The sequence below is a fragment of the Hemibagrus wyckioides genome, linkage group LG28 (assembly GCF_019097595.1).
Source record: "Hemibagrus wyckioides isolate EC202008001 linkage group LG28, SWU_Hwy_1.0, whole genome shotgun sequence".
Classification (NCBI taxonomy): Eukaryota; Metazoa; Chordata; class Actinopteri; order Siluriformes; family Bagridae; genus Hemibagrus; species Hemibagrus wyckioides.
Genome location: NC_080737.1, coordinates 9,789,876 through 9,903,865, shown reverse-complemented (window position 1 = coordinate 9,903,865; position 113,990 = coordinate 9,789,876). Strand labels below are relative to the sequence as shown.

Below are 113,990 nucleotides of genomic sequence, written 5' to 3'. Positions count from 1 at the left end.
ATTACTCTGCTAATTAAACCTTCACATTCTGCTCTTACTGGTGGAATGTGCAATCAATGAAGATTGGCCACCAGGCTGGTCAAATTTAGCCATGAAACCTCCAACACTAAATTGGCCAGTGTTTCAGTTTCATTGTCCAACCCCTGTATATAAACTGTATGGCTGCTTACAAAGAACTGACCCAAGCATTCCATGTCAAGGCTAAACAAAGAACTGACAAAGAGCTGGAAACGCTTCCCTAAACACAACAGAGAAAAGAATCCATTGCTGGGTTGTTTAAAGTCTTTCAGTATCATCCTGGCCTTGGTTGTCATGGAGGGCAGGTGAGGACCCAAATGCAATCCGTGAAAATCATTCTAGTTTTGAAATGGAGACCATTTAGTTGAAGTTCAACTAAGGAAGACTTGTGTAAAACTGTTCATGGCAATTGCAGTGCAAAGCTATCTTCATGATTTCTAAATGGTACAATCCACAGTAACCTCATGTATCTTTATGATGTCCATGTGAAACCAGAGAGACAGAAAAAGAAAGGCAGAGAGATAATTGAATTTGAGGTAGCAGCACCTGATCAGCTGACATTTGGTCTCCAAAAAATGAAAGCATTTAAGAACATAGATGAAGGGCCATACATCCTCTTGTATCCAGATTTCTCAGCGGTGATCCATGTGCCTGGGACAGAAAGACCATTTATATTGTCTGAATATAAAAAGGAGATAGGAAAGGCACCTTAAAGGAGGTTGGTGGATCTGATTTTTAGTTCTTTTTTGAGGATTTAGTGTGGCAATGTGTTGATTTTTATTTTATTTTATTTTATTTTTTTTGTGAATACAACAACGGCAGTGGGTGCTTCTGAAATTGTCATCACAACTAGGAGCACAGCCAAATTCAGTCAGACTGACATGGTGGTGAGTTAATGAAATGCATAATTACCATCTTGGTGTGTTTGTGTTACTTTACTCTATGAAATCTATATAAAAACTAACTCCCTGCCACTTAAACAATAACAGTCTGCTACCATTGAGATTCTTTTGCTCTAAAGTTTTAATATTAACAGCTTTCACACAACCAGTTTTTTCCCTCAAGCCATCAGACTCCTCAACACTCAGGGACTGTACTGACAAACACACACACACACAATCACACACTCAATTATAAATCTGCACTTAGTTTTAGTCCATTACATTTTTACATTTCATTGGTGTAACAGCCCTTTGTTCTGGGTTGTTATATGTAGCTCTATGTCTATTTAGTGCCAGATTCCTGAAGGAATGTTGTTTCATTTCACTGTGTGAAGCTATATATGGTTGACATGACATTAAAAGCTTCTTGACTTGAGAAAATTTGCTGCATCGATGTTATAGGCCATGCAGACTTTTATTGTGCATGAAGTAAAAAGAATAACAAATCAAAGAATACAAAACATTAAAATATATTGACTATGACTAGTAAAATGACAAAACACAACATCAACAGAAGCATGAAAATGAGGTACAGAGAAACCAGACCTTAAATAGTGATGTTCATTAGGGGAAACACAGAACAGGTGTGAGTGCTCAGTGAGACATCTGACAAGGCCATTTTACATGCAGGGGCTGATGGGTTATGTAGTCAAGCCCTGATTTTGGCATAACAATGACATTTGCAAATCTCAATGTATTTTGATCATTTTTGAGAGTCAAACTAATGAGTAGCTTTATAGCAAAAACATCTAGGACTAAAGTAAAAATAGTTTGATATTGTGCAAATTTTACATAGGTGGAGATAAAGGGTTTAAAAGGCAATTATTTGAGATGGCACAAATTTTTTAAAGAATTTTCATTGTGGGACATAATTTTCAAGAGCTTGTTTTTATTGTTACAAACATGAATAGCACCCCCAGAGGCCAGTTTACACTGTAATCCATTTACAGATTACCACATTGATGCACCAGGCTGATCAGATCAGACTTACAGTTCCTAAAAAAACTTCCAGAATCTGATGTTAGTTTGGCCCCCTGTGTATGACCATACTCAGGCAGCCATGTAAGCAGTAATGGGTTTGAGCAAATTAGGCTCTGCCTCATTAGAACACATTTACTAGTGGGGCCATATTGTTTATAAACGTCAGCATGATTCTGATCTTTTTTAAGGGTCACACTCTGCTAAGTATAGTACCATTAGTAATTGTAAAGACAAAAATCCTAGGACCAATTTTAAAGTAGATTTTGAGGCTTTTTTGTTTAGAAGAACCCACAAATCAGTTTTGATTGTAGGATTCATGGTTCATGAGATACATAAAACCCTGAACAATAGTGCCAACACTGGACTGATTGGGCTCATCTAGCCTGACCAAATTTGATGTCTGTAGGACTTGAGGTTTGGTCTGCACAATTTGTTTTAAGGTGGAAAATTAATAAATCAATTAATTACTACTACTACTACTAATAATAATAAATTCTATCAATTACAGTAGGGTTCCTGCACTATCTATGCTTGGTCCCCTATAAATCCTAATAATTTAAGAAATTATACAATCACTATAGAGTGCCTCACTCAAACATGTATACTCATGCTGGTTCACTGGGTAACATCAGTTCAAAAACATTGTTGGGATTGATTATTGTATAATTTATATATCAGATACAATGTGTTATTTATGTGATATTACATATGTTCAATTAGATTCACACTCTAGTTGTGAGGCAGTATACACGTGTGAGGTAGTACACACAGATGCAGCATGTCTATAACTCTATTCTGAAATAAGATATAACAAATATGTAATATGTGGCTGAGACTTCATTGCATATTTTCGTATGATTTTTATTCAGTTGTAATGTTACACCCAAGGAATGTAAGAAATACTGGAAAGTGTGACAATGTAATCCACTCTTTCCTAGGCAGTAAAAATGTTTTATTTTAATTCTTGTCATTATCATCAATGCCTGAAAACAATCATAAACTGGTGAGTCTATCAGTTATCAATTGTCAATTGAGTGCTTGTGTGTCTTTATTGTCATTTTTGAAACTACAGAAAACAAGATTTAAAAAGTTTATAAAGACTAGCTTGTCATATTTCTAAAAGCCTCATAACTAAAGTGCAAAACAATATATCAAGTTTGTTGAGCCTGTTCCAGGGTCTGGAATGTTTTTGTTGAGACCCAGTGAATATGTTTGGAGACTGTGGGTTTTCCCCTTATAGGTCTAATGTGACCTTCGCACCTGACGACCAATCTGAGCCAGTTGTCCTGTTCCCATTTTGGATCTGTGACTCACTGGTGTGCTGAGAGCCATTTAATTATAGACATCACAACATGCCTGCAGGAGAGTAATGCGAGAAGAACATGGGATAGAAAGAGATAGGAGGGGATAGTATAATAACTATGTCATACTTATATATCAGTAACAGGGACAGATTTGTTTTCTTCACAGAGGCTATGGGACAGAAACAAGTCCTGGTAACAGATACAACTTTCGGCTAACACAGAGGATTACTATGATCTGTTAAAAACAAACAAGGAAGAGGAGGAAGTTTAATTTAAGAATCCTGTGAAGGACAGAGGCGAGAGTGCTCCAAACTAACAAGGCATATATACAAGAATTCGGAATTCCACACAGGATGGCTATTCTTTTCAAGAACGAATGAAACCTTCTGCTGACGACAACGGTAAGATTTTGCCTCAAACAAAGTGGAAATGTGGCCATTAACAGACAGGAAAGAAATGTATTTGGAAATGTCTGGATAGCAGAAACCCTACTACTTGGTCTGTGCAGCTTGGAGAAAGGAACACTTTCAAAGGACACTTATCTACTAAAGTGCTGCGCCAAATTTAGCACAATGGAAATGCAAGGGACAGACAATGGAAAGTTAATGACCTGCTTAACTCTGTCCGATTTCATAGATACTCCCAATACAGAAAGTCTAGTCAGTCCAAGAGAGAATGACTATGTGCTTCTTGAGACCAATGACATCTCATCAACTTCTCAAAGAGAGAGCAGTAATATAAACAGGGACAAAGGAAAAAAAGACAATATGAATGAGAAAAGAAAGAGGGATGAATGTCAGTCTGTACAAATCATGAATGTGTCAGAGAACCATGACTGCAGTTTGGGCATATGTAAGGAAAAAGAAGTATGTTTTACTACAGATGCATCTTGGAAAAATCAGAAGGGCTACTCAAGCTGTTCACAACAAGAGACATCTGCATCATTTGATATAAGAAACTGTGACCCTGGAGCTATTACAGATCTTACCAGTTCAGATAAAGTTCTGGTCCAGTTAAAAACTGAGGGAGACTATGAGCTTAAACAGTTAAGCACATTCCACTCAGAACTAAATCAAAGCAGTGTTTTGACTGATCATGAAATGATCACACTCAAACATGGAAAAGAGACATCACCATTTATGGAAAACTACTCAATGAACACATCACCTGGGTATCTAGATGAGTTGAGTGATGAAGCTACTTTGGAATCTCACATAGCCAAAGTGCAATTGCTTGAAGGATTAAGGTTGTGTGGGAAAACAGACAGTGAAATAGATGATCAAACAGCTACTTCAGTAGATAATAAGATAGCCACTGATAGAATCCTACATCAGGAAAGCAACAGTTCTCCATTGCAAAAGTTTAGTGTACAATCACAAGTTGGAACAGTAGAGGTACCCAAGAAAAGAAGACTTGAGTCAAAAACAGACGTGAATGACAGCAACACAGGTAAGACCTCCCTTCGTTAACAGAAACAACTAAATAAAAATTACTTACAGAGAAATGTACATATGCTGGGAAAAAGCAGGTCTGCTTGCATTACAAAGCTTTAATTTTCCTAGGTAACATAAGTAACTCAATACAATTTATTTCTTTTCCAGATAATGTTGATGAAAGAGTGACACTGACAACTTCCTTGAAACAAGAAAAAGACCCATCCTATTTCGCTGCTGTCATTACACCACCAGCCCAAATTAACATATTACCTGTAGCTGAAACTGAGATTCAGAGCATGATCTCAGATAGCTTGGTTAGAGATACCCCAATACAAAAATCAGCTAAAAGCAAAGGACCACCACCACCAGTTCCAAAGAAACCCAAAAATCCTTTTGGTAAAGATGCTAACAATGCAGTAGACAAGCCTCGGCCATATTCTGAACTTCTACAAAAAAGCATCAAAATGAGAAGAAGAGAGTCAGCATTGCACATCCCTGAAGACAAGTTGCCTCCAGATTTAGACTTGTTGTCTTTTTGTACAAGTGCATTAGACTCACCATCATATATGTACATAACAAGAGGGTTTGTCCCTGCTTTTCAACCTGAAGTAGATGTTCCCACAGTTTATCCAGATTTAGATGGTGAAGATGTGGACCTCTGGACAAGGTTGGACATATCTCAGATAAGACACATATTAGAAAAAAAAGCAAAAATGAAAGGCCCTCCACCACCAATACCAAAGAAGTCACTAAGTCCATATGTTGCCAATGAGAGTGATAATGTCTTACCAATCAGTGTCTCAATATTGAAAGACACAGCAGACATTTTAACATATGAAAGTTCTGACTACAATCCATATATGTACAGAACTGTGCACGAGCAGGATGCAAAAGCAATCTTTGATGCAGACAGAGACAAATTACTAGTTACTTGCACCAGCTCTGATACTTTGGATGACAATGTTTTTTTGAGATTCAGACCAGAACTCATTAGACAAACTAATAATTTGCATGAGGACAGGACACATCAGAGCAGCAGCGCTAATGTTGAAAACCATGATGTTAAAGTATTGGAAATGAACAAAACTTCTCATGTCAAAAAGCCTTGTCAAATGGAAAGGAGACTGTCACCAAAGAAAGGTGAGTACATTCTCTAGACTTCCTTGCTTAATAAAATAAATTGATGAGGGGTGTGTTATAGGTAATTTCTAAGAGAAATGTGCCAAAAGAAAAATGCAAATTAACCTTTGCCAAGTATAGTTATCAATCAAAGTAATCAGCCAAACACAGAGAACACAGCCAGTGCTAAACAAACAGCTATATGAACTACAATATAAACACAAATATATAAATGGAAAACATTTTGTATCATCATTTCATACATCATTTTTTCTTGTTTTCTCATTCTCAAATAAGGTATAGACACTGTTAAAAACTAGGTATTTATTTAGATATAGTTATCTAAGAATTTATTCTGTGTTTTTGGTGCTTGGGTGAATATCTACACACACTTGTAGATGTTTGTGCATCTTTTTTGTGTCTTTTTTTTGAGGATAACAACTGCTAATCAGTCATTTTATTCATAATATGATCAATTCAAAGTTCAATTTAATACAGTACTGTTTATTTTTAAATTGTATACAGAAAAGATTTATAATTCCTCAATCTAGTGCTACCCAGTTGTGTGTCTGTGTTCTCCTTTGAGTCTGATTTTTCTCAAGGTTTCTTCCTCTTAAAGCTAATTCTTGCCATTGTTATCTCATTAAGAATCACTTTTATCAACACAACGCAAAATCCTTGAGAGGTGTATATACTCTATATACACACAGCAATTGGTTCCTTCTACATTAAGGATCACAACAGTATATGCCAACTCACACAACTCACTTTTTCCTCTGAACTCCCAATGCTGATTGTAAATGAGTCATGCTTATGAAGTAGAGTCTCCGCCCACCTAAAGCATACCAGCCGATAAGTATAAATCACAGCATGCTTCTACAAAAAGGTATGACATCATCATATCAATCATATCAACCCTAAGCCCAGGGTTTTGTGGACCTGCTCTCTTTTGTCACAATTCAGATGGTCTGGGCTTTATCAAGGTTCTCCAGGGCCTGTTCCCAGTATGTCTCCAGATGGTCTCTCATCTGCAGCACATACTGGACAATGTCTTGCTCAGCAGAAATTGAGGGTGCCTCCCAGGTCTTCTTCAGCAGCTCCAGTGGCCCTTGGACTGGCCAGCCATAAACCAGCTTGAACGGAGAGAACCTGATAGAAGCCTGGGGGACCTCTCAGTAGGTAAAGATAAGAAATGGTAGCCATCTGTCCCAAACCTTACCAGTGTTGCTGGCAAATGTCCTTATCATGTTCTTAAGGGTTTTGTTGAATTATTCCACTGGTTGATCTATCTGTGGGAGATATGGGCTGGTTTGAATGTGGTTGATGCCAAGCTGTCGGTGGAGTTGTTTCAAGACGAGAAGTGAAGTTGCTGCCTTGATCTGTGATGATCTCATCTGGGATGCCAATTCTAGAGTTGAGCAAGTGCACTGACTATCTTAGCAGCAGTACTCTTGCTTAGACATCCTCAGGGTACCAGATCATACCAGTATATATTGGTTTCCAGTACTGCATCTCTCTAGTGGTCCAACAATATTCATGGCAATCCTCCTGAAGGGTGTGGAGATCACTGACTATTTATACTATGGAGCTCTGGTTGATCTGCAAACAGCACTTGTTTTCTGACAGACAAATACTGGAGCAGTATTTGAGTGTATCTGAGTACACCGATGGCCAATAGAAACGGGAACTGACTCTCTGGTATTTTTTCTGGTGTTCTAGGTGCCCTGAAATTAGTCTACATCATTCAGGCACCATAAGATGCTTAAATAACAGCTGTCACATTAGAGAGCATAATTTTTTTACAAGACACATTTCCGCATCAAGGGTCATAACTTTTCTATAATATTTCTGTATTTGGCACAGCCAACATAATTTTCTCAGCTTATAGCTGCCCTCAATCAGGCTATGGTCAAAGTCTGATAGAGGTTACAAACCAAACTTCGCTTTGGCCTGTGTTAACACCAGGCAGGACACTGTGGTTACAGTGACATGTTTTTTTCCCAGTAGGTTATTTAACACCCATATCCCACCCAAAACTATGTCTGCAGGCAATCTTTCCAATTCAATTTCAGTTTCAGTAGAAATCATTCAATTTTCACCACCCCAACATTTATTATGCATAATTGTTCATGTAAATTGACTGTAACCTCAGCAGTAGGATACTCTTTTAATTTTTTTTTTTTTTTTATCTCTGGTATATATAGTTAATCAGGGTTTCAGGGACATTACAGAGCTTCCTGTGACTATCAGTGCCATTAATGGTTGACCATTAACAGCCAAACAAAGCAGCTCCTGACATGGCATATATGGCTGAACAATCACTTGGAGAGGATCTCCATCTGGATGGGAACTCACCGGGTGTCTCCCAGCTGACATCACCACATTTTGATGGAATGGAATTCCAAAAATATAACAAACATCTGTGTAAGCGTAGCTGTAACAAAAAATGCAGGAGCAGTGGAGTAAGTATCCATATGCAAAGATTTATTGAAAAAACTGGAGCAAACCAAAAATACAGAATCCAACAGGCGAAAAACTGATAAACTGAAAACTTGGTCATACACAGAAAGCAAAGACGAGCAGAGAAACAAACGGCTTGGTAATGCAGAACTAACTGACAATACTTCTCAAAGAATATCTCGTGTGTGTGTGTGTGTGGGGGGGGGGGTGTGCAGTGTATATGTCCATGAACATATACTGTATACCAGAGTGTTGGAGTTCTAAAACTCGGGCGAGGGCTCCATCTGGTGGCGAGGCGTGGAAGATGCACCCGATAAATCTACAGTAGCCTAAAGAATTTATTTGAGTCAACTAATATCAAATGTCAAATTAAATATATATGTAGTAATACAGTAAACAAAAAGTAAAAAGTAAAATCTACAGGAGTCAAAATATTTTGTCTTATTATTTTAAAACTCTTTTTTTTTCAGACGTAACCTATTACTGTACCTCTTCTTTTATAAGAAGGTAGTGTTATATTCTCACTGCTATAGCACAGGTGAATAGTATGTTGTAAATCTTGCACAATGTAAAAATGTAAATTACTTTATATAGTAATCATTTAATTTAGTTATATTTGCTAATGCCATGGTGGCACAATGCATAGAATTGCTGCCTCACAGCTACAGGGTCCTTGGTTTGAACTTGGGTTACTGTCTGGGTTTTGCATGCTCTATCAGGGCTTGTGTGGGTTTCCTCCAATGCAATTAGGTGGTTGTCTATGCTACATTGTCCTTAAGTGTGAACAATTATGTAGCAAAAGACCCCTCCAATCATACACTTCACTGTGTGTCTGCCTTATATGCTACATATGCTGCTCACAATCCTTACTATAGGCTGTTATTTCAGCTAAATGTGCAGTGGCTTATGTGCTATAGGGCCATAACACATGGGGCATCATGCGGACAGAACTGTGACAAATTGGTGTTAGATATTGGTGTACCAGCATTCATTATTGGACTCATTTCCCCCAGTTTGACCTGAACAACCTTTTATGTGTTCACGTAAAACATCCAAAAACTCAGATTGCAATTGGGCAACGTCTGCCCTCTGGGATGGAAAGATATGGTTTGGGATCAGAGATCATTCATCTCTCTCTGACACTGCCATCACTACATCAACAGGGACTGCTTCCCTCTATTGTATGAGGGAGTTAAGTTAGGATATCTGCATGTTTCCCCAGTCTGTGCACAAAAGGTCATAACTTCTTCCACTCATTTAATTTCCCTGCAGCATTTCAAACAAACAAATCTGTGTAAATGAGTTGCCTGTTTCAGTGTCTTAGCCTACATGACATAGGTGTTCTTTAACAATAGCCAAATGTCAAAAGGTAAGCACTGCCCCATGTCCTACCATTTGTCTATGTATTCTGTCCTGGGTCTTGTCACCTGGAGGTGCTACCATCTTGTCACTTACCCTCACCTGGACAGAGTCACACATTGTGTGCGGATGAATATCCAATGCCAAGGTGGAATTATCCACTCCACATTCATCTTTCAGCACATTTCCAATGTCTTGCCTTGTATCAGGCAATAGAGAATCTGGGTCGACACACTGCCTGAATCCTTGAAGAGTTGATGTATACTTCTTTGAGTACATACAGTCACTTAATAGGTCTACTCTGGATTGGGAGCATCTGCAGATGGTACTGGTCAACAAGATAGATTGATGGTACTGCACACACTCAGATGTTTTAGTTGGCAACTTGCTGATGAACTATTCCAGTGTCACACACATGATCTTCTCTGGATGGGCAGGGTCCAGTTGTAGCCAGCATTTTTAGGAGCCAATCCTCCTCCTCTAACCCCACTGAAAAAGGAACCTTTGACAATAGTCCTCTGCCCATATTCTGATCTGCTCAAGCATGCCTCTCTGTAAAGCTGTATAATTCTGCCTGGCCTCTTCCTTCAGATGGGCAGCTTCTTCTCTACCCTTAGTTATCCAGACCCTGAGGCAGTAGCCTCAGACATTTCCAGGTATGCCTCAGCGGCACTCTGTGGTGCCATCCAAGCGAGAGAGCAATGAGGATTCAACTGTAGCATTTAGGTGGCCTACCATTTCATGTACCAAATATCTGAGATTCATAGTGAGGTAGAGGAAAAGGAGGAGGTAAGTAGGGTCTGGATGGAAGGTCTGCAGTTTGTTGTTTATGACTTGCAAAAGTCTCCTTTTGCTGATTTTTCTAGGCTTTTTTTTCACCAGTGTAGCCAAAGACAAATTACTCAACTGTGTGTGTGTGAGAGACAGAGAGAAACTTGTTAATAAACATTAAGCATAAAGCACATAAGCAACAGGCACACTACATTAATTTGCTCACTCTGCAGACTCCACCTATACCACAACCCCAGCCTGCCACTGGCATTGGACTGGCATTCCTTCTGGGGTGCATTCTCTATATTTATCTATTAATGAATTTATTGATAAATTACATTTGATCATTTTAGTTGTTTTACAAGGTACTGTCCATCTTGGCAGGGTTTCCCCAAAGGGATAAACAGAAGACTGTAGGTGAAACAATATCTTTACTTACTTATCCTGAATCTGCTGGTAATGGACCTACTACTCGATTATGGTTAACCAGATTCAGCAACTACTGCTGTTATTGGTTTAACATTTCCTGTTCCAAACATTTGAGAATATCAGAGTTTTGCCAGTGAAGAGTGTCTTTTAGATGAGGTCTGGAATATAGTGCACATCACTGTGGAGGAGGGGAAGGGTAGAGAAGCAGAAAGGGCGTTGCTCTATTTCATTCAGATAAAGGAGAAGGGGGTAAAGCTTTTTATCTAACAGTAATACACTGGAGAATTTGGCCTGGGAAAAACATCAATGTTTTGATTACCTGTTACTTGGAACAAGAAACATTTCTATAAAAGGTAAGATCTTGTTATTGCCGTGTTTATTTGGCAGTACACGCTCGATTTATCAGGCATCACTGATTTACAATGTATGCACCGGGACATGATGTGTTACGACAAGCTTGTCTATGGCATTCAAATCATTAAGAGTATTTTGTGCAATAATAGAGCCAGCAGTAATTTCACCTTTTATCAGCACACTGTTATTTATAGCTTTGTATATTGCCGCGTTAATTAATTTTATTCTCCACCATCTCCTATCCCGGGTGTAGCGTAGTGTCATTAGCTAAAGCTAGCATCCCGCAATGACATTTATCGCCAACTAACCACACAAGAAAGACACAATCATCGCCAACCTGATCGACATGATCATTTATATACTGGAATCGTAATAACTGTTTCAATGTATTTGTTCATAACAGAAAGACAGATGTGAGTTCACTCAGGACGCGCAGACACAGCAGCAGCTCAATGCAGCGCATTCATTGAATTTTTCTGAGACTGGTCTTTTCGTTGTTCTTGTGAAATGTTCACCTTCCACTGTTAATGTCTCCTTCCTTAAAGCGAATGTTTTCATGATGACTGAAAGCTAGCTGTGAATCGGCACACGCATCATTGTTAATGCATCCATACAGAGGCAAAGGCAAAAGATCTGCAGGCTAAACACAGCCATAGAACTGGATGAAGATGTGGGAGGGGGGAAAAAAAAACACACAACAATTTTCTAGTATAAGATTACTTCAGCAGCAAGGCTGAGAGAGGTCAGAACACCCTGGACAGGCTTCAGGCGAAAAGATGAATCTTTTAGCTGTATAATCATCATATACTTGCACTGTTTTAATTTAACTACAAATTTGTAAACATATGTTTGTTTATCATTACTCTAACTTGGCTAAGTTTAAATCAGCAAGAGCACCATCATTCTTAGATGAGGATGGAGCACTTTAGGGGTTTTGTTTTATGTGGTGTTGAATCATGTAATCATTAAGAACTGCATAAAGCTCATTAAACTGACAATGCACATACAGTAAAGGTTTTTATTGATTTTTATTGAATACAAATGATGATCTTTGTAACTAAACAACTAAAGTTGATTTGTCTATAATCACAATAACATTGTACACTGTTAACGCATGTGCAGTATAGCAGATTGTGTCTAATTATGTTTATTTTTATTATCAATATCAGGAAAACCTATTGACATTTTACATTACAGTTTACATTCAGTAGACCAAAGAAATTTAGACATATAATTTATAATATTTCTGCTGTAGTTTCATGAACTTTAATTGTAATTTTGCCTCTGTAGGCCACAGTAGTTTTTAAATGAAGAAACCAAGAAGTAATTTACATCTAGACCTTCTGCTTTAATTCCAGGGGTTTAAGATTTAATATATTCCATTAACCATTTTGGAATTACAACCAAAAGTAATTGGACAAACTAACACAACCATACCACTGGAACCCAATTTGGAACCCAAATTTCTACCCTAGAGATGCTTTACCAGGCCTTTACTGAAGCCCCTTTTTGTTACTGCTTTCTGCCTGCATGCTTAATTGAAAAGAGTATTAAATGTCTTTGCCTAAAGAAACTCTTGGGTTACTTTTGCAGTGTGTTTTATCAATCTGTACTGTGAGGCACAGTCCTATCAGTATTGTAGCATTTGACTGACTCTGAGTTTACCTCTATATGCCTCAGAATTTATCCTGTAACTTCTATCATTAGACAAATCATCAAAAAACACCAGTAAGCCAGTTCAATTGGCAGCCATACATTCCTTCCTCAAGCTTTGGATCATGAGGCCTTTCTATTCTTCTCCATAATGTTCTCTTCTTATTAGTCTGGTACAAGTTAATCTTGATTTCATCTGTCCCAAAACATTTTTGTTCCAGAAATATGCAAGCTTTATTTATTTATTTAGATGTGTTTAGTGACAGAGGAAACAGGCCACACCTGGCCAAAAAGCTGATTATCAATCAACTGTCCAATTAAATGTGAGCCTTTGAAAATGGATGGACCTTGTAAACAATGGCTGCAAGTTAATGCAAGTTTGTTAAACCCCTTGAATTAAACCTATAACTGAAGGCTATGATCAGCTGGTTAAACAGGTAGAAACTTTGCAGTTTATTCTGGCCACCCTCTAGTCAAGTAACTGTTATAGAATGCCTCAGATTTTACCCATCTGTCAAAAATCTGAGAGGAAATTGTTTGCACTTTGCTGAGTTTAGTCTTGCTTAAATAATATCCAGGGAGAACCTGAGGAGAATTAACATAAATGTCTCTTAAATGGCTTTCTCTGATCTGTTTTTCTTTAGAGATGATCAGGCGTGTGGTCCGGCAGAGCAAATTCCGCCATGTTTTTGGCCAGGCGGTGAAAAACGATCAGTGTTATGATGACATCAGGGTGTCACGGGTCACCTGGGACAGTGCCTTCTGTGCTGTTAACCCCAAATTTGTTGCCATCATTGTGGATGCCAGCGGAGGTGGAGCCTTTATTGTCCTCCCTCTACAAAAGGTAACATGTATTTCTAAATATGCAGTTTAAAAAAATCCCAGAATTCCATTAGATTTTTCAGGTGCACTCTCCTGTTCTATCACCTCACAGAAGTGCTGTATCGGATTCAAATCTGGTGATGGCAAAAGCCACTAAATAACACTGAACTCATTTTCATGTTCGTGAAACCAGTATTCGACAACTTTTACTATTTGACATGTTGCATTACCACACTGGATGATAATGAAAAAAGAAGTGTACACTGTGTTGATGAAGGGATGCACATGGTCAGCAACATGACTGGAATTAAGGAGCCCAAATAAGTGCCAAGAAAACATTTCTCACACAATTACACTACCTCCACCAGTCTAGACTATTGTCACAAGGCAGTTTGGGTCTCAGCTTTCTGTAGTTGGCTGATAGAAGTGGAAACTGATGTAGTCTTCTGCTGTTGGTGCCCATCTGCCTCAAGATGAGTGAAATGATGCTATCCTGCTCACTACAATTGTACAGAGTGGTTATCTGAGTTACAGTAGTCTTTCTCTCAGCTTTTTACCAGTATAGCCATTCTCCATTAATGTCTCTCATCATCAATGTATTTCCTCTCTCCCAGAACTGCCTCAATGTTTTTTTCTTTATTGTACCATTCTGGGTAAATGCTATAGACTGTTATGCATGAATATCCTAGGATACCACCAGTTATAGAAATGCTTATTGCACCAGTAAGCATGACACAGTCGAAATCAATGAGAGCACACATTCCCATTACCCAGAGTTGCTGGCCTCTATCTACTTGATTTTATGTGCTGCGATGCTGCCACATGATTGCCTGATTAGATAACTGCTAAAGTGTTCAGTGAGTGTATGTTTATATGCACACACATACACTCACCGGCCACTAGTAGGAACAACTGTACACACACTCCTTTAAGCAATGAGCCAATCCTCTATCAACAGGTCAGTAGTTTCAGTTGAAAACTGGAAAAAGACCAGGCAATGTAGCCTGTGTACGACCCTCATTTAGAAAATTGGCGGGGCCTGTGTTTATATATATATATATAATTACATACATACTACTTCACTGAAGGGACAATGGGTGGCAGAGAGGGAATTATGGCTATGGCCAAACCCAAGCAAAAAGCTGACATGGCAGCCTCCCTAACCAAGCCCAAGCCTGAGATAGACATCATGAAGGACATTGTCATCACAGCTCCTGCTGACCATTGATGACACACTACCTTCTTTTACTAGTTTGTTTCTGCCTGCCTGAAAGCTGACCTCTATGAACTTTGACAATGAATATTGGACAATCTCAATAAATATAATGAAGATACTAATCCAGATCTTGCTTTATCTCAATGATTCATGTGCTTTTGGTTGAACTGTTTGCTTGCTTGCTTTCTTTTGCAGACAGGTCGTATTGATAAGGCTTACCCAACTGTCTGTGGACACACAGGCCCTGTGCTGGACATTGACTGGTGCCCTCACAATGATCATGTCATTGCCAGTGGGTCTGAAGATTGTACTATAATGGTATGATTTATAAAGTGTCTTGGAATGTAATATGAACACAGTAGAAAACTTTGTTAGCATAATCCAGGCTGTACAGAGTAATCAGATTTATGGTGCTATACTGCACTTTTTTATTGTCTCCTCAGGTGTGGCAGATCCCAGAGAATGGCCTCACTGCTCCAATTTCAGAGCCTGTTGTGGTGTTAGAAGGACACTCCAAGCGGGTTGGCATTGTGACATGGCACCCCACAGCCCGTAATGTCCTCCTCAGTGCTGGTAGGCAACCTTCTTGGCACACTTAAAGTTTTTTTTTTTTTTTTTTTTTTAAAGAGTTTTGTTGGAGGTTGTAAGGTTTTGGGTAAATTGGTTGAGACTGAAATGCTAGTACAAGGATAGAGACTAATAGTTTCAATAATAGAAGACTTTGCTTTCTTAAACTTTGAAAAGCCTTACTCTTGTTTTTTCAGATTTTAAAATCTGAAAACTTAAGGCATGAATAAGGTAAATATTACCCCAACAATTTAAAATCTTAAGGTAAATCTTACCCCTAGCAGTTTTAAAACAAAGGGGAAAAACATACATAAAAATGCAAAATTATTACATTTTAAACAATTATTTAATGTTGTATATAGATTGATATTTGAAATTTATATTCAGCTATATTTGTTGCTCTATACACTTCAGAATTAATACATCTCCTTCTGTCAGCATTCACATCATCAATAAACACCAGTGACCCAGTTCCATTGGCACCCATACATGTCATACATGACACTCCCTCCACCATGTTTGACAGATGATTCTCCTTATTCTTCTCTTCCCATCATTCTGGTACAAGTTTAATCTAAACTCTTGTTCTAGAACTGGGAAGGTTTTCTGGTTGTTTTCTAGCAAATTAGATTAAAGTCAAAAGGTTTTTGGGAAAATGTTTAAGAAAGAGATGTCAGTACAAATGATAGAGACAAATAGTTACAGAATGGCAATAATAAAGATTAGATGAACTGTACATTTATTGCATTAAAATATGTATTAAATGCTGTGCATATATTTAAAGAATCCTGATTAAAAGATTGCATTTTCTAAGATCTTACAGATTACCGGGTATTTCTTATAGAATATCTAGGCCTGATCTAAAATTATGCTACAGGAAATGAGAGCAGCACCTCCAATGATGAATACAATTCAGACATAAAATGCCAGACTTGCCCAAAAAAAGTACTCCAATTATTTATGAGCCCACAGTGTTTTCCTAGCACTTAGATATCCAGCAGTTCAATACCTTAACCAGTTGTAAGGAACATCAAATCATCGGGTCAGAGAATGTCTTTAATATTACTCATAGGAGTTTCTGACTGACAAAGGTTTATACCAAGTCTGTTGTTAACATCAGGGCCCTATAAGGGCCTCTCAAATTTATCCACACAAACCTTGCAAACCATGTATCCATGGACCTCACTTTGTACACAGATGCATTTTCATTCTGGGCTATGTACCTTAGTGAACTATGGCAGGCCTTTAGTCAGAGAAGCAGCCAAATGGCCAAGGGTAACTGTGAAGGAGATGGAGAGATCCACAACTTGGATGAAATAAGCTGTTCACCATGTGACAACTATAGCATTAGGCACCCAAAAGCTGGAATAGCAGTAAGAGGAAAGTAATTACTTAAAGAAGCCATGCAATTCTATTTTGACTTCTTGTGAGGATAGTTTTATCATCTCGAGCAGAGAAAATGGTCAGGCTGTAGCAAGATATGAGAATTGCCATTCACAAATTCACAGTAGTAAAAAAGCAGAGTATAAAAAACTAGAAAAGCAGTCGGCAAAGGGAAACAGATACAAAGACAATGAGCAGAAAACATGGTCAGTACAGAGGCAAAATTCATGTAACAATAGAACAGTCAATGTGGCAAACAAATCCAAAAAACACAATCCAATTAGTGAGAGAAAACTGGAGAAACAGAACAAGGTCATACACATAGAAACTCACAGAAAACAATGAATTGTAGATACTTCACACAGACATACAGTGTTGAAGTGTTTTAAATGGTTTTTACCCAGAAGTCACCCTTGACCCGGATGCTGTTCAATTTTTGTGAGTCTCCCTCTGGTGGTGAGGCAGTATAACTGCAGTTGAGGTTGTTGCATTGTGTCTACAATAACACAGAATGGTCCAAGAACTCTGTGTGTGTTTTTAATTACTGCTCATCACTTGTAGAGTTGTGACTGTTAGATGCAGACCATTTTATTTACCCCAGAAATTCACCACTGTTATTATTGTCGGGGTGTACATTCCCCTGAGCGCTAATGCTAAGGAGGCACTTTGTGAACTCTATAGGGCTATGATATATAGGAATGCTCATCTCAACTGACTGTTTATTATGGAAATTACGCTGGAGAATTCAACCATGCAAATCTCAAATCAGTGCTCCCTAAGTTCTATCAGCATGTTGACTTTGCAACAAGACAAACATCCCTGTTGTGTACCGCGTGGAGCCCACCCCTGCCTCGGCTACTCGGACTACATCTCTGTTATGCTAATTCCAGCATACAGACTGCTGATCAGGTGTTCTCAGCCGGTTCTGAAGCTGGTTAAAACCTGGCCAGCAGGAGTGATCTCTGCTCTCCAAGACTGTTTGCACTGACTAGCACATGTTCAGGGATGCTGCAACCAAGGGCGATTCTAGGTTTTGACCAGCTACATCATTAAGTGCATTGATAACATGATCACCACATGCTCTAACCAGAAGCCGTGGATGATTGCAAAGGTGCGTGCGCTGCTGAAGTACAGAGACTCTGCCTTTTGAAAGAACAGCAAGGGTCAAACTGTCCTGAGCAATCCGAGAGGCAAAGCACGTGCACACACCCAGAGAATTCACAGTCACATCTGGCAAGGCATCCAGGTGATCAATACCTACAGGACAACTTCCCTCCCAGCTTGGTTCAGAACAAATCAAACAAATATTAATTCACAGAGACTTTAACAGCAGAAACTAAAATGGCTTTTTTTGCTCCCTGACTATTGAATTAAAAACCTAGGCCTGGGTCAGTGTCTCACATCAAAAGTATGTCAAAAATTTTTTTTTTTTTTCAAATTGAAATTCAAATTTTATTTGTCACATTCAAAATCATACACAGTGCAACAGGTAGTGAAATGCTTTTTATAACTGTCCTTGTTCCAAGAGAGAGATAAATGACGTTAAAGAAAAATAGAAATATAAAAATTAACAAGTAGTTGAAATATGTAAAAATTATAATATTAAAAAATTATAAAAATATTTTATATATTAAATATTATACATATATTATATTAAAACATTTCCAGTGTCTGTCATATTGCCAGAAGGCTAGACTTTTTCTGATTATGTTTCAGAAGTGAATCCAAATAATCAAACAGACCTTTGTACTTACAGTTTATTTAAAATATGCATACATTACACCACCACTGCAGGTTCTAAGTGCTGATTTGAGAATAACATTAACTGTTTAGATTGTAGCTTTTTATTTTGTGTAAACATATCTCTGTCCACAATTCCCTTTTACTCCTAGTGAACCATGGTTGTCTGGGCATGGCTCAAAATGACGTTATAAGCCTGTTCTCCAAAGAGTGCTGTTGTGCAAACTTTTGTCTTATTGTCTTAACAAGAAGAGACTCACCGTCTTCACTCAGTGTATGTTAGCTCTGTGTCAGTTGCTTTAAAGGTTATTTTCATCCAGGCTGCACTGTCCACCAAAACGAGTTTGAGTTAAATGAAGTTAAATGAACCTTTTGATTAGCTAAAGTATTGAATTCTATCAATATGAATGGAAATCATAGACAATTTGCAGCATTTCATTGCTGTATTTTTAACAAAATTGTAAGGTAAGTTTAGCTTCAGCAAATGCCTGTGCTAGAAAATTATGCAAAATGGACAACACATTTTTGTTATTTTACTCATGTGAAAGATGCAGTCTTGCATGCTTTTGTTATTACATTTACAGATTTTATTACAGTAGGAACCAAATATTTTAACAGAATTAATATAGCTGGTGTTTTTTGTTTAGGATGTGATAATGTGATTTTGATTTGGAACGTGGGCACTGGTGAGGCCCTCATCACACTGGATGACATGCACCCAGACATGATCTTCAGTGTGTGCTGGAACCGCAATGGCAGCCTCATCTGCACCGCCTGCAAGGACAAGAAAGTGCGCGTCATTGATCCACGCAAGGCCAAGATCACTGCCGTTAGTAGCACAAAGTTGATCATGTTGATCATTACTTTAATATATTAGGCAGTATGATTGTAGGCAGTACCAAACTCTTATTTTCCCTGTTACTGGAATCTTTTGTATGTAGAGTAAAGGTTTAAAGGTACATCAGTGCTCTTTAAGATCTAATTATATACATAAAATAATTTTATAACACATATTTTTCAAGATACAAAAGATGGCCCCTTGATGGAACCAACCAAGTGACAAGGAAAGTTATAGCTTTTTTTTATTTTGGAGAGAGTATGAACTATTCTTTGAACACTGTCTAGATTGTATGAATAACTATTGAAAACAAGTAGTATGAAAATGATGAAATAGCTTAGTGGGTAGGACTTCTTGTCTCCCTCTAGTTTCTTCTTACCTCCTTTCTGTGTATTTTACAGGAGAAAGATAAAGCTCATGAGGGTGCACGGCCTATAAGGGCAATCTTTCTTTCTGATGGCAACATCTTCACTACTGGCTTTAGCCGCATGAGTGAGAGACAACTGGCCTTATGGAACTCGGTGAGACCTGAGAGACACCCCTCTGTGATGTACAGCATAGATGTATTGTGTAATCTATGTAGTGTAATGTAATCTATGACAAAATGAAACCCCAGCACTCTGTCTGAGAGAAAAGTCAGGAGAAGGCAAATACCCAACCCCCCAGCTCCCAATCTCAGGCAGGCTGCAATTGTTGCTGTCAATTTGGGGATGCACCTGTTCATGGCCAAAGAGGAAGCACAGATCATACTTCTAACTATCCAGTTGCATTCCATCTTCGGTAGTCCCATGGTCACCTGCTGTCCACCCAGATCTATCCCCAGCAGCAATGTGCGCCACCAAGCGATTCCAACCAGAGCAAAGGCATCAGGATGGATCATGCAGGTCCAGAAAGAAGAAGCAGTCACACTGGGAACTCAGAACACAGAGCCTGGGAGTGTCATCTATAGCTCCACCGAGAGAGAGAGAGAGAAAGAGAGAGAGAGCAAGATTGAGAGAGAGAATTAATGAGAAAAAAATAGAGAGAAAGGGAGAAAAATATTAGGTATGCATGTAATCATGTTATAGTTAAAGACAATGTAGATTATGTGTAAAGTGCAGGCAGGGACTCCGGCAAGACTTGCTGTGTCAGCATAACTAAGAGGGAGAGCCAGAAGGTGACAGACATTAGGGATTCCCAGGACAAAAAGCATCCAACCACTCCACATTCAACAAACCTGAGTGACTTGAGTAACCCCTTAAAATAGACTATATGTTAAAATAGAATTAATTGCCTTAGAATTGTGCAAATGTGAGAGTTTTATTTGTTGACTTGCAAACGTGCAGCAGTGAAAGTGCAGGTAGGTGAAGTTTGTTGTGGTTGATGGAGTGCTCTGTGGTGTGCAATATCCTGGTGGAGGCTGGGGGGTAAAACCAAGAAGGCTGGTGTGGTGCAGCAAAGTCATGGAAAATGAAGGAGGATGGAGGATGAAGAGTTGAAGCTGCCGTTTCTATTTTTGGCATGCTCCAGTCGCCTTGGCCAGCCATGTGCTCCTCGGCTGTCCAAAACTCCGTGGGTACTGAAGTGGCAGGGGTCCTCATTCTACTGCAGCATATTTTTTCTTGGTGGGGCTCAGCTTGTGGCTGATATAGAGGATTAGGTGCTCCTCCTCTTTGAAACTCTGGGACAAGATGGCCAGCTGGCCCTTGTTAATGAGATCTAAGAGTGGGAGGCTATAGAGGAGAAGTTAGGCACAAACCAATAATACTAACCTGTTAACACCAAAAAGGCACGTACCTGATTTTTGGTGGTATGGTGGGGGTGCTTGCAAATAGCCTCCACTTTTTTGTTTTACAGCTTAAGTAGGGCCCAGACAATGTGGTACCCCAGGTGCTGTGCCTTGGTCAGCCCCAGATTACACTTGATGATAACACTTGCATGAGTTGGCCGTTAGCCCTGCCTTTCAGAGCCTTTCCAGGAACTCCCTCAGGTGGTGCAAGTGGTCGGACCAGGTGGAGGAGCATATTACCAAACGTTGGCAGATGTGCCTCCATGTCGTTGTCACTGATCATCTTGGAGAGGAGTCACCAGGCATCTCGGCAGGGGACATGGAGAGGAGAGGTGGCAGTGAGGGAGCATGTCTTTAGAGCCATCAAATATAGGCTCTGTGCTAGCTCCTGGGTCACGGTCTGTTGCTGGAGGCTGGACTGATCATCTTGGAGAGGAGTCACCAGGAGGTGCTTCAGCATGTGCTCCATTCCGGTAGCATGGAGTGTTCTGTGTTCATGCCATAATACTCAACCAGTGTAGAGACTTGCGCAGAGAGGACAGAACACAGACACCCCAGAGACAGGGATTGTGCAAATAATTGTTTTTATTTGGTGCAAACGTGCAGCAGTGAAAATGCAGGTAGTTGGTGCTCACTGTGCTTAATAGGGTGCTCTGTGGTGTGCAGAATCCCAGCAGTGAGGACCATATTTATATGCATGAATGATATCATTAATAACCTGTAAGTAATGCAAAAAGCAAATTATTTTGATTTTCTTCATAGAAACCATGTTATTCATTAATTCTAGCTTATTGAAAATTCATTTTATGCACAATTTAAATCTGTTTGCCATTGTATGTGGATCTTGGATAACTATAGGCTGTGTTTGTATTTTATATGAGGGTTGCTTGGGGAATTTTTTTTTTTTTGCACAAAAAAGTGCTACTGGTTAGAAGTTTTTCCACTCCCCAACAGCTGTTTCATTTTGATGTTATAAAAGATGATTCTTGCATCAGACGTAGTTTTGTTTATTACATGAGATTGAACTATTGTGTACTTTAGGTGTCAGTTTATAGTATGTTTGCCATATCACATGCATGAACATTTATCATTGCATTTAACTTGCAGAAAAACATGGATGAGCCAATCTCAGTACATGAGATGGACACCAGCAATGGCGTGCTACTTCCCTTCTATGACCCAGACACTAACATTGTCTACCTCTGTGGAAAGGTAGGAGAGCTGTACAAGTATAATTTAATTACAATGTCCAAATGGTTATATATATTGTCACCATCTTTCCATTCTCTCAGCCTGTGGATAAGCTCACACCAGTTTCTTTGTGGATTTCAATTTGTTTCCAATACGTTACACCATAAACACCTATACATTGAATTATTATTTATTTGAACATTAGAGCTATTTGGCCCTGTATGGTGCTCACACACTTGTTTTAAAAAGGCTGTGTTGAATTTAGCAATATATAGACTAACTGTGCACTTTATTAGGAACACCAGTACACCTACTTATTCGTGCAATTATTTTAATAATCTGAAATCATGCAGGTAAGGGCCAGCAGTTTTGTAATGTTAAATTCAGAAAGGGGAAAAATATGATCTGACGGATAATGACTGTGGCATGATTTAGCAACCACAGATCAACTGATAAGCCTATTGGAATAGGCCAGAATTCCCATAGATGGTGTAAATTAATTGCTTCTTTCAGAAAGTAAATAAAATAAAATGTACTCAAACATACATGTTTTAAAAAGCTAATAAAATTATCTTTCAAATTGTGTAGGTTGAAAGTGAACTTTGACATTTAGAGAAAAACTTTTTTTTTTTTACGAATGAAACCATCATTTGTCAACTTTGTTATGCATTCCTATTATCATAGTTTAAGAATCTGATGCGTAGTTTTGTTTATTGTTTTGAAGAACTAAGGCATTAGTTATTTCTTTTAAATCTTTTAAATCTTCATGCTCTGTAATGTAAAAGTGATGTGATATTTTAAATGTTAAAAAATGCAACTTTAATACTGTTGGAATTGTACATAGTTATTTTATTGCTATACATATTACAAAAGTATCAAAATTTTATAGAAAAATAAGTTAAAAATTATATATGTATATCTTAATGACATGTAGTCATACATTACAAATAATTGCAGAAATGGAAAGAGCAGGAATAAATACCAAATGTTATGTTCATATTTCAAAAAATTAAGATTTAATTTAAAGAAAATTTATAAATAAACTCAAGGCTAAGAATTAGCTTAGGCAGACCATGGTAAGGTTGTCCTGATCAGGCATTGTACTGTAGCCAATGAGGAATGATGTGAGGAAGCTGAGATGATGTGATTTAAGAAAATAAGTAATTTTAAGATCTTAATTTTAAGAAAAAAAACGACAAATCAGTAATTTGTCTCTGTGTGGAAAGAGCTGTAAAGACAGGATTTAGACCTGAATCTGTTGGTTTGGAACCTAGATAGGCACCTAGTGCAAGGCCATAAAAAAAGAAAAGAGGAAAAAAAGTATGGCACTACTCTGGGATTAGGTGCATTAGGTGTCTTGTTTGCAAGGTTTAGGAAAACCTGCCACCAAGAGCTGTGTGTAGAGACTCTCTGGAGAGAAAATCAGGTCAAAGGGAAAAAAGAGGCCAAAGATAGAAAAAGAATAAGGAAAATAAAAACAGGCTTTCTAACACGGAGACTGCCAACATTATACTGAAATAGTCATGGGCAACAGTAAATCTAAGACAAACCCATTAAATGCATTGAAAGTGTCATCACTGCACCCAATGTGAAATTTGAGTCTGTGTCACAGATGTTGTGGTGTGTGACTGTGTGTCAGATTTAGCTTGAGACAGTTATATGCATAAAAAAGTAGTTTAAAACTGTGGAGAACAAAAAAAACATCTCAGAGACAAGAAATCAAATGTTGAATTGGATGAACTACATAAGCAGAAGGCCACATTGGGTTCCACTTCTGTCAGCCAAAAAAGGATTCTGAGGCTACGGTGGACACAGACACAGTAATATGGGACAGTTGAAGATAAGAAAAAAATCACTCTGTCTTTATTCAGTCTTGCTTTGGTGGTTTTTGTGTATGTGATGGATTGGCACCTCATCTTGTGTCCCAAGTCCTCTGGGATAGGCTCCAGGTGTAGGATAAGTAGTACAGAAAGTGGAGGTAGTAGGAGTATAGGTGTTACTGAGTGCTCAGTGTAAATATGTTGTTTCTGACACTGTTTGACACACTCTTTTCTATTTTAAAATTGAACAACAGAACATCAGAGCTAAAAATTGTAGCAGCAGCCATCTTGAAACTGGCTTTTTTTTTTTTTTACCATGCATGTAAATCTAAAGTGGAGCAAAGGCTTTCATGTCCTTTCAACATGGCTTTCATAACTGTCAACATTTTTTTTTATCTATTAAGAAATTTTATTCAGATTTTATGTCCTTCCATAATATACCCCTTCTGTTTATGACAGAAACTTAGCTTAGACCTGGAGAAAATAGGCACGCTGTTGAACTGTCTACATCCAACTATTTGCATTTTAATTACTTAAGCCAAACTAACCAAAGTGGTGGTCTAGTAATTTTGAGTTACTAGAGTTCTATTGTGGATATTTTAGACATCACTGAGTATTTGTTTTTATTTATTGTCATGCAGCCAACCCACAGTCATAGGCTTTATAGTTTTAATAGTTTAGATTCTGTACATTCATTAAAGATCAATGTCATGGATAAAAAATGACATTTTAAAAGAAAAAATATATACAATGTTGGTTAGTTACATTGTAATTGTAAGGTATTAGAGATTTCACACATCTGAAATAGAAGAAAGTGTAAATAAAATGGAACTAGCTATACAAGGAAAAATAAATCGACAAATTATAGAAAAATATAGCATATGAGAACATTACAGTGACTCATGGTGATATGAATATTGTCACGTCATACCGGGAGGCTGAATGTCAGAGGGAGCCCTCTCCCGAATTCTGATCACACGCTTCTGGGTTTCCCACGGACATAAAAGAGACATGCTCACTTCACTCTATATGAAGTATCGTTCCCGTGTGTTCGTACCAAGCTGTTTTCTACATTGTTTGATCTGGTTACTGTGTTTGACCTCGTTTCTGCTACCTCGTTTCATGATTCTTGCCTTTCGATTTGGATTTGTTTGCTGGCTCTCTGATTTCCTGGTTTGACCTTTTGCTTCGTTTCTGACCACGTTTTTGCCTGCTGTGTTTGCTCAATAAATCTGCATATGAATTCCAATACTTCCTCCTCCGGCAAATCATTACAGGATACTTCGCCTCCTACGAATCCAGCGGATTTATGTGCTATTATCATCAGCCAAAGAGTGGTCATCCCTGGATATCAAGATCAAATCGCAGTGCTTCAGAATGCTAACCAGCAGCTCCAATCTGCAGCTCCCGCGTCGACATCATGCGGAGAAACTTTGCACATGGCTCTGCCAGAGAAATTCGACGGATCTGCTACTTCGTGCATCAGTCGGATCTCTATGGTACGGATCTCACCAGGTGTGCTTTCATGCTCTCTTTACTCACTGGAAGGCACTTGATTGGGCTTCCGCTGTGTGGGATAGCGACCCTCAAGTTAAAACTTCGGCTAATTATTTCGCTAGTCTGATTCAGGAGGTGTTTGTGTACCCAGAGGGTGGAAAGCACATTTTGCTACAACTCTTGGAACTACGTCAAGGCAATAAATCGGTAATAAAACACACCCTAGCAGTGCAGTCCGGGTGGAACGAAACATCTCTGCTAGCGGTATTCAGGGAAGGCCTACACCCTGCGTTACAGGCTGATATGGCATGCCGGGATGCTAACATGACCCTCTCACAGTTAATTTCAACAGCGATTTGTTTGGATAATTTGAGGTGTCAACACCAGCCTAATCCATGCGCTCACTATCAACTACGCCACCATTTTGACCTCCCTGACCCACGAGAGCAGCTTTGAGCCCATGCAGCTAAGCCGTACCCGTGTATCCGAAGAGGAAAGCCAGAGGCGTACCCAACAGCGGCTATGCTTCTACTGCGGACAACCCAGTCACCAAGTGTACCGATGTCCCGAACGCCCCTCCAAATCCCAGGTGAGCACAAATAACCCAAATGTTCAAATTTACCCTACCTGCTATGTTACGCCATGTTCCTGATACTGTTCCTGTCTCGGCGGCCTTCAATCTCATCGACCAAGAACTCATGAAGAAGTTAAACCTCCCCACCATACTCTGTACTCCACTGCTACGAGTGACGGCCGTCAACGATCAACCCATTGGAGAAGGATATCTCACACCTCAGACACAACCTCTGGAGTTACATGTTGGACTGTTTCAGCTTGTAAAGCTCACCTTCTACCTCATATCTTCTCCTGCTAACCCCATCATCTTAGGCCTTCCATGGCTCCAGCATCACAACCCTCAGATATCCTGGAGGGAGGGAGAACTGAAGTGCTGATCTCCTCAGTGCATCCAATCCTGTTTTCACTGCACCGTGCCATGACCATGCCTCATAACCTCTGTCAAGAGCCCCAGAACAACCGAAACCATATCTCTGCCCAGGGAATACAAGGACTTGATGAAGGTGTTCAGTAAAGAGAAGGCCACCCATCTTCCACCTCATAGCCCCTGGTACTGTGCCATTGAACTTCTACCCAACACCATGCCTCCCAAAAGCCGGATCTACCTCTTATCTTTACCTGAGAGCCAAGCCATGGCGGAATACGTGGAGGAAGCTCTCGCTGCAGGGTATATTCGTCCCTCCACCTCACCTGCAGCAGCGGCTGCCTTCTTTGTTGAGAAGAAGGATGACGGCCTCCGTCCATGCATTGATTACAGGGGCAAACGCTATCACAGTTTGTTACCCCTATCCGTTACCTCTGGTCCCAATTGCCTTATAACAATTACGTGGGGCTAAAATCTTCACCAAGCTAGAAACAGCTTTTCACACCAGTAATGGACATTACGAATACCTAGTCATGCCATCTGGATTAACTAATGCCCCTGTAGTCTTCCAGTACCTCGTTAATGAGATTTTTCGTGCTGTGCTCAATCGATACATCATTGCTTACATCAACAATATACTGATCTACTCGGACTACCTCGAAGCCCACATCCAACATGTCCACAATGTACTGCAATGTCTACTGCAAAACCGCCTCTTTGTGAAGCTGGGAAAAAAAAGTAAATTCCACCAAAGAACCATCACCTTCCTCGGGTATGTGCTTTCCTCAACAGGGGTTGAGATGGACCTTACCACAGTCCAAGCCATCACAGATTGGCCTGAACCGGCCACTATCAAGGTACTACAGCACTTCTAGGGGTTTACCAACTTTTACAGAGGGTTCATCAGGAACTGCAGTACCATCGCCAGTCCACTTACGTCACTTCTCAGGAATAAACCTTAGAGACTCAGTTGGACTGACTCTGCCTGAGAGGCATTCTCAAAGCTGAAAAACAGTTTCACCACAGCCCCCATTCTCCATCATCCTGACCCAGACCTCCCATTTGTGGTGGAGGTCGATGCTTCAAGCTGTGATATCAAGGCAGTTCTCTCTCAACGTAACGGAAACCATGGAAAGTTACACCCCTGTGCCTTTTACTCCAGGAAGTTAATTGTGGCAGAAGCTAACTTCATTGTAGGCAACAGGGAGCTACTATCAATGAAGGAGGCTCTAGAGGAATGGCGTCACTGGCTGGAGGGAGCTCGTCACCCTTTCCTCATTCTCACTGATCATCACAACCTGGAATATCTATGGGGGGAAAAATGACTGAACCCTTCACCAAGCAAGATGGGCCAGGTCCAGTACTTCCCCCTCTGGCGAATAATTACAAATATTTAGACTGTTTATGAATAAAAAGAGGGTGAATGAGGGTGAACAGGGTGAGTCTAGGTTTGGCGGTTACCAGGTGAACGGTACTTGCCTGACTGCATTGTGCCAAGTATAATGTTTGGTGGAGGGAAGATTATGGTGTGGGTTTGATTTTCAGGGGTTGGTCTTGGCCCCTTAGTTCCAGTGAACTTAAATGCTTCAGCATACCAAGACATTTTGGACAATTTCATGTTCCCAACTTTGTGTTTGGGGATGGTCCCTTCCTGTTCCAACATGACTGCACACCAGTGCACAGAGCAAGATCCATAAAAACAAAAATGAGCAAGTTTGGTCTGGAGGAACTTGACTGTCCTGACCATAACCCGATAGAACACCTTTGGGATGATTTAGAGTGGAGACTGACCTAAAACAGAACCTTGTGGAATACCGAACATAACCTTGGTATGCATAGAGAAGTCACCATCTAGATGTACAAACTGATAACGATCAGTCAAATTAGACCTGAACCAGGAGAGGGCTATTCCCTTAACAACAACAACAACATGCTCTAGCCTATCAAGTAGAATAATGTGGTCAGTGGTGTCAAAAACTGCACTAGATCAAGTAACTCTAGCAAGGAGGCACAACCCTGATCAGAAGCCAGTAACAGGTCATTTACCACTTTAACTAGTGCTGTCTTTGTGCTATGATGAGGCTAAAATATTTCTTTCAAACTAAACTGAGACCAAAACTTTGGAACCCCCAAAATTGCAGTAAGAGGGCAAACATCAATACTGACCCTGATCACTTCAGACATAATTGTAAAATATGACCTAATGAACTTGGAAAACTGACTTGGATGAACGTGAGAAAATGGAAACCTTAGCTTGAGGGTTAAAGAATCTCCAAACGTCAACACAACCATTACTGGACAAAAACTCTGCTATTGATCAAAATTTAAACATATACATTGACAAGGAACAAAGGATTTTGTAATAGTGTGCCAACAATAATCAAGTACATTCCATTTTTATCAGCTATTACCTTAATAGCAGAAAATGGTACCCTTTGATTAATTAATATTGTATCCGCTTTAGCTCTTGAATTGAAATTTGAGTGAAAGGCTTTTCCTACCCTGCAGCATTTAAGCTTAAAACTTCTCAGAGGCGTCTCCTGCAAAAAAGTAATATCGGTATTTACACTTTTCAAGTTTGAAAAAATCTTTGACCTTTTGAAGGGATTGCTTATGCCTTTAATGTTACCAGTTAGAAATCTTATTGTGGAACAGACTGGGTTAGGCAAATAACCCGAGGAACTGGCCATTTACAAATCAACTGGAAAAAAATATACATGCAGAGAAACGCACCTTATTTAAAACGGAAAAAAAAGAAACACCCACACATTATCCAACCAACGTGATAAATCTCACCTAGACACATCCCCAAACAACTAGTGCTCACTAGTTAGAGAACATAAAAAAAAGGTTTTGTATGCGTTTACATCAATTTAGAAACAGTAAACAAGATCAACTCATATCTAGACACTATATTCCTTATTTGTTATTTGAAACTAGGTGTGTTCCAAGTTCACCCATCCCACTAGACTGGTAAATCAGTGCAAGGAATATTCCTTTGGTTTTTACATACTTATGTCACAGTCATTTACATAATTATTTAGACATTAACAATGGTGTTATTTTACCACAGTGTATTAGAGTTAAAATTAAATAATGAATATTGGTTCAAATTGGAGACTTTCCAATTTGAGTGTATCCAGAAACTGTGGTAAAATTACAGCACATTGTATATGTTAATATGATAATTAGCTGTCCATATTTTCCATGGCCAACTATGTATGTTATGTTCCATGGCCAAATATAACATTAAAAAATGAACTGCATTCAGCGTCTTCAGGCCACATTTTCTGCTCCCCAAATTTTTGGGTTGAAAACCTTAACTAACAGCTTGCCTAACTTGGCAACATTTGTCTTTTCGGAGACAAATTTCACAAAGAGAGACATTCAAAAAGATAACATTTACATACATTTTATTTTTTGCTAAATTATTCAGCCAAACTGTACATTCTTTTTTTCTTTACACAGGGAGACAGCAGCATCCGCTACTTTGAGATCACAGATGAAGCACCGTATGTTCATTACCTTAACACCTTCTCCAGCAAAGAACCACAGAGGGGCATGGGCTACATGCCCAAAAGAGGCCTAGACGTTAATAAGTGTGAGATTGCCAGGTACATAGCACCATAATGTTACAACAGATATGAATGTTGACCTAGAGGAACTAAATTTACTTTGCTTGAATAATTCCTTTGGATTGACTAGTGTAGCCAAACTAGACATTACTCCTCTGATATTAAAGTTTCCTTAATCAAGGAGGGTTTAAAATACTTTATTTACCTAGAGGGCCATTGTATTTTTAGGGCAATTAACACAATGTCTGAGCAAGCACACTTCCAGATGATTCAATTTCCATTTTGTGGACATTGGATTAATTCCTTCATAGTGTATGTCGTGGATCTGTTTGGTAAGTGCTTCCAGTAACTGCCAATGGGAGGCTACTCTGGTTTCAATGGGAAGATGAGAAGATTGAAACACAGTGTGAGGATCCATGTGCTGAAATCCATAATCTAAATATCAAAGTTCATAGAACATGTGTAACTGCAGGGAAGTGTATACATTTGACTTTATGTTTAGTTTTCACAAGCCAGCAAAAACCCTCACTGGATAAAACCAGATTCTCTTCTCATATTATTTGGCTCAAATGTTCTGCTTTAATTAGAAATGTCACAATGAGAAAGAAAAAGACATTTAAATGTCCATTTAATTAATGTCATTATTAAAGCTGATCTTTATTTCTGTTTGTTGTATGATTTGACATGAACTCATCTTTATATTTAAAGGTTTTATAAACTTCATGAGAGGAAGTGTGAGCCGATTATCATGACTGTCCCAAGAAAGGTACTACTTAATGCAAATAAGTAATTGTATTAACATGAACTATTACTGCAAAGAAATGCATCATGAACAGTATAGATTTTTATATTTAGTCAGCATGTTAACTAGCATGCCAGTGCCTGCCTATTAACTACATGTATGTGTGTATGTATGTATCTGTATTTATGCACTCACTGTCCACTTTAATAGGAACACTCGTACACCTGCTCATTCATGCAGTTATGCAATCATCCAGTTGGGCTAGTTTGAGCATTTCAGGAACTGTTGATCTCCTGGGAATTTTGCATTCAACACTCTCTAGAGTTTACACAAAATGGTGCAAATTTGTGTGGAAGTTGGGGAGGTGCAGAAACACCTTGTTGATAAGAGAAATCAGAGGAGACTGGTCTGAGCTGACAGAAAATCTATCACAGCAGTTCTAAACCATTCCTGAAGAAAGCTGTCATTGTGAATGAAAGGGTTCTTCTCACCTCATTCATTATTTTTTTATTGGATCTGTAAAACTGGTAGGCCACACAATTTATGTGAGAATTTGTATGCAAAAGAGATTGTTTCTGTTATGTGTGGACAAAGTGCTGCAGATTAACATTGAATCCATTGTCAAATGATACTGGAGCAAATAGCAACATATGTGAAAGGACATGAAAATCATGAACATTAAACTGAGCATATGTCTTTCTCTCCAACTGTATTGACTTACTTTATATTTGTTGATGCAGTAGTATCTTATTACAAAACCTACGATTGATAATATTTTTTTAGAAATAAAAAAGTGTATAACATATAGATACTTTTGTATTTATGTAACACCCGCAGTCAGACCTGTTCCAGGATGATCTGTATCCGGATACAGCTGGACCAGATTGGGCCTTGGAAGCAGAGGAGTGGTTTGAAGGCAAGAACGGTGATCCTATTCTAATATCACTCAAACATGGCTATGTCCCTGGCAAGAATCGTGACCTCAAGGTGGTCAAAAAGAATGTTCTGGACAACAAGTCACCCAAGAAGGTGGAGGAGACATCAGCTCTTCAAAAGCCTGCCTCTCCTCAGCTCATTAGAGTAAGTATTGAGTAATGCTGTCATGTAAAACCATCCATTAAGTGAGTGTTCTTCCCCAAACCATTAACATGTCCTGTACATGTAATTTCTGTATACATTGCAATTGTATGTAATATCAATTTTAAACCCATGTCAATGAAAAAATGCTGCACATCAAAAATTTCTGTGAGCTTGATGATTACTGTAAATCATGTATACTTTAGAATATTCTCTCCTCTTTTTGTTTACAGAAAAATGAAGTGAAGTTGGAGGAGCTGCTTCGAGAAGTGAAATCTCTCAGAGACCTGGTGACACTTCAGGACAGACGAATCACCAAACTCGAAGAGCAGTTGGCCAAAGTGGCATTCTGAGGCGCAGCTACAGGTCTGAGTCACCATGTCAGAATATGAAGAGATACAGAAGAGATTTCAGAGGGCCAGTCACTGCCAAAAAAATCACAATTCAACTTGATCATTCCACTTGGTGTTTTTTTCTTGTGACTACGACTTGAAGCAACATTCCAATAGGAGCATTTTCATCTTGCCTCCCCTGAGCATTCATTAAGGAAAAAACAGATTCATTTTTGCTTTGTGTTGTGTTTTTTCATGGTGCAGTGGGTTTATCTGATAAATATTTCAGATTTTTAGATTTCATGATTTTCTTCCTTTTTCGCTTTTGTAAAGTTGTGATCTTTTGAATTCTGAAAGTCCAGAGTGTATCAGTATTACTATTCTGTTTTTTTTTCTTTGTGCTGCCATATGTGAGGTGCATCCCACCTGCATATTGTTTTGCTTTTAATTGAATCCTTTTACTGGCAGGACTTCACTGTCTATTAATCTTTTGAAGACTGGACAGTAGGAAGGTTTAACCTCACCCTGATCTTCTCAGCTACAGAGGTTAAACATTATACGATGGACACAGAAATGAATCAGAATTTAATCGAGTATTAACTGAGGGTAAAAAAAAATCTAGCACAAACAAAAACACTGCAGGTAAAAGCGCCATTGAACAGTGTAGTGCCTAATTGAGAAGCACTAATCATATGCCACGATTCCTGCATTAATTCCTTGCTGCTCACTGTAGTATATTATTATTCCAAGCTGTCAATAGCAGGGTGTGCTAATTATAATAAATGCATTACAGTTAGATGATTTAGATGATTTTGATATTTAGCAAGTTTTCCAAAAGCAATAAAGCAAACATGTATAAGTGAGAATCTAAAATTTTCACTGATCTTCTAACTCTGATCTGTGGTTGTTTTTAACTGATTGGACTCCCAGAAGTTAATTTGACTTATAACTTAAACATAAAGAGATATCAAATTAAAGCTGTAATCATTGGCCTCCTGAAGAAAAACTATTTAAATACTACTGCTACAGATTTGTCAAATTTAACTTTTGTTCAATTACAACTCACCTGCTTATTAATAGAGCTGTCCAGCCACTTTATTGATTAGAAATGTAAGTACAATCAAGCCTATAAATATTTGGACATTAACAAAGTTATTGCTATTTTAGGGCAATAACTTAAGGGCTCAAAAGTAATTATATAGTCGGATGCTCAGCTGTACCATGGCCAGGTGTGTTTTTCCCTCGAATGTTCACTTACAAGTAAGCAGATAAAAAGTCTAAAGTTAATTTCATGCATGGCTTTTGCAATTTAAATCTGTTACTTTTACTTCTCAGTACATAGACCATTTTAATGGCTATTTGTGGGTTTATGGAGGTGACGTCTATGGTCCTTGAATGCTTCTGGTTAGTTGCACACTTTCAAATCATGGGCAGGAGGCTGTTTATATGCATTGATATTACAATTGTTTATTTAATCATGCAATTAAAAATGTCAACATTCAAATTAGGAATTTAGTGGCTATTAGGAGCATGTTATTTAGACCTGTAACAAACTAACTGTTATCAGCAAATATCTTCCTTACCTTCCAAGACCTAAAAACTTGCTTGGTGAGACTGGTGCGAATAGAAGTAGAGGTGACAGGCTCCCTACTCTGAACTGCTCTTTGTCTGACCATCTGAAAAGTCAATATCTGCCATTGGTTTCGGCTCCATTTAAAACAAATTGGCATTATACATGTACAAATCTACTTTAACTTTTATTAACAATTAAATATTGTATTTAAAAGCAGCAACAATTTATGCATTAGAATTTAAAAAATAAAAGACACAAATGCACCTTCTTGTTTATTTACGACCCACAGTCCCAGATGTCTCAGATGCGCATTTCAACCCTCTCACACATGCTGTTCCACAGCAACAAGGATTACATCCCAACAAACCTCTCCTAACCTTTAGAGACAATTCAGAACGTAAAATAATTGTTTGCAATAGATAATAATGGCACATGATTATATTACTAGCATACAGTTAGCAATGTAATTTATTTTTTGCATAGTTTTACAGACTGACCAGCTATGCAAGGGCAATGTACACTAAGAATCTCCCCATTCAGCTAAGTGACGAATTATGTATTATTATTATGTAGTATTAAGTTTCTGACACTGTTTGACTTCAGTCCAACTTCAGCACAGACAACACAAATGTCGTCCACATTGTACAAGCAGATGTTCCCAACTTTTCTGCTTAGAACATAGTTATAAGCATCCAGACTGCGACAAGTTTATATAGCTTCTCTTGTATAGATGTACTCAGTTTCAAGATAATGATACACATCTGGATATGTTACTTAAGGTAAACGGTTTAGGCTTTGATGCTTATTTAGAGGGTATAATTCATTGTTTATTTTGTGGGGTTTTTGCAAATACCTTATCCTTTCAGTTCTTAAAAACAGAACTTAAAAATGATGCGCTTGTTATATTGTTTTGACAGATCTGTGATTTAAAAATGTCGCCACTGGAAATGCTTCAGGACCAGTGATGTAACTTTTTAAATGCTTTTGTTGTTCTTTTGGCTGCTCCCTGTTTGGGGTTGCCACAGCAGATCATCCGGTCTGCATATTTTGATTTCATACAATAACATAACCATTTTTTTATCTGGGCTTTGGACAACTTTTTAAATGCTTATAATAAGCTTTATCTGCTTATATGGGAATAACACACTTGGCCATGGGACAGATTGGCATCCATTACTTTTCATCTCTTAAAATAGGAAGGAACACAAAAAAAAATGGTGTAATTCCTACACTGTTCAATATACTGGGGTAGACAGCTATAAAAAAAGAATAACTTTGTCTAGATATTTATGTACCTCACAATATATTCAAAAAGACTACAATGTTCAGGTGCTCTACCTTACGCATTATTTTCAAATCATCCTAAACTCATAATAGCAAAAAACTCTCTCTTCTCCAAGCTGATTTTTTTGAAAACTTGATTTTCATAAGGCAGTGGCTACCAACTGGCTCTCACACTTGTTAATGATATGTAGTGGTGCCTCTTTGTGTAAAATTGATTTTAGCCTGGCCCTTTCAATAGTTTCTGGCTGGAGCTTAACTGACGTGAACCTGAACACTTGTGTATCCTAAACCATCATGTGCATGCATTCCAGGTTTCACTAAAAACAAGAGTCTACACCCACAATAAATCTTGTTCATATTATGTTCTGTATTCAGCTGTGTGATGTATTCAGCGTTGATGACTGTGCATTGCCTTGTAAATTGTAACTGTAAGTTGCAAATTGGAAAACATATCAACGGGAGACTACAGACTCAATGTACTTTGAGCTAGCATTATTTCATTATTTACCTGTTTGTTTTTTTGTCTTCCTATAATTAAGTCTTAGACAATTTCCACCCACCAGTTAGACTTCAATCACGGAGGATTAAGGCTTTTACGTGAACATGAGATAGACATATGAAGCCAGCCAACCACATGTTTGCAAATTACTGATCCTGTTGCATCAAGGGGTGGTGTAGCAGTCAGGGGAAAGGCCAGTGTCAGTGAAATTATAGCTCTGCCACACAGCATGCATAGAAACAAATTGTTGCAGAATATACTTTATTTTTAATTCAAATTCATACCTTTTTTCATGTTTAGTAATAATTCTGAAAACTGGATAATTAATGCAATTGTGAACCAAGACAAAGTTAATTTATAAAAAACAAAACAAAACAAAAAACCTTGCTGCTCGTTTTTCACTCAGAGATTAGTGTAAGAGCAATGCAATGAAGGTTATGCTTTTCAGGGTGAAACATTTTCTGTATGTCACTATTGAAAAGCAATAAAGTTTATGTATTGGATTTCACATAAACTGAAACAGTGAAATGCAGCTGAATGAATTGCTTTTAATGATAGTCTATTTACTTCTGACATCAATTTTGAAAAGCAATCTTTGCTGATTATCATTGAAGAGAAGCAATGCAATGAAGCAATAAGTGAGAAGTGTGAGATCCACATCCTGTGGGTACTGATGCACAGTTAGCATTGTAGAAACATGTTGCACAGATCGTTGAATGATAACAAGAAGATAAAATGGTTATTTAAAGTTTAGTCATTCATTAACTTGAATGTTTTAAATTAGTAATTGTAATTACTACAGTGAATTGTTAACTTAGTTGATTATCAAAAATAGACAGATTAGGCAAAATTCTTTGTTGCAGCCCAATATAGAGCTCAGCAAAGCCATTTGTGGTATGTAAAATCATGGGGAAAAGGAAGTACACTCTACATCAGGGCCCAAATAACAGTTGTGTGTTCTTCACCATCTTTGTAACCCAAATGCAGTAAAAGTAAGTCCTAAAAAAAAGTATGCAATAAAGTATGTCCTATACTTCAGTAATGCAGAACCACCTTTATCAATAATAACATCTTCTAAATGCTCAATGGGGTCAAGGTCAGGACTTTGGCTTGGTCATTCCAATGCGTGGATATTTAACTTTTTTAGCCATTCAGATGTTGAATTGCTGGTTTGCTTGGGATCATTGGCTGTTGCATAACCCAGTTTCTGTCTAACTTAAGCTGTTGAATAGATAGTTACTCACATATATTTCAAAAATATTTTGGTATAAAGTGGAGTTCATAGTGACTGTAAATTCCCCATGTCCAGTGGCTGCATCACAAAGCCAAATCAACACCTCTTCATCACCACACATGGTCTGAGGTGTTTGTGGTAATAAGCTGTGTTTGCCAAACATGGTGCTGTGAATCATGACCAAATTCCTCCACCTTTGTCTCTTGAGTCCAAAGGATTGTTTGGTCAAATGCAGTGTTGTAAATCTTATGTTGCAAAAATTATGCTACCATATTTTTTTTGGAGAGAAAGGGCATTTTCCTAGCAACTTTTTATTAAAGCCAGAATTGTTCAATTTTCACATTTAAAGTGCTTACAAAGGCCTATAGGTTACATAATGTAGCTTTTTTTTCTCTGAGCATTAAAAAGTATGGACTGAATTTACATTTGACACCCACTTTTGGGATGATTGAAAATGGTCTTGGATTCTCTCCATTTGTATGCAGTCCACCTCACTGTAGAATGAATTTCAAATCGTTTGAAGATGGACTTATGAGCAGCAACTGTTGCTTCTCGAAGGTTCTGCCTGATGACACCAAGATCTGTTTTGTAAATGTAGTCAAACTTTTTGATAATAACCTAATCTTGTGCAGCTCATTAGTAAAACCTAGCTGCTAATTACTCTCAATGATTTTGGAAGTAGAAAGGGTGTATTTGTTTTTATTCCAACCTAGTTCTGAATGTTAGTTTAGTTTCTGGAAAAACTACATTATTTTTCCCCACCTGAGATTATGTAAAGTATTTAAAGAAGATGGTGACAAGAAATGATTGTTATTTATGTCTTGAAAAAAAAAAATATAGAAGGAGTACTTTCTTTTTCCTATGACAGTATATTCTGTTTGAGAGGAGGTCTGGACAAAAGAATCTCACTGAAATGTTCCATTGCCTCCTCTGCAGCCTCACCTGGAATGCAAAGAATGGCCTGCAAAAAAAGAGACTAAATTGCAGTATGATTGTTTTTACCTGTTTGGTGACACAAAGTCATAATACAATATCCAGTGTGTCTGCACCAGAATGGAGTCCTTGTGTCCTGCTTTTGTGAGCATTAATAGGGCAAGTACATGGACATGGAAATGATTCCATTTCGTGCATCCTTAAATGCCTTTTTAAATGACCAAAAAAGTGTTTTCTGAAAATACTAATATGAACCTACATAAACTTCAAGTATACATCACCTGCAGTTCTTGCCTTCCTCGACCTGCAACCCCTCTACTCTCTCTTTTGAAACCACGATACATACAATTTTGAGTGCAATGAATGATAGAAATGTGCAAATGCATGAATCATAAACATGGCAAAGGACTGAATAAATTCCAATGCTACATGCATAAGCATCTGTATACGAAAAAGCATTTGATATAACCTGTATTTCAACTCCATAAGTCGGTAAGCATGTGATAATATAAACCAAGTTGTGAAGCAAACTTCTCCACATTTAACCATTATTAAACCAAGCCACATGAAGCACTTAGACCTGGAAACTCAATGTTAAAAAAATAAAAACATAAAAAAAATTCATAAAACTTCTCATTATCCTTCTCACATATCAATCTGAAGAAGTTTAGATTGACCATTTTAAATACTGAAATTACGTGGCCACAGTATAATAAAGACAGAATGCATGTGTGAATTTCAGGAATCTCCCTCTTAGTGCACGTAGCAGTCTGCATTGCTAGAGTGCATACTTTCAGATTGTTCTGTATTTGTTTATGCCTCTATGTGTGTTTCTTTTGATTCTAGCTTTGTATCTGCCCTTGTCCTGTAACTGGTTGTTTCCCTCACATGGCCTTATTGCCCACACCTGTTCTGACTTTACTCCTTGATTAGTTTGGATATTTAAACCCTTGAGTGTCATTGCTTTTTGTGAAGTGTATGCTCTTTTCTGATTATCCAAGCTGTTTGTGCTGTTTTGATCTACAACCTGTTTGCAGATCATCTAGCCGGTGCCAATTTAATGATTCTGAGTTGTCTTCACTATACCAGCTACCTGATGTCATTAACAACCAGCTGACAGTGCACTATGGAGTTCAGTGACTTTCACTTAAAGTAAATAAAATACAAAAAAATAATGTTAATTGAGTTTAGATATATTGGGGCACTTTTTGACTCCACATTGTCAAAGCTTTTTTTTACTGTTAATAAAAGAAAATACCAAACACATACATTATGTGAAATCTGCAAGCTGCTAAACTACATGTGGAGGACACTTTTAAATGATTACCATTTTGTTTAAATCTTTCAAAACTGAGGTTACAGGAATATTCATACCAGATCTAATAGGATCAAGGTCAGCTTCTTCCCCACATCAATTACCCACACAGCTCTACATTACACTATTAGGCCACTGATGATTTACTGTCAGTTATCGTCCTGCTAACTGTAGCAGGACGTTCTGGTCAACTGGACAGTACTGTAGAGAAAAGAGATCCAGATCAAATCAATATTTGGTGTGACCACCCTTTGTCTGCAAAACAGCATCAATTCTTCTAGGCTGACTTGCACACAGTTTTTGAAGGAACTCGGCAGGTAGGTTTTTTCAAACATCTTGGAAAACTAACCACAGATTTTCTGCGGATGTAGCATGTAGCTTGCTAGAGACCTCTACAATGCTTCACTGTTGCCTGCAGATTCTCATTATTGTAACACACTCCAGCCCTTCTGAAAACAACCTGCCTCCTGCTACAGCCAGATATTTCAGATCTCATCAGTCCAAGGCAGCTGCTGCCATTTTTCTACACCCAGTAACCTATGTTTCGTGCATAGTTGAGTTGCTTAGCCTTGTTTCCACAAGGTATGGATTTTGGCCACAATTCTTCCATGAAGACCACATCTGGCCAGACTTCTCCAGACAGTAGATGGGTGTACCTGAGTCCCACTTTGCTGATGGCTTTGCTGGACATCAGTATGATGTGTCTTTCTTCTGCTGCATTAAGTTTCCTTGGCCGACCTCTGCGTCTGCGATCCTAAACAATGCCTGTGTCTTTTCATCATAAAAAATGCCTGTTTCTTTGCTTCTTGAAACCCCAGTTTACTTTAAAATCTTTGCCTGGGAGGGACCTTGTTGATGCAGTATAACTACCTTGTGTCTTGTTGCTGTGCTCAGTCTTGCCATGGTGTATGACCTGTGACATGAAACTGTCTTCCACAATCTCACCTTAGTAGCAGATATTGTCTGCTCCTCACCCAGTTCTAAGCTCCTACACAGCTGTTTCTGTTTTAGTTAATGACTGTGTTTCAACCTACATATGATATTGATGATCATTAGCACCTGGTTAATCATACACCTGACTCTGATCCTACAAAATACCTGATTTTGTTCAAGTGTAAGAACTGATGCTGGTTTGAAGGGTAATCTCACCAAAAATGTATTTGATTTAGATTTTTTCTTGTGTTCACTGATTTTGCATTTTTAAAATGATAAAAATAAACAATTAAAAATATATATTTGTAAAAGCATTATTTACACACTTTACAGCGTTTCTACCAGCGGCGGCTGGTGCTAAAAAAAAATTTAGCAAACAAACTTAAAATCAAACTGCATTTATCAGGTGATTATGTATCATTACTGCTAAGATAAAATATTGAAAATGTTATTGTTAAAGTCAACTGTTAACTTGTGCAATAAATGTACTATGAATCACTGAATTTGAGTTCAATGTGGGTTTATTATCAGTAATGAAGGTTTCTTTCTTTCTCCTTTCTTTCTGGCTTGCCAATTTCACAATGACTTTCTGGTTAAAGTCAGTCATCTCAGTCACCAATCTCTTTTCCATTTACAGCATGGCCAATACATTCAATAAGAAGTGCTGGAAAAGCACTGAGTGTAAGCTCGACTACCATGAACAGGGAGTATTTATACAGAAGAAAGGTGTAATATTCAGTGTTATCACAAGACAAGTAAACACAAGACTTCAGCAAAAACAGACGTGGTGTTTGATGTGTTCATTGGTGATTTGGCGAGTTTATTATAGGATTATCTAAATTACTAACGAATAAACTTCCAGAGTGTGTGTTCGGTATATGATTAACAAAACAGAATAGAAAGAATTTCTAGGACAAAACAATTTTTTTACGGTCATAAGATGAGGTCATAAACAAATGGTAGCAAAGAGCCAGCCCAGGGCAGAGTGTGCCAAGAGAACCCAAAGACAATGCAGAAATAAATACAAGGAGATACGTGATATCCAGCACAGACTTTGCAGATAAAATGGTACTCTGCTTGGCTTTGTTGATGTTCTTTGCCTTCACCTTGTTCATGTTCCTGGAGAGTATTGCCTTGTACACAGTGGGACCTCAGAGCAAACCAGACAGTGATGGGTCTTTGAATGTGTAAAGCACAGCAATACACAGTATTATAAACAGTATTATTTACTTATTTGTGTTTAGTATTGTCATGGCCCGGACTGGCTTCCTGCTCTCACATTATTTCCGATTTCTTCTCCCCTGCTTGTTGCTGTGTTCTCTCCTGTTTGTTTTTGTGAGTGTATGTGTGTGTGGGTCTAGGCATAGTGCTCCACTTCGCACCTCTCCTAGATGGAATCATTAAACACATCTAGTCTCCCTCAGCTTGCCAATCAACAGTGTATAAATGCTGGTTACCAGAATGTTCTGGCTTCCAGTGCAGTAACTTGTCATGCCTACCCATGTTTGTTTACTGCTTTTTGTCCAGTATTATCCTGGTGTTTTTTAGCACTATTTTATGTGTTTCTGCCTGTGCCACAGGCCAACAAAATGTCCTGCTCTCTTCCTACTATGCCAGACTGGCTTCACCATTCCTGTGGATCCCTGAGCACTCAACTCCTATGCCACTAAACCCAGTTAGGTCCCCAACCTCACCAACTGTCGACCTGAGTTAGAATCCCCGCTTCAAAAGACGCACCGTATCACTCTCCCTCCCCACACTCCCCATCCATTGCCTTAAATACAACTTGCTTAACCCTCTACACTTGGGTCTGTGTTCTGTGTTCCCTTATTCCTGTAGTCATAAAAATGTTTTTATTCATTTAGTGTTTGTGCTATTATGACTAACATACCATATTTACTATCTATCAGTTTAATTTTGCATTTCCATTATACTAGTGTATAGTAAATTTAAATTTTGAATTTTTGTATATTCTTGTTTATAAATAAATAAATAAATAAATAAATAAATAAATAAATAAATAAATAAAAGTCATGACCTTGCTCAACTGGTGCATTCTTTTTTTTCTTTTTTTTTTTACTAACTTTTTTTTATTTTATTACTAACTGTGTTTATGTACTAGTTTAGTGGCTGTAGAGTACAATAGTTCAATAAAGTGTCTTTTGCTCTGTCCATACAAGTTAATATTTTAAGCATATACGTTCTTGTTACTATACTCATAAATAGTGTGTTTGCTATACTTAGGACATTATTCTTGTGACCAACAAAAGTAACATTCCCTCTAGAATTAATAGTTATTCCCAGAACAGCTTACTGCTGGATGACTAGAATTAGAATTCTTTTAAAAATTCCCTAGAAATTCCCCTTGGGTTTCTCTGGGTTTTGTCCATAAATTAGTTTTGGCTGATCAGCTACATACTGAAAATGTTCTTTTCCAATTTCATGTTTTAGGACTCCATACATTGATTCTGTTGAAATATTTATCAGCTGTTAATTTCAGTCTAGCTGGCTAGACATGAAAGCCTCTAACCTAAATCTCCCTCATGGCGAATGAGAGATCATGGGCTTTGTCTGCCTTCCTGTTAACCTTCATTGCTTGGGCTTATGTAACTCTAAACCAATGTTTTGCCAGCACCAAAATCCTGGGCTTATACAGGGGAGGGCATGTAGGACATTTTTTTACCACTTCCTAAACAGGATATGTGTTATTTATATCAATCAGTAAATGAGGGCATGGCAAGACTACATAAGATCATCATTCGGTACCCCTTAGTCCAGCTGCATCATCTCCAATCCTGTGTACGGGACCAGTTATGGTGAGTGGCCCTCTGTCACAGATATTATGATATTTGGGGTGCATTTGCTCCATCGCTTAGAATGAAGCCTGTGCAGTAGTAATATCGGGAAAAGAATGAATTATTAGGAGACCAAGTGTATGAATGGTTGATGGGCATACCTATATGAAATATAAAGCAGATTTATTAAGTAAAGGAGGAAATGCAACTCAAAAAAAGAATGCAAGAATTAGAGAACAACAATTAGGGATATACTGGAATTATTCTGACTCACAAAGATGCCAGTTTCCTCATATATAATAAAATCTTTTAATATTTCATCTGCAGGCACCAAAAAAGGCAAAAAAGCGGGCAGCAGAGGGAGCCAATTCCAATGTGTTCTCCATGTTTGAACAAACTCAGATCCAAGAATTCAAAGAGGTCAAAATCTCTCATCTCACCTATTCATCTTAAACCATCCATCCACCTGTTCATCACACTGTGACCTGCTATTCCCTTCAATCACTCTGCTGTTGTCTTTATGTCTGCTGCTGTATTGTATTTGTAGCATGTCCATTTGGCAGCATGCTTCATGCCTTAAAAACTTCAAAGCCTGTCAGCACTGATTAAAATAGAGATCATTCATGAGCTCCAAGAGAATTATATGCTTATTAATAATGTTGTTAAATAAAAAAATAGTTCTTAATTTAGTCTTAAGGACTTTTGTGCTTGTATTGCCAGGCTTTTACCATCATGGACCAGAACAGAGATGGTTTCATTGACAAAAATGACCTGAGGGATACTTTTGCAGCTCTAGGTGGGCTTAAGTCACAAATGAGAGCAGAAAGCACAACAAGACAAAAATATCTTCTGTTATTCAGGTCAAAGATCAATCTAAGCCTGTTAAATCATTGATTTGTGAAGTCAATGTTAGATAGATAGCTCTTATTCTCTCACTCTGTGGAAATACAGGACGCCTTAATGTGAAGCAGGAAGAGATTGATGACATGCTGAAAGAGGCTCCAGGGCCCATCAATTTCACTGTGTTCCTCACCATGTTTGGAGAGAAGCTTAAGGGTGAGATTAGACTATGAGAAGCCTATAGTCTTCATGTAATTAAAGTGATATTGCAGTGATCATATGCTGTGGTTTGCCTGCCTACTTGTAGGGGCTGATCCAGAGGAGACGATCCTCAATGCTTTCAAAGTTTTCGACCCTGAGGGAAAAGGTGTCCTGAGGAAAGAGTAGTGAGTTATGTTTTTAGAGTTTTGCAGTAAATTGTACTGTTAGGGCATATAATTCAAATATTCCCACATGTTTCCCGTGATTATATCTGCTTTATCTAATCCTCCAGTATATAATTGATGTGCAATAACATCTTTTTTAAGTGTTACTGAGATGCTGACCACGCAGGCTGACAGGTTCTCGAAAGAAGAGGTAAGAGATATAGACACTCTGTGAGACACATGTTACAGAAAAAAGCAGGTATTTATTTCACTATGATACTCAATCATTATTTTCTTCAACAGATGGAGCAGATGTTTATCGCCTTTCCCCCAGATGTATCAGGGAACCTTGACTACAAAAACCTAGTTCACATTATTACCCATGGTGAGGAAAAGGACCAGGAGTAAATGTCTCACTGCTGGAACCTGTCACCCAGCTATAGCCTCATGCCCAGCAGATCCAAAAGACCCAGCTATTGCCATCTGTTTAAGTAATGGGACAGTTTATGTATACTTAATTACATATAGTTAATATTTGCTTGTAAAATAAACAGCTTTTACACTTTCTGCTTTGTCTTTTATAAAGACAAGTTGTACAATATTATCCACCCTAGAGCCCCACATCATCCTAAGTACGACACTTGTTTTCAGTCTCGATTTTGTCTCTCACTTCCACCCTTAAAAGATTGAATCTTGACTTGATCTTGGCTATTTCTAGTCTTGGACTTTGACTACTTCCATAACTGTTAAGATTATGACAAAATACTTCTGTGTACACTTAAGGACTTGCTGTAAAGCTATCATTATTTAATAATAAGGTCTAGGTATATTTATATATACCCCATTTTTTTCCCCAGTTTGATCATTTTTCATTTCTTATACAGTACATCTTACAAGGCATCTAAGACACCAACTACAGTGATTTCCTTTGTCCCAGGCATCCACACATGAAAATACTGCCTGAGAATAAAAAAAATCAGACTGAAATGCCAACCTCATAATCCTCCACTTTCCAGTATTCTCCTATAGCAAAAATACATTCCCACGAGCAGCTAGATAGACCCAGGGGCATGTTTACCATTTTGGGGGCCCCAAGCAAAATCAGGACCTGGGGCCCCCATGCCCCAACATTGCCTAAGATTTTCCTTTGATTTGCACAACAGTAATAATGAGTATATAGAATTAAGTGAGACAAATATAAACCAGATATAGTTTACTTTCACCATTATAGGGTCAAGCTGTGCCATGAGCTCTACCTGTCTAAGAAAGTTGCCATTATGAGGCTCAAAAAGCTTTTCTGAATGCCCTCTTGGTGCCTGGTTTCGTTCTACTAAATGACAGACAATTGCAATTATTCTGATAAAAACAGCCTTTCAATCTGTGTTTTAAGAGCATGCAAATCCTGACTCTTGCTTTCAGTAGTTTTTCCTGATTTCCGTCGGTCTTCCAGTTCGCGCCAGGTTTGTATATTTGCGCGATGCACCCTGCCTTTTTCGTGCTCTTTTAAGTTTGTGGATATTGATCCATGAGCGAAATCCACTACTGTTAAGTGAAGAAGTGTTTTCCCTTTCAGAAACAGAACACAGAATCACTACTGACTGAATAAACAACCAATTTCTCTGTATTCTCTCCTAGTTTTTCATTTTTTGTAATAACAGTCCACAGTGAAACGACGAGGAATTTTGTCACAGTTTTGAGGAAAATTGAAAACCTTTATTTGAACTGGACCCCTTTTGACAATGCTACATCTTTGTTGGTCAGTTATTTTCTCAGGCCAAATAGCTGGGTCATCAGAAGGCACGATTTCGCTTACCAGTAGATCGTGGGGCAGGGGCTGGGTGTCAGGGACAGGGCACTCATCTCCGCTGCCGGCAAAAGGTGCGGCCGTGGCTTGTTCGGTGGGCAGCATAGCTGGGTCTTCCTCCTCTTCAGATTGATTTTTAGGCCAAACAAATTTTGTAAGCTTTAGCAAACTTTCAGTATTTGATTTGTTTTCTTTTGTTTTCTTTCGTTTTTGAGCGCCGCTTGGATAAGCGCGCTTCATGGTTGATTCTTTCTATGTGTCTGGGCCGCACGTTAATAAATGATGTCAAAAGCAATCATTAAATGAGTTGACCGCTTGTGGCCAGTAGGGGGCACCCCAAACCAGCGGGCCCCACGCAATTACGTGCTTTGGTGGGTAAACACGCTACTGGCTTGACCTGGAAATCTTTGTTGTACACCACACAGACAGAATAAAAAAAACCTTAAAATACATAAAACAATAACTGAAGGTTTGATGGCTTTGCCAAAAAGGACTTTAGGTTAAATCTATATTGATTTCAGGAATTATGCTGATGCTCATACTTACAAGTTGCTCAAGAAAAGCAACTCTTAAAGCTGAAAGGAACTCTTAATGCTTCAGCATACCAAGACATTTTGGACAATTTCATACTCCCAACTTTGTGGGAGCAGTTTGTGGATGATCCCTTCCTGTTCCAACATGACTGCACACCGGAGCACAAAGCAAGGTCCATAAAGACATGGATGAGCGAGTCTGGTGTGGAGGAACTTGACTGGCCTGCACAGAGTCCTGACCTCAACCCGATAGAACACCTTTGGGATGAATTAGAGTGGAGACTGTGAGCTAGGCCTAAACTGGGACGTCTGCCTTTACATGCACATAAATTTAATATAGAGTTGGCCTGCCCTTTGCAGCTATAACAGCTTCAACTGGGAAGACTTTCCACAAGGTTTAGGAGTGTGTTTATGGGAATTTTTGACCATTCCTCTCTAGAAGCGCATTTGTGAGGACAGGCACTGATGTTGGATGAGAAGGCCTGGCTCACAGTCTCTGCTCTAATTCATCCCAAAGGTGTTCTATCGGGTTGAGGTCAGGACTCTGTGAAGTTCCTCCACACCAAACTCACTCATCCATGTCTTTATGGCAGCAGCACAATGCATAAAACCATGCAGATTCAGTTCAAGAGATTCAGGTAATGTTCACATCAAAAATCGGGGAATATGTGATCACTGTGACTTGAACCATGGCATGGTGGTGCTGGTTGATTATTTTACCTCTAAATACTCAGTAGTTCCTTTGCACAAAAGTATGCTACATTAAAAGTGCATGACTTGTTTATTACAAATAGCTCCCCAGCTAAAGTAGTACTGGCACCATTTCCGTCCTTGATTATAGAAGAAGTAAGCAGTCTAAGTCAGTGTATATTTTAAACCTACAATAACGGCAATAAATAATCAGGTGTATAGGTGGTTCGATTAAAATGAAATTGAGTAAGAAAGAAATAGTATTTTAGAGTTTTACCACAAGTTACAAATAAGGGAACACAAGAATTAAGTCTAAAGAAGTCTATGGAGAAATTCGGAACCACAGCAGCTGAAATCGTGGACACTCAGCTGTCCAGCTGTTCGGTGACGTTTCATGCACTTGTCAGTATTAGTGTGCCCTTGGTCGAGGCGTATTTATTTGGAAGATCTTATGTTGCAGCGAAAAACGGGGGAGTTTTGTTTTACTACTTTTCATTTAAACATTTGTCCCAGCATAATTAACGTAATTTAATTGTTAAATTACAAAACCCTTTTAAAATCTACATTTTTTACATGTACACAAGTGTAACATACCATGATTCGAAACATCTAAGAATGTGCTTGAATTGAATCGACTCCTGCTCTACGAATCGTTTTGGTATAGCCAAGATCCAAGATGGCGCTGCGAGGACTGAGTAGCTGTGTCTCTTTTGTACTTCGTCAGAGTCATTCTCCAAGATTAGAAGTGTTATGTTCGGCAGTGAAATTTAACTGTTTTACTTGCAGAATTGAAGGTGCGTTCTTGCTATTTGCCAACTTTAGTCTGAACTCATTTGTTTTTGGTCACTCCTGAGCGCTACAGTGTGTTGTAAAAACTAGGAAAGGAAGGCTTCAGAGCTAACGCAAGAGAACTGTAACAGCTAACAGTGACTGGTTTCCAAAAAAGTTCTGGGAAAGTTTGTTTTGGTTTGTGTTTCTTTCCAATTTTGCACATTATAGTGTAGGTTTAGAGGATTTACCCGGGATTATGAACCCCTGGTCCGAAGTGTTTACACTGCATTCCGTTGTCACGTGTACAGTGTGATATGATAACTGTTAGAAAGGTTAGATGCTTAGCAACAGACTCCCAGTCACTGTATAACACCTGCTTCCTACAGTCACAGAAACCACACTGTTAAATTAAAAAAAATAATTGTGATGGAAACTGAAGAGGAGGTTTTATTATTTTTACACTTATGGCCAGAAAGGTTTGTTCAGGACAAACTGGATGGCACAGTTAGAAATAATAATCATTTAAGGAACTGACGTGTATAGCGTGTATGAAGAGCTGAGGCAGGTGCAGGTGCAGTAACAGGGTTTTGTTTTAAAGGGCATGTTGACAGGAGATCTGAACAGGAAACAGGCAGTGGTCAGGCGATCAGCATACAGGGATGATCCGTAACACAGAGAGCCAAAACAAGATCAAATCCAGGACGGTGCTACGCTGAAAAATAACTACTCGGTAGTGTCAGGTGGAGTGACAAACATAAACAAGCTGTGAAAAATAGACTGGTCCTCCCGGTCCCAATAGACCCAAAAGAATAACACGTTTCTTCCTGTATAGCAATGCATGATAGGAACTGTGTTACTGGGCATGTTTGGTTAGGTAATGGCATGCAAAATGAATTGTGGTTTAATGTGTCTAGGGCAGTGGTTAAGAACTAGTGTTTAGAAGGATGAGAGTTCAAATCCCAGTGCTGCCAGTCTACCAATACTGGGCCCTTGTGCAAGGCCCTTAACTCTCAACTGTTCAGATGTATGGAATAAAATAATCAGATAAATGGAAGATGCTTTGGATAATTTCATCTGCCAAATGCATGAATGTAAAATGGTAGATATTTGATGATAAAGAGTTCTGTGGGTGAGCACGCTGTGGCAATTCAAAAACAAAGTACGCCTCTTCCTTTTAAATGACGTAAATGACTTTCTGAAAGAATGTTGTCCAAATGAAACCTCAATACAAACTCAAAATTATGAATTATAAGGACTATAGCTAAAAAAGAAAGCCACAATAAACTTGTAGAGCTGCTGACTTTTCATGCTATGAGTGGAACCCTACAAACATAAAAAGGCACACACTAACCAGTGAGAGGATAGTTTACTCACATGACACATTTTAAATGGCCCACCCAATTAAACAATATAACATTCTTTGTATGCTTCATGTACTACAAGCATATAGTAGAGTAAATCACCCACATATAGTCTATATATAAAACTATCTATAATAACTTTACAAAATTTTATTTCTTGATATTTGCATCTAGATTTGTGAAACAGCTTAGAAAATATCAATTGTTTCAATTAAACTGATTGTTTAAACAAGTAGCTCTGATCGTCTTCTCTTGGTGTGTGTGTATATATGTATATATATATATATATATACACACACATTTATATTGAAGGTTAAATGTCATGCTATGTGACCCAGCAGTGACAGTGCTGGGATTTGAACACATAACCTTCCAGTCAGTGGTTCAACAACTTAACTGATAAGCCACTATATTACAATTTCAGTGGTTTACTTTAGAAATGATAGACTCATAACCAATATTGTTGATTTTCTTTGTTGAGGATCACAGACAGCACAATCTTAAATTGTCAACCACAAAGTCTTTTTACCGTGGGTTTAATGTGCTGATTTGATTTGGCAGAATTGACTTTAGCAAAGTGAGATATAGCAAATGGCATTGATTATGACTTGGACAAGTATTAAGCTTACTAGAAACAGTCTCTATAAGGCTATATATAACTGTGAGCTGTGACCCAAACATCTGTGTTCTGTGTAACTTCATGATTTAAGACAGCGAAGTTAATCAAAATTGTCTTCAGACAGCTCACCTTGCTTACAAAAATATCAATGTTTTTAATGATTTGTCGCTTTCTTTAAATATTACAGCCAGTGTGGTTTATGGTTATTTGGTAAATCAGAAGTTGTTCACATTTTTTAAAACTGGCCAAATATTTTTGGTTTCAGCCAGGCGTTACCTCTTGTCAGAGGATGTGGTGAGACTGGATGATTTTCAGAAGAAGAAACTTGCTGTGGCTCGACAGTTGTCTGGATCAAAAGGTTGGTGATTTTACCTAAACAAAGTCTTATTCTGTTGTTTACCCAGATAATCGATGCTGTGCGATGTTTCCTTGATCATTATTTTCCATTTTAAAATATTGTGCTAAAATTGCTAAAGCAAGTTAATTGTGATGAACTGTCAGCCTAAAAAGGCAGGAAAATGATCATTTTCAGTATTTAAGGTTAGAAGTATTAGAGGAGGCATAATAATAATAATAATAATAATAATAATAATAATAATAATAATAATAATCATAATAATAATACTACTAGTACTTTACGGTGCAGTCATGAATAGTGGCAATTGCAAAAGCTGGATTTTTAGTGAATTCTTAAAACAATCACTTAAAAAATGTCCAGTAAGGAATTAAAAAACAGAACAAGTCTAGATAAACCTTTTACAATTTAGTTGTCTAATGTCCACATGACTGACATTTTCACTGTTAAAGCTGCTCACAGTTTTTATCAGAAGAAAATATTAAAATGCGGGTCAAAAATAACCCTAGCATATTTTATACTTTTAAATAATAACCTCCATTAACATTTTAGGCCTATTTACACTTTATAGGTAAACATCTTTGTCATTTTTTCCTTTTTTGGATGAAATGTGTTGGCATCCCCAATAATAATTATAGTAAACTGATGTTCAATATATATACTTGTCAAATGTTAGCCAAGTCAAATATTTCCAACTAGATATTAGATATAGATAGATATTATTTCACAACTCAAAATTCTGTGAGGGAGCCCACATCACCTGAGAGCATATGGAATTTGGGAAGGGGGCCCAGCTTCCAAAGAAATGTCTGTTAATATCAAAAAGTTCAAAAGTATTTTGTGGCCAGAAAAAGACTACTCTTTTTGTATTTTTTAAGTCATATATCAGTTATTATTGCATTATATTATCAGGTCTGGTAATATATTAGACTATTATCAGGTCTGGTAATATAATTGGTGATAAACCTCACTCGTCAATCCTGGAGGATTGCAAAGCCTACTAGCCTATGTATAAATCCACCTCTCTCCTTCATTATAATAAAGTAATCTTTCTTATTCTCTCTCTAAACTCACAGAGCATTTCTTCAATGCATTAAATAAGAAAATGGAAACTAATCAGTTGATCCTGAAGGATGAACTGAAGCTGCTTCTCCTTCTCTGCCAGTCACCTGAGGATATGGTTATGGCTAGAAAAGCTATCTACAGGTACGTCTAAATTAGCTGTGGTTACCTTGAATTGAGCACATTTCAGGTTTTCCCATTAATGATAAGAAACCATCAATTGCAAAATCTTCTCTATTAATAGTCAATAATATGAGTATTTTACCACACAGTCAGGAACTGTGGCAAGTAAAAGATGGGTGGTGAATTTTATGATTGAAACTGATTCTGCAGTAAAGGCTAAAATTAATAATAAAGAAAATAACAGCACATTTCAGTATAATCCTTTTACAAATTAGTTGTCTAATATGTTGGTAAATATATTTGTCCTTTTTTTCCTCTTTTGGATGAATTCTGTTGGTGGCATCCCTAATAATAACTATAATTAATATAATAATTGAACTGATCTTCAATGTATATTTGTCAAATGTTAGGCAAGTCTAACACTGATCAATTTTATTTAAAAAAAAAAAAACAAAATTAAATATATATATACTGCTCTGGAAAAAAACCACTGCCAAATCTCTAGATTTGAACCCTATTGAAAACCTCTGGAATGTCATCAAGAGGAAGATGGATGGTCACAAACCATCAAGCAAAGCTGAGCTGTTTGTTTTTTGTTGTTTTTGCAAAAAGAGTGGTATAAAGTTCCCCAACAGCAATGTGAAAAACTGGTGGAGAGCATGGAGCCAAAACACATGCAAATCGGGGTTATTCCACCAAATACTGATTTCTTAATGTTATTTAGCTAAAGCATTAACACAATTTGTTTACAAATTATTTACATTTTGTTTTACTTGAGTTATTAAAGCTCTGCAAATACTGCATGATCTTGGGTTATTTTGAAGTGTTGTTTGCTTTAAACATACACTCTAAATAACAATAGTTATATTCTGAATTTAGGAGAAATATTGTCAGCAGTTCACAAAATATGAAACAAAACTGTTCATCTCACCAATACATGCAACTTTAAGAAAAACACATAAGAAACTCGTCATTTTGCAGTGCTGTCTTATTTTTTTCCAGAGCTGTATATATCATATACCTTGATGGAATGCGAGGGAGACTGCATGAGTCTATTTTCAAGATGGTTTTAATATTACCGAAATTGGACAGCAAACATGTGTCAGTAGAATAAATAGGAACCAAAATATCTATCTTCATTACTCTTCCTAACAGACAATTTTGTACACATCAAATGCCAGTTGCTCTGCTTATGACCTGCTTAGGAAATATATTTTTACTTTTTGGTTTTTACTTTGTACTTTTTTAAAGCCAGAGATATAACTGTAAATCATAACCAATAATACACTGCAAGCACTTCAACGTGGTATCCAATTGTAGCCATGTTTTTTTTTTTATATCTAATCAGGTCAACATCAAGATTCTGCTGGCAGATTAAGACCCAGATGCAGCATACCACATTTCAGTTTTATTGAACTTATTGTTCCTGGGAAACACTCATCTGAATTAAGCTAATTTGCATCAAATTCTTTTCACAGTAAAAATTATAATTTCTTCACAATACACACCTACGATATAATGGCTATTTAAGAAACACAGGTTTTAGTACTGTGATTAGGCTAAAATAGCAGTCAAGCTAAAATTTGTTGTACTGCATTGTTGTGCTAATCTGTACATGGATTTCTACTGTTGACTAGGAACTTTAAAAGCATGATGTCTACTTCAAGACTATCTGTGCCTATACTTTTGCTCACCCAAAAAATCAGGTGATCTGTCACCAAAGGTGTTGTGTTACACATCTAGATATAAATATCAGTTAAGATCAGAAAAATGCAAACTGAATTTCTAGTCACAATACTTGTATGAACCTCAGTAAAGGTAAAAAGCAATGTCTACATGATATATCCCCTACATGATGAGGCTGCCATTATAATCTTGGTTTCAGAGTCTGATTCAGTTACAAGGTGGTTTGCAGAGGGAGCTTCGTTTCTGTGCAATTCTATTCAGTTTATAATTATATTTATTATTCTCATTATTTTTAATTGGACATTTCTGGTGGTGCATTGCCCTCAGCATGTCCACTTTACGTTTCTTGTAGGATTTCATGCTTATGATTCTTAGCAATTTTTTGATATTCCTTTTCAAATGTTACAGGTCAGTAATGTGATTTGCACTCTCTGGTGATTATTAAACTATTGTTTAAATACTGACATAGAATTCACTGTGTAAATCTCTGTTTGCTTCTTTGCTATTAGTATTTCAAATCAGAACATATAAATGATGGTTTTATTTCCATTTCTTTATGCAGGTACCATGAAGAAAATGGGAATATGATATTTGGGGAGTTCAGGTTTGGACCCTTGTTTATGAGGCTGTGTTATGAGCTGGGCCTGGCAGATTTAGCATTCACTACACTAACTGATAAGGTACTAATATACAAAGTTAAGGTGTTTTTTGTGCTTAATCAAAACATCTTGTGGCATCTGTGTGTTTATATTTTCTGTTGGTTCTTTAATTTATCTCCATGATGGCATGTCAAATTATATCATGTGTAATGCATACTGTTGTGAAAATCCAGAATTGTGAGCATAAAAAGTTAAGTTCATTTGTTAAAAACTAAATTATTAGACATATTTCTTCTTCAATTTTTTGTTATCCTTTTGTTTAAGAGGTTAAAAGGATTCTTTCCAGACTGTACATCATTTAACCTGGCCATAGATCTGCTATTCAGTAAAGGACAATTTGAAGGTAAGAATTAGTTATTCATGGGTTAATATATATATATATATATATATATATATATATATATATATATATATATATATATATATATATATATATATATCAAATCACATGCAAAATGAATGGGTAAAATACAGTTAAGTTAAAATAATGAGGTTGAAATCCATATTGCAAAAATGTCACTGATTTGCATTGGCTGAAGTTTACAAAACTGATTTTAAGGTAGCTCATAGACCTTTTTCCACTGTGTTATGAATGGAGAAGCTGATTTGCTCAGTCCTTTCTGAGAGAGCATAATCCCATGCTTCAAGTAGTAAGATTCTTTGAAATGCTTACTCCAGATGTATTTACTACATCTTAACCTGCCCACTCTCATCTTGGTCAATAGCACAGAGCCACTCACAGGCACATTAGTGGGAAATGCGGGAAAGCTCTAATATTAATATTTGCTTGAATTATTTGTTTATGCTGGATGTGGGATGCTGCAGTGATTGCAAGCTATGTTTGCTGTCATCATTCACTGTCTCATGGAAGACATGGAACACTACTACTCATGCACAGGGAGCAGGATGCACACTTTAAAGTGCACTGCGACACAGGCCCGAGAAATTGCCAATCCATTGCTCTTTCTGTAATGGCCCGGATGTTGAGATCTGAATTTTTTTCAACCTGAATTTGAAGGCTCTCATTTTGTCAACCTGAATATTAATATCTGAATTTTTACAACCTGAATTTTAATACCTGAATTAAAAGGTTGAAAGTTTGTATTTTTTTGTAAATGCTATAAGGATTTTTTCATTCAGATCAAATTGCAAAGCAGAAAATTCAAACTACTTTTTTGTGACAAGTTTTTATTCAGTTCATGTGATTCAATATGCTATTTTGCTTTCAGGAATTTGGGCACTATTATACTTTCATAGTATAGCTGATAAGAAATGTATTGATTCCAAATGGAAATTAGAACATTTCAACACCATACATAAAAGACAAGGCAAAGACAAGTAAATGTAAGTCATCAGACATGGCCACCTTCTTCTATTGCTCCATGATCTGATGTTCTGAGCTCATGTGCCCATTGTAGGTGCCTTTGGCAGTAGACAAGGGATCAGCATGGGCACTCTGTCCAGTTTGTCTGGTGTGCAGTCATGCTGGAACAGGAAGGGGTCATTCCCAAATCCCCATCCTCCTTTCACTGGAACTAAGGAGCCAAGCGCAACCCCTGAATTCAATAATTTGGAGGGGTGTCCCAAAACTTTTTGCAATATAGTGTACTTCAGTTTACTCTCAGTCAGTAGTGCTGAACCTAATTTCAGCTCCTTGTACAAGTCAGTATAGCAATGAAATGTCTACAGATCTCTAACCCTAGACATGATTCTGTTATAGGCAACCCCCCCCCCCCATGTTGTTTACAACTCTTGAGTAAATATTTCAATAACCCTTAAAGGTGAATTCTGATGTCCACAATTTTGTTATTAAATTTCCACGGTGTGTGTGCATGTTACTTACTCACCTCTAAATATGGCCCATACATGCATTTACCAGACAATCCTGTGCAGCTAGGTTAACAATAGCAATTAACAACAACATTTTAAGCAAATAGCCAACAAGCAACCCGTTCACCTGTCAATAGAATTCCCATCTGTTGAATGCCCACAAGAATGTGCAATTGGGCCATGAACATATATTTTTTATGTTTAATATTCTATATATGACATAGAAAAATTAATCTATACCCTCAGGTAATCTGGGCCAAATCTAGGCCAAATTCTCACAATAGTGGACACCAACATTAGACCATTATCAGATCATCACAACATAAACCTTTGTTTTCTATCCAGAATACATGGCCCAATTATTGGTCACACCCCTGACATGTTCATGTCCTATGAGGTACTGAAGGAGGTGTGGGTGTGTGACACTATTGCCAAACCATGCTATAATCATGCTGCTCAAATCATATCCATATACAGAGTAATAATGTAAATGTGTCTCTGCAGGTGTGTTGGAGCTGATAAGGGAAATGAAAGCTCAAGGTGTTGCTTTCAACAAGGACACCTTCACACTAGCGTTTGCTACCTGCTACAAGCTAGTATGAAAACTGTTTTTATACTTTTGCAGATTTTGGTGACTAAAATGAGGGTTGTGGTGTTTGGTGAATGTTTTGGATATTTTGATAATATGTTTACATTTATGATAGATCTGAATTGAAGTGTTAAATGTAAAATGTAGCTCATATTGTGGTTTGCATGATAAACAGAGTGTGGATTAATCTCTAATTTCTTCTATGATGTAATTTCTAGAACACCCCTAAGTCATACCAGATCTGCTTAGCCTTGCTAGAGGAAGGTCAGACAAAAGTCAGCTTTATTCCTAGACATGCTTATTGCATTGCAGTTGCCTTTGCACTCAAGCAGGTAAGTCATTTGCTGTTTAATCAACTGTATTAACCACACACCCTTTTTGCAATTCTTATATTACTTAACATGAAGCCACCTATGAATAACATAACAAAATGGTAAAAGTGTACTCAGAGTAATGTAAGACAAAATGAATTATTACCATAATAATGACTGTATGAGAGGTTCAATGTCCACGGAGGCTAAAACCTTATAACATATTCATCTTTCAGGATGACGTTGAGCGAGCAAAGAGTATCTACTCTCAGATCATGAACACAGACAGCAGACTATGCCAAAACCTGAGAGTAAGTCTGTTTGTGTGTGCTGTGTGTGAGGAGTGAGAGAGACCAATGCAAATTCATACATTTTTTTTTTGTTGACTGCTTCCAGGTGCTTCTGTTGGCCATGGCAGGATCAATAAAAGATGCAATCTCTGTCCTCACAACAGCCCTGTTATCCGATAGTTTAGTGTTTGTAAAGAAGCCAGACTTCTGCCAAGAAGTGGTGAGACTATTTAATTGTTTGATACCAGCTGATGTTCACGAAAGAAAATTAAACCAAACTAGTTGCACCCTGAATATCTGCAATTTATCAGCAGGAACAAATATGTCACCAAGGAATTCTCTAGTACAACCATCACCTTTGCTGTTTACCATTTGTAATGAAATGGATTTTAAGCTAGATATACCAGTCTAATTATTGATGTTAATATTATTATTCTTTGATGTTATCCATTATTCTTAGAGTTTCTACAGTAAGTTAATGGCTCATAACTGGTATAATGAACAACACTTCTGGCTGTCGCTTCATTTCAGGTGGATGTATTGAAAAAAAGAAGTGAAGATGGGCCATGGAAAATGCAAGTTGAGCATTTGGTTAATCAGCTGCAGCAGGCAGGTCAGGTGAACCCAGAAAGGCTGGACCACTTGCTGTACCGCACTCCTACTGGGAAAAGGAAGCTTTTTTCTTTTCTGCATGAGGGAAACAGGAGGACCAGCAGCCAAAGGACTCTGAGACCACTGCTGTCAGAGTGAACTCACACACATGATGGTCATGGCCACTGCTGAACTTAATAAAATATGAGTAATGCACAATACTGATGCATCTGTTCCTGGTATTAAAACCATAATGTTTTCCTTAGAAGTGTGAGGGGAAAAATTTCCCTAAGTTGGCTATCCAGAGTGACCAGAAAATACTGAGTTGTTGGTGTTCGTGTATTGTGAGACTTGAGTAGAAAATGAATTTAATTCTCAAACTGACAATATTTCTCCTAAATTCAAAATATAACTATTGTTATTTAGAGTGTATATTTAAAGGAAATGACAACACATAAAAATAACCCAAGATCATGCAGTATTTGCAGAGCTTTAATAACTCAAATAAAACAAAATGCAAATAATTTGTGAACAAATTGTGTTAATGCTTTGGCTAAATAACATTAAGAAATCAGTATTTGGTGGAATAACCCCGATTTCCATGCGTTTTGGCTCCCTGCTCTCCACCAGTTATTCACATTGCTGTTGGGTAACTTTATACCACTCTTTTTGCAAAAAAGCAAACAGATCATGGTTTGTGACCATCCATCTTCCTCTGGATGACATTCTAGAGGTTTTCAATAGAGTTCAAATCTGGAGATTGGGCAGTGGTCTCTTATTTTTTTTTCCAGAGCTGTATATATATGTGTGTATATATAGACTCATAGACTGCATTTATTATAGTGTACTTAAGTTGTAGTTTTGAAGAGGCACATTTTTAGTGTTGACTAAAACTGTGATGTAACATGAAGTTCTCATTAAGTTATTTCTGTAGGAGTGTAAGGGTTCCCAGCTTTCAATCATTTAGATATTAAACTTTTTTCTATTAAATTAAATTTATTAATTAAATTATTTTTTCTATTAAATCAAAATTTGTGGCCATTAAACTAGTAAATAAAGTAGTTAATTGTAAATGCCAGGTGTCTGAGTGCAGTTATGCAGTTAACCTTATTAGTAGTGACTTATTTACAAGATTAAACATTTCTACAAACAATGTATGCTTTCCTAATTGTACCCTAAATTGTTTACACTGACAATATACTATTAATCTATTATTAGCAAGCCCCAAAAAGAAAGCCTACTGGCTGGCAAAATGCTATCACCACCTTCTCACAGTGCCAGGTGGATTCAAACCAAAGGTGAAGGTCTCCTACACCAGGTAGAGTCGGAGTATCCCATGGTCACATCAATAGTATTACCATCTCAAGATGGAGATATAGCTGTGCCATCCTCGAACGATGTGAGAAGTCCGTAAGGTCTACCCATGAACAGGTGAAACAGGCTAAAGAAGTGAGCCCAGTAGCAACTATGTTTTGGGACCATCATCATTGGTACAATGATAAGAAGAGGATGCAGACTGGGTGACAACCTTAAAAGCCACTGCACTGATATTTTGTGTCCGTCCAACTAACAAAGTGGAAAGGGGCAATGCCAAAGGACATTGGCAAGTTGTATTACACAAACACTTAATCATGAAGAATGGCATGGGCATTAAGCTTGATAGAAAGCTTTGGGATAACTTCATAGAAATAAGCCGCATCACTGACTGGCTTATGTCCATCAAGGTCAACAGATGCTGCGGTCCGCCGAGCTGTCTTCTGGCTCAGTCTGTTATGCCCTGCAAGCCAACTGCCCTATCAACGAGAAGGAAAGGTTGCGGGTGAAGCTGGACCCGTGCAAACTCAGCCCGGGTGAGTACCTGCTGATCATTAAAGATCTGAAGGCCCATGTTGGACTGACTAGATATGAATACAAACAGCACCATGGCCGTCAGTGGTAGGAGGACAAATTGATTACTGGCTACTTTGATGGCAGTACCTGAAACAGTTAACCAAAGCAAAGGTCATCCCATCAGACAACATTGGCCTCCAGCACCACTTTCTCGTTGTGGACATGCAACTCGACCTGGGCCAAAGCCGAAGAGTGCAAATAACAACAAAGAAGAAGATTAAGTGGAGGACAAATCTGTGCCGTAGCCATTGATGTCCCCAGGAAGACAAAATCAAGGTTCCAACAAGCAAACTTGATGGTGGAATGAACAAGTGCAGCAAACCATCAAAGAGAATTGAAGTGGCATTCACTGCATGGATCCAATTCCATGCCAATGCTGACTACCAGCGGTACAGGACCCTCAAGTTATTAGCCAAGATAGCAGTTGCATCAGCTAAGATTATTTACTATGACTCTGCCATAACCTGGGAAAGACTGAGGGAGCAAACAAGATCTTCCACCTGGCCAGCATGTGCCACCACTCTAGGTCATGTCAAAGACCATCCTGCAACATTGGAGCAGTTACTTCTCATGGATCTGTAATGAAGAATTCCCTCCCCCCCGATTGAGTCAGCCAGCCCCATACTTGTACCCATTCTCTTGATCACCACTGCAGAGGTAACAGTGGCCATCAGGAAAATGAAGAATGAATAGTCAACTGGACCTGACAACATCCCTGTGGAAGTCTAGAAACTCCTAGGCCACCGTGGAGCATTCAACCATGGTGTCAAAGAAAGGCTGGTCCCACCAAGTAGATCCATCAGAATTCCAGATATTGTCCAATATTTTTGAGCAAATCATGAGTGCTCAAATCCGATCAATCATAAGGATAATGCCCAACCAATACACATTTGTGTCTGTGTGTCTCTTTGTGTTTTGATTTTCTCCCCATAACCATAATTCTGACTGTTTGAGATTTTCACCTTTCTCTGGAAACAGGATAATGTACATTATCATGTAAATAAGTGTTTCTTTGGTGAAATTAAATGGTGTTAAAAAAACAATTAAGTATACTGTTCACTTGAGAAGCCTAAAAATGAAAAGGTACATGATATTCATTTTTTGTGAAGTAAAAAAGGAAACCATGATAAATCATGTCAGAACCTTTTCTTATTTAATGAAATTAAATAAAAAATTAAGCAAAAAAAAAACAAAAAAAACTTACAATAACCTTGTTGCATATGTGCACACATTTTATAGTGTAGAAAGTGGCTGTGTTCAGAATGAACCACATTCATTCTACATTTATGTTTACATTTAAATTTTTGGCATTTGGCAGACGCTCTTATCCAGAGCGACGTACAAAATTGCTTTAAGTCTCCATCAATGAATATATTAACACTGGTTCATTAGGTTACAGACTTAGGATACCATTAGCCTAAAATTGAGTTGTTGTTTTTTTTAAACATATAACAATACATAAAAGCCGGGGAAAATAAGAGCTAGTTTAAGTGCTTCAGGAAAAGGTAGGTCTTCAGACGTCGCTTGAAGACAGTGAGGGACTCGGCTGTATGGACCTCTAGGGGAAGTTTATTCCACCACCTCATTCTTATGTTTAAAGTAATTACCATACAGCTGTTATCAATGAAATTATTATGATTAACCTCAGATAATCTCAGCTGTTTCTGTTGGAATTTTCTTTAAATCTTGGTTTCATTTATTTGTTTATTTTATAGGAATAATGCTCATTAATAAACACAGAGAAAACCGTAAGTGCACCATAGTTAGCCTGATTTTCATCTTGTCTCTGGCAAACTAGAGTGGCAAACCAGGGTTAAAGTTAAATTCAAATGGAAAAATAAAGAAGTGATAAAAGTAGCACACAAAAATCTGCCTGCTGATGCCATGGCCTGCAAAGACCTCACCATAATGAATGGTATCTCCCTCACTGAAAGGTATCAATCAGGAGAGGGGTATAAAAGGATTTCCAAAACATGATATGTACCATAATGCAGCACTGTGACATCACCAATAATATGACATCCCTCCAAAATTTATTGAAGGACAAGACAATAACTTACCAGGGAGGCTGCCAAGACCTATCAGCATTAAAGGAGTTACAGGAATATCTGACAAGTTTGATTAAACCATATAAAACCAGACATTGCTGTGGTCTGCTGATCAGTGTAACATTTAAAAGTACTTGGAATGTGCATGCAGTGAAATGGACACAAACCACAGGTACAGTACCGCTAGAAATATGTACAATATACACTCATAAACAATCTGTAAAACTGCCACTCAGTCTTTCCTGCTGTCTTTATTAGGAAAGACAATGCTGTAAGAGAGCGATGAAACCTAATATGACCTGACACACCTACACAGCTAAAATATGAAATAAGGCACATAGACTTTCATAGCTTTCATTTGTAATAATATTGTAATTAGGGATATATTTCTTGACTCTAAACGCTGGTTTAGTAACACAATGTTTTAATAACATTTAAGGACTTTAAAACAAATATTTTAAAAACTCTGGAAATTCCACTTATGCAAGATCCAGCTTTAAAATGAGCCCAAAATTCAGTTTAAACAATAAATCCAGTTTGTTCTTTACTAAAGAAGAGAAAAACAAACAATGACCAAATTTTTATTTTATTTATAATTGAACTATTAGTGAACTAATGAACTAATAGTATTTTCATCACATATATATATACGTATGTTACGAGAATAATAGTGTCGTTGTTACAGTCCACCGCTGGGGGCGCTGTTCTTCTTTAATAATGGACAACACAAAACTACAGCTCGAGACTCTTGGAGACAAGTGAAGTGAGAAAGGGGGAAGTGGAGTTCTCAGACCGGAGGAAGGAAAGAAACAGAAGAGGAGGAACGAAAAAGAGCTCAGAAAGAGACAAAACCAGGGGAGGGAGGTGGATTACGTGGTTTAGTTGACAGCGAAGTTTAAAAAAAGACAAGAAAGAAAGTGCAGAAGAAAGGAAAGCAAAATGATAACGCCGTATTTCCTGGAAAATTTCTGGGTAGGTCTGTTTTTGTTGTAATCCGCGGTTGTTTTCAGTATGAATGTCAGCTGTTCAGTTCAAGGCCTTGTCATTTAATAAACCGACTCACAAAGCCGTATAGCTTGGCCTGATTTTGTGTTGTTTTGCTTGGTGGACATTACCGGTAAAGATGACCGGTAAACAGGGGCGAGGAAAACGTGAGAAGCGGTGCCCCGTTCCCCATGTTACTTTGCTCGGCAAATGTCGTGTTGCGACACCAGGGATTGGGCCTCTGGGTGAACTGGACAAACATGAACAACCAACTGGAGTCCACCTTTCTGCACGCCCATTGGCTAACTCTGAGTGATGTAGCGCGTTAATAGTTAAATCTGGAAGCTCATTGGATCTTGTAGCTGTTAATCACACTGGAGTTTTTTTTTTCCTAAGGATTTCTTCGGTCATTAAGTTAAAGTGAGAGGCGAAGCTTTTCAGAGAATATATTCTTGTGGAATTAATTAGTGACTTGTTTTTTCTCTAACCGGGTTATATTCCGGGTGAAGTTATTAATACATACTGTAGTGTGTGGATTATTAGCCAGACATGTGTCCATCGTAATACTCAGGGTTAGATTAACACCGGACACCAGTCTAGATATAAATATAGAACATGTTAAAGCGCCTCGGCCTCGAAACTGTAAAGTTTTACATGGAAAACTTTCAATATATTCACTTATGTGGAGAAATGTAGAGACTGTCCTGTTTTCCCGGAAACAAGGTGTTGGTGTTATTGTTAACCTATTTCTCATATTGTTTTCTCTTCACTGAAAATAACTTTCCCTGAGCTGCTTTTACCTGGGCCCTGTTTTATTTATCTGTGTTGTGTTACAAAATCACATGTTTATTCGTGTTGCTGATTGTGTCCATCAGCCTACAGACATCAGTGTTTTCGAGAAAGTGACATGCAAAAGTTTCAAAACAGGCGAAAGCTTTAGGCTTTTAAAGATGAGAGTGTGACATGTTACTGTGTGTCTCTGTGCCCTGTTTATTTCCTAGACATGTTCTTTCCACCTTTTGCACTCCTTGATGCAGTGTTAATTAAATCTGTTGATAACATTAGCATTAAATGATTATTAAAACTGTTAAGACAGTGAGGCGGGGGGTGGAGATGGCCACTCAGACAATGTAGAAGTTTCAGTAAGCTCTTTGTCTTGAAGGACTTCACAGGACAGCAGCGGTTATGGTCATTGCATTGCAGGACTCATTCAATTTCACACGACGTGTAAGTCAGTGTGATCTGACAAAGTGCACATTTCTCTCCCTCTCATGCATATCTTCCAGATATTAATGTACAAATTACCATTTTTTCTTCATTTTTATCTACCTATTTTTTTAATAGAAAGATTTAATTATACAGGGCTGTACAATAATATAATTAACAGTAAAAGAGATAAATGCACAGTGGATTGTGCTGTACAGTTACATTAGCACATACATAGCAATATGTATACAGATATTTAATGGGAACCAGTAGGAAGGATAATAAGACAAATACCTCAGACTCGTCAAACCATGTACATACCACAACAAAGGTCTGTTAGAGAAACCTCATTTCCTCTTCCCCACAGACACATGCTTCATACTCTAAGACATTTCCTTTGACTCTTCGACCTCTGTATATTCAGACGAGCCTTAGACTTGTGGTATTTTTTTTTCTGTGTGAATAGCAAAATGCTCATTTTTATAGATGATGTTAATATTGTCAGAATCAATTGTTGGTGCTGTAGCTAAAATAAGCTCTTTGAGTGAACATTGGTTGACAAATTAAGTGTTATTATGATATTTCACTTCAGAGAGGTTGTGCTGTAGTTCACTTGGATATCTATGCGATAACATCATTATCGTATGTTATATAATGTACATCGGCACTTTATTTGGATCACTCTACCAGTACTGGGTTAGGTCTCCCGTTGCAGTCTTAAATGTTAGTGGCTTGAATTCCATGAGAAACATTCCCAGAAACATATGATTGCAGCAAGCTATTCTTGCAGGTTCACATTCATGCTTCATATCTCCTGTTCTACCACACCCAAAGGTGTTCTATCCGATTCAGGTCCGGTGACTTGGGATAGAAATGATTGATTGATATGGCAAGAAAATATTATACCACCTCCACCAGCCTGGATTGTAGACACAAGGCAGATTGAGTAAATGGATTCATGAAGTCGGTGCCAAATTCTGATCCTACCAGCTGTGTGACTTAGCAGATATTGAGATTGATCAGATCAGGCTATGTTTTTCTAGTCTTCAGCTGTCCAGGTTTGGTGATCCTGTGCCTTTTGTGCTCTTGGCTGAGAAAAGTGAAACCCAGTGTTGTCTTCTACTGCTGTAGCCCATCCACCTCAATGTTGTCAGCCTGGCCATTCTCCATTGACCTCTCTAATCAACAAGGTGTTTGCAGAACCTTATAATGGAGATCAGCATTTATAGAAATACTCAAACACTCTCATCACTCACCAACATGGTCAAAATCACTTTTTTCCCTCACTTTGTTGTTTGATTTTGACCTGAAGCTGCTGGCCTGTATCTGCATGATTGTATGCATTGCACTTGTTTCGACAGTATTGCTGATTAGACCGTTTCGTAGATGAGGAGGTTTACAGGTATTCCACATAAAGTGAAGCATTCCGAGATGCTTTTCTGCTCACCACAAGTGTTAAAAGTGGTAATTCTAGTTACTGTAGCATTTCTGTCAGCTTGCTGAATGTTTTTTTCTCCTTTATTGCACATTTCTAAGTAAATTGTATGGAGAATTCTAGGTGTACATTAGGTGTTCCTAATTAAGTGCCTAAAAAGTTGCAAGTGAAAAACTTTGCTACTAGCTCTTTCCACACAAGTAAGAGAACACCAAAAGTCAGGACTTATACGCAGCGTTTAGACAATGAAACTGAAATACCTGGTTTTAGACGACAGTCATTTATTGTATATGGTGTAGGTCCTCCTTTTGTGGCTAATAGCATCAGTTTGTCTTGGGAATGACCCAAGTTTCTATAAGGGTATAAATTTAAGGAAATCTAGTATTCTGAACAAATTGTACAAGACAGGCAATACTGTATTCCTCTGTTTTCTTTCTTAGGTCTCATATTGTGCTATGTGTTGGGTAAAACCACTAGTTTTTAAATGACAAATGAGCACATTTCACTATAAACATAAGAAACAGCTGAAATTGGTAGAATTCACTGTTGAAAATTTAATCTTACCATAATCCTTTTACAAATTGGTTATTTAATGTCCACTGTTTAATGTTCCTGCTGTTCATGGTATTCATGCAAGTGAGTACCAGAGAATGCTGGTAAAAAAGTTTTTAATCACTTTTTTATTATCATTACTAATAAGATTATGATTAAAGCGTTGTATTTTAAACTTCATTTCTGTTAATAATTTGGGTTAAAATATTCAGTCTTTCCCCCCCTATAATTTAGATGACATCCCTTTTAAATACAGTATAAGTAAATGCTGTTTTATGTTTGTCTAATGATACCTGAATGCAACATTCATTACACGAATGATTAACGAATACACTGTTAGCGTGTGCATTAGCATGTGCTATTTGCTTAATTTGCCGTTTTTGTTATACTGTAGCATTCAGAGTGACAGTTAAAGGAAAACTGTGAATAAACCACAGTAATAAGCCACAAGTTCAGATGCTTACAGACAGGTGCAATATGTCCTATAATGAACGTCCTGTGCTGTGCCTAAAAATGCTTTAAAAAGAGGGTAAAGATGGTTTATTATTGGGGCGCAGATGGCAAAAGCTTTAGTCAGAAAGGCTGTTTAGTTGTTTTATGGTTTGCTAGGTACAGTATTAAAGATTTGGATGCTGTTTCACAGACTGTTTCAGTTTCAAATTGCTTCCACTTTATATTACATTTGCACAACTCATTTATTTACACTTTTAAGACTCTATTTTCATCAGATCTTCCAAAAGTTCCTTTTTTTGCTACAGGAAAGTCTTTAGGACAGAGGATATTGCATTTTCCAGTTTCTCTGTAACATGATAAGCTATATTTATTAGCTTAAGAAGACAAAAAAGAGAGACTGTGGAGAGAATGACTATTTAAGCTGCTATAATGTGAGTGATAACAGGAAATTGGTTAATGAATGCTCCATATCAATAACTGTAACTGGTTAAAATGATACCACACCAGTCATGGATAATTTCCTGTAACAGCGTAGCCCTTTCTGTGTTTTTTCTAACTTGTAATGGATATTCAGCATTATAGCATTGTGAGAAAAAGCAAGCATAAAATTCCCATTCTCATGTTATGCTTGTCTAAATTTGATGTGACTTAAATTAGTGCATAAAATGAGTTTCCAAAAGTCAGTTCTGCTTGTCATATAGAACCAGTGGATTTTATTCACATAATGGTCACGATTTGATTTTATATTAGCACTCTATATGTGGCTGTTGATAGTAATTTGTGTCCTCATTCTTTTTTGCTGAATATTTTGTGCCTGCTGGTCTTTCTACCTGCAAGTCTCTATCATTGTCCACCAATTTTAGAAATCTGAAATGAAACATCTATAAAACATTTAAGCATCACTTGTGTATATACAGTGAACTTTTTGTGCTACAGTTGTACACTCCAGTGCAAAACGATAACTAGCTCTTATGTAGTATAAAAGTGTCTAAAGTAAGCAGGGGAAGTAATAGTAAACTATAAACCATCTTTGCAATTATATATCATTATGACAGTGAGAGATACTGCACATACCTTACAGAAGATTATTAATGCATTCTGACAAATAAAATAATGATATTCTTTCAACAACCAAACATTGCATGGAGGCTGAAAGGGTCTCTGATACAAATACTATCTAGTCAAGACAGATTCCAGTGTAAATCTAAGTGATAAATGGTAAAGTGCAGTGCATGGAAGATGGTTTGTGCCAATGGTGGTGTTACTGACTATAGCTCAACAGTCTGAAAGAGGAAGCTATCCTGCACCCAATGATGCGGGATCAGATGTAACAGTACCGTCTACCTGATGGTACCAATCTATGACTTGGGTGTCTCAGGTGATTCTCTGTGATTTCCTCACATTCCAACAAGTCTAGTTGTCCCAGAGAGAAGGAAGCTTTTATCTGGCAACATGCTGGGCTGTCCGCACCACTCTCTAAAGAGCTCTGTGGTTGAGGGTGGTTTTGTGCCCATACCAGGCAGTGATGCAGCCAGTCTGGATGCTCCTGACTGTGCAAGTGTAGAATGATTTGAGGCATACCAAATTTCCTCAGCTGTCTAAAGAACAGGCACTGGTGAGCTTTCTTCATCCTCTTTGTGTGAACAGACCATGTGAGGTTCATAGTGAACACAGAGAAACTTATAGCTGTTGACCCGCTCCACTGGAGTCTTCTTGATGGTGATGGGGTGTGTGTGCCCTGTCTGCAGTATTTATAAACAGTGGGCTGCAGTGGAGAAGGTCAAGGTGTGGTTTACAATGTGTGCAGAGCCAATTTCTCTGTTTGACAAACAGTGAGGATGACAACATCCAACATGAAAAGCAGAAAAATTGCAGACACAATACAGTAAAAAAAACAAACAAAACCCTACTGTATTGGAGTTTGCAGAGCTGTAGTTCAGACCACAGTTTTGGCAGATTTCCTGACCTTGCTAACGGGTAATTAATAATTGTAAAAAAGTAAATGCTAATGCTGGTGACTAACAACTATATTCCACTCTGAAACAGTTTTTTTTTGCTTTAATGAGTGAATATGCTCACATCATGTGCAGCAAACCTTCTTTTGTCAAAGCCCCTTGTCACTGCAAAGCTGTTCTCAACACAAATGTCGAAACTAATCACCTTTTTCTTGATGAATCATTATCCTGGTTTGATTGGTCTTTTCCAGCATGATCTTGAACTCCATTCACTCATAGCATGAGGGGTTCACTGTCTATGAAAATGTAAATCTTAAGCTATGTCCTTCACAGACACCAGGTTTAAAATTGAACAGATATTTGACTGAGGTTTTACATGGTGCACCCCATTACCATCATCAAAATAACAACCATGGTAATTTCACTCATCACTCCAGTACTGTTCCAGAGAATACATTTATCATCACTTTTATTTTTCACATAAATTCAGTTACGTAGACATGTTATTGTAATAGAGTAAAGCTAAACTAGAATTCACACACAGACCCTAATCCATCTCCATTGCCAACTGTTTGACTTGGACAACCTTGTACAACTGGGAATACCCCACAGACTCATGATTAGGCGCATTGTCAACTTTAAAGGATTTACCCTATTGATGTTTTGTGTCTTCGAGTCTCGCTCCCGCTCACTGTGTGTGTGGAGTTTGCATGTTCTCCCTGTGCTTGGTGGGTTTCCTCCGGGTGCTCCGGTTTCCTCCCACAGTCCAAAGACATGCTTCTAGGCTGATTGGAGTCTCCAAATTGCCCGTATTGTGTGATTTCGTGAGTGAATGAGTGTGTGTGTGTGCCCTGCGATGGGTTGGCACTCCGTCCAGGGTGTATCCTGCCTTGATTCCCGATGACGCCTGAGCACAGGCTCCCCGTGACCCAAGTATAGATCGGATAAGCGGTACAGACAATGAAATGAAATGAAAATTTTCTGTGTTCACTTTTTCTGCATATACCAGCAGATGGAAGATGCTAAGAGATTATACTGAAATTCTGACGCCAATATCACTAGTGTCTACTAATATAAAAATGCATTACCAGCTGAAATAAAGAGTTAAACAGGGGGTTTAAAATAGAGATGGAGGAAGACTGATGCAGGTAAACAGTATGAAAAAGTAGTATAAAATAGATGTAGGGATGGAATGATATTGGTATGGAGGTATGAGGCAATGCATGTAGATAGATGGAGAGGGAAATGTTACTGAAAGGAAAAAAGAGTGGGTTTGTGCAGAACAAAAGTAAGGTGGATGAAAGAATGAAAAAGTGTTACAGAAAGAGTGATGGATGGATAGAGTGCCACTGGAAGAGGGATAGATGGATAGCGTGTGACTGAAAGATGGAAGAAAAAAGAAAGAAAAGATGTTACAGAGTGATGGACGGAAAGCAAATAAGAAACAAACAACAGAAAAATAGAATGAAAGATGGAGAGATTGGAGGAGAGACAAATGGAGAGAGAGTTGTGGGGCATGTTTATCTTGTGGTTATCTTACCACTTACCATGCACACAATGTCTTGTAATGTGTGTGACATCACAAGAATACCCATAATGCAAATTTCCTCATTGAGCCAAGTGTTTTCATGTCACATGGCTATGTTGTGGTAGTTTTGTGATTCCACTTATTTTAGGTGTTGCTTCTGGTAGACTGATAGAGAGAGAAAATTATACAGGTAGACTGATGGAAAGAAATATGGAGTGTGTGTGCATACTGACAAGTATATATACCTTGCTAACAGGTTATTAATAATTGTAAAAAAAAAAAACCCTAAATGCTTATGCTGGTGACTAACAACTATATTCCACTCTGAAACTGTTTTTCTTTGCTTTAATGATTTAATATGCTCACATGTGCAGCAAACCTTCTTTTGTCAAAGCCCCTTTGTCAGTTCTCAAGACGAATGTCGAAACTAATCACCTTTTTTCTTGATGAATTATACAGGTAGACTGATGGAAAGAAATATGGAGTGTGTGCATACTGACGTGTGTGTATGTATATATATATATACAGTGGATGAGTGGATGTAGCTTGAAAGCTCATTGAGTTATAACAATCAGAATGTTTTTGTGAGAATTTTGGCCACTTGGCCCTTTGTTGGCTTTTTAAGCTCTTGTCTGCAAGATGTTCAGCAAGGTAGGCTGTAAAGGCTGTGGTTAAATGGGGATGGGAGGCAGGCTTGCAATGACTCAAAAGGGCTCTTTATGTCTTTTTCCTGGGAGCTCTTTTTTAGCATGTTTTGAATCTGAATCACATAAACACACACACACACACACACACACACAGAGTTTAGCTCCACTCTTGCTGCCTGTGTCTGTCATTCCCTCCTCTTCTGCTACTCACTGCAACACAGAACACTTAGTACAACTATCCACAGGTGCCTGTTCATCCACCCACACATTCCCACTGACTTTGCCTCCATTCACAAACTGGGGCTTGAACATTTCCATGCTCCTAGTGTTCATTACACTAACCCTATAGTGTTTGTGTGCCATGACTGCTGTAGAACTAAATAGGTTTGTTGAAGCAATGTAAACTAGTTACTTGTTAAATTTAGCTTTATTAAATTACACCTAATTAAATGAAGTTTAACTACAAACATTGTGGTAGTGTAAAGTTTTTTAGTTTTACGTTCATATTTGTTGTGTTCATAAATGTAGTGTTTTTATCCGATTCATCAGTTAATTCGAAACAATAATCGCCCGATTATTCCATTAAATAATCGTTAGTTACAGTCCTAAAATGGGCACTGTAATGTTGCTGGACTCAGACCAAAATTATCCCTCCAATTGCCTGTTCATCATAATTTTTGGTTTGGAAACATGTCTGGTTCAATATGTCAAACATGAAATTTTAGAAAACACATCCTGGCTTGCATTCAATAATCACTGAAGTCATGCTATGTTTACAGTAATATGCTACTGTGTTGTGGTTTCTGCATTATATGTCACAGGAAGATGTCAGAGTCACGTGTCTTACTCAGAAGTTGAATTGCGTATTGGCGTGTTGTAAGCTGGGAATTGTAGCACTCTGGTGATCATCAATTCTGACACAGTAAACAAAGAAAGTAAGTGATTCAGTGTCAAACAACAGAATGTTACAGACAAGTAACATTAAATTCTGACAGAAAATTTAAATTTAAGATTCAGAAGATACAGGAGTACTAAGCAGTAACTGGTCGGTTATTCCATATTATTCATTATTCTTCACTCACAGAGCGCATCATTAAGATCTATACTCCTACGCATTCAGGCAATTATCTAATTAGCCGCTTGTGTGTCTCTCACGAAATGTACGTCACATCAAACCTTAAGGAAAACTATCTCCACTTCTGACAGCCAAAAGTAGAGGGCACAGGCTTACCAAAACTGGAAAATTGAAAACCGGAAAAATGTAGCCTGGTCTGTTGAATGTGGATTTCTGCAGAGGCACACAGATAGTTGAATGTATTCAGTGCTTTATTGCTTATGATTTGTATTTTTTCTAATCGTTGCTCTAAAATACTGCAGTGTACTAGTCCTGATGGCGGTGCATGCATCTGGTGTTTCCTAAATTGTTGCTTTTTATTTATTTTTATTTTAATGCGCAATTTATTTGCAAGTAATGTTAAGGCAATTTGTTCATACTGTTGTGAGGAGCTGTATAACATCAATGCTGTGAACAGCGTTTTAGCGGCTTTAATGATTTTGTTAGCAGATTTCTCATCCACAAGACCAAATCTGCAATACCAACAGTAAAATAATGCATCCAAGGGCTATCTCACAACTCCAAGGCTGTTTTGAGCATACCCACTGGGACCTGGTTGCCCTACAGGTTACCCATGGCACTAAGGTGGACTTGGTGTATTTACACAGCCACTCTGGTTTTCTACATCAACAGCTGTTTTGACAATGTCACAGTGGACAGAAACCATGGATGAATAAAGATGTAAAAAACCCTTGTAATAATGCCTGAACTCCATGCTTTCAAGGCATCATTTCATCACTATGCAACTGGATCCTGATTGTCCAGGTCATCCTGAGGCAGGGAGACTGGTCCCCCACTATAAAGCTAACTACTGGCACACTACAGGGATGCATTTTGAGCCACATCCTCTACCCCCTCTTCACACATGACTGTGTTCCTTCATGCGCCACTAACACCATCATAAATTTTCAGTTGGTAAAATGATGATTGAGTTGATCTCCAAGAGTGATGAAGCCTACAGAGCAACGGTTCAGAACCTGGTGAGCTGATGATCAGAGAGCAACCTGTCCCTCAACACCATGAAGATCAGGAATCTAATCATGCAGTCTTTATTTATGGTGACATGATTGAGAGACTATTGTGCTTCAGGTTGCATGCATGCACTCTATAGGGACATCACATGGTCCACTAACACCACTGCACTAAGAGGGCATGTATAGTAGTGGAGTATGCGTTACAGTGCTGGACCATCTATGCTGGGAGTGGCTGAAAAAACACCGGGCTTAAGACGGCATTTTACCGAGATTCTCACAGAACTAGCGTTCGATCCACCTAGACCATCTTCTTTGCAAAGGTTCACCAGATGCACTAAGAGCGCTCGGCCCTTGACCAGCACTTCTTCTGAGTCCATACACCTGGGGAGCTCTTGGCTGAATGTGCACAAGAGAGCATGGTCCAGAAAAGAGCACTGCTGTTTCTACAGAACCGAACGAATCATCTCATTAGGCAGTGTCCACTCTGCTCTGAGACTACAGCCACTAAAGGGAGAAGAGCATTAAGTTCAATCCAGTCATTGACTCGCCAAGCTTTTACACTATTACTAGTGTTGCAGTACTTGGTCTTTTCCTTGTGTTCATAGCATTGTTTAATTCCAGGGCAGTGGGAAATTTTATTGGTGTGGATGCCGTTAGCTGCCTTAATATGCCTCATCACTCGCAACACACCACTTCTCCAGCTGTGGGTTGGGGCACTTTACCACAAATGGATTTGCTTCTTTGTCACCACTTCACCCAAGCACCCTATAATCCTGGGGCTCCCCTGGGTGGAAATGAATAACCTGCTACTGTCCTGGCCTGGAGCAGCTCATCTGTTGGTCTAACTATATATATATATATATATATGTGTATGTATATATATATATGTGTATGTATGTGTATGTGTATGTATGTATATGTTTACAAACATATGTTATTAGATACCTGGTTTTACAGTTTCTTGAGTTTGCACAATCCATTTTGTTTTGTTGCACATGTTTTTTCAGCACTATGTGAATTGTGTTGTTTTTTGTACTTCCTGTTTTTGCACTGTCTTGTCTTTGCACTGTTTGCGCCTGGTTGCACACGGTGCACTTTATGTAGCTAGGACAAACTTCTGTCCCTAGCTTTGTGTTGTTGTTTTATTATTGCAATTATATGTTGTCTGTGTAGCACCAGGGTCCTGGAGAAACGTTTCATTTTACTGTTTACTGCGTCAGCTATATATGGTTGAAATGACCATAAAGCTTCTTCACTGCAGCCATAACCATTGAACTACTTGCAAAATGACCAACAATGTAGTGTTTAATGAAACTCATAGGAGAGTAAATGGCAATTCATCATTAGTTTTTCCAACATGGGTAAATTGTAAGTCTTCTAAATTTTAAATCTTGTTAAGTTTACATGCATAAATTTAACAAGACTCCTCAGGGGTTCAGGATTATTAATACTAACCCTAGTATCAATATTGTTTTTGTTGTTTATGTATTTATTTATTTATATGTGTATTTATTTGTTTTCTAGGGTGACAGAAATAATGGGTTTGATGTTCTGTACCATAATATGAAACATGGCCAGATATCCAGCAAGGAACTTGCAGACTTCATTAGAGAAAGGTAATACACACACACACACATATACAAACTTGTATATTTATGGTAGCTTAGTGTTTAAGCTACCATAGGAAGGTTGTAAGTCAAAGGTCCAGGAAAAACTTCAGTTGTCAGCAGGACATTGACCTGAAGCATACAGCCAAGACAAGTGGCTTTGGTACAAGACTTACACTAATAGATCATCTCTAGAGAGACCTAAAGATGCCAAGTCTCAGATGCAGTTGAGAGCAGAGATGCACAAACTGAACAAATCCATGTGTGACTTGATGCAGTAATTTCTACCAAATGTGATTCTGTTGATTGTTCTGTAAAAGGTCTGAATACTCACTGACTATTCTCACTATTTTTTTAATACTCACTATTTTTTTGTAGTTTATCATTATTGATCATCAGTTCACTCTGCATGACCGTCCTTGTCCTGGAGATCTGTAGCAAGCTCTTTCATAATAAAGAATCTATGATGTTTTATCTTGGCTAATTCTTCCACACAGGATCAGTATGCTCCATTCTAACTAGCTTTAAAATAGACATTTTATTCAAATATGAATCTTTGGGACCAGTGTGATTAGAATCAACATCTAGCAATTGAATAAACGTTGGGGTGTTAACACTGTCAATTTGTTCACTTTTGGAAAAATTCTCTCTTGCTTAGAAATGATTTAAGGGATCCACATTTAAAGTATCTTCAGCCATTCAATTTCACTCAAAAACATGAGATTTGTGTTCTGTTTGGGGGCATGTCCAGTCGGGAACTGAAGTATTCTTGACCTTGGCCAGGATTTATGTATTTAATCAGCTACAGGAGCTTTTTCAAACATTGCAATTTAATGTTTATTGTCACAGATATTTGGGATACTACTACCACATCAGATGGCAACCGGCACTTATATTTTGAACATGTTGCCATTTAACTTTTTTCTGTTTATTTTGTTTTATTCCCTTTCTGTCCCCATCCCTGTCATGTCATTGGTTGGTGCCTTAATGTGTCTGGATTATGCTCACCTGTTTTGTGTTAGGCCATTAAGTTACCATATTTAGACTCTTGTGTTTCTCCTGTGGGTTTGCTCTGCCAGGGCCTTCATCTAGTGTTTGTTTTTGCTTTGTTTCTGACACAGTTTTGTAGTTTCCTTTGCTATGTAAATCAATGGATTTCCTTACTTACCATCCCCCTTTAGCCCTGATTTGTGACAGATTGCAAGACCTGCACCTGGATGCAGCAGAATTCTGGCAGTGCAGGACTGAACAGGACAAGCAGTTCCAGGAGAAACAAAAGCACTTTATCAGGCTCGCAGCTCTCCTGGAGCAGCTTACTGCCAACCTGCTTCCTTGTGTTAGGGCACCACCTGGAGAGACAACACCTACTCTCCCTACCCCTCCATGAACATCGCTCCACATTCCTGCCTGGATCTATGGAGGATGCCAATCTGTTTCATGTTGCCACAAGGGATTTTTGGTCTCTTGGAGGATGCCACTCTGAGGATGTTATCCCCTCAGCAACTAGCTCTTCTGGCCCTTTGTTTAACTGAGGACAATGCTCTACCCCCTCGCGTAACTGAGGATGTCGCCCGGCCCCCTCGCTTAGTTGAGGACATAGTTCTGGCGACCATGCTTTTTTCAGTTGTCCTCACTTTCCCCTTGGGCCTCGTCGTATTCCCCACTCCCCTCTCACCCCAGCCTTGCCGTGACCCTTGAACAACCCAGAGTTTCAGGCCCAGATGGGTTTTTGGCGTTAGGAGCCACAGATTAGAGGGAAAGCTCTGTCAAGTATTTTTGTAAAATTTCACTGCCAGTTCACCAGAGGGCAACCCCGCACATATATTTTTAACTCTGTTTCTTCGGTGTTTTTGTTTACGTTGCCATTTGCCATTGTTTTGTTTCCTGCCCTGTCTCCACTCCTGTCCTGCCGTTGGTTGGTGCCCTAAAGTGTTTAGATTATGCTCACCTGTTTTGTGATAGGTTGTTAAGTCGCTCTGTTTATGCCCCAAAGTTCTCGTGTTTTTGCTCCGTTTCTGTGTCACAGAGGTATAGTTTCATTTGCTATGGAAACAAAATGGATTTCTGCCCTTGCATCCACATTTAGCCCTACATATACAGTATGTTGTGCTTACTCTCAAGAAAAGAAAGATAAGAGCTGAATAATTCACTAATTCTCTGCTAAACCGCTAAACCAACATTTGTACCCTGTTCAACTGCAAAGTCCAAAAGAATAAAGTCAGAAATCATGATTTCAGATTTTTCAGGTTTATTATGAAACTAATGTATTTCCCTATGGATATTTGTGTTTGCTTTGAAATGAGTTTGGTGTCAGTGTGGATTCAGACAGGAGTGACTGTGAATATGATGTGTCTGCAGGGCTACGATTGAGGAGACATACTCCAGAGCAATCACCAAACTGGCCAAGACTGCTAGCAACTTCTCTCAGTTGGGGTAGGTCTGTGTATGGCTATATATATGTGTGTCTGTGTGTGTGTCTGTGTGTGTGTCTGTGTGTGTGTCTGTGTGTGTGTCTGTGTGTGTGTCTGTGTGTGTGTCTGTGTCTGTGTCTGTGTCTGTGTATATACATTTATTACTAAGGATGAAATTGATTGTTTTACTTCTAAGATTCCTTACTATCCAAAATAACTTGGCATTGGCTTTTACTGAAGCACGTATTCAAATGTGTAATGTTGCAATGTAAAATCTGTATATGTATCTGTTTAGTCCTCAAAATATTTGTATGTGTTGTGAAATAATTTCATTTACAAATTCTAAAAACAAATAGTAATTTGCAGAACATTATGTAAACTCCTAAACCCGATATACCCTGTGGAACTTTGTCAAACTTTTAGCCTATGATGTTGCAGATGCAAACTTTTTTCATTTTTTTTTAAAATTTAAATTAAGAAGTTGTTTATGCTACAGTTGACTATTTCCATCTAATTACAATTTAAAAAATTTACTACAGATTTTATGTTAGTTACATTCCATAAAGATGAGAGCGGCTCACTATACACCATAGCAGAATCCATTATAAATCTGGGATTGTTACTGTTTGTTCAAGTTTCTGGGATTTTTGTGTGCCATTCTATTGTAATGGCCATAAGATTTTCCTATAACTGTTCATTTATGCAGTTATCCAATCAGGCAATCATTTAGCAGCAATACAGATACATAAAATGATGCAGATACAGCTCAAGATACATCGTAGTCATTCACATTAATGACATTGATGTTACCAGAAGAGCTTGTTTGGGCAATTTCATAAATTCATTTCTTTCATTTGAATTACTGACACAAATTCTCTGGAGTTTACACAGGATTGTGCCAAAAAAAAAACATTGTGTGAGTGACAGATCTGTGACTGGAACTGCTTGGCTGTTGAGATGCCAGAGCAAAATGATCAGATAGGTTCAAGCTCTTTTTTGTTGTCCAGTTGTGTCCTGCTAATCATTTTGTTTAAAAAAAAAATCTGATCAGTAGTTGTTTAAACATGCAATATACCCAGCGGGCAATTTAAGAAGAAGAAAGTAGAAGAAGGTGAAATAGATGGATGCATATATTAATAAATTAAACTTAAAGTGAGAATATTGTTGTGCGGTATGTAAACATTGGTATGTAGCAGCAACATTAGAGTTATTGTCACAGCAGAGTCCAGATGTCTATATGATTACTTAAAAGCATGTTTAAAAGCATGTACCTACAGAGAGCTGTCTGAGAGAAAAGCCATTTTGAAGCTGAGCAAGGAAGGAAAATCTGTCATCATGTGCAATCATTGCATAAGCATTGAGCATAGCTTTTACAACAATTTGAAATGTCCTGAAAAAAACAAAACAAAAACAAATATGTATGAACATCCACACATCAAACAGGTCAGCCAAGGACAACTGCAGTAATGATGGCAGAGTCATTGTGAGAAATGTGAAGAAAAATCCCACAACAACAGTCTGTGACCAACAACCCCCACAGGCCAGATACCTGTGATAGAGGTGACGGTATCACAATCCACCAGAAATTGAGGCAATAACATAAGATGCAAGCCACTCATCTGCAATAAAAATGGAAGACCAAATTGGAGCAAACAAAACTATAATAGAGAAAAACCACAAAAGTTCTGGAATCGAGATGAACTTCTGTGTGATGGAAAGGGATCTGCTGTTTATCCAAAACATCATCAGACAACCATGGTAGTGTTATGGCTTCAGCTTGTCTGGCTGCTTCAGGAAGAAGATCACTAATCTTTATTGATGATGTAACTTATGATGGTAGCATCAGAATGAATTCAGAAAGTTAGAGAAACTTTCTGTTGGCCAATGTACAAAGAAATATACTCAGTCTTATTGGGAGGAATTTTTTTTGGAACTGGGAGGAATTGGGAGGAAGGTTTTAGACTGGCCAAGTTAATGACCAGACCTTACTCCAGATGAAATGAAATGAAACAGCCTTTATTTGTCACATATACATTACAGCACAGTGAAATTCTTTCTTCGCATATCCCATCCTTGGAGGTTGGGGTCAATGAGCATGCATTTCACCACCTGAACACATGATTGAAGGGGAACCCTTCAAACTTGTTTTGTTTCTTCCCAAAACAAACAACAACTGAAAGAAGCTGTGGTAAAGGTCTAGAAAAGAAGAATTCCCCAGTGTGTTGATGTCAGTAGCCAAGTTTCCATCCACTTTTTTTGCACTGTTCTGTTATCAGCAAAATGAACATGCGTTTAAAAATTGTCACCTAACCTCGTTAGTCAAATGACCATACCTTGTTGTATATATGTGGTGCGCCCAGCTAATTAAAGAACGATGAATGCTTTATATCAGGCTGAATGTAGCAGAGGCCAGTGAAATTGCATACCGTAGTTTCTTTGGACGTTCTAAAATGCTCAGCATGCAAAACGATTAACATGGCATAATGCATTAAAACAACGACCAGGGAAATCCATTTTCTCTCACATTTCTCTCATCATCAATCCTATCTACTGCTAAGATAATGCCAATCCAAGTGGAAATACAAAATCTTTGTTAAATGTGTTCTCTCCCATAGAAAATCATTATAAAGAAAATGCTTTACTTGACTTAATGCATTAAGACAGTCTTATTAAAAGTCCAAATTAAGTATACACCTTATTGATGCATACTATATACAGGCAAAAAGGTTGAGTGACCTGTCAGAACCAAATCTCTTTTCCCCTTAGAATATGGTCTTATCTGCTCACCTGTACAAAGTATGCTTTATTGATAAGGTTTTTACTTAACATTAAAATATTTTATTTTCACTTAGATTACGGTGCCTTTTTGTACTAGTAGATAGTGTCTATGATGAGAGAAATATGAGGAATACAGTGGGCTGGATGGCACACACATCCCTATTCTTCCCCCAGTGGATGGCCACCACGATTACATCAACCACAAAGCCATCTGTTGTTCTCCAGGCACTTGTTGCTCTGTTTCTCTATGTAACAAACAGTAAATGTCTAGGTGTCTAATCTCTGTGTGATATGCTTTAGAACCACACAATTGCAGAAAGTATTGCATCAAGTGAGTACAGGTATACTGTAGTGCAGGGGGTGGTGGTATCCTGTGAAAAAGGTAGAACACATTATCTTAAACAGCTTCACCCACAAAGCAAATTAAACATGAGCATTGAGAACATAAGTCCTATAAATTTGTTTGCCCTGTGTAACCTATTTTTTGTTGTAAACGTGTAGGCTATAGATTGTCTGTGTGATGGCTTTAAAAGTTCACTTCTCCTACAGGACATTTGCTCCAGTATGGGATGTATTTAAGGTGTCAACAGAAAAGCTGGCTGTCTGCCATATGGAGCTTGTGCGCAAATTGCAAGACCTCATCAAGGAGGTGCAGAAATATGCAGAGGAACAGACCAAAGCCCATAAGAAGGTACTGTTCTTGCTTCAAACCAATTTTGTAAATCAAAAACCTACCTTTATACCTTTGTGTTTGAGACAGCAGTGGTATAGACTTTAAACAGAAGGGGGGTTGAGATTGAATGCAAGTCAAAAGGTGCATGTACATGGACACTTTTTAAACAGATCGGACTGAATTCAATCAGACTGACGAATCCGATCGCAGTGTTTACATGAATGCGGTATAAAGTAATCAGATTGTTATGTGTGTTTACATGACACATGATTAGAATCGGATTAGATCTTTTGACATGCGCACAGTCCACGAAAACAGGATTCCCGCCGTTTTGCTTAGCGCCCGCCATTTTACCTACGACAACATCCGTACGTCATGCGTCATTCTTGCATCATTGCACATGCGCAGAACTTTCCAGGAACATATTCCATCCCATTAAGTGTTTACATGTCCTCCCGATCGGACTAAAAATGGTTTAAACCACCCCTTACCATCTGATTGAAATTTTAATCGGATGTGGCAAATTCCATCCGATTGACGTGTTTACATGACACTTTTTTAATCCGATTTTGCTTCTAGTCCTGTTACGATCGGATTACAGGTGTCCATATAAACGCACCTAAAGTCAAAATCACAGCAAGATTTGCACAGGTATTTTAAGGCTTCAGTGAGCGCTCTGATGTAGTAGGATTGTGTTTGCTCTCTCCTGATTTTTTTTTTTTTTTGCTCTCTTTTTGCTTCTCTTAACCCTTACATTAAAAAAATGTGTAGAAATGAGTTTTTAATTGAAATAAATTTAATGTAAAAGTGAAAACAATGGCATTATTTTTATAAATATCTCATTAATATAAAACAAATAAGTGTAATATACTGGTTTATGAAAACTTTAACTTCATGTCAAATACTTGCCTGTGCATGCAGAAGCAATTGCACTTAAGGTACATTACATTTACATTTTTTGGCATTTGGAGTAGAGAAGTACTAAACTGTTCAACTGTCTACTATTTGTATTAGACTAAGGAGGAAGTGGCACCCACGCTGGAGGCTGTACAAAACATCCAGAGTGTGTCCCAGGCATTACAAAAAAGTAAAGAAAACTACAACAGCAAGATTCTGGAGCAGGAACGTATGCGCAAAGAGGGTTCAACTCAGAGAGACCTTGATAAGGTATATGCACATACACTAAAGTGCCATATAGAAGTAGTTACATACATATCACATACTTGGATATAAAGACACATGGCTTCATCTCTTCTCACATCTCTTCTCCCATACACACTTTTAACAGAAAATGAATATGCATGTGTCTCACATACATACTTCTCAAAATTATGAGAACAAATAAAAAAGTCTCTTGTGTTTGTTCAGGCTGGGGTGAAGGTTAAGAAAGCCCGAGAAGCATACAAGACCTTTGTGGAGAAATACGCCAGCACAAAGACTGAATTTGAGCAAAAAATGGAAGAGACAGCACAGGTGTGTATGTCTGTGTATGTAAGGTTTTTCCTCACTAATGGGCTCGAATTGTGGTCTTTTGAATTGGAACCATCCAAATCAGACACAGATACTCCACAACGCATGTGCTTCTCTTCTCTTCTGACCCGTGAATTATGTGTGTGTGTGTTAAAACAGAAGTTTCAGGACATTGAAGAAAGCCATATTGTGCAAATGAAGGACATTATACGGTCATATTCTCACTTGATCGAGGATACACACAAACAGATTGGAGAGGTGAGTGCACACACAGACTCGGACATACAGTCATATCAGTATTGTCGGATTTGTATTTCTGCTGCTAATTGAAAGGCACATATGGTACACCAGAGGTATTTAAACCCTTTCCACATGAGCCCAAATCTTTTTGATTTTTTTTTTTCATTGCATCAACACCCAGTTATATAGTAATACTAATAATAAATCATGCCTAGATTATCATCATAAATATCTGCGATGACATCTGGTGGCTGGTGTATATAACTGTCCAGGACTAGCTTCATTTAATGCTCCATACTCATTTGGTTTAATCCATGTTTCTTTTAAATGTAATACATTAAACACCCAGATCAGTACTAGTTTCATTAAGAGTAAGTGCTTCAGATGGTAAGAAATCTAAATCCACGCAATAGTGGGGCGGAGCCAGAGCATATAACTTCATCAGACATTGCTTTCACTAAAGTACACACAATGTTACACTTAGTAACATCTGACTGACATATAGGCATATAATCATTAGCTCCTACATGAAAAACTACTCCACTTACCCAAGACCCCAAGAGTACCTGCCATGTCTCGCACCCTGGCTGCCAGTATGCCCTTAACCAGTGCTGCTGGAGGCCCTAAAGGACTTGCTAATTTCACATGCCGAAAGACAGTCTTCTATAACTAGAGCTCTTTGAGGTTTCTCAGCAGGTGCTTTACTGAGGAGACCTGTTAGACATGTCAAGTGGAGAGGAAGGGTACTCTAGTCTGAGAGCCTTAGCAGTAACTTTCACTTTGGAATTATGTCGCTAAGTTGTCATCCGTTTGCCCAGATGTGAGGGCTCTAAGTGGGTGATTGCTAACTCTGGCTACTTTCTCCTACAGATACTACACTGTTCTTATTCTTGCTAACCCCCTCTAGTGCCTGGATACACCTCTAATGCTACAATCTTCTCTATCAGAGAGCTACCTAAAATACATGCATCACAGGTTAAACTGTTACTAATGATGGAGGAAGAATTACTAAACATCCTGTAACTAATACACTAGACAAGCTAAATATCATTATAAATATACAGTATAAATGTACCTTGAAGATTGGTTGAATATAGACACAAAATTTTTTAAAAAGATCTAATGTGGATAGCCCCTGATTCTTTAAAAAGACTTACCAGCAACAAAAACTGCAACAGATATGTAAAAAATGCAACAAATGAAAATGGCACCACATTATTGATGGAAGAATAAAACAGTATAATTTAAATGAAGACACATTTCATTCCAAAACCATGGGCATTAATATGGAGTTAAATTTGTCCTCCTTAGTTGGCAGTGGCATAGTCAGGATATCGTTTTGGGGAATGAAAAGATAAATAACTTTGTACACTTAAACTGAGAAGTGTTGTGTGCGGTTCTAGTTTGTGAAGATGTGGGAACATGATATAAAACTAGATTTGTCAGATTTGAAAAGCTGATGTGAAGAAAAATGCTGATGTGGCCTTGGCAGAATTTGAGGTTGACATCATTGGTTTGTTGGCTGGCACAGTGCTATTCTCATAGCTCCAAGGTTCCCATTTTAATCCTGAGCCTGAGTTATATTTTGTACGGTGATTCACTTGTTTTTCCTGTATCCAGAACATAGTGAGTGGATGAATGAATGAATATTTACTACCTGTTTATTTTCTAACAATAAGCTCTGTTTGATTCATTGTGAAGGTGCAGAAAGAGTTTGTGATTAACATGGAAAACACGTCTGTGGAAAGTCTATTACAGAAACTCGCCGAGAGCAAAGGGACCGGCAAAGAAAGGCCAGGTAACACCATACATACACACACATACACACACACACACACACACATTCATACAGACATAAGTTCCAAGAGCTACCTATATACATGGTTCATTGTTTAAAACAAGCTTTTAAGCTTAACACAGTTGTAGACACCTGTAGAGGGCCATTTTAAAGCTTTTTGTATATATTTTTAAATTTGTGCATATAAGGTGCCCTTTTCTAGAGGTCAAAGACTGTGAGAACTGAGGACTGATCTAGGCCTGTAGTCTCTGTGTTTTTAGTAAAAATCTGCTTACCTTACTGCTGGCTGGTGTTGGCTTATGTGTCCCCGCTCCCTCTATGCTAAATAAGGGAGGATAGAAAACAACTGAAAATCTGTTCAAAAGATGAAGGCATAGGATTTTTTTCTCACTCTCAGGAAGTAATTCTGTGATATTTTGTTCTCAGTTTTCTTGTTGTGTCTATGGGGGTAATGTGCTTATGGTACAAAAAAACTTGATAAACAACTAACTTATAAGCCATAAAATGACAGGAATTATAATACAGTAAGCAAACAACTGTATTAATGCAATAACAGCCTATTTTAGATTACTGCTATGTGAAGTAGTAATAAACAAGTACTACAAGACTTGTCTTGCCTTAGTCAACACTAGATGATTTTTCCATGCTGGTCATTGAAGATAAAGTCCTGTATATAGGCTGTGTGTGTTGTGTACAGGGACTCTAGAGGTACACATACAATATTTAGGCCTGGGTGTTTGTTTTGACAGCCACTGTCGTGTAAAATTGTTTTTGTGCCAATGATAAGTGCACTGTTCATTTAAGCAATATCACACATGCAAACGTTCTTTTGTGTGAGTGAGTTATTGCTTTTATACACTAGTTCTGTAAATAAGAAATTAATATCATCCAGCTGACATTTCAGATTCAGTATTTTCAAATATTTTTCAAACAAATAGCTCCTAAAGAAGCCACAGCTGATTAGAGCATTGCATGTTACCATTAGAGTTGACATCTTTGTCTTCCAAAAAAAAAAACACCCCAAACTGACTAACAGATCTCTAAGGACTGGTCAGTCTGTTTGTTTAAGTCTGTAAGTTTTGGGGCTTATATAGGCCTGTAGTCTCTTTGTGTTTTTAGTAAAAATCTGCTTACCTTACTGCTGGCTTGTGTTTAGCCTGTATGCTAAATAAGAGAGGGTTATTATAGTGTTGGATTCTTCACAGCCTCCTCAATCACTTGCATTTTACTAAACATGTCTTTAACAAGAATTTTATACAGATTTTGTTGTTTTAAAAATACACCTAGCTGAAACTAATATATCATTAGGTAATATTAGTAATAGGTAGTTGCAGCATGTGCATCCAAAGCAGTTCTTCCCTCATGTTTTATCACAGTGTTTGCTAGGCATATGTGGTATATACCCAAATGCATGTCTGCCACAGTTAGCTTAAGCCAGAGACAGAGGTGTTTTTTTCTCCCAAACAGACATGTTCATTGAAAGTAGAAAAATTTAATTTAAAAAAAACAGTGTGTTATATTTAAGTATTGAATTTGCCTTTTAGTGTATAGACTGACTGATGTCCCACAGTAAGTGTAGTAACAGGTTTTATGTAGTGAACACAGACAGTGGCGTGATGGTAAATATAAGCACCCTTGGAATGCCATTTGTCCAATCAAATAATTGGACTACTTTGATTAAATTGGTGCAAAATTGGAGGTTTGAAAAACTTCTTAACAAGGAAATTTTTAAACGTGTCCTGGTGAGTAGCATTTTTCCATTCCCTGGGCAAGCTGTTAAACTGGCTCTATACCACACACAAATATTTTGGACACACTGTTGACCGCATGACCATGTGCCTTCTTTATATACAAGCACTTTCATGGCCAATTGTGTATGGAAACAGCCAAAAGAATTTTTAACCATGCTGCAATGAATGTTTCTGACTTTAGGCAAGATAAGAAAAGGGTTTCTTGTTAGTAGTTCATGTGTGTAAATAAAGCCGGTCCCTGTGTGGCTCCTTACCTGACTTCTAGTTCACATATCTGACTAACCTGAATGAAATTGCATGCTGGTATTCCAACAAAATATCATGCCTATCGAGAATAAACTAAATTCTTAAATATAGTTTACAGCAGGAGACATTTTCAGACTATAATACAGCTTGATCTACATACTACCTGTACTTTTCTGCTGGAGATATTTTCTTTTTTTTTAAATAAAGACATAAATGCATTCAACATAAGACGTTTCAATAAGGTTGGACAAATGGTTAGAACACAGGTTGTAAACAATTTTATGGTGATTTTGTTGGATAGGTTGGACTGTATATTGCAGTGAGTGAGAACATACAGGAAGTTAATAGTGCCTCAACTGATCTGTTACTGTATCCATATGATATACAGTGGTATAAGCCTTGGTTTTTTGGGGATGTTAAAAAAGTGGCCAGTGTGCTATTTCTCCATGTGCTCTGTCTTTGCTCTTAGTCACAGAAGTATTTTATCACCATTTTATTTTATTCATGATTTTATTTCTGTAATTTAAAAATGTTTTTATTCTTTATTCACAGCATATTTGATAAAGTTTCTTGTGCTTTAGACTACTGAGAATACATAATAAATTGATTAATTGATTCAAAATTAATTCTCATTTTCATTATTTATTCGTTGGTTTGTCAGCATTGCCCTCGAGATTGTTCTACAGTTGTCAGTGTTCATATTAGTCAATCATTATGTGTATATCTGAACTGTATGGAATTTTGAACTGCATGGTGACGAAACTGCAACACATATATTTTTTTTTTTTTTGCTGTGTATGTTTACAGGACCCATTGACTTTGAGGAATGCACTGTTTCTCTTACTACAGAAGGTATGTGACTTTTATGGGTTAAAACAATGTTATAAAAACGTTATCACTTTGTTGTTAATTAACTTAAAGCTGTACAGGAGACACATGAAAACTGATCTCTTCTGCTTCAACAAAATCAACAGACATGGCAAACAAATACTGTTTGCCCTTTTCACAAAGCAGTTCATTAGAGGGATTAGAGGGAAGAAGCTCCTCCTAAGCCACTCAGTTTTTACCTTCAGTCTGTGGAAGGGCTTGCCTGTTTGCAGCAGGGTGAACATACAGTTACTGGGGTGGGTGAAGTCTTTGACAGCTCCAGTGCTGCATCGTCTGTTATAGATATGAGTGTTTCATAGAGTGTTTGGATGTGATATTTCCAGGTTGGGTCCTCAGAGATGAAGTTACTCACTCTGTCCCCAGGTGTGTTGCCAAACATGAGTGGAATGTGATTCTGCTGCTGTCTCTTCCTGAAGTCCACAATTAGTTCTTTAGTTTTGTTGTGGTGCTCCAGTGTCCTGGTTGATAGTGTTGGAGGTGAACCATCCCACTCTCTACCTGGGGTCTGCCTGTTAGGAGGTCCAAGACCCAGGTGCAGAGTAAGGTGTTAAGCCCAAGGGCCCTGAGCCTGGAGACCAGCCAGTGTGGGACTATATTATTGAAGGCTGAACTGTAGTCTATAAACAGCAGCCTCACATACAGTGAGGGGAAAAAATTATTTGATCCCCTGCTGATTTTGTACGTTTGTCCACTGACAAAGAAATGATCAGTAATTTTAATGGTAGGTTTATCTGAACAGTGAGAGACAGAATAACAACAAAAAAATCCAGAAAAACACATTTCAAAAAAAGTTATACATTGATTTGCATTTTACTGAGTGAAATAAGTATTTCACCCCTCTGCAAAACATGACTTAGTACTTGGTGGCAAACCCTTGTTGGCAATCACAGATGTCAGACATTTCTTGTAGTTGGCCACCAGGTTTGCACACATCTCACATCTCAAGGAATTTGGGCCCACTCCTCTTTGCAGATCCTCTCCAAGTCATTAAAGTTTTGTGGCTGAACCTTCAGCTCCCTCCACAGATTTTCTATGGGATTAAGGTCTGGAGACTGGCTAGGCCACTACAGGACCTTAATGTGCTTCTTTTTGAACCACTCCTTTTTTGCCTTGGCCGTGTGTTTTGGGTCATTGTCAGGCTGGAATATCCATCCACGGCCCATTTTCAGTGCCCTGGCTGAGTTGTCCTGTCACCTGGGGATGGTGTACTTGGGGTCATAGGCAGCATTCCTCCTCCTCCAAACACAGTGAGTTCAGTTGATGCCAAAGAGCTGGATTTTGGTCTCATTTGACCACAACACTTTCACCCAGTTCTCCTCTGAATCATTCAGATGTTCACTGGCAAACTTCAGATGAGCCTGTACATGTGCTTTCTTTAGCAGGGGGACCTTGCGGGCACTACTGGATTTCAGTCTTTCACGGCGTAGTGCGTTACCAATTGTTTTCTTGGTGACTATGGTCCCAGCTGCCTTGAGATCATTGACAAAATCCTCCAGTGTAATTCTGGGCTGATTCCTCGCCATTCTCATGATCATTGAAACTCCATGAGGTGAGATCTTGCATGGAGCCCCAGACCGAGGAAGATTGACAGTCCTTTTGTGTTTCTTCCATTTGGGAATAATCGCACCAACTGTTGTCATCTTCTCAGCAAGCTGCTTGGCGATGGTCTTGTAGCTCATTCCAGCCTTGTGTAGGTCTACAATCTTGTCCCTGACATCCATGGACAGCTCTCTGGTCTTGGCCATGATGGAGAGTTTGGAATCTGATTGATTGCTTCCTTCTGTGGACAGGTGTCTTTCAGATTAAGAGCACTCCCTGAGAGTGTTCCTACTGTAATCTCAGCTCGTTACCTGTATAAAAGACACCTGGGAGCCAGAAATCTTTCTGACTGATAGGGGATCAAATACTTATTTCACTCATTAAAATGCAAATCAATGTAGAACTTTTCTGAAATGTGTTTTTCTGGATTTTTTTTTGTTATTCTGCCTCTCACTGTTCAAATACACCTACCATTAAAATTACAGACTGATCATTTCATTGTCAGTGGGCAAACGTACAAAATCAGCAGGGGATCAAATAATTTTTTCCCTCACTGTAGTTCCCCTTATTGTTGTTGGTGTGAGTGAGGGTGATGTGGAGGACATGAAAGATGGCATACACTGTAGATCTATTGGTGTGGTAGGCGAGCTAAAGTGGGTTAATAGTTTCAGGGATGGAGGAGCAACTGAAATTCTAAATGAATCTCTCAGAGACCTTCATGACTAACAAAGTCTGTTTTATTCCCTTACGGTTTCTGATTTGAAAGTCCTTATAATGACAGTGCATGTTATCCTCAGCAAGCATGCAGTGGCTAGTTACTTCTCCATGCTGGCTTATCTACATGACATTTGACATCAAAAACCCAGCTTGTGTGACCCAATAGAAAACAAAGACTGTTTTCTCTTTGGACAGTAATGCAAGGAACTTCTTTGCATTGTCAAAAAAAAAAGTTATTTATTTTAATCTCTTTTAAGTTTACTCTATGGGGTTAACTGCATCTTAGGGAATCTGGGGAAACCTGTCAGTTGCTGTGGTTGAAAACTGATACCCAGTTATCTTTATGTCTGGTCCTGCATTGTCTTCTTTCCTTACGGCATTCTGGTGTCATCTCTTGTCATCTCATCTCTCATCAGCAGTTATTTCAGCACTGATGTAAAAGTCATGTGAAGATCAACAGTGAGGGTACTCAAATGCTGTGGCCAGATCTAGATCAACTTGATTAGGGGTGCCTTTAAAGTGTCTGAACTTGTAAATAATTAATTCATTATTTTATTATTGTACTATATAATTGTAATATGTATGTTTTGCACAGTATCTAATTTAAATTCTAACCAGGCCATGTCACCATAGCTCTCACTTGCAGTACAATGGCCGTCACTTGTGAATTTTTAATAATGTTACAAAAAAAATGTTGACGTTTTGCCATCTGTTTATTTGCTATTTTTTCAAGTTCAATTGGATCAAATGAAATGAGGTGGGGAGCCATATGTGGCTCACAGGCCTTGAATTTGGTACAAGTAGAATGAATGACCTTCACCAAGGCCTCGGATGTCTTAGACCACAGTTTACACAATTGACAGTACAGTGTAAAAATCAAGGGAGAAAAACTGGCACGGATATAGACAGAAAATTACGCTTGTGCTGTAACTGACAAGTAATACTGGACAGTCGTGAGTAGGTATTTGTTACTTGGGTTTAGCAATGAGGGAGCACAAGATAAGACTGGATTGTTAGTGGTTAAAGTAGATAGTGTTTGGAGGGGTTGTGTCCATGCGGGGGGGTCGGTTGTTCTTAGCTGGCGGTTTATTTACTGATGGTCCTGACAGATTGTGGAAAGACTGTTCAAGTGTTTGGTGGACTTGGCTTAGACACTGGTATATTACAGGGATTTTATGGGAACAATGTATTGGTCAGCCACTGTTCTGGTTGCTTTAGATCATTTTTTGTGTCCAGTGTTAGAGGCAGAGAAACCCCTATGATGTTTTCCACTTCTGATTTGCTGCACATAGTTGATTGAAGTAACAATGAATGTGTGAGTGAGAGAGAGAGACAGAGAGAGTGCTTCTTTTAAAAGTATGGAATGGTGAGCCCTGTTCTTTGTTGTTTTTGCTTAACTCACACAACTTGTCTCTCTTTTTGTCTATATAAATGCATGAAGCCCTGCCCAGTACACAGTCCTGATGAATTTGAGATGATAGATGAGAATTTCACATTTGTGGCAGATCGCCACATTTTTTAGATGAAGCAGGTATAGGAACATGCAGGCTTATAGTAAGTAACACTTGTGTCCTGTGAATTGGTGCATTGGATCTGGAGACATATGTTTAATCTTAAGTTAAAGGTCCGTAATTCTAAGGACACATGTGAGGACAATCCACACAAACAAAACACCTCATAGAGCAAAATACCAGTTTTTTTCATTTCATTTGTCACCCATCTGTTTGTGTATATTTCTGCATGTCGGAAAGTGTCTTGAAATTGCACTGTATAATTTGCACTTCCAGGTGCGAAACCTAGAAAGAGGAAGACCTTTGCAATTCCAGGAAGAAGAAAAGAGAAGGATACAGATTCCACGTAAATAAAAACAATTTTTTTGTGCTGAATATTGTAGTCAATTACCTCCCTAAATAATTTATTGCATTTACTACTTGGCTGTATGAATGATCTGGATATGTTTTCTATAATGCTAGCAGTCATTTATTCTTTAAGTAATTTGTAATTATGATTTCTTTTTCCCTTTAACTCAGTGAATCTACAGAAGTTGAAACTACTGTGAGTATTCCTATTTCTGTATTTCTTTTTCAGATATTTGTGAACCAATGCTTGAATTATACTGATTGTGTTTAAATGTTTCCTTTGTCATTTTGTATTAATAGAACTTTATCAATTGAATTTAAGACTTTAAGCTCTAAAATGTGTAAATGTGGGGTTATGAGTAATATAAAATGAGTAAATACAGAGAAAAGCAAAATAAAACCTGGAGTAGATGTTTGCTTAGGAATTTGTCAGTTCAGTTTTTTCAGCTGACCAAATCTTGTAATGTTTGTCTGCATGTACAGAAATTTTACTTTTAATCTTTTAACAGAACACTGCCAATGGAGCTCCCTCCGATAACTATGGACCTATAGATTTTCAAAATGCTGTGAGTTGTGGCCAAATGTTTCAAAATTGTCTATATAATAATGGATGAAATACGTACATTCATTGTATTATTGCAATATTTGTTTGAAAAATTAATCTAGTGTTTAATCTTCACTGTTTTGTCCTAGAATGTGCCTCAGGTGGATGAAGAGGGTTATTGTATCAGACCGGAATTCAATGAAAATGATATCCTTTCTCCATTGCTTGCTGATTATTTATTACTACTTAGCCATTAGTGGATATATAGGACTATATAGGAATAGTTAAAAATATGTTATGGCCTAAAAAACAGTTTTATGGAATCCTTCTGAAGCTATTTCTTGTAAATGGTAATGATTCAGCTGCTTTTGGCTACCTACATGACCTACAGCACCAAGGTTACTTAATATATAATACTTTATCAGGAACTATAACAATACTGAGTGGGACCTCCTTGGCCCTCAGTTCGTCATGACATGGATTCCACAAGATGTTGGAAATATTTTCCATGTTGTCATGATTGCATCATGCAGTCCCTTTTTCAGATTTTTCAGGTGCTTTTTATTGCTATGAATCTCATTGTCATGTTTATAAAACCGTTTCAAGATGACTTTCACTTTGTAACATGGTTCATACTGGAAGTAGCCAGTGTGTAAATTGTGACCATTGAAGAGATGCACATGGTTAGCAACAATACTCAGAAAATCTGGCATTCAAGCGACGAGTGATTGCTATTAATAGACTCAAAGTTTGCCAAGAACACAGTCCCCATACCATTACACCACCTCCATTAGCCTGGATGAGGCAGGTTGCATCCAGTAGACCAGGCTATGCTTTTTTCCAGTCAGCAACTGTACAGTTTTGGTGAGCCTGTGCCCACTGCAGCCTCAGCTTTCTGTTCTTGACTGTCTGCATTGGAACCCAATACAGCCTTTGTGGACTAATCTGTGTGGTTTTGTAGACATCTAAAAGTTTATTTCAAGGTTATCAAATAAAAAACCTAGGTCACAATATGCCTACACAGTTATAGATTTGTTGCTGTAGACAATTGGTCATCCTGCTTCTACTCCATATATCAGTGGATAGAGACCACCACTGACCAGATTGTGTTGAGTGGTGGACCATTATCAGTGTGTCTGCTGTCTTACACTGTTGCTGGGATTTTTAAACATCACCATGTTTATTTTATTGAAGCTCTGATGAATGTCAAAAAGATGACTAACAAATTGTTCATGTGAAAATAACCTGAAGGCAAACTGGACTAACAAGGTAGAAGTGGCCAGTAAGGGTACATTGCGCTACAGTAATGCTCCTGGTAAATTTAGTTTTAAGTATATTTACTAAAATATAAGTAAAATAAATAAAAGTACTTACTAAAATGTGGTTCCCTAACAATAATATCTGGCCAACCATGCTGTTTGTAACTAATAAACTGTCACTGTTTACACAAACATACATTTGTCCATGCCCAGCATGATTCCTTAATGATTCCATCCACATACCAAAGACAACAACTCATCATCCAGTGATTCAGATGAAGAAGATGAGCGCAGAAAATTTCATGTGGAAATTAAACCTATGCAGCCCAACAGTGGCACACAGCAGCACAAAGCCACCATCGACGAGCTGAAGGCTTCTATTGGAAACATAACCCTTTCCCCCTCTGCTCCGGTAAGAGATGCGTACATGGACACATACAGTATACACAGAAATACTGAAGCAGGTAAACTATAAACAGGCATTTAAGGGACTAACTGCATGCTTCCATTAAATGCAGAGGGTGAAAGGATAAATCTAGAGACTTCCACAATTTAGGGTAGATCAATATTTTTCAGATGGAGAAATGCAGAAATACAGAAATGTAATCAGAGTTTGATTTTGACCTTGTCACGCAACGATTCTACCCTCCTGTCTAACAAAATGTGTGAAAGCCTACCCAATACACAGCCCCCTCTAAAAGAATTGGCCTTTTGTTTTTGCTTAACATTGAAGACGTTTGGATCTGAGGGCAAAAGATGAATATGAGATGAAAAAAAATCGAATTTCAGATTTCATTTGCTGATGTTAAATAGATGAGTTAAAATATGAAGATCAGAAAGCTGTCTTTTGTGGAGCAGTTGATGACAAACGTGAGAGCTGTGAAGAAAAATGTAAAGGTGTTTGCTGGGAGCTTTCCAGAGTGGACACCTTGTGAGCTGTGGTGACTGCCCGCCCATCCTGTCTTTCCATCTGCTCTTACCACCTATAGTCTATCTATAAACCGTTCTAGATTATCATTCTTTTGTCTGATTGTACTCAGTCTCTCATCTTTCTTCCTTAGGCATTGCAGTAATTTGGATCAGTCACTCTTGTCATGATTCATAAATTCAGAGAGTTTAGTGGCAGTGTTGCTTGCAGGTCCTTTCTTAATGATCAGAGACAATGTTTCCAGCGATGCTATCAATTTAGCATATCATGTTGCTCTCACAGGATGAGCCTGTTTCTTGGCAGGAGTGTTTAGATGGCATGCAACTAGAGCTGGGCGATTAATCGTTATTATCGATTAATTCGAATTTATGGTTTATGTCAATGTTGAAAAAACGAAAATCGATTTTCCGATTTCACTTTGGTTTGGCAGAGCGAGCTTCCGTAGTTCTGCGACGCAAAGAGCTTGTTTCTAAGAGAGGCGCGGTTTCTTCAGTCGGATTGAAGAACGCGCTGAAAGACGGGGAGGAGCCGAAAGTCTGCCGCCGGTTTCATATGAAATTTAAAGGGCACTGAAGCGATCACGAATTTGTGTAGAGTTTATGGAGAATCGCAGAATTCTTAGGGTGGCTGAATAGAAATGTTAAAAATGGCTTAGCGACGAAAACGGCGGCAGACTTCGGCTCCTCCCCGTCTTTCAGCACGTTCTTCAATCCGACTGAAGAAACCGCGGCGTCGCAGAGCGAGGATCAGAGGACAAGTGTGTGCGCGCGCGCGCGCGCGTGTGTGGTCAGGAAGACTTGTATTTGGCTTGTTCAGTATGTTATAAAACACATCTATGCAATACAGTGGAAAGCTGCAATAAGTTTACCATCCTACCCTGTTAGTCAAACCTTTATTTTATTTATTTATATATATATATTTTACTATTATACCCTCATCGGGGGCGGAGTCCCCCTTAAATGAAAATCCTACACTCGCCCCTGATTGTGCCCATATACACAGATGTAAAATGGCTCCTGTTTGATTTTATTTAGCGTGTTAGTTGAATGTTGAACTGATTTACAAAATTGTTTTTCTTCAGGGATTTTTTTTCAGGTGACAATTATTTATTTTATAAAAAATGATTTAAGTCTGCAGTTTGCACTTTACAAATCCCTCATATTTTGTTATATTAATTTATTTTACTAGAATAATTAGAACTTGTAAAGACTGGTGAAAGTTTGCGTTTTATACATCCCAAAAAAGGTTTTTATGTTGTATTGATTATTGTTTTTCTAAAATAACAAAAAAAAAAACTTGTTAGCGAAAGTAATTTTGCACTTTGCACTTTTAGTCCAAATTAGCAGTTCATTAGTTTGGTTATAATGTTTTTGCTCAAATTTAAAAAAAAATCTATTCTATAGTTTCTAGTGTTTTATTAATTTTTTTTAAAGAAAAATAATCATTTTAAAATCGAATTTTGTTTTTAAAAAATCGGAGATTCAATTTTTTTGGCCATATCGCCCAGCTCTACATGCAACAGTTAATGTGTACTTTGTTGACCTATTGTGATAAGGAGTATTTGTTGAACTGCCTTGGATGGCTATTAAACATGCCCCCATCCTAGGGCTTGTTTCGATCTCCCTGTTCTGAACAAAGTACACTTTTCATGAATTCATTTTCCCTTATGCACAAAAAAACGTTTTCTTTGATCTGGGCTGGACTGTCTGTGTATTTTTTCATTTCCTGAAATGCTTCCTTGTCTTCTTCTATCCAAGTTAATGTGTTACTGGGTTTCAGGTCACCTTTAAGTCGTTTGTAGAGTGTAGTGGAATGAAATGCTTATTCATTAACCTTGTGACAGTTGAACCCAGAAAATAGAGCTTTCACCTTAGTCGAGAGTGAAGTGATTTAAAATAGCTGTGTTTTTTCTCATGTGGTATCTCTGTCTTGGTGTTAGCTTTTGTCCCAGATACACTACCTTTTTGACAGGTTGAGGTTTACACTGCCTTTGTGTACCTTTTTTGCCAGGAAATCCAAAAGTGATTGAACATCCTTTTTGTTTTGTTTCTATGTTTCTAAAGCAAGTAATATGTTATCATAGAGCTGAGAACAGCAGAGACGGCTTACAGAGAGGGTTGTTCTAAAAATTTGTTGAAAAAAATGGCCCAGAGTCCAGTAGGTGGCGCATCTGCTTTCTTCTTTTTGTATTCTCTGGTCCAGTGCCAAAGATTTTTGCTGTTTTCTTTCATCCTTACCTCATGGCTGGGAAGCAGATTTTAGCATGACTCTGTCCTCCCCTTCTTAGCAGCTTCAGCTTGCTGTGCAGACTTGAACATTCATTGTGCTTTCTATTTGAGAATTTGAGCAGCAGATTTCACCATGGATTTATACAATTCACTTTGTTTTTCTTCAATCCAAATTGTGCCTTAAACTCAATCACATTAATTCCCTCACTAGAACAAATAGGTGGAAGGATCAGTCTGGAGATCTTCACAGTAGATGAATTTCATTTGCAGAAAGTTCTTCAGATGGAGAGATACAGTATGGCACTGTATTTATAGTTTGGTTTTGGACTTGTTACACAACTTGTCTACCTTCCTGTCCTTTATGCAATAACATATTCAGAGCGGCTTAGCTAATTGTATGATTAAAAGGTTTTCACATTAAGATGTGTGCCGCTAATTTATCTTCTTACATGCATTCCATCAACCTATTTCACGTTGTGTGGTCAGTACACCAGGTCATAACACCGTGGTACAACAATGCACTCACGAATACTAGGGAAGAGAATGAAACAGATTTTGATGAAACAGATCAAAGAATTCCCCAATACTAAATAAATGATAGGAGTTCCCTTATGAAATATTAACTTGTGTGCCGAAAGATTTGTATACTTTGCTTGTCTGTTCTATTGTTTTCCATGCTGCCGCAGTTTTGTCAGATGTTTTTTAATGTTAACTTTTCCAGAGCTGTTTTCAATTACTGGAATTTTTTTCTTTTCATTCTTCAATACTTTCTTACTCATGCTCTCTTTCCCTCTTTTTTTCCCCTTGTTTGTGTACATGTTTACAGCTTTCTTATGTGGTTTAACACCTTCATTTTGTTTCTTATAACTGTTTTGTTGACTTTATATTTATTTAACTGTACACCAACAGACCCAGATAATCAGGTCTGTTGTATTATAGGTGAATGTATAGTAGTCACTTCAATTAATCTGTGTTTTTTTTTTGCACTCCTGATACAACTAATATAACCAGAATACACATGGAATAAGTGAATAAAATATAACCATAAAATTCTTATAAAATTGATATCTCACAAGTATAGCAAGACGTGTTTGTGAGTGCGTGTGCGAGTGTGTGTGCGTGTGTGTATGCACACACCCTGGGAGGGCTGTTTTTGCTGAATGTAGGTGGAGAGACAATACTTAAATGTCCTCTGTTATTTTCATAACTCTGTCATAATTTCTCTCATTAATTAATGGCTTTTCATTGCCAGGTCCACATGAGGAGGAACCAGTCCAGTGAGTAGTTATTCTTTTTCCTCCCATCATTCCAGTAAAGCTTGTCTCCAGTCTTCCAAATAAGATCATGGAATGCTACATGGTCAATTGATTGGTTTATAAAATTGTGTGATATGACTTTGGCAAGCCAATTACCAAAGTTGTCCCCAAAGTTGTCCCTCTTTTTCCATGTTGTCCCTCTTTTTCTTTTTCCGGGTGAGTGCTAGCAAAACTGGCATATTTTCAGACACACAATTCAGTTCAGGGTGGAGATCCCATCCCAGATTCAAGGGGAATCATAGTACATGGCTTCACCAGGAAGAATCACAATGGCAATGGTATTCCATAGGGTGACTTGGCATTGGTACAGAGGTCCAACATTGCCATAGCAAGTCTCTCCCCTACAGCTCCCTTGCAGTAAAGATGTCTGTGGTGGCATCTGATGGGGAATTACCCCCAATTGGACCTGGTTGTTAAGTTTATAACATTTTATTTTGGTAGGTTTGTGCTATAGTCCTTTCCTGAAGTATCCTACAAAATCCTGCAGATTTTGAAAAACATCAAACATTTTATTACTACATTTGGAATCGTGTGCTTTGGTTGTTTAAATTGTGGTAAAAATATTGCCTAGCCTTTTTTCAGTCTTGCTGCTCCCCAGACCTGTAGTACCATACAATAAGATGCCAACACAGAGAATGTACTGCTGTACCGTTACTGTTTATTGTTTTTGTTTTTTTAAATCGGTAACAAGCCTCTTACGTCATCTGTATCCCCAAAAGAAAGCAGAATTTTTTTTTTTTTTTTTTTGAGTTCCAGGTAGTTCAGTGTAGTGTGCCACAGTGTAAAGACCTACACTATCCAGCTGTTCACATGGCTCACTTATCACTCTCACCTATGTCTCAATATATCTTGTTTAGCGCCATAATTTAATTTGAGCCCCTGGCCCAGGCACAATACCTGAAAGAGCCTTTAGAAACCGTGCCACTAAATTAACAACGGTGTTCACTACAACATGCCTCAACGATTAAAGGCCAGTTGGACTCGCACCTAATGAACTGTGTGGAGAGACCGGTTCTAAGGTCTATCTTTAAATCTAACACCCACACTAAACACCACGATACACACGAGACAGCATTTGTACTAAAGATAAAAATACCACTGCCCTCCAAAACCATTGTTCCTTCTTGAACAGTAAGGGACAGGATGCTGTTCATTCACTGTTGTTTAGTCATCAGCAGAATGGTTGACAAAGTGCACAACCTGGTTGTTAACCACTACTTGGTGTCTATAGTTTAAGAACTTAATGCACAGGTAACTAACTGGCACTCAACACTAAGGAAGGGAGGATTTGTGGTTGTGGGGTGTGGAGGGCATTGTTGGAGGCGTTTGTATATGTGGGAGTAAAATTGGTTGGGGATGGTGGGTTTAGTTTACAGCATCCAGGCATCAGAATCAGAAAGAGCTTTATTGCCAAGTATGTTTGTGCATGCAAGGAATTTTTTTTTAGTGTCACAAGCTCCAGTGCACAAAGACAACAACAAAAATACAAAGACTATACAAAAATAGGATGAGAAATAAAAATGCACATTTAAATAGAAAAATAAACTGAAAAATAAAATAAATTGTACATATAGAATAGAATAGACCATGTACTACAAAATGCCCCATTACAATTATTAGATGTGAAATACAATGAACCGGTAAAATAATTCAATGTGAAATACAAGTGTAATAATTACATATACAATACACAAAACCAGTGCAACGATCTGAATGCCTGTGTGAATAATATGAATGTTAGTGCGTATGTGACAGTTTATGTTTCATGGGAAGAATGGAGCCTTCACAGATTCATACTTTATACCATACTTTGTTTGCATGAGGCCCCAAAACCTTTTCTACTGTAAAAAAGACATAATTTACTTAATGAAACTTTTGTTTTCTGTTTCAGATTTTTATTTTACTCACTATGGCTTGAACCAATTTTGCAGCTCCTGTTAACTAGAGTGCATTCTCTCCCTCAGGTGATGAGTTGGGAAGGTCCAGAACACAGCAAGGGGCTTATACAGAGTAAGGATTTATCACAGTTAACTTGGACAAAAACGAGATTTGTTTCCTTATCTTACTTAAGCTTAATGCAGTTTCCTATAGTAATGTAAGAAAACAGGAAGGGACTCTAGCACTCACTGAATTCAGTTTATTTTGGGATTGTTATTTTTTCAGCATATAATAATCTATTATGAGCATGGCTAGAGGAAGAAAATACAGTGGTCCCAATATTTTTAATCACCAACTTTTTCTATTTATTAGTAGACTGACCAGCAATGACCTGCTGTCTCTGGATCCATTTGGCCCTAATCTCTCTGGTGCCCCTTCTTCTGTGTCCTCCTCTGCAGGTAACACTATGATCATTTTCTGATAATAGTAATAATAATATTAATTTAAATATGGAGCACTAGAGGTCAAGAATGGAGATGTGTCCTCATACCTCTTGTGTATCCGGTACGCTAGGCTTCCCTCTGTGAGCCAACCAATAAGGTGCCCCAAATTAAATTTAGGGTGTCCATGCCAGTTGTGTAAGGAGCATGCGTAAGGGGGAAGAAATAAAGTAATAGCAAATATAGAAATACAATGTGCCAGAATTAGAATGATCGAATGCAATACTGAATGTGTCTTCTTTTTTTTTTTTCTTTTTTCTTTTTTTTTTAAGCGTGTCAATCTCTAGCTTGACAATAGAAGGTCAGAATGTAGGACTAAAGTGTCCTTTATTAGTAATATCAAGTATTAGTAATGTGCATTTAGCTTTGTAAAAATGCAATAGGTTTTGTAAGTAGCTTGAAGTAAGATACAGTCAGGAAAAGAGAGATAGGACACTGATTAATATTATTTGCTGGTTTTCCATTGAAATATTTAATATTGCTAAGTACAGCTATACCTAAACCTGACTGTTTCCTACAAAAAGAAACAAGAATTGCCATATCCTGTTTTTAGCCTCACTTCAAGAGGACACAGGCTTATAATCATATTGCACATAACTGAATGGTAGCTCATTCATTCTCTTCCTCCATCCTGCATTTTTTTTAGGAAATTTGCCTTAATGCTAACCTGATGCATTATTGATACTATGTGTATGCTGGTGAAAATGTCTTGGCTTTTCCTGTTCTCAGCAGTTACCTCTGGAGAGTTTGCTCAGGCTCCTATGGTCTTGAAATCCCAAAAACGCAGCACTGCTGTTATAGTTGTATTTTACAAAATACACTGCCCGCCCAAAAAAAAAATCACACACACTAATATTTCGTTGGACCGCATTTAGCTTTGATTACGGCACACATTCACTGTGGCATCGTTTTGATACGCATTGTCACAACATTTATTCCCGTCCAGAGTTGCATTGATGGGACAGTTGGACCTCTGCTCAAAGTCTTCTCCAGCACATCCCAAAGATGTTCAATGGGGTTATGGTCTGTACTCATGATTTCTCATGCTTCCTGAACCACTCTTTCACGGTTTGAGCCCGATGAATCCTGGCAGTGTCATCCTGGAATATGCCCCTGCCATCAGGGAAGAAAAAATCCATTGATGGAATAACCTGGTCATTCAGTATATTCAGGTAGTCAGTTTTGGGCACATAACGCTGGTCAGTTCTTAACCCAATTTCAGTAGTTTCAGCAATCTCCTTAGATGTTTTCTTTGCTTGATGCATGCCAATAATTTGACCCTTCTGAAACAGAGCAACATCTTTTCCATGACCACAGGATGTGTCTTCTGACATGGTTGTTTAAGAAACGTGAAGCTGCTCCTTGCATCAGTTAGGGTTAAATAACTTGTTGCCAGCTGAAACATAATCATCCATGCAGTAATTATCCAATGGGAGGCTCTTACCTATTTGCTTAGTTAAATCCAGGTGGTGACTTTTTTTTTGGATGGGCAGTGTACTTTTATGGATTCATTTCATGGAGATGCAAAATCTCATATCACAAATTACAGTTCTCCGGTGTTCTATTTTATTATTTATTGCAGATATTATTTTTTTCTTCTGTTTATTTTGTATGCAGTCCTTTCGAAAAGTATTGGAACAGCAAGGCCAATTCACTTGTTTTTGCTATACACTGAAAACATTTGGTTTTGAGATTTAAGGATGAATACACAATAGATCAAAAATTCAGCTTTTCTGATATTTATATATAAATGTGTTAAACAGCTTAGAATATGGTACACTATTTAATAACGTTTAATTTGGTTGCATATCCTTTGCTTCTAATGTCAAGTTGGCAACTCAATGACATCACTCAAGTGGTTTCTTTGCTTTTATGTGAAAGTTATTCAGATGGGCTATTATGTTTTAGATTTGGTCTCATTGGTAATTAAGATTTACATAAATTTGTGTCCAGGTTGAAAAAAATTGGGATTCATTAATTGTCTTTTTGTATTTCTCATAGTAGTCTCTCTATCCATTTTCCACTCACTCAGCCTGTTCCTTCCTGCATTTCACACAAAAGCTGTTGAACGTAACTTTTGAAATCCATCTAATAATTACAAGTTTTCATTTGGATATCGATAGTGTCGTTATGGATAGTGTAAGGAGGTATCCAGTTGCTTTATATATATATATATATATATATATATATATATATATATATATATATATATATATATATATATATAATGTATTATTAATTGCTAATTATGTCTCTTATAATTGCCGGACATACATTCCCCAGCTAGACCTAAGCAGGCTTACTACTGCACTCTGGTTCATGGTTTGATAAACAACAATAGATGCCAATTAACTCATCAAGCCTTGAGTTCATTTATTGATTTAAGGAGCCTGTGTGACAGGTACTGTGAATAAAAGTCCTCACCTTCCCTCCAGTCTTTACCCTCCAATCTGCTTTCTCCATTGCTTGTTCCTCCCTCCTCTATAATCACAGATGAGTTTTTCATTCCCATCCCCCCATCTCCACCCAGAGCCATGAGCACTCCTCCAACCCTTCTCAAAAACCCAGGGGACGCTGCTACTCCACTCAATACTCCCAACACCAGTATCGATCTACTTTCTTTCTGGACTCAGAACCAGTTGGTGGCTTTTGTGCCTTTTGGTGGGCTAACCTGGAATAACCAGGAAAGACCTTGGACAGTGCCTATTTCCCAGTATGCCAAAACCCCATCCAGCAAAGCTGCAGATTCCTTTATTAGTATGGGCCAGAAGAAGGAAACCACCCTGTCTTGGATGGAGGACTATGCCATGACACCTGCAGCCTTCCATATGCAGGATGGTAATGCTGAAGAATAATTATGCCAAGCATGCCATCATTTCAGAGCACAAAGTAATGCTTTGTATGAATGAGTGATGCGATTAACATGGGTTCATAAAAATGTATACTTCATGGCATAATGTGTGTCTAATTGTAGTGCATTACAAATTGTTTGCATATGGTATTACTTTATGTTCAGACGTTTTTAATCTTTAGCTCTCATGAATGATAAACTCTTCTTTCTGAGTTTTCTGTAATGCCTGAATGTGTTTGTTCAGGCTGTTGATTGAAAGAAAGGAGGATGAAAGAAAGAGGAACTGAATTGATTAATGATAATAATAATAATAATAATTTTGAAATTATTTTACAGAGATTAGCAAGAGACTTATTGTTGCTACTGTCTATAATAGAGTCGGACTAGCTAATTTTTTTAAGGGGCAAAAATGTAATCATTCTGATTTGTTTAATAATTTTATTAATATAGGGTTTTTTTTTGTTTTTTTTATGTTTATTTCTGTATTTTTTCTCTAGTTAACTTGTGCTGTAAAAAATATTGCCTTGTTCTGTTTGCATGTTCTGGTTTGTCCTATTTGGCAATTTTTGTTTGTTGTTTGGCTTGTTTGGCAAGTTTGTGACCAATGACTGTATATAGTATTTCGGTGGGCTTGTAACACTGGGTAAAAGTGAACCGAAAATGTATCCGAGTCGCTCTGGTGGCTGATTTTAATACAGTTTTAATCCTGTCCATTTCTGTGTGTAAAATAAGGCAGACTTGCATTTTAAGTTGCATCCCCCAAAATATTGCTATGAGTTTAAGAGTGGCACATCCTGCACATAGGAAATAACATAACAATCAGTTACATCTGCCACATCATCTTCTTTTAATGGTATTCAACACTTTAGATACAGCAAGAATTCTGCTGACAAAATCATCCTGTGCCATTCCTATGCTGGTCTAAGTTTTATCCATGCTTGGATTTCTTTTTGCTGTCATATTTCAATTACACCGGTCTAAGCTTTTCGCAACCTACAATCTTTGCTGCATGACATGATCTGGGGTATTTCCAAATACAACAAGGCACGTTCCACCTCTAGCACTAACCTTACACAATGAGCATGTCAGGGCCTCATCACGTGTCTGTAAAGCAAAGATTTCTGACATAAATTAGAGAAATTAAGAAATTGATTGAATTTACATAGCAAGGTTTATATTTGCCCAGTAATATATGGGTGATTGCCATATATGAACATACATGTGAATATACAGAAAGTAAGACTCTTATACACATCTTTTACTAAAATTATTGATAAATTAGGCCCGTTGGGTGTCAAGAGCATCATGTTCCACTCATATTTACAGACATTGGTTCAGATTGAGATACTTTGCTGCATGCTTGTATAATGTTTTGCATTTATATGTACTGCTTGTTTTCTAACCTACTCCAACACTGAAAATTATATCTTATTATTTTGCCTCCATTTTATCTATTTGTTCCACATAGTTCCTCCCTCTAACAGACCTACAACCCCTTTGGGCACAGCGACAATAGTTCCTCCTCCTCGACCCTCATCGCGGCCTAAACTGCCTGCAGGCAAACTGAGTGGCATCAATGAGATTGTGAGTACTTTGCTAGTTTAATAAGATTATGTTGTGTTATTTTACCATCTTTAAAGATCAGCTATGTAAACAAAAAATAGCTAAACTTTAAACACACACTCTTCAACATATATTTGAACAGTTACAGGACCATTGTACAGCAAAAAAAACTGCATAAAAATATCCCACAATTGAGTTATTAGATATATTGCTGCATTAAGGTATTATTTATGGTGTTTGGAGAACTGGTCTGTTAAGTATTATATTTGCTGGATGTCTTTTTAAGATCATTCATTTTTATTTACTTGTTTTGTTTCTAAAAAGGCACGGCCGTTCAGCCCTTCTATGGCAACCAACTCTAGTCCTCTGCCTGCACCTTTAGCACGGGCCGAAAGCTCCTCCTCTTTAAGCTCTAACACCTCACTGAGCGCGAGTAACACACCCACCATTGGTGAGAAACCCATTCCCACTCATTCTCTGGTAATATACATCTATCATAAAAACACACTGAGGGAGAGATTCTCACATGTTCATCATCAAATTCTTTTACCCATGAATCTGGCTGTACATGCTTTCATGCTCTCACTCATCTATGGGTTTCATTATTGCTTTTCTTTTAATTTATGGTTTGGATTTCATCTTTTTCATCGATGGTGTAAGAGGATGATGTGTTTGTGGCGAAACTGCCAACATTTGAGAAGAGGTGTGAAACCCCAGCAGGTAACATGCCTTATGCTGCAAACTGGAAAAGTTTATTTTAACTTAAAAACTAACTCTGTTGACTCCATTGGTCAGGCATTTCACGTGACCTGTACTAAACATCATCATCTTAACTGCTAAATTCCATTCTTTTCATTGTTTGTCTACGCTGTGTTTAACAACTTTCTTGGGTTTGAGCATGATATTAAATGCCCTACAATTATGTGGTTTGAATGGTTCCATATTTCCAAATAAATAGATTATGATGCACAAATAAATATAGAGATATTCACAGAAATTAAACAAATTAGAAAGTCGTCTACAAATATACACTATCTTGGCAGAAGTTTTGGGACGTCTGCCTTCATATGCACATGAACTTTAATGACATCCCATTTGTAATCCGTAGGGTTTAATATGGAGTTGGCCCACCATTAACAGCTTCAACTCTTCTGGGAAAGCTTTCCACAAGGTTTAGAAGTGTGTTTATGGGAATTTTTGACCATTCCTGTAGAAGCACATTTGTGAGGTCAGGCACTGATGTTGGACAAGAAGGTCTGGCTTGCAGTCTCCGCTATAATTCATCACAAATGTGCTAACGAGTTGAGGTTGCTGGTCAGTTAAGTTCCTCCACACCAAACTCGCTCATCCATGTCTTTATGGACCTTGCTTTGTGCACTGGTGGGCAGTCAGGGGTCATCCTCAAAATGTTCCTACAAAGTTGGGAACATGAAATTGTCCAAAATGTCTTGAAATGTTGGAGCATGAAGAGTTCCTTTCACTGGAACTAAGGGGCCAAGCCTGACCCCTGAAACCCCACCCCATAATTCCCCCCTCCACCAAACTTTACACTTGGCACAATGCAGTCAGGCAAGTATTGTTCTCCTGACAACCACCAGACCCAGACTTGTGCATCAGATTGCCAGACAGAGTGTGAGAGAGGGTCACTCCAGAGAACACGTCTCGTCTGCTCTAAAGGCCAGTGACAGCGTGCTTTACACCACTGCATCCAGTGCTTTGCATTGCACTTGATGTAAAGTTTGGATGCAGCTGCTCAGTCATGAAACCCCATTGCATGAAGCTCTATATGCACTGTTCTTGAGCTAATCTGAAGGCCACGTAAAGTTTGGAGGTGTGTAGCTATTGAAAGAAAGTTGGTGACTTCTGCGCACTGTGTGCCTCAGCATCGCTGACCATGCTTTGTGATTTTACATGGCCTATCATTTCATGGCTGAGTTTCTGTTGTTCCCAATTGCTTCCACTTTGTTATAATACCACTAACAGTTGACCGTGGAATATTTAGTAGTGAGGAAATTTCACAAATGGACTTGTTGCACAGGTGGCAACCTATCCCATTACCACGCTTGAATACACTGAGCTCCTGAGAGTGACCCATTCTTTCACAAATATTTGTAGAAGCAGTCTGCATGACTAGATGCTTGAATTTATACTTCTGTGGCCATGGAAGTGATTGGAACACCTGAATTCAGTGATTTGGAGGGGTGTCCCAAAGGTTTTGGCAATATAGTGTATGTCAGGATTTTCACAGTAATGATTTAAATTCACAGATAAAAAATCTGATATAAAAAATTAAAACAAATTAAAAAAAAATTACAAATGTTTTTGTCACAAAAACCTCTGACTAAATGTTGTGAAATCCCAATGCTTGCTGACATTTCAGAAAAGTCATTTCTTGACAGTAAACAAATTGCAAATATTCAGTGTCCCCCAGCAGATGTTCCAGTGTATAATTCACTGTGGAAAGTACTCTATGAAGAACTTGCTGCCTCAGTTTTACAATGCATTAACACATGACAAACACATTTGACATTTGGCCAATGTAATAAATTATTTTCATAATGTATAATTAGCTTATAGTGGTTAGCACTGTTGCCTCACAGCAAGAAGGTCCTGGGTTCGAATCCCGGGGTCGAACAGGCTGGGGCCTTTCTGTGTGGAGTTTGCATGTTCTCCCCGTGCCTGCGTGGGTTTACTCCGGGTACTCCGGTTTCCTCCCACAGTCCAAAAACATGTACATTAGGTTGATTGGTAATTCTAAATTGCCCATAGGAGTGAGTGTGTGTGTGTGGTTGTTTGTCTATGTGTGGCCCTGCGATGGACTGGCGACCTGTCCAGGGTGTACCCCTGCCTTTCGCCCTATGTGCGCTGGGATAGGCTCCAGCAGACCCCCGTGACCCTAGGAGTCCTAGGAATAAGCGGGTATAGACAATGAATGAATGAATAATTAGCTTAATGATTAGTAAATACAGTACTGTATGGAATTTATATTGCATAATAATATAAGTGAAACAGGAGATATTATTCCAAAAACATTTCAAACTATGGCATGTTACATCATGATATGACTTCAGTGGACATTTAAAGTCATTATAAATTTTTAAAATCACATTTCCAACATTTGGCAGTATAATTTATTGTATACTTCTGTTTTTTTTTAATACTGTTGCTTTGTTTTAAATTACACACTAGCATAAAGACCAGCGGTCAGATGATAACGATTTAACTTCCATGAATCTTAACTATACAAAAGAGTTCATGCTCAATTTATAATAAAACCTGTTATTATAGATCAGCAGACAGAAAGCTTTGTAACTGACTGAGTCTCAGCCAAACCAATAAGTGCTAAGGTTCCTGAATCTTTTGGAATGATTCCTTTAGAGAACGTAATCATAGGCATCAGTAGCTGTTCTAACACTGATCACAGTGTTTTTTGACATGAAACCTGTAAGGATAACATTTTCTTGCTGATGCCATGTTTTGTGCTTACACGGTCTTGTAACCCCACCACACTCACTTTATTGCAAAATCACAACTAGGGTTTCAGTGACAGTGCAGGAAACACACGTTAAAACACATTTTCCCTCAAAATAAAGAGTTTATATTCACTAATCCACTGCGAGCTCCTGACAGCAAAGAACTAGTGTCTATAATGACGTCAGAAACTACACTGACCTAATAGTTCCTCATGGGCCATTGATTGCTGTTGTAGAAAGGACATTAATCAGTTACAGTTACATTATTTACTGTTTAGTGTCACCCAAATGAGGATGGGTTCCCTTGTGAGCCTGGTTCCTCTCAAGGTTTCTTCCTCATATCATCCCAGGGAGTTTCTACTTGCCACTGTCACCACAGGCTTGCTCATTAGGGATAAAATAAAATAGTTTAATAATTTAATTTAATAATTTATTCTTATTTCTAGGTATTTAGTTATTTTTGTAATATTTTTATTTTCATTTTTTCCCCTCCCCTTTCTCCGTTTCTCTTCTTTTGTAAAGCTGCTTTGAGACATTGTCAACATTGTGAACATTGTCATTGTAAAAGGCGCTATACAAAATAAATTGAAATTGAAAATTAATGCTAGTAATATTTTAATATGTTCCTACAATGATGCTGTTCGATGGTTAGATGGAGCAAGAACGTGCAAGCATTGGTCAGCTCAGTGTGGCTGTTGTCCGATTGGCTTTAGTTGATTTGGAAATATGAAACAGTTCTAACCCCATATACGTTTTATTTTTATGTATGTATTTTATTATGAATTTAATAATGTGATTGTGATTCTCTTTTTTTCCCTTCTGTGCCCCTTTACTTTCTTTGCTCCTAGGGACATCTCGTGGCCCCAGCCCTGTCACATTAGCATCCCAGGATTCACTCCCCATTGCTGTTGCATTTACAGAGTCAGTTAATGCATACTTCAAAGGAGCTGATCCCAGCAAGTGAGTCTTGTTTGAGATTAATCTGTACTCTACACATAGCAAGCATATGCCTGATAAAGAAGCTATGAGAGTCTGGTCAAATAATATTAATAATATTAAATCATTTTTCTGTACTTCTTTAGTATATCAAGTCAAAAAAAGTCCAAATTTATTGAATGCAATATAGTATGCAATAAAGAAGATATTGTCTAATCTAACAAAAAGACCTATTTGGAGGAGGACCTTGCCTTAACTATATTTTAATCCCTTGGAATGATTATGCATTTTCTTTTAGCTATAAATAAAGTATAGAGCTGGTCAATATGAGCAAAATATCACAATAGTTTTCACATTGCTGTTGGTGAGGCACCAGTTGCTAAGGTTTGCCTTTTGAAATATTTTATCTTTATATCTTTATTTGTTCACTTAACTATTAAGTTAACTATTAACACTTAACTATTTGTTAACTTAACTTAAATGAGCAAAGGGAAAAGACCAAAACATTGTTTAGACAGCTTTAATATTATGTTGTTTAGTGTAATGTTTGTTTTTTGTTTTGTTTTAGTAAAAGTGTGCCCACATTGTACACTACCAGACAGATGTAGCTTTTTATTTAGTTACAAATATGAGGCAAACCAATACATTTTGAAATCTTGTTATATTTGGGGCCTGTGTGCATATGATTAGGTTTCATTATGTTTAGGTAAGATAATTCTGTTTTATCTGTTTTTACTTTCACACAAATCAGTCTGATATTGTAAATTCTATAATAACTTAGCCACAGGTTCTAAAGCAGTAGTGCTAAACATACATGATACTGTTATTCATAAGGGGTGAAAAATTCGAGTAGAAGCTAGGTTTGCTAATTTATTTAAGTTATTTAATCACAGGCAGCATTATGTTTTACCAATGTCTTGGTTACATAACTCCAATGTAGAATTATTAGCCCAGAAGCTATTGCTGTGACTTAACACTAATTTGGGTCGTCGCTGTAGGTGTTGCCACAGTGGCCTGTGAAATTGTCAGTTGTATTAAGTGCATGTTACAAATTCATTCATGTTCTTGCAGTGAGCATATTTAATATGTGACAGAATATGCTGTTAATGAAGATCCTGCAAAATGTATACTTTTACTGGCACCTGTATACCTAAAAATAAGTTATACCAGTATTATACTATAAACGCAGCTAAAATACCTAACTACACAGCATTTAATGCAGTTTATGTTAAGAGTTTAGTCCAGGATTGAGCTTTTGCTTGTTTTTTAGGTGCATAGTGAAGATCACGGGAGACATGACCCTTTCCTTTCCGAGTGGTATCATTAAGATCTTCACATCCAGTCATTCACCAGCTATACTCACCTTCAAACTCAGAAACACTAGCAAGCTGGAGCAGATACTACCAAACCAGCATCTTCTACACAGGTGTGTGCTTGTGCTCTCATGCTTGATTACCAGAATGATTTTTTTTTCCTGTTTTCGAAAAAGTTTGGATGTTTATGAGACTTCCAAAATATGCTAGCCAGTTTTTGCTCTGACTGATGGGAGAGAATTCCTCCCCATCCTCCTCTTTCCCACTCCTCTTTGGGTAGCCGTGGCATTTTTGGGATTTGAAATCATAATCTCCTGATGATGGGTGAAAAGTATTTCTGTTGCAACCCTTTGTAGCCAGAATGAGTTTTACTAATCATAAAGGTCCTTAGGCATGTCCTCTTGTTTTCATGAATATCTGAATATGACCTGCAACTTTTGCAAAATATTGGGCTGATTGTGAATAGGCTTATAAAAGAAAATGGACAATGTAATTCTTACCGGATTTTTACAAACAATATTTATGAACATTTGTAGGACAGCTTCTTGCCAGCTTACCTACATTCAGGTTCATAAATATGGACATAAATAAGTAACAGTTATTTTATATTTAAGCTCAACCCAGACTTTGTTTTATTTACGTTCAGTTAGTATTTACATCAAAATAAGGTGCTGAGTGTGGGAATGAAAGCACTGTTTAGGAACTAAAAGTGATAAATAAATAATAATTATAATTAGTAATTTGGAAATAAAGTGCTACTTAGGATTTGCAGTGTAGGATTTACTTCACCAAGTAAGTCATCATAACAAACCTATGACAGAGATAACAACATCATAATGTGTGGCCAAATAAAGGTTGCTTTGTTTAATGCTGCATCTTATTAGGCTCAGCATAATAATTACGTTAATGGAAGGCCCTTAAAATGATATATAAGTCATATTTGTCTTACTGTGTTTCATGTAGTGAGACCTGCCAGAATGATACTAACACTAAAGATTTCTGGATGAATATGCCTGCACTGACTGCATATCTCAGGAAGGCTTCAGAACAGAACCCAACCTCTTCTTACTACAATGTGGACATTCTCAAGTACCAGGTATGTACTGGGTCTCTGTATCATGCATTAGATGAATAATATGTGCTTACTTATTTATCTCTTGTTCATTCATCGCCCTTAGGTGTGTTCTAATGGTATTCAGTCAACGCCACTAAACCTGGCAGTATACTGGAAGTGTGCCCAGAGCACTACAGACCTGCGGGTGGACTACCAATACAACCCCGAGGCCATGCAACCACCCGGACCTCTATGTGGCGTGCAGGTCCTCGTACCCGTCACTGGTGGTGTCTCCAACATGCATTCACTCCCAAGTGCCATCTGGTGAGGCTCAGGAATGCATCAGATCTTATGTCTGTTTAATATAATCTTTCTCTTTCTTTCTTTTTTTTTTTTAAATCTCTCACTTAAAATAGTTTATTTTTAAAAGGAAATATAAAATAATATATGATAATAAAATGATGATAAAAATCATTTTCCTCCTTTTTTTCATCAGGAATTCAGACCAAAGTAAGTTGTTATGGAAGCTGAATGACATCTCTGAGAAGTCTGAAAATGAAGGTATGAACATAGGCTATGAAGTAAAATCACCAACACCCATTCTTTTTAAATGACCATTCATACAGTGTTTCTGTAGCTTTAAAATTATGTGCTTGCTTTATATATGCACCATAAATTTAAGCAAAATAAATATTGTTTAAAAGGTTGGGGTCAGCTCTTACCAAATAATAATTCATGTGTGTGTGTCAGGTTCTGGCTCTCTAAGGGCAAAGTTTGAGCTCTCAGATGGTCCCTCAATTCCGGCCACTCTGGCTGTTCAGTTCTTAAATGAGGGTAGTACGATCTCTGGAGTAGAAATGGAACTGGCCGGATCCGGATATCGACTCTCTCTCAATAAGAAGAGATTAGTCTCTGGTAAGACTTTACATTTATAAGACCAAATATTCATTTAAAATTGTTTAACTCCCTCATCCCTTCACAATGGCACTGCTATACACACATTAACAATAACAGTGTGTACAATAATAATTAACTAACAATAATATTAGATGCTATATGTGTGTGTAATATTCATAATATATTAATCATTATCTGCATAATTCTGTGAAAGTATAACATGTTAGTAAATGACTCTTTTTATGTATGTGTTTGTTACAGGACGATATATGGCAGACTGCTGAGATGTCCGAGCAGAGGCACATTCGATCAAACTGTTGAAAAATTAAAGGAATCCTTTTCATTTGCATCTCCTGCAGATGGCAGGTGAATCAAAAGGATTGTCACCCTGATGGATTCTCTTATGCATTTATTCTCATCATTTTGAACTATACTTCCGTCCAACCAAATGTACCATTTTGGGGAAGAAAGAACTGTTTTACTACATTTTATATTACTGTAGCACTGAGAATCAAACACTGTCAGAAAGAAAAGACTAATAAAGAAAACCAATAAGGACTGTCTGAATACTGAAGAATGAGAAAATCAAAACTAATCTGATATTTTTTGATTTATTTTGACTTTATAGGGTTTGTTTCCATGTATAGATAAATTTTAATATGACAATATGATTTAGAAAATATGCAGTGTAAAACAAAACAAAAAAGAAAAAATATATCTGCACTAACAATGTTCCAGGCCATTTATATAGACATTAACCTCTTATTTGTTTAGTTTAGTCCTCATCATAACTTTAAAAAAATGTCAGTGAGGGAAAAAATGCCTCAGGCAATGTGAACATTTGTGTACTGTCCTAAAATCTACTCTTTTATAGGACAGGCCTGAGTTCACTGAATAAAATCCTTGTAGCATTATTTATTGTTTTTTAGGATTCTGCCAAGGCTTCACGGCTGTTGGTGGACATTTAACAAACAAGCCCTTAGGTGGCTGAGATTTCAGATCTCTCTGACTAGTTAGTATTCCTCACAGTAAATGTGCAATGAAGGTATAAGCTATTAAATCAATTATGTGATTTATGTTGAGTTTTTAAGTTCAGTGTCAAGAATTCTGGTCCGTTTTGGAGTAATTGTCAAAAAAGAAAGAAAACCAAACCTTGGAAAACTGCCCTTAGTGCCTATTTTTTAATCAGACTTGTTGATTTTTTTTCATTACAAGCGTATCTTTGTTGCTAATTCTGTTTTATACATTTTTACTGGGACACTGAAGGGAAAATACTTCTAAATGACAGCTATATATGAATGCCTTTCTAAAACAATTATTGGTAATTTAAAAAAAAAATCATAATTAGTGGTAATGTGATGTGGTATGTTCTGAATATGTAGCCCCTTAAATAGGATGTTGCCAGCTTTAAAGGAGACATCCAAAACATTAAATTTTGAACATTTTATGATTGTTTCAATCTCCCCACACATGCTGATGTTTAGTTTTGAATTCACCTTTGAATTCAAAGGTAATGAAATCACCTTTCTGGCCCTTGTGTTTTAATATTTTATCATATACAGCTGTCTTGCCCTCAAAATACAGAAGTGATCATCTTTTTCTTTGGATATTTGCTGTAGTTGAGTAATCCTACCTGCATTAATGAATGACTAGGACTTTGGATGACCCAAATATTCCAACATACTCAAAACCACTGAGAAATGATAGCGGAAGAGAATGAGAATGAATTCGCCCCATATTTTGGGATTCATTAATTATTTTTATTCTGTAATAAAAATAAATTTTATTATAGCATGGCATTATATAATAATATTGCACCTATTCAGCAATATCAGCAATTTTGTTATTTTTTAGCAAAACCTTGACTTGGACAACCTACTTGTTTCCTAGACACAGGGCAGGCTAGCTAAACTGTTAAAGTAACGAACCATTCAAAACTGCTAAACAAATCCAAAGTGCTTTAAGGGGCTATACAGTGTTTGTTTTGCTTATTATCATCTTTAATACTGGCTCTGTGCCTTATATTCTCCGCTTAAGGGTCAATTGTTTTAAGGGCTATTTTAACCAGCGGGAAGATGGAGATAAATAGACCCTAAATAATACAAAGGAATGTTTGATATGTACTAAAAATTTAAATGTGTAATGTGCAAATGTGTAACATTTTAGGGAAGTTTTAGTCTTTTTTAACAGCAATATCTTTTTCCACAAGATAATTTTTTATGCTGTAACTAGCCAGACTTTTTTTGTACAAAAAAAATCCTAATCTTTACTGTTTTATTGGAAATGATTACGATGTATGTAATTGTATTGAAAAATAATAAAATGGCATTGGGCATTTGGTGTGGAGGCAGATATTAACCAGTGGACATTAGGGTCAAAACTGAACTGTGTGACACTTTTTCTGTCCGGTAAAACTACGACATAAATATCTGATTGTGTGTTTTAGCAAGCTGGTTCTTGCTGCCTCTACAGTCATCAGATAAATGTGTGAAGGCATTTTGGAGCTTTGTCTCGTCACTTGATCCTTTTTGTTCTCAAGTTCATGGATGTGTTAAATGATCTGTGTAAATGTTTTTCTGAACATTTTTACAAATTTACCACTTTGTTCTCTCATGATTTCATTGTCTGAAATAAATGTGTAATATATAAATCTATACAAATATAAGAGCTATATACAACTCTGCACTCATTTGTTGAATTTATTTTCTTTACTTTTTTTTATACATATCTTAAATCATAAATCAGTATTAGAACATGGATTATTGTAATGGATTTTAAATACAAGTTGCTATGTACTTGGTAATGCGAGCAAAGATGATTTAGTGGCAGCTATCCTCGGTTTGATCTTTGTTTTATGAGCTATTTTAACCAGCGAGAAGATGGAGATAAATAGATCCTACCTGAAAATTAAGTTGCTTTATATGTATAAAAGTTAACTATAGGTTGCTTTATGTTTTTTTGGTGATCTGCAAAGACGATTTAGCAGAAGCTATGCACAATTTACGTATTCAAGCTAATTTAAACATCAGAAAACATTTTTATGTAAAATTTGAGCTTGACTTAGTCTTTGTTTCTCTCTGCACAATCATCTAAAGTCAGTTCTGAAGCA

At 37.7% G+C, this 113,990-nt stretch overlaps 4 protein-coding genes across 7 annotated transcripts; all 4 read left to right on the top strand.

Moving 5' to 3' along the window:
• The first annotated feature begins 3,305 nt into the window (after nucleotides 1-3,305).
• Nucleotides 3,306-40,561, top strand: coro1cb (coronin, actin binding protein, 1Cb). 3 transcript variants are annotated; one of them, XM_058383685.1, is made up of 12 exons: nucleotides 3,306-3,645; nucleotides 4,846-5,820; nucleotides 13,470-13,669; nucleotides 15,059-15,181; nucleotides 15,307-15,436; nucleotides 19,201-19,382; nucleotides 19,793-19,912; nucleotides 22,267-22,371; nucleotides 30,076-30,221; nucleotides 30,891-30,948; nucleotides 31,762-32,004; nucleotides 32,235-40,561. In XM_058383685.1, exons 1-12 carry the CDS (start codon nucleotides 3,621-3,623, stop codon nucleotides 32,352-32,354), a joined length of 2,427 nt encoding a protein of 808 aa, XP_058239668.1. In that variant the 5' UTR covers nucleotides 3,306-3,620; the 3' UTR covers nucleotides 32,355-40,561. The 3 variants fall into 3 exon arrangements, with proteins under 3 accessions (XP_058239668.1, XP_058239666.1, XP_058239669.1); XM_058383683.1 differs by having other exon boundaries at nucleotides 3,306-4,693; XM_058383686.1 differs by lacking the exons at nucleotides 3,306-3,645; nucleotides 4,846-5,820 and adding an exon at nucleotides 10,977-11,171 and having other exon boundaries at nucleotides 32,235-40,560.
• A 2,250-nt stretch (nucleotides 40,562-42,811) lies between these two features.
• Nucleotides 42,812-44,650, top strand: myl2a (myosin, light chain 2a, regulatory, cardiac, slow). The gene is made up of 7 exons (XM_058383585.1): nucleotides 42,812-42,920; nucleotides 43,227-43,319; nucleotides 43,620-43,695; nucleotides 43,851-43,955; nucleotides 44,047-44,125; nucleotides 44,267-44,315; nucleotides 44,408-44,650. The coding sequence occupies exons 1-7, from the start codon at nucleotides 42,918-42,920 to the stop codon at nucleotides 44,510-44,512; spliced, it is 510 nt and encodes a 169-aa protein (XP_058239568.1). The 5' UTR covers nucleotides 42,812-42,917; the 3' UTR covers nucleotides 44,513-44,650.
• Nucleotides 44,651-47,795: 3,145 nt separating this feature from the next.
• Nucleotides 47,796-58,405, top strand: ptcd2 (pentatricopeptide repeat domain 2). The gene is made up of 10 exons (XM_058383964.1): nucleotides 47,796-47,925; nucleotides 50,148-50,240; nucleotides 51,314-51,443; nucleotides 53,671-53,788; nucleotides 54,032-54,110; nucleotides 56,102-56,193; nucleotides 56,405-56,518; nucleotides 56,734-56,808; nucleotides 56,894-57,007; nucleotides 57,319-58,405. The coding sequence occupies exons 1-10, from the start codon at nucleotides 47,808-47,810 to the stop codon at nucleotides 57,535-57,537; spliced, it is 1,152 nt and encodes a 383-aa protein (XP_058239947.1). The 5' UTR covers nucleotides 47,796-47,807; the 3' UTR covers nucleotides 57,538-58,405.
• Nucleotides 58,406-62,054: 3,649 nt separating this feature from the next.
• On the top strand, nucleotides 62,055-113,559 carry fcho2 (FCH and mu domain containing endocytic adaptor 2). 2 transcript variants are annotated; one of them, XM_058382863.1, is made up of 27 exons: nucleotides 62,055-62,288; nucleotides 73,689-73,780; nucleotides 76,130-76,204; nucleotides 79,510-79,651; nucleotides 80,648-80,800; nucleotides 81,002-81,106; nucleotides 81,263-81,361; nucleotides 83,045-83,141; nucleotides 85,946-85,990; nucleotides 90,070-90,139; nucleotides 90,313-90,337; nucleotides 90,651-90,707; nucleotides 90,835-90,895; nucleotides 92,187-92,356; nucleotides 96,353-96,377; nucleotides 98,381-98,426; nucleotides 98,667-98,752; nucleotides 103,114-103,229; nucleotides 103,533-103,659; nucleotides 103,869-103,928; nucleotides 107,530-107,641; nucleotides 108,888-109,043; nucleotides 109,894-110,026; nucleotides 110,109-110,308; nucleotides 110,481-110,545; nucleotides 110,735-110,899; nucleotides 111,143-113,559. In XM_058382863.1, the coding sequence occupies exons 1-27, from the start codon at nucleotides 62,256-62,258 to the stop codon at nucleotides 111,163-111,165; spliced, it is 2,538 nt and encodes an 845-aa protein (XP_058238846.1). In that variant the 5' UTR covers nucleotides 62,055-62,255; the 3' UTR covers nucleotides 111,166-113,559. The 2 variants fall into 2 exon arrangements, with proteins under 2 accessions (XP_058238846.1, XP_058238847.1); XM_058382864.1 differs by lacking the exon at nucleotides 103,869-103,928.
• The last annotated feature ends 431 nt before the right edge of the window (nucleotides 113,560-113,990 follow it).

Bases quoted from the DNA above. Each gene is read 5' to 3' on its own strand.
- coro1cb (XM_058383683.1), top strand. From the start codon at position 3,817: ATGGAAATGCAAGGGACAGACAATGGAAAGTTAATGACCTGCTTAACT. The intron at 19,383-19,792 runs GTTAGTAGCACA...TGTATTTTACAG, and splicing joins GCAAGGCCAAGATCACTGCC to GAGAAAGATAAAGCTCATGA. The intron at 22,372-30,075 runs GTAGGAGAGCTG...TTCTTTACACAG, and splicing joins TTGTCTACCTCTGTGGAAAG to GGAGACAGCAGCATCCGCTA.
- myl2a (XM_058383585.1), top strand. The intron at 43,696-43,850 runs GTGGGCTTAAGT...GTGGAAATACAG, and splicing joins GGATACTTTTGCAGCTCTAG to GACGCCTTAATGTGAAGCAG. The intron at 44,316-44,407 runs GTAAGAGATATA...TTTCTTCAACAG, and splicing joins ACAGGTTCTCGAAAGAAGAG to ATGGAGCAGATGTTTATCGC.
- ptcd2 (XM_058383964.1), top strand. From the start codon at position 47,808: ATGGCGCTGCGAGGACTGAGTAGCTGTGTCTCTTTTGTACTTCGTCAG. The intron at 50,241-51,313 runs GTTGGTGATTTT...CTAAACTCACAG, and splicing joins ACAGTTGTCTGGATCAAAAG to AGCATTTCTTCAATGCATTA. The intron at 57,008-57,318 runs GTGAGACTATTT...GCTTCATTTCAG, and splicing joins CAGACTTCTGCCAAGAAGTG to GTGGATGTATTGAAAAAAAG.
- fcho2 (XM_058382863.1), top strand. From the start codon at position 62,256: ATGATAACGCCGTATTTCCTGGAAAATTTCTGG. The intron at 92,357-96,352 runs GTAAGAGATGCG...TTTCATTGCCAG, and splicing joins CCCTTTCCCCCTCTGCTCCG to GTCCACATGAGGAGGAACCA. The intron at 103,929-107,529 runs GTAACATGCCTT...CTTTGCTCCTAG, and splicing joins GAGGTGTGAAACCCCAGCAG to GGACATCTCGTGGCCCCAGC.